The 138,558-nt window shown below is 53.3% G+C and overlaps 3 protein-coding genes across 5 annotated transcripts; 1 reads left to right on the top strand and 2 right to left on the bottom strand.

Annotated features, from left to right (window-relative positions):
* Positions 1-6,246: 6,246 nt before the first annotated feature.
* On the bottom strand, positions 6,247-24,838 carry FBRS (fibrosin). 2 transcript variants are annotated; one of them, XM_072131591.1, is made up of 19 exons: positions 24,272-24,837; positions 23,532-23,675; positions 23,380-23,448; positions 23,273-23,308; positions 23,161-23,190; positions 22,869-22,917; positions 21,689-21,917; positions 21,398-21,618; positions 20,992-21,155; positions 20,793-20,846; positions 18,827-18,922; positions 18,682-18,747; positions 8,575-8,598; positions 8,259-8,330; positions 7,890-7,995; positions 7,728-7,805; positions 7,397-7,480; positions 7,138-7,315; positions 6,247-7,064 (listed from the first exon to the last, which is right to left on the bottom strand). In XM_072131591.1, the coding sequence occupies exons 1-19, from the start codon at positions 24,527-24,529 to the stop codon at positions 6,422-6,424; spliced, it is 2,601 nt and encodes an 866-aa protein (XP_071987692.1). In that variant the 5' UTR covers positions 24,530-24,837; the 3' UTR covers positions 6,247-6,421. The 2 variants fall into 2 exon arrangements, with proteins under 2 accessions (XP_071987692.1, XP_071987693.1); XM_072131592.1 differs by lacking the exon at positions 23,380-23,448 and having other exon boundaries at positions 24,272-24,838.
* A 35,399-nt stretch (positions 24,839-60,237) lies between these two features.
* PRR14 (proline rich 14) lies at positions 60,238-67,778 on the bottom strand. Of its 2 annotated transcripts, none has more exons than XM_072131594.1 (9): positions 67,684-67,778; positions 66,924-67,053; positions 65,112-65,164; positions 64,967-65,034; positions 63,948-64,893; positions 62,325-62,442; positions 62,135-62,244; positions 61,984-62,055; positions 60,238-60,545 (listed from the first exon to the last, which is right to left on the bottom strand). In XM_072131594.1, exons 2-9 carry the CDS (start codon positions 67,032-67,034, stop codon positions 60,281-60,283), a joined length of 1,743 nt encoding a protein of 580 aa, XP_071987695.1. In that variant the 5' UTR covers positions 67,035-67,053; positions 67,684-67,778; the 3' UTR covers positions 60,238-60,280. The 2 variants fall into 2 exon arrangements, with proteins under 2 accessions (XP_071987695.1, XP_071987694.1); XM_072131593.1 differs by having other exon boundaries at positions 67,619-67,772.
* Positions 67,728-133,435, top strand: RUSF1 (RUS family member 1). The gene is given in 17 exon segments (XM_072131590.1): positions 67,728-67,750; positions 67,862-67,880; positions 69,765-69,917; positions 95,693-95,770; positions 96,511-96,625; positions 96,699-96,744; positions 109,400-109,432; positions 112,880-112,985; positions 113,055-113,156; positions 113,727-113,797; positions 114,853-114,872; positions 114,875-115,036; positions 115,575-115,632; positions 115,701-115,771; positions 116,652-116,750; positions 119,204-119,275; positions 133,339-133,435. Coding segments are annotated over 17 exon segments (1,317 nt in total). The 3' UTR covers positions 133,428-133,435.
* The last annotated feature ends 5,123 nt before the right edge of the window (positions 133,436-138,558 follow it).

The following is a 138,558-nucleotide window of genomic DNA, read 5'->3' as shown; positions in this document are numbered from 1 at the left end:
GTGTACCCCAATACTGACCCCAGCTCCCAGCGTGTACCCCAATACTGACCCCAGCTCCCAGCGTGTACCCCAATACTGGCTCCCTGCGTGTACGCCAATACTGGCTCCCTGCGTGTACGCCAATACTGGCTCCCTGCGTGTACGCCAATACTGGCTCCCTGCGTGTACGCCAATACTGGCTCCCTGCGTGTACGCCAATACTGGCTCCCTGCGTGTACCCCAATACTGGCTCCCTGCGTGTACCCCAATACTGGCTCCCTGCGTGTACCCCAATACTGGCTCCGATCTCATTCCCTCGCAGGGGGGGGGGGGGGGGATCTCATTCCCTCGCAGGGGGGGGGGGGGATCTCATTCCCTCGCAGGGGGGGGGGGCTCTTATTCCCTCCCTTTTTTTTATTTTTTTTTATTTATTTTTTTTATTTTTTATTTTCTTACTAATGTCTTTGAAAAAGAAAAAAAAGACTATGGGCTTGGACCTGCAGAAGGTTATGGTAGGTAGTGGTCGGTTAGGGTAGGTTATGGTGGGTTGTGGCGGGTTAGGGTAGGTTATGGTGGGTTGTGGCGGGTTAGGGTAGGTAGTGGTCGGTTAGGGTGGGTAGTGGTCGGTTAGGGTGGGTAGTGGTCGGTTAGGGTGGGTAGTGGTCGGTTAGGGTGGGTAGTGGTCGGTTAGGGTGGGTAGTGGTCGGTTAGGGTGGGTAGTGGTCGGTTAGGGTGGGTAGTGGTCGGTTAGGGTGGGTAGTGGTCGGTTAGGGTGGGTAGTGGTCGGTTAGGGTGGGTAGTGGTCGGTTAGGGTGGGTAGTGGTCGGTTAGGGTGGGTAGTGGTCGGTTAGGGTGGGTAGTGGTCGGTTAGGGTGGGTAGTGGTCGGTTAGGGTGGGTAGTGGTCGGTTAGGGTGGGTAGTGGTCGGTTAGGGTGGGTAGTGGTCGGTTAGGGTGGGTAGTGGTCGGTTAGGGTGGGTAGTGGTCGGTTAGGGTGGGTAGTGGTCGGTTAGGGTGGGTAGTGGTCGGTTAGGGTGGGTAGTGGTCGGTTAGGGTGGGTAGTGGTCGGTTAGGGTGGGTAGTGGTCGGTTAGGGTGGGTAGTGGTCGGTTAGGGTGGGTAGTGGTCGGTTAGGGTGGGTAGTGGTCGGTTAGGGTGGGTAGTGGTCGGTTAGGGTGGGTAGTGGTCGGTTAGGGTGGGTAGTGGTCGGTTAGGGTGGGTAGTGGTCGGTTAGGGTGGGTAGTGGTCGGTTAGGGTGGGTAGTGGTCGGTTAGGGTGGGTAGTGGTCGGTTAGGGTGGGTAGTGGTCGGTTAGGGTGGGTAGTGGTCGGTTAGGGTGGGTAGTGGTCGGTTAGGGTGGGTAGTGGTCGGTTAGGGTGGGTAGTGGTCGGTTAGGGTGGGTAGTGGTCGGTTAGGGTGGGTAGTGGTCGGTTAGGGTGGGTAGTGGTCGGTTAGGGTGGGTAGTGGTCGGTTAGGGTAGGTTATGGTGGGTTGTGGCGGGTTAGGGTAGTGGTCGGTTAGGGTAGGTTGTGGTCGGTTAGGGTAGGTAGTGGTGGGTAGTGGCGGGTTAGGGTGGGTAGTGGCGGGTTAGGGTAGGTTATGGTGGGTTGTGGCGGGTTAGGGTGGGTAGTGGCGGGTTAGGGCGGGTTGGGGCGGGTAGTGGCGGGTAGTGGCGGGTTAGGGCGGGTAGTGGCGGGTTAGGGCGGGTAGTGGCGGGTTAGGGCCGGTTAGGGCGGGTAGTGGCCGGTTAGGGCGGGTAGTGGCCGGTTAGGGCGGGTAGTGGCCGGTTAGGGCGGGTAGTGGCCGGTTAGGGCGGGTAGTGGCCGGTTAGGGCGGGTAGTGGCCGGTTAGGGCGGGTAGTGGCCGGTTAGGGCGGGTAGTGGCCGGTTAGGGCGGGTAGTGGCCGGTTAGGGCGGGTAGTGGCCGGTTAGGGCGGGTAGTGGCCGGTTAGGGCGGGTAGTGGCCGGTTAGGGCGGGTAGTGGCCGGTTAGGGCGGGTAGTGGCCGGTTAGGGCGGGTAGTGGCCGGTTAGGGCGGGTAGTGGCCGGTTAGGGCGGGTAGTGGCCGGTTAGGGCGGGTAGTGGCCGGTTAGGGCGGGTAGTGGCCGGTTAGGGCGGGTAGTGGCCGGTTAGGGCGGGTAGTGGCCGGTTAGGGCGGGTAGTGGCCGGTTAGGGCCCGGTTAGGGCGGGTAGTGGCCGGTTAGGGCGGGTAGTGGCCGGTTAGGGCGGGTAGTGGCCGGTTAGGGCGGGTAGTGGCCGGTTAGGGCGGGTAGTGGCCGGTTAGGGCGGGTAGTGGCCGGTTAGGGCGGGTAGTGGCCGGTTAGGGCGGGTAGTGGCCGGTTAGGGCGGGTAGTGGCCGGTTAGGGCGGGTAGTGGCCGGTTAGGGCGGGTAGTGGCCGGTTAGGGCGGGTAGTGGCCGGTTAGGGCGGGTAGTGGCCGGTTAGGGCGGGTTAGGGTGGGTTGTGACGGGTTAGGGCGGGTTAGGGTGGGTAGTGGCGGGTTAGGGCGGGTAGTGGCGGGTTAGGGCGGGTAGTGGCCGGTTAGGGCGGGTAGTGGCCGGTTAGGGCGGGTAGTGGCCGGTTAGGGCGGGTAGTGGCCGGTTAGGGCGGGTAGTGGCCGGTTAGGGCGGGTAGTGGCCGGTTAGGGCGGGTAGTGGCCGGTTAGGGCGGGTAGTGGCCGGTTAGGGCGGGTAGTGGCCGGTTAGGGCGGGTTGTGGCCGGTTAGGGCGGCTTAGGCTGGGTAGTGGCCGGTTTGGGTAGGTTATGGTGGGTTGTGACGGGTTAGGGTGGGTAGTGGCGGGTTAGGGTAGGTTATGGTGGGTTGTGGCGGGCTAGGGTAGGTAGTGGTCGGTTAGGGTGGGTAGTGGTCGGTTAGGGTGGGTAGTGGTCGGTTAGGGTGGGTAGTGGCGGGTTAGGGTGGGTAGTGGCGGGTTAGGGTGGGTAGTGGCGGGTTAGGGTGGGTAGTGGCGGGTTAGGGTGGGTAGTGGCGGGTTAGGGTGGGTAGTGGCGGGTTAGGGTGGGTAGTGGCGGGTTAGGGTGGGTAGTGGCCGGTTTGGGTAGGTTATGGTGGGTTGTGGCGGTTTAGGGTAGGTAGTGGTCGGTTAGGGTAGGTTATGGTGGGTTGTGGCGGGTTAGGGTAGTGGTCGGTTAGGGTAGGTTGTGGTCGGTTAGGGTAGGTAGTGGTGGGTAGTGGCGGGTTAGGGTGGGTAGTGGCGGGTTAGGGTAGGTTATGGTGGGTTGTGGCGGGTTAGGGTGGGTAGTGGCGGGTTAGGGCGGGTTAGGGCGGGTTGGGGCGGGTAGTGGCGGGTTGGGGCGGGTAGTGGCGGGTTAGGGCGGGTAGTGGCGGGTTAGGGCGGGTAGTGGCGGGTAGTGGCGGGTTAGGGCGGGTAGTGGCCGGTTAGGGCGGGTAGTGGCCGGTTAGGGCGGGTAGTGGCCGGTTAGGGCGGGTAGTGGCCGGTTAGGGCGGGTAGTGGCCGGTTAGGGCGGGTAGTGGCCGGTTAGGGCGGGTAGTGGCCGGTTAGGGCGGGTAGTGGCCGGTTAGGGCGGGTAGTGGCCGGTTAGGGCGGGTAGTGGCCGGTTAGGGCGGGTAGTGGCCGGTTAGGGCGGGTAGTGGCCGGTTAGGGCGGGTAGTGGCCGGTTAGGGCGGGTAGTGGCCGGTTAGGGCGGGTAGTGGCCGGTTAGGGCGGGTAGTGGCCGGTTAGGGCGGGTAGTGGCCGGTTAGGGCGGGTAGTGGCCGGTTAGGGCGGGTAGTGGCCGGTTAGGGCGGGTAGTGGCCGGTTAGGGCGGGTAGTGGCCGGTTAGGGCGGGTAGTGGCCGGTTAGGGCGGGTAGTGGCCGGTTAGGGCGGGTAGTGGCCGGTTAGGGCGGGTAGTGGCCGGTTAGGGCGGGTAGTGGCCGGTTAGGGCGGGTAGTGGCCGGTTAGGGCGGGTAGTGGCCGGTTAGGGCGGGTAGTGGCCGGTTAGGGCGGGTAGTGGCCGGTTAGGGCGGGTAGTGGCCGGTTAGGGCGGGTAGTGGCCGGTTAGGGCGGGTAGTGGCCGGTTAGGGCGGGTAGTGGCCGGTTAGGGCGGGTAGTGGCCGGTTAGGGCGGGTAGTGGCGGGTTAGGGCGGGTAGTGGCGGGTTAGGGCGGGTAGTGGCGGGTTAGGGCGGGTAGTGGCGGGTTAGGGCGGGTAGTGGCGGGTTAGGGCGGGTAGTGGCGGGTTAGGGCGGGTAGTGGCGGGTTAGGGCGGGTAGTGGCGGGTTAGGGCGGGTAGTGGCGGGTTAGGGCGGGTAGTGGCGGGTTAGGGCGGGTAGTGGCCGGTTAGGGCGGGTTGTGGCCGGTTAGGGCGGGTTGTGGCCGGTTAGGGCGGCTTAGGCTGGGTAGTGGCCGGTTTGGGTAGGTTATGGTGGGTTGTGACGGGTTAGGGTGGGTAGTGGCGGGTTAGGGTGGGTAGCGGCGGCCATCTTACTCAGGCTCTTTTCTTCTTTTTGGTATTGTCCAAATAATTTTTCAGGGGGGCCGTAGCTCTATTGCCGGTTCCCCCCCGGTTTGCTCTGGAGGCTGCGGCACACGATCGGCTGCCCTTCCTCTCCCTCCTGGAGAATTAGGGTTAAATCTTAAGCTGCAGAATTCGGGGTGTGAGTACGGTCACCTATTTCTAGACACGTTACAAGCTGCAGAGGGAGCGCCGTCCTTCCCGTACAAACCACAACTAGTCGTCTCCCTCGTTAGAGATGTTACTGATCCTGCCCCGTCTGTGCTGCGCTCTATTCTTGCAGGATAGACCCCGCTAGCACTGACCGCTTTCATGGATGGCGGAGCTTTCAGGCAAAGTGTAGGTTCTGCTATCAAACCTGGCGCCATGGATCGCTGCCCAAACATCCCCCCGGTTCATTACTTTATGGTATCCCTGCAGCAAGCTGAGACTTTAGGGCCCTCTAGTACTCGCTCTGCCCCCCCTTAATCTTTTTTTGCGCCATTGTCGTATTCCCATTGTAGATTCTGGTGGGGGTCCGGCGCACTTTTGGGATGTCTTGTGAGATGTTATGATTGGCTGTAGCCACGCTGCAATGATTACTCATGTGTCTATAACAGTGATGGGCAACCTTTTGAGCTTGGTGTGTCAAAATTCGCCAAAAAAACATCCATAACTCGGGTGGTGTGTCACCTTTAGAAAAAAAACCTTATTTTGTGATATTTAGAGTTTAAATAACAAATATGTATAGTTATTTAACCTACCTGCTTAGTGACTTCTTTGTTAATCGGTCAGTTGGTTTCTTTTGTTGGTCTTGCTGTTATGTAACTTGTGTGGGGTGCCATGAACTAAGATAAGTGAGGGTGAGGGGGAATTCTTCCAGTGATGGGGAGCCTGTGGCAGTCCAGCAACAGCTAGTTTTAAGGACATTTGTGTCCTGAGAAGTGCCCCCCAAAGCAGTGTACATCACAGCCCAGCCCAGCAGAGCTCGACTCAATAAATTAACTTACCTAACTGGCACAGGCTCCAACAACACCACGGACCTCTGTTACTCCTCTTCAGGCCGCTTCAGCTCCTATGTAGATGTTCCCGCGCAGGCACAGCATAGGTTCGCGCAGGCACAGCATAGGTTGCGTCTTTGCGAGCTGGGGCTTCTCTGTCTCCACGCTCCACTCTGGCGTCATTGCGCGGCCTCCGCAGGACAGGAGCAGCAGCTGCGATCTCTCTGACTGAGATGCAGCCGCTCGCTGCAGACCACATCGCCAACCGACCGGCCCCAGACAACAGACAACTGCACTACAGAAATTTTTCTCCAGCAGCCGTGTGTCACTGAAAATGGCTACGTGTGTCAGTGCTGACACGCGTGTCATAGGTTGGCCATCACTGGTCTATAACTTACTCCTAGTGATTTGTAGCCAGTCTGTTTTTGTTACTTTTTCATTTAAAAACTTTTATTGATGCGTAGACACATTTTCTGTACATTGCTCTTCAGATTACACCTCATGTGTTCTTTGGGTTGGTAAGATCACGTTAGGGGGAGTGTGTGTGGGGTAACATTGGTGACAGCTTCTCTACCATCAGGTCATTACACAGGCCCGGTCCAAATCCAGTACTGGAAATGTAGAAAACATGCACCGACATCTGCAGAATTGATGTAGAGGAAAAATCAGCAGCCGTAAGGTGCAGATCTGCGCCGATGAGTCTGAGGTCATAGTGCGTCAGGCTCCTCTCCTGATGTGTGTCACCTCTGTGATTCGGGGAGGAACACCCTCTTATTCACCAGTTGTCCTGTGTGGGGGTAACATATGACCATACCAGGCAGGTGTGGGGAAAAGGTTTATTGATGTCACGATTACAGGGCGGCCATAACCCCGAACCTCTACTACACCTGGAAAAAGAATGGTCACCAGGGAACACAGTGCTTAAATCACAGACCATAAAAATGTACAAAATCATCAGGGTGGAGTTTATAAATATATACAGGGAGCCTGTGCCCTTCTATCTGCAGTCTCGGTCCTTGTAGAGATCCCTACGGGTAGGGGACCCCGGCCGTGACGTAGAGATAAGGGGCGGAGGAGCGCTGAGGAGATTGATTGGGGGGGTTTTACTGAGAAGTCCAGTCCCTGGGTGGGGGTATAGTGCCCCCAACATGGGAGGAGCAGGCTGCATGGTGACGTGGGGTGGCAGACCATAAATACGCGCCCGTTCAAAGTCTTCCCGCAGAATATGAGCCCGCTCTTCTCGCTGCTCGTAGAGTCGTTGTGGAGGAGCAGGGGGAAGGCGAAGGGGAGGTGGATCCGCTCTACGGTACACATCTCTCCAGGCTTCCAGTGCATTGGGGTACTGCTCTGCCAGAAAAGCCCCTCGCAGCCTTTCAAAGGGGGGCGACGGATGAGGCAGATGGAGCCCAGGCAGAGGGGAGCGGACCACGTCAAAGCTAAGCAGCTCCGGCTCTTCTTTAACTTTGACCTTGGAAGGATGGTCTGGGGTCAGGCGAGGCTTTGTGTCCGAGCTGCTTCCAGGCCTCACTGCCACATAAGGAGAAAGTGTTCTTGTAGAGCCACGGTCCTCGCTGCCGGGCAGCCGTTGCGTGGGAGCAAGAGGCGAAACGCGTGGAGCCAGGCGCGAATACAGTAGATCCCTGAAAGAGAAACAAGAGCATGTAACCTGGATGCACAGCGGGGGCAGAGGGACAGCACGTGGCAGGTTCTTACCGATCCTTCTCATCCTTTATGTGCGTCAGATGTGGGTCCATGTCCCCCACTTTACCACAGACCTGAGCGGGGGGTACAGGGAATGTAGGGGGAGTGCGATGCAGCCGGCTCCAATGATCGTGAGGACTGGGGAAGCCGTGGGCCGGATGGGCTTCCTTCTGGTTATACATAGCAGAATCTACAACAACAAGAGAAAAACCATCAGTAATTCTCTCCAATAATAGTCACAGCACAAGAGCTTGTCTGCATTCCCGCTTACTGTACGAGGGGTTTCCCAGGCCTCCAAAAGCACCATTGGTCAGAGACGCCAGAGCCGACAATCCGGGGGCCCGTAAGAAGTGATCTGCAAGCAAGAAAGGAGAATGGGTCAGCACCGACTAACGGATGGACATCATCAAATTATTCTTCCAGCATTAAAGGTTACCCTTATGACAGAGATGGGGACTGAGCGGGGTCTCTGCTCATTGCAGGGGGTACAGGGACCCCACCACATGATACTTGGACTTTATCCTGCACGACCTGGTATTGAGGTTACACAATGTTGGGTCGGATTATAAAGCTGCAGTCATTTGTAGTATGTAAGGACTCACCAGAGGGTCCAGCCTGCGAAAGGAAAACGGGGGCAGTCGTCGTGACGTGGAACTGCGCCGGAGTGTGAGATACAGCACCTTAAAGAAAGAAAGACACGGCCTCGAGAAGATGTAGAGACACAACAAGAAGGCCACCAATCCAGCAGCCACGAGATGCATTACCAGCCATCAGCGAGGAGGGTCGACCAAGCTCATGCGCGGAGGCCAGAGGATTCACACACAGGAGATCGCTGCGCAGCTCAGGCTTGTGATGGTTTCCTTGTGCGAGCTGTGATAGAGGAGACACCAGGCCAAGGATGAGAAGACATCGCACCCCCACCCTTATACAAGAGCCCTTGCTGCAGGCCAAGATATTCTCTCCCGCACCCCCAGACCTTGTGCCAGGGGGGTCCTAACAATTAGGTGAAGGTATCCGTGTCAGGTACTCTGACTCTATCCAGGGGACAGTAGCCCCTTACATTACAAGATCTGGGCTTTAGAGACCCTTTACCAGTGTCACCCCCTTATAATGTACAACCCTCAGGCCCGTACCTTCATCCTCTCCTGATGCCGCAGGATCATGTATGCCACGCGGACATGCATCGCACACCAGCGCCCAGACCTCTGTAACATAAACACATGATGAGAGTTAAGAGTGCTCCGCGATTCCCGTCATCACAGGCCGGCAGTGTCATTCACATGTACGGTACCAGCATCACAGCATCGGTGCGGAGTGCGGAGCCACAAGGCCGAACCAACCGCTGCAGCAATAGAGATAAAGCAGCAGAGAGAAATACAGAATATTGTGGGGCCTGGATCGCTGGCGTCACACCCTGGGAACGTCCCACATACTCACACTCACACTTACCCGTGGCTTAAACTGCTCCGTCATCTGGAAAAGTGAGGGAAAAAAACATCAAACAGGATATTCATCAACATGCACACCCTTCTCTTAACAATACGTGTATACCTGCAGATAGGACACTATGTACAATGTGCTCAGCTCCTCCTCCTCTATAACATGCTGCCTGCAGATAGGACACTATGTACAATGTGCTCAGCTCCTCCTCCTCTATAACATGCTGCCTGCAGATATGACACTATACAATCTGCTCAGCACCTCCTGCTCTATAACATGCTGCCTGCAGATAGGACACTATGTACAATGTGCTCAGCTCCTCCTCCTCTATAACATGCTGCCTGCAGATAGGACACTATGTACAATGTGCTCAGCTCCTCCTCCTCTATAACATGCTGCCTGCAGATATGACACTATACAATCTGCTCAGCACCTCCTGCTCTATAACATGCTGCCTGCAGATAGGACACTATGTACAATGTGCTCAGCTCCTCCTGCTCTATAACATGATGCCTGCAGATAGGACACTATGTACAATGTGCTCAGCTCCTCCTCCTCTATAACATGCTGCCTGCAGATATGACACTATACAATCTGCTCAGCACCTCCTGCTCTATAACATGCTGCCTGCAGATAGGACACTATGTACAATGTGCTCAGCTCCTCCTCCTCTATAACATGCTGCCTGCAGATATGACACTATACAATCTGCTCAGCACCTCCTGCTCTATAACATGCTGCCTGCAGATAGGACACTATACAATCTGCTCAGCACCTCCTGCTCTATAACATGCTGCCTGCAGATAGGACACTATGTACAATGTGCTCAGCTCCTCCTGCTCTATAACATGATGCCTGCAGATAGGACACTATGTACAATGTGCTCAGCTCCTCCTCCTCTATAACATGCTGCCTGCAGATATGACACTATACAATCTGCTCAGCACCTCCTGCTCTATAACATGCTGCCTGCAGATAGGACACTATGTACAATGTGCTCAGCTCCTCCTCCTCTATAACATGCTGCCTGCAGATAGGACACTATGTACAATGTGCTCAGCTCCTCCTCCTCTATAACATGCTGCCTGCAGATATGACACTATACAATCTGCTCAGCACCTCCTGCTCTATAACATGCTGCCTGCAGATAGGACACTATGTAAAATGTGCTCAGCTCCTCCTCCTCTATAACATGCTGCCTGCAGATATGACACTATACAATCTGCTCAGCACCTCCTGCTCTATAACATGCTGCCTGCAGATAGGACACTATGTACAATGTGCTCAGCTCCTCCTGCTCTATAACATGCTGCCTGCAGATAGGACACTATATACAATGTGCTCAGCTCCTCCTGCTCTATAACATGCTGCCTGCAGATAGGACACTATGTACAATGTGCTCAGCTCCTGTAGTATAACCTCCTGCCTGCAGCTAGGACATTACACTGCTCAAAAATGAAGGGTAGATAAATGCCTGCTGAGCCCTACCGTGTGCCCAGCCTGTGCAGTCATGGCCATAAGTTTTGAGAATGATAGAAATGGTAATTGTTACAAAGTCTCCGGCATCAGGTGTTATAATGGTAATTTGCATATTCTCCAGAATGTTATAAAGAGGGATCAGCTTATCAGCAATTCATTGCAAATTCAGTATTTGCATAGAAAATGAACTTTTTCCCCCAAAACACATTTCACCTTCATTGCAGGCGCCTTAGGTGGAGCAGGTAACATGGTGTCAGAGATGTCTCCAGTAACACAGGTGCGGGGGCTGATGGGGACAGGGCTGGGAACAATCTGTCAGAGTAAGTAACAATCTCACCCCTGGACACTTTACAAGGAGGCTGGTGCTTGGCATCATTGTTTCTCTTCTGTTACCCATGGTTATCTCTAAAGAAACACGTGCAGTCATCATTGCACTGCACAAACCTGGCCGAAGAGGGAAGAGTATCGCAGCGAGAAAGATTGCACCTCAGTCACCGATCTATCACATCATCAAGGAATCCAGGGAGAGAGGCTCCATTGTTACCAAAAAGGCTCCAGCGGCCCAAGAAGGAGCAGCAAGTGCCAGGAGCGTCTCTTACAAGTGTCTCAGCTTGGGGATGGGGCTCCCAGCATCGCAGAGCTCAGGAATGGCAGCAGCAGGTGTGAGGCATCTGCACGCACTGTGACACTGCGGAGACTCCTGGAGCAAGGCCTGGTGTCCAGGAGGGCAGCACAGAAGCCGCTTCTCTCCAGAAACCATCAGGGACAGACGGATATTCTGCAGGAGGTGCAGGGAGTGGACGCTGAGGACTGGGGGAAAGGCATGGTCTCTGATGAATCCCCTTTCCGATTGTTGGGAGAAGACGAGGTGAGCGATGCCCCCAGTCCTGTCTCCTGCACCTGAAAAGCCTCCTGCAGCCATTCATGTGGGGGGGGGGGGGGGGGGCGGCTTCTCAGCCAAGGGAATCGCCTAAAAACACCTCCATGAATAAAGAATGGAGCAGAATGTCCTCCAGGAGCCGCTTCTCCCAACCCTCCAGGAGCAGATGGTGATGAGCAGAGCCTCCTCCAGCATGATGGAGCACCGGCCATAAAGGGGAGAACTAAATGGCTCCGAGAACAGAACACAGAGATTCTGGGTCCATGGCCCGGGAACAGAACACAGAGATTCTGGGTCCATGGCCCGGGAACAGAACACAGAGATTCTGGGTCCATGACCTGGAAACTCCCCAGATCTTAATCCCATTGAGAACTTGTGGTCAATCATCAGGAGACGGAGGGACAAACAAACCCAACACATTGTGACAGAATGCAGCAGTGATAGTGCAGGAATGGACGGCGATCAGTCAGGATCTGGTGCAGGAGGTGAGTGAGAGCTGCCAGGGAGAATTGCAGAGGTCCTGAAGAAGAAGGAGAGGTCCTGCAGATACTGACTCGCTGCAGTAACTCCTCCCACCTGACAATAAAAGCTTCTGCTCCCCATAATATGATTGCACTTGTATCTCTGTATGTGATAAACATCTGACAAACCAGAGGGACACATCATGTGACAAGAGGAGATTTGTGTCATTCTCATAACCTATGGCCAGGACTGTAGATGACTGCCCCATATGGGGTATTTCCGTACACGGGAGAACCCGCATCATGATTCTTAGGGTGTTTGTCTCCCGTGGCAGGAGATGGGCACAAGGTGACATAATGGATATTTTGTACTATGCACTCTCCATTATGCATCATCCTTGGGGTCCACCTGTGGGGTTAAAATGCTCACAACACCCCTAGATTTATTCACGGAGGGGCGTAGTTTCTAAATTAGGGTCAGTTCTTAGCTCTTAGTTTCTACTATTCTGGAAATATAAAGACTACCTGTGGCAAAAGGTTTCTCCAAAAAGAAATTTGTGGTCTAACTTTTTGTCTAAAAAGTAGAACATTTGAAACTAGGAAACATTTTTCCTAAATTATTGAATTTTTACCCCCATAAATATAACTGATCAGTGAAATGATACAACAAACTACAATGTCTCCCGAAACAATCTCAAAATCACAGAGATACATTACAGTGTCGAAAAGTTATTACCACATGAAGAGACACTGGCCATTTTTTTAAATTTTTTTTATTTATTTATTTTTTTTTTTTTAAAAAAGGACTGAGCTTTACCATACAAACAAGCTGCGTCCAATAGGAGCTTCATATCAGGAGAATTCTCAGGTATTGTATGGGGTCATACAGGCACGTGGAGGCCAGACACAGTACTGAGCCTCATATCAGGAGCATTCTCAGGTATTGTATGGGGTCATACAGGCACATGTAGGCCAGACACAGTACTGAGCCTCATATCAGGAGCATTCTCAGGTATTGTATGGGGTCATACAGGCACATGTAGGCCAGACACAGTACTGAGCCTCATATCAGGAGCATTCTCAGGTATTGTATGGGGTCATACAGGCGCGTGGAGGCCAGACACAGTACTGAGCCTCGTATCAGGAGCATTCTCAGGTATTGTATGGGGTCATACAGGCGCGTGGAGGCCAGACACAGTGCTGAGCCTCATATCAGGAGCATTCTCAGGTATTGTATGGGGTCATACAGGCACGTGGAGGCCAGACACAGTACTAAGCCTCGTATCAGGAGCATTCTCAGGTATTGTATGGGGTCATACAGGCACGTGGAGGCCAGACACAGTACTAAGCCTCGTATCAGGAGCATTCTCAGGTATTGTGTGGGGTCATACAGGCACGTGTAGGCCAGACACAGTACTGAGCCTCATATCAGAAGCATACTCAATTATTATATGGGGTCATACAGGCGCGTGGAGGCCAGACACAGTACTGAGCCTCATATCAGGAGCATTCTCAGGTATTGTATGGGGTCATACAGGCGCGTGGAGGCCAGACACAGTACTGAGCCTCATATCAGGAGCATGCTCAATTATTGTATGGGATCATACAGGCACATGTAGGCCAGACACAGTACTGAGCCTCGTATCAGGAGCATTCTCAGGTATTGTATGGGGTCATACAGGCACGTGTAGGCCAGACACAGTACTGAGCCTCATATCAGGAGCATTCTCAGGTATTGTATGGGGTCATACAGGCGCGTGGAGGCCAGACACAGTACTGAGCCTCATATCAGAAGCATTCTCAGGTATTGTATGGGGTCATACAGGCACGTGGAGGCTAGACACAATACCGAGCCTCATATCAGGAGCATTCTCAGGTATTGTATGGGGTCATACAGGCGCACGGAGGCCAGACGCAGTACTAAGCCTCGTATCAGGAGCATTCTCAGGTATTGTATGGGGTCATACAGGCACGTGGAGGCCAGACACAGTACTGAGCCTCGTATCAGGAGCATTCTCAGGTATTGTATGGGGTCATACAGGCACGTGTAGGCCAGACACAGCACTAAGCCTCGTATCAGGAGCATTCTCAGGTATTGTATGGGGTCATACAGGCGCGTGGAGGCCAGACACAGTACTAAGCCTCGTATCAGGAGCATTCTCAGGTATTATATGGGGTCATACAGGCACGTGGAGGCCAGACACAGTACTAAGCCTCGTATCAGGAGCATTCTCAGGTATTATATGGGGTCATACAGGAGCGTGAAGGCCAGACACAGTACTGAGCCTCATCTCAGGAGCATTCTCAGGTATTGTATGGGGTCATACAGGCGCGTGAAGGCCAGACACAGTACTGAGCCTCATATCAGGAGCATTCTCAGGTATTGTATGGGGTCATACAGGCGCGTGAAGGCCAGACACAGTGCTGAGCCTCATCTCAGGAGCATTCTCAGGTATTATATGGGGTCATACAGGCGCGTGGAGGCCAGACACAGTACTGAGCCTCATATCAGGAGCATTCTCAGGTATTGTATGGGGTCATACAGGCACGTGGAGGCCAGACACAGTACTGAGCCTCATATCAGGAGCATTCTCAGGTATTGTATGGGGTCATACAGGCGCGTGGAGGCCAGACACAGTACTTAGCCTCATATCAGGAGGATTCTCAGGTATTGTATGGGGTCATACAGGCGCGTGGAGGCCAGACACAGTACTGAGCCTCATATCAGGAGCATTCTCAGGTATTGTATGGGGTCATACAGGCGCGCGTAGAGGCCAGACACAGTACTGAGCCTCGTATCAGGAGAATTCTCAGGTATTGTATGGGGTCATACAGGCACGTGGAGGCCAGACACAGTGCTGAGCCTCGTATCAGGAGAATTCTCAGGTATTGTATGGGGTCATACAGGCACGTGGAGGCCAGACACAGTGCTGAGCCTCATCTCAGGAGCATTCTCAGGTATTGTATGGGGTCATACAGGCGCGTGGAGGCCAGACACAGTACTGAGCCTCATATCAGGAGCATGCTCAATTATTGTATGGGATCATACAGGCACATGTAGGCCAGACACAGTACTAAGCCTCATATCAGGAGCATTCTCAGGTATTGTATGGGGTCATACAGGCACGTGGAGGCTAGACACAATACCGAGCCTCATCTCAGGAGCATTCTCAGATATTGTATGGGGTCATACAGGCGCACGGAGGCCAGACACAGTACTAAGCCTCGTATCAGGAGCATTCTCAGGTATTGTATGGGGTCATACAGGCACGTGTAGGCCAGACACAGTACTGAGCCTCATATCAGAAGCATACTCAATTATTATATGGGGTCATACAGGCACGTATAGGCCAGACACAGTACTAAGCCTCGTATCAGGAGCATTCTCAGGTATTGTGTGGGGTCATACAGGCACGTGTAGGCCAGACACAGTACTGAGCCTCATATCAGAAGCATACTCAATTATTATATGGGGTCATACAGGCACGTATAGGCCAGACACAGTACTAAGCCTCGTATCAGGAGCATTCTCAGGTATTGTATGGGGTCATACAGGCGCGTGGGGGCCAGACTCAGTACTGAGCCTCATATCAGGAGCATTCTCAGGTATTGTATGGGGTCCTACAGGCACGTGGAGGCCAGACACAGTACTGAGCCTCATATCAGGAGCATTCTCAGGTATTGTATGGGGTCATACAGGCGCGTAGAGGCCAGACACAGTACTGAGCCTCATCTCAGGAGCATTCTCAGATATTGTATGGGGTCATACAGGCGCGTGGAGGCCAGACACAGTACTGAGCCTCATATCAGGAGCATTCTCAGGTATTGTATGGGGTCATACAGGCGCGTGGAGGCCAGACACAGTACTGAGCCTCATATCAGGAGAATTCTCAGGTATTGTATGGGGTCATACAGGCACGTGGAGGCCAGACACAGTGCTGAGCCTCGTATCAGGAGAATTCTCAGGTATTGTATGGGGTCATACAGGCGCACGGAGGCCAGACACAGTACTAAGCCTCGTATCAGGAGCATTCTCAGGTATTGTATGGGGTCATACAGGCACTTGTAGGCCAGACACAGTACTAAGCCTCATATCAGGAGCATTCTCAGGTATTGTATGGGGTCATACAGGCGCACGGAGGCCAGACACAGTACTAAGCCTCGTATCAGGAGCATTCTCAGGTATTGTATGGGGTCATACAGGCACTTGTAGGCCAGACACAGTACTAAGCCTCATATCAGGAGCATTCTCAGGTATTGTATGGGGTCATACAGGCACGTATAGGCCAGACACAGCACTAAGCCTCATATCAGGAGAATTCTCAGGTATTGTATGGGGTCATACAGGCACGTATAGGCCAGACACAGTACTGAGCCTCATATCAGGAGCATTCTCAGGTATTGTATGGGGTCATACAGGCACGTATAGGCCAGACACAGCACTAAGCCTCATATCAGGAGAATTCTCAGGTATTGTATGGGGTCATACAGGCACTTGTAGGCCAGACACAGTACTAAGCCTCGTATCAGGAGCATTCTCAGGTATTGTATGGGGTCATACAGGCGCGTGGAGGCCAGACACAGTACTAAGCCTCATATCAGGAGCATTCTCAGGTATTGTATGGGGTCATACAGGCGCGTGGAGGCCAGACACAGTACTGAGCCTCATATCAGGAGCATTCTCAGGTATTGTATGGGGTCATACAGGCACGTATAGGCCAGACACAGCACTAAGCCTCATATTAGGAGCATTCTCAGGTATTGTATGGGGTCATACAGGCACGTGGAGGCCAGACACAGTGCTGAGCCTCATCTCAGGAGCATTCTCAGGTATTGTATGGGGTCAAACAGGCACGTGGAGGCCAGACACAGTACTGAGCCTCATATCAGGAGCATTCTCAGGTATTGTATGGGGTCATACAGGCGCATGGAGGCCAGACACAGTACTGAGCCTCATCTCAGGAGCATTCTCAGATATTGTATGGGGTCATACAGGCACGTGGAGGCCAGACACAGTACTAAGCCTCGTATCAGGAGAATTCTCAGGTATTGTATGGGGTCATACAGGCGCACGGAGGCCAGACACAGTACTAAGCCTCGTATCAGGAGCATTCTCAGGTATTGTATGGGGTCATACAGGCGCGTGGAGGCCAGACACAGTACTAAGCCTCGTATCAGGAGCATTCTCAGGTATTGTATGGGGTCATACAGGCACTTGTAGGCCTGACACAGTACTAAGCCTCATATCAGGAGCATTCTCAGGTATTGTATGGGGTCATACAGGCACGTATAGGCCAGACACAGCACTAAGCCTCGTATCAGGAGAAATCTCAGGTATTGTATGGGGTCATACAGGCACGTATAGGCCAGACACAGTACTAAGCCTCGTATCAGGAGAATTCTCAGGTATTGTATGGGGTCATACAGGCGCACGGAGGCCAGACACAGTACTAAGCCTCATATCAGGAGCATTCTCAGGTATTGTATGGGGTCATACAGGCGCGTGGAGGGCAGACACAGTACTGAGCCTCATATCAGGAGCATTCTCAGGTATTGTATGGGGTCATACAGGCACGTATAGGCCAGACACAGCACTAAGCCTCATATTAGGAGCATTCTCAGGTATTGTATGGGGTCATACAGGCACGTGGAGGCCAGACACAGTGCTGAGCCTCATCTCAGGAGCATTCTCAGGTATTGTATGGGGTCAAACAGGCACGTGGAGGCCAGACACAGTACTGAGCCTCATATCAGGAGCATTCTCAGGTATTGTATGGGGTCATACAGGCGCGTGGAGGGCAGACAGTGCTGAGCCTCATCTCAGGAGCATTCTCAGGTATTGTATGGGGTCAAACAGGCACGGGGAGGCCAGACACAGTACTGAGCCTCGTATCAGGAGAATTCTCAGGTATTGTATGGGGTCATACAGGCGCGTGGAGGCCAGACACAGTACTGAGCCTCATATCAGGAGCATTCTCAGGTATTGTATGGGGTCATACAGGCGCGTGGAGGCCAGACACAGTACTGAGCCTCATATCAGAAGCATTCTCAGGTATTGTATGGGGTCAAACAGGCACGGGGAGGCCAGACACAGTACTGAGCCTCGTATCAGGAGAATTCTCAGGTATTGTATGGGGTCATACAGGCGCGTGGAGGCCAGACACAGTACTGAGCCTCATATCAGGAGCATTCTCAGGTATTGTATGGGGTCATACAGGCGCGTGGAGGCCAGACACAGTACTAAGCCTCGTATCAGGAGAATTCTCAGGTATTGTATGGGGTCATACAGGCGCACGGAGGCCAGACACAGTACTAAGCCTCGTATCAGGAGCATTCTCAGGTATTGTATGGGGTCATACAGGCACGTGGAGGCCAGACACCGTACTGAGCCTCATATCAGAAGCATTCTCAGGTATTGTATGGGGTCATACAGGCATGTGGAGGCCAGACACAGTGCTGAGCCTCATATCAGGAGCATTCTCAGGTATTGTATGGGGTCATACAGGCGCACGGAGGCCAGACACAGTGCTGAGCCTCATATCAGGAGCATTCTCAGGTATTGTATGGGGTCATACAGGCACGTGGAGGCCAGACACAGTGCTGAGCCTCATATCAGGAGCATTCTCAGGTATTGTATGGGGTCATACAGGCGCACGGAGGCCAGACACAGTGCTGAGCCTCATATCAGGAGCATTCTCAGGTATTGTATGGGGTCATACAGGCACGTATAGGCCAGACACAGTGCTGAGCCTCATATCAGGAGCATGCTCAGGTATTGTATGGGGTCATACAGGCACGTGGAGGCCAGACACAGTGCTGAGCCTCATATCAGGAGCATTCTCAGGTATTGTATGGGGTCATACAGGCGCGTGGAGGCCAGACACAGTGCTGAGCTTCATATCAGGAGAATTCTCAGATATTGTATGGGGTCATACAGGCACGTGGAGGCCAGAGCCTCTTTACAGATAGGACACTGTACAATCCGCTCCTCCTATTCTATAACATGCTGCCTGCAGATAGGACACTATGTACAATGTGCTCAGCTCCTCCTTCTCTATAACATGCTGCCTGCAGATAGGACACTATGTACAATGTGCTCAGCTCCTCCTGCTCTATAACATGCTGCCTGCAGATAGGACACTAGGTACAATCTGCTCAGCTCCTCCTTCTCTATAACATGCTACCTCCAGGATTTCCTTCATTTTGACAATAGGTTAAACTTTATGTAAATTTTATGGCATTTTCCCCACAATGTCCTTGCATCGTGATTGGTTCCACGGACAAGTGAGGACTTACCTGAGGAGTCTTGTGGGGGAGGGGTGGAGGCACAGAGCATCGTGAGGCCAGCTCAGAACTTGTGCTCTGGAATGAAAGCTTCAGTAAGGAACAGGAGAGAGGAATGGAGGACGGCTGCTCTGCCATCCCAGCAAAACTCACTCACCTTGGGCTGAAATGCCCCCTGCAGGGACCCAAAGGAGACGCTCGGGGGTAGAACCGGGGGTAGAGCAGTGAGAACCGGAGAAAACGGAGGGAAAAACTGCAAAACAAAAGGATCCCCATGAGAAGCGGACGGTCACAGGGATGAGGAGGAGGAGACACACACACGAGGAGGAGGAGGAGGAGGAGGAGGAGGAGACACACACACACACACACGAGGAGGAGGAGGAGACACACACACACACACACACACACGAGGAGGAGGAGGAGGAGACACACACACGAGGAGGAGGAGGAGGAGACACACACACACGAGGAGGAGGAGGAGGAGACACACACACGAGGAGGAGGAGGAGGAGACACACACACGAGGAGGAGGAGGAGGAGACACACACACGAGGAGGAGGAGGAGGAGACACACACACGAGGAGGAGGAGGAGACACACACACGAGGAGGAGGAGGAGGAGACACACACACGAGGAGGAGGAGGAGGAGACACACACACGAGGAGGAGGAGGAGGAGGAGGAGACACACACACGAGGAGGAGGAGGAGGAGGAGACACACACACGAGGAGGAGGAGGAGACACACACACGAGGAGGAGGAGGAGGAGACACACACACGAGGAGGAGGAGACACACACACGAGGAGGAGGAGGAGGAGACACACACACGAGGAGGAGGAGGAGGAGACACACACACACACACGAGGAGGAGGAGGAGACACACACACGAGGAGGAGGAGGAGACACACACACGAGGAGGAGGAGGAGACACACACACGAGGAGGAGGAGGAGACACACACACACACACGAGGAGGAGGAGGAGACACACACACACACGAGGAGGAGGAGGAGGAGACACACACACACGAGGAGGAGGAGAGACACACACACGAGGAGGAGGAGGAGACACACACACACGAGGAGGAGGAGGAGACACACACACACGAGGAGGAGGAGGAGGAGACACACACACACGAGGAGGAGGAGGAGGAGACACACACACACGAGGAGGAGGAGGAGGAGACACACACACACGAGGAGGAGGAGGAGGAGACACACACACACGAGGAGGAGGAGGAGGAGACACACACACACGAGGAGGAGGAGGAGGAGACACACACACACGAGGAGGAGGAGGAGACACACACACACGAGGAGGAGGAGGAGGAGGAGACACACACACACACAAGGAGGAGGAGGAGGAGACACACACACACGAGGAGGAGGAGGAGACACACACACACGAGGAGGAGGAGACACACACACACGAGGAGGAGGAGGAGGAGACACACACGAGGAGGAGGAGGAGGAGACACACACACACGAGGAGGAGGAGGAGACACACACACACGAGGAGGAGGAGGAGGAGACACACACGAGGAGGAGGAGGAGGAGACACACACACACGAGGAGGAGGAGGAGACACACACACACGAGGAGGAGGAGGAGGAGACACACACGAGGAGGAGGAGGAGGAGACACACACGAGGAGGAGGAGGAGGAGGAGACACACACACGAGGAGGAGGAGGAGGAGGAGACACACACACGAGGAGGAGGAGGAGGAGACACACACACGAGGAGGAGGAGGAGGAGACACACACACGAGGAGGAGGAGGAGGAGGAGACACACACACGAGGAGGAGGAGGAGGAGACACACACACGAGGAGGAGGATGAGGAGACACACACACGAGGAGGAGGAGGAGACACACACACGAGGAGGAGGAGGAGGAGACACACACGAGGAGGAGGAGGAGACACACACACGAGGAGGAGGAGGAGGAGACACACACACGAGGAGGAGGAGGAGGAGACACACACACGAGGAGGAGACACACACACGAGGAGGAGACACACACACGAGGAGGAGGAGACACACACGATCTACAGGGGTATGAGGACACAACAGACATGAGGAGGAGACAGGACCACGAGGGGCGAGGAGGAGGAGGAGAGGTTCTTACAGAACTCGCATTCTGTCTGTACAGACTTTCTATTTTTCCCGGATACTTTTCGAACTGTAAAGAAAGTGAAATGCGTCCGATTAGAGATCAGTAAGGAGAGAGTGGGACGGGACAGGATGGGGAGGGAAGGGAAGAGCCGCGGGGCAGGATGGGGGGGGGGGGGGGGGGGGGAGAGCCGCAGGGCAGGAGCTGGACTCACGTTGTGGGGGTAGGGAGTGAAGTGCTGGTGCGTGTGCTGGTGCGTGTGCTGATGGTTGTGTTGGTGGAACTGGTACATGGGTCTGACTGCAGCACCAATCTCTGCCGCGCTCCCCGGTGCCGCCAGGTACCGAGATCCAATGTCTGGTCCAATAACATTGTGTTCTAGAACAAAGCGAGAAGCCACAACGTTACAGTCACAGCATAAACCCCCCTCACCCCTCATTACCCCCCCCACTAACCCCCCATTACCCCCCCCCCACTAACCCCCCATTACCCCCTCCCCACTAACCCCCCCATTACGCCCCTCCCCACTAACCCCCCCATTACCCCCCTCCCCACTAACCCCCCCATTACCCCCCTCCCCACTAACCCCCCCATTACACCCCTCCCCACTACGTACTCACCGGATATCACGGCTGCCGGGGGATGACCAGGGACCTGCAGGAGAGGTGGGGGGGGAGGCAGGGCCTGAGAGGGGGAGAACAGGTTCATGTGATGATGGGAAGGAGGACGCAGGACAGAGGGGAGGGGGGCTGGGGCCGTGTGGAGAGGAATAGATGGGGGGGTGGTCCTCGGAGCCGCTGCCGGGGCAGGTAAAGGTTTGGGCATGCCACTCGTCCTGGAACTAAGAAAAGATGAGATAAGAAGCAGCCCAAACGAGTCACAGCCTGAGCCAGAATCCACGGGCCCCTTACCTACTGGGCCCCAGCTCCACACGGGGAGGAGGGGGTGGGGTCCGCTGCACAAGCTCCACTTTGGGGGATGCACTGGGGGGATCCCGTGAGGGGGCAACTGCCCTAGAGGATTGCGGGGGTAGAATGTATTCAATCTCCGGCTCCTGACTCTTCTCACAACTTCTCCCCAAACCCGAAATTTGGGACAGAACTGTCAACTTTAGCCGACCCCCAGAAAGGGGAGGTGAGGCTGCAGGGAGACAAAACACCAGCATAGTACAGGGCACAGAGGGTGCACAACCCTACAACCACAGGGAATACCCAACCCCGCACCCCCCCCCCGCCAGATATCGGACCCCGCAGCCTCCCCCCCAGAATACCAGACCCCCAGAAAGGGGAGGAGAGGCTGCAGGGAGACAAAACACCAGCATAGTACAGGGCACAGAGGGTGCACAACCCTACAACCACAGGGAATACCCAACCCCTGCAGCTCCCGCCAGATATCGGACCCCGCAGCCTCCCCCCCAGAATACCAGACCCCCAGAAAGGGGAGGAGAGGCTGCAGGGAGACAAAACACCAGCATAGTACAGGGCACAGAGGGTGCACAACCCTACAACCACAGGGAATACCCAACCCCTGCAGCTCCCGCCAGATATCGGACCCCGCAGCCTCCCCCCCAGAATACCAGACCCCCAGAAAGGGGAGGAGAGGCTGCAGGGAGACAAAACACCAGCATAGTACAGGGCACAGAGGGTGCACAACCCTACAACCACAGGGAATACCCAACCCCGCACCACCCCCCCCCCCCCCCCCCCCCGCCAGATACCGGACCCCGCAGCCCCCCCCCCCCCAGAATACCAGACCCCCAGAAAGGGGAGGAGAGGCTGCAGGGAGACAAAACACCAGCATAGTACAGGGCACAGAGGGTGCACAACCCTACAACCACAAGGAATACCCAACCCCGCACCACCCCCCCCCCCCCGCCAGATACCGGACCCCGCAGCCCCCCCCCCCCCCCAGAATACCAGACCCCCAGAAAGGGGAGGAGAGGCTCAGATGCACAATTGTGAGAAACTGCAGGACCTTCAGAACTCCCCAGATATAAGGAAAACTTCTTCTTTTGTATCATGTGTCTGTTTAAGGAGATTATTTTGAACCCACCAATAACAGGGCACGGAGACCCTAGAACCCTCCGCCTACCTGTACTTGTAGAGATGGTGAAAGACACGGCCAGGTCATCAGCAAGGACCTGCAAAAGAAACAACACAGCGCTGTACTCAAGGGGAAGAACCCCAAGGGGGGCTACCCAGAGGTCACTCCGCCCGCCCCCTCCCCCCAAGGAGGGCTACCCAGAGGCCATTCCGCCCCCCCCCCCCCCCCGAGCGGGGCTACCCAGAGGCCACTGCGCACCCCCCAACCCCCCGAGGGGGGCTACCCAAAGGCCACTAAGCCAGCCCCCCACCTCGAGGTGGAATACCCAAAGGCCACCTACCTGCTCCTCGGAGCTGCTCTCAGCATCACACTGAAAAAAAAAAAAAATATCAGCAGAGTTTGCTAGTAATGGGGGCGACAGACCCCGCTAACCCCGGGAGTGCGGTACTCACAATGTATCCTGCATCCAGGCCGCAGCGCGGACCACCCTAAGAGAAAACACCGCGTTAGGACAACTGACAGAGGGCGACCCCCGGACATGGCACAGACCTCCACCTACCTGATTAGCGTCAGGGACCACCGCCTGCGCGCATAACTTTACAGAACCCACCCCCAGGCACCGGCGCTTCTGAAATACAGGAAGTATGTGACCCCCTTACACATCACCCAACATGTACAGGGCCCACAACTGCCCCCCACCCTGCCACCTACCTGGCTCTTGTGTGTCCATTCATCAGGTTGGTTCTCACTGGCCCCGGGGTCCTCCGAGCTGCCGCCATCACTTCTTTTCCTCTTTCCTGAGGGTCTTTTCCTGAGAGGTTCCCCGAGCGAAGCCGAATCCATGGAGACGTCTCTCTGCAGAGCGACAGGTGTGTGAGGCCGCGGCCTTTCCCAGCCGCCAGCCCCCGCCGCCCCCCAAACCCAGCCGCCAGCCCCCGGCTCCCCCCCAAACCCAGCCCCCCCCCTCACCTGCACAGCCCCCGCCGCCCCCCCTCACCTGCACGGCCCCCGGCGCCCGGCGCCCCCCCTCACCTGCACGGTCCCAAGCCCCCGGCGCCCCCCCCCCTCACCTGCACGGCCCCCCCCCTCACCTGCACGGCCCCCAGCCCCCGGCGCCCCCCCCTCACCTGCACGGTCCCAAGCCCCCGGCGCCCCCCCCCCTCACCTGCACGGCCCCAAGCCCCCGGCGCCCCCCCCTCACCTGCACGGGCCCCCCCCTCACCTGCACGGCCCCAAGCCCCCGGCGCCCCCCCCTCACCTGCACGGTCCCAAGCCCCCGGCGCCCCCCCCTCACCTGCACGGCCCCCAGCGCCACCCCCCCCTCACCTGCACGGCCCCCAGCGCCACCCCCCCCTCACCTGCACGGCCCCCAGCGCCCCCCCCTCACCTGCACGGCCCCCAGCGCCCCCCCCTCACCTGCACGGCCCCCAGCGCCACCCCCCCCCCCTCACCTGCATGGCCTCCAGGCTGCCATAGCTGCTGATACAGAAGCCGTCTATGAGATCCTCTTCCCGCACGATGCTGCTCTCGTCTCCTCGCTTCCGTCTCTTCTTCTTGCGCTGTGGGCGTGGCCAGATTGTGGGCTCCGGACTTGAAGACAAGGAGTTGGCAGGGGACGGGCCCCTCTGTCTGTCTCTTTGAGCCTTTGAGCGTCTGCATGGGAGCCGGGGCCCCGGGCGGCCCCTGGGGATATGGGGCAGGGGCTCCATGTCTATTCTCCCGGGTGCAGCATCTCCACCACACGACCTGCTCTGATCCGGTGCCAGCAGAACCGCTCCCAGGACTGATCTGGGTCTGATGGTGTCTGGGCAATGGTTCTGCTACAGCGATCGGGTCACAGGATGGACGGAGAGGGACAAGACACCGAGGAGGTCAGCCCGAGAGAGCGAGCACCTCCCAAGATGTCACCCCAGGGGGCAAGCGGTGGGGGTGGAGGGGTGACCCCAGGGGTGAGTGTGAGTGGAGGGGTGACCCCAGGGGTGAGTGTGAGTGGAGGGGTGAGTGTGAGTGGAGGGGTGAGTGTGAGTGGAGGGGTGAGTGTGAGTGGAGGGGTGAGTGTGAGTGGAGGGGTGAGTGTGAGTGGAGGGGTGAGTGTGAGTGGAGGGGTGAGTGTGAGTGGAGGGGTGAGTGTGAGTGGAGGGGTGAGTGTGAGTGGAGGGGTGAGTGTGAGTGGAGGGGTGAGTGTGAGTGGAGGGCTGACCCCAGGGGTGAGTGTGAGTGGAGGGGTGACTCCAGGGGTGGAGTAATTGGGGTGGAGGGCTGACCCCAGGGGTGAGTGTGAGTGGAGGGCTGACCCCAGGGGTGAGTGTGAGTGGAGGGGTGACCCCAGGGGTGAGTGTGAGTGGAGGGGTGACCCCAGGGGTGAGTGTGAGTGGAGGGGTGACCCCAGGGGTGAGTGTGAGTGGAGGGGTGACCCCAGGGGTGAGTGTGAGTGGAGGGCTGACCCCAGGGGTGAGTGTGAGTGGAGGGCTGACCCCAGGGGTGAGTGTGAGTGGAGGGCTGACCCCAGGGGTGAGTGTGAGTGGAGGGCTGACCCCAGGGGTGAGTGTGAGTGGAGGGCTGACCCCAGGGGTGAGTGTGAGTGGAGGGCTGACCCCAGGGGTGAGTGTGAGTGGAGGGCTGACCCCAGGGGTGAGTGTGAGTGGAGGGCTGACCCCAGGGGTGAGTGTGAGTGGATGGGTGACCCCAGGGGTGAGTGTGAGTGGAGGGGTGACTCCAGGGGTGGAGTAATTGGGGTGGAGGGGTGACCCCAGGGGTGAGTGTGAGTGGATGGGTGACCCCAGGGGTGAGTGTGAGTGGAGGGGTGACCCCAGGGGTGAGTGTGAGTGGAAGGGGGACCCCAGTGATGAGTGAGGGGAGCCCCGATGCTGGGGCGGAGGCTCCAGGCGGTGACTCTGCGGTCGGGGTCGGGCTCCCCCGTACTTGCGCAACACAATCTCGTCGACCGATCTCTGTGGCAGCTCCGGGGACCTCTCTCCGCCTCCCCGGAACCAATCCCCGGTCTCCGGTCTTTTCCCTTTCTCTTCAAACCCCGCCCTCCGTGCGGAACGTTCTGCGTCCCCAAAGGAAAACGCGATGACGTCACTGCAAAAATTCAGACCGAAAACGTCGCGGCCGCCATTTTACTGAAGACCAAATCTCAGCGAAAATGGCGGAAAACGGAATATGGAATAATGGCCCCAGTCTCCACAGGAAAGCGGAGTGGAGCCCGGATCTGACTGACCCCCCCCCTAATCTCATACTGACCCCCAACACATGTGACTGACCCTCCCAATATCTTACTGACCCCCAACACATTTGACTGACCCCCTAATCTCATACTGACCCCCATCACATGTGACTGACCTCTCCCCTAATCTCATACTGACCCCCAACACATGTGACTGACCCCCCTGATCTCATACTGATCCCCATCACATGTGACTGACCCCCCTAATCTCATACTGACCCCCATCACATGTGAGTGACCCCCCTAATCTCATACTGACCCCCATCACATGTGACTGACCTCTCCCCTAATCTCATACTGACCCCCAACACATGTGACTGACCCCCCCTGATCTCATACTGACCCCCAACACATGTGACTGACCCCCCTAATCTCATACTGACCCCTATCACATGTGACTGACCCCCCTAATCTCATACTGACCCCCATCACATGTGACTGTCCCCCCTAATCTCATACTGACCCCCATCACATGTGACTGACCCCCCTGATCTTATACTGACCCCCATCACATGTGACTGACCCCCCTAATCTCATACTGACCCCCATCACATGTGACTGTCCCCCCTAATCTCATGCTGACCCCCATCACATGTGACTGACCCCCCTAATCTCATACTGACCCCCATCACATGTGACTGTCCCCCCTAGTCTCATACTGACCCCCATCACATGTGACTGACCCCCCTAATCTCATACTGACCCCCACCACATGTGACTGACCCCCCTAATCTCATACTGACCCCCATCACATGTGACTGTCCCCCCTAATCTCATACTGACCCCCATCACATGTGACTGTCCCCCCTAATCTCATACTGACCCCCATCACATGTGACTGACCCCCCTAATCTCATACTGACCCCCATCACATGTGACTGACCTCTCCCCTAATCTCATACTGACCCCCATCACATGTGACTGACCCCCCTGATCTCATACTGACCCCCATCACATGTGACTGACCCCCCTAATCTCATACTGACCCCCATCACATGTGACTGACCCCCCTGATCTCATACTGACCCCCATCACATGTGACTGACCCCCCTGATCTCATACTGACCCCCATCACATGTGACTGACCCCCCTAATCTCATACTGACCCCCATCACATGTGACTGACCCCCCTTATCTCATACTGACCCCCATCACATGTGACTGACCCCCTAATCTCATACTGACCCCCATCACATGTGACTGACCCCCCTAATCTCATACTGACCCCCATCACATGTGACTGACCCCCCTAATCTCATACTGACCCCCATCACATGTGACTGACCCCCCTAATCTCATACTGACCCCCATCACATGTGACTGACCCCCCTAATCTCATACTGACCCCCATCACATGTGACTGTCCCCCCTGATCTCATACTGACCCCCATCACATGTGACTGACCCCCCTGATCTCATACTGACCCCCATCACATGTGACTGACCCCCCTAATCTCATACTGACCCCCATCACATGTGACTGACCCCCCTGATCTCATACTGACCCCCATCACATGTGACTGACCCCCCTGATCTCATACTGACCCCCATCACATGTGACTGACCCCCCTAATCTCATACTGACCCCCATCACATGTGACTGACCCCCCTAATCTCATACTGACCCCCATCACATGTGACTGACCCCCCTAATCTCATACTGACCCCCACCACATGTGACTGACCCCCCTAATCTCATACTGACCCCCATCACATGTGACTGACCCCCTTTATCTCAGGTGAATGATGATGAGGTTGGAGGGAGGGGCAGGTGAGGGGCGAGGACTTTGACCCCTGAGGGCACCACGTGGCACCACGGGAGGATGTGGCGCTGGGGGCCGGGGGTTACGTGGCTGATGAAGGCCTGTGGTACGTCTTCCCTGGAGTCCCTGCATCATAAACAACTGAGCTGATGGAGAGTGCCCCGGCACCGCTAACCTCATCATCTCATGACCTGATGAGAGTTGTTATTACTACAACTCCCCCAAAGGAAATAACAAAGTGACAAATACAGAGAAATAACTTTATTACTAAGAACGTGTGTACAATGCAAGGAGCGCCGGGCGGCAGTCACAGGACGTGGACATAGAGAAACCTTGGTCCTGGTACTGGTACTGGTCCTGGTACTGGTAATCCATGGTAGTATAAAGGGTCACTCACCCCCAGTGCCGGGGTGACAGCCACCACCACCACGAGGCGCGATTCTCCCGTGTCACAGCCTTGGTCTGGGGGTTATTCGTTGGGCCATGGAGGTTCTGATATTGTGGGTCAGTGTGAGGCTGGGCCCACGTTTAGCCGCTCCAGACGAGCACGGAGATGGACGCAGTCAGTCGTGGGGCTCGGGGCAGGCACTGGTCAGTCTCCACTTACACACTCGCTTATCCGTTTTCGGATCTGTGCCTAGAATCCTGTGGCCCTCACCTCTGATCTGCTGGAGACACCTTACACTTTGGGTGTTTTTGTTATGAATCTGTGACTAAAGGTTGGATTTTAATACTCAAATACTGTCCGGCTTCTGGGTTACTGGACCACAGCAGACGACGACGTAAGCCGACACCCGGTTTTATCCAGAGCCCGCTGCAAACCGGTTGGACTTGCTGTGGCGTGGTACAACCACGTCAGCAGTGGCAGCCAAGGCGAGGTACAAAGACATTAAGCATAGTCGTAGTCAGGGTCAGGCAGGAGGTCAGGACAGGCAGCACGGGATCAGAGTCAGAGACGTAGCAGGAGGTCAGGACAGGCAGCACGGGATCAGAGTCAGAGACGTAGCAGGAGGTCAGGACAGGCAGCACGGGATCAGAGTCAGAGACGTAGCAGGAGGTCAGGACAGGCAGCACGGGATCAGAGTCAGAGACGTAGCAGGAGGTCAGGACAGGCAGCACGGGATCAGAGTCAGAGACGTAGCAGGAGGTCAGGACAGGCAGCACGGGATCAGAGTCATAGACGTAGCAGGAGGTCAGGACAGGCAGCACGGGATCAGAGTCAGAGACGTAGCAGGAGGTCAGGACAGGCAGCACAGGATCAGAGTCAGAGACGTAGCAATAGGTCAGGACAGGCAGCGGAGGAGCGTAGTCGGGAATGGAACCGGCGTCACAACGGGAAATCACAATATCAGCACAAGGCCAGGAGACAAAGCTTTCTCTACGGCACGAAAATCTGGCGGGGTGTGCGGGGAGAGGCAGATTTATATAGATTTCTGGGAAATGGCCAGCGGCAATTAATGGTGCACTGGCCCTTTCAATTCTCTGAAGCCGGCACACGCCCTAGGACACGGAAACGTGCAAACATGGCTCGGGATCAGGAGGGAGGAGAGGTAAGCAGCACAAGACAGTACCCCCCCCACCACCACCACCACCTTTGGCCTCCCCCAACTTCTTAGGCTGGAGAAATCTTCAGGCTCCCAGGACCTCTCCTCCGGACCCAACCCCTTCCAGTCGACAAGAAAGAACTGCTTTCCGCTGACCAACTTCATATCCAGGACCTCCTTTACCTCCTAGACATCCGTAGCCTCAGGAGCGGAAGGAGGTACCTGTCGGGAGAAGCGGCTCAGGATGACCGGCTTCAGGAGGGAGACATGGAAGGAGTTAGGGATGAACATGGTGGGGGGGAGGTGAAGCTTATACGCCACAGGATTGATGCTCTTCAGTGCTTTAAATGGACCCAGGAATCAAGGACCAAGTTTATAGCTGGGAATCTTCAAACGGACGTACCTAGAAGACAGACATACTTTGTCACCTGGGGAGAAGACTGAAGGAGACCTGCACTTCTTGTCCACGTGGATTTTGGTGCAGGAGGATGCCCGGAGTAAAGACTGACTTGTTTTCTCCCAGATGGATCTGACATCTCAGACCAATTCGTCCACAGCAGGGACATCAGAGCTCTCAGCAAGAGGGAGAGGTGGACAAGGATGTTGTCAATACACATTAAAAAATGAAGCAGAGCTGGGAGATTCAGAGTCCAGCAAGTTGTAGGAGAATTCCGCCCATGGTAGCAGGGTGGACCAGTTTTCCTGTAGGGCTGAGAAAAAATGGCAGAGATAGCAGCCTAGGGTCTGATTAACCCTCTCAACCTTTCCATTGGACTGAGGATGGTACGCACTGCACTGAGATCGCCAGAAACGGGAAACAAACTCGACCCCACGTCCAAGAAATTTGCAAGGGAAGTCCATGAAGCCTGAAGATGTGCAGGAAGAACAGGCTGGCAAAGCATGGAGCCGACGGCAGGCCTGGCAGAGGACAAAGTGGGACATCTTGGAGAATCGGTCGGTTACCATCCAGATGATGGTATTACCCGAGGAAGATGGAAGATCGGTGATAAAGTCCATTGCCACATGAGTCCACGGGCAGCTGGGTATTGGTAACGCCAGAAGACCAGCAGGTTTAAGACGAGATGGCTTGTTTTGGGCACAGGAAGTGCAGGAGCCCACAAAATCCTGTACATCCTTGACCAGATCTGGCCACCAGTAGAATCGGAAAATGAGGATGACAGAGCGTTGCAGGGTTCCAGGGTGCCCAGCCACACGAGAACAATGTCCCCAACTTAGTATCCTTTTCCACAGGGCAAGTCGGACATACACTCACCGGCCACTTTATTAGGTACACCATGCTAGTAACGGGTTGGACCCCCTTTTGCCTTCAGAACTGCCTCAATTCTTCGTGGCATAGATACAACAAGGTGCTGGAAGCTCCTCAGAGATTTTGCTCCATAGTGACATGATGGCATCACACAGTTGCCGCAGATTTGTCGGCTGCACATCCATGATGCGAATCTCCCGTTCCACCACATCCCAAAGATGCTCTATTGGATTGAGATCTGGTGACTGTGGAGGCCATTTGTGTCCAGTGACCTCATTGTCATGTTCAAGAAACCAGTCTGAGATGATTCCAGCTTTATGACATGGCGCATTATCCTGCTGAAAGTAGCCATCAGATGTTACAGGGTACATTGCACTCATAAAGGGATGGACATGGTCAGCAACAATACTCAGGTAGGCTGTGGCGTTGCAACGATGCTCAATTGGTACCAAGGGGTCCAAAGAGTGCCAAGAAAATATTCCCCACACCATGACACCACCACCACCAGCCTGAACCGTTGATACAAGGCAGGATGGATCCATGCTTTCATGTTGTTGATGCCAAATTCTGACCCTACCATCCGAATGTCGCAGCAGAAATCGAGACTCATCAGACCAGGCAACGTTTTTCCAATCTTCTACTGTCCAATTTCCATGAGCTTGTGCAAATTGTAGCCTCAGTTTCCTGTTCTTAGCTGAAAGGAGTGGTACCCGGTGTGGTCTTCTGCTGCTGTAGCCCATCTGCCTCAAAGCTCGAACCAGTCTGCCTATTCTCCTCTGACCTCTGGCATCAACAAGGCATTTCTGCCCACAGAACTGCCGCTCACTGGATGTTTTTTCTTTTTCGGACCATTCTCTGTAAACCCTAGAGATGGTTGTGCGTGAAAATCACAGTAGATCAGCAGTTTCTGAAATACTCAGACCAGCCCATTTGGCACCAACAACCATGCCACGTTCAAAGGCCACAAATCACCTTTCTTCCCCATACTGATGCTCGGTGTGAACTGCAGGAGATTGTCTTGACCATGTCTACATGTCTAAATGCACTGAGCACTGATTAGGAATTAAGTGTTAACGAGCAGTTGGACAGGTGTACCTAATAAAGTGGCCGGTGACTGTACGTCTTGCCAGGAGAAAGTTGCCGAAGATCCACAGGAGCAGCAAGAACCAGCCGTTCAGGAGGAACAATATGTTTAGAAGCAGGATCTTTCCCAACAACATCCGAGGCACAAGAGAGAGCATGAGCCTTAATATTCTTCTCTGCAGGACGGAAATGTATCAGAAAGTTGAATCGGGAGAAGAAGAGAGACCAATGGTTGCATTGGATTTACACGCTGGGCAATCTGGAGGTACAGGAGGTTTTAGTGATCAGTATAGATACCAACCGGATGAAAAGGTCTTGGAGAAGAACCCACAGGTGAGAGTTCGGCCTTTGGGCCCCTTTTGGGTGAGAACAGCTCCAGCACCAACGGATGAGGCGTCAACCTCTAGCAGGAACGGTTTCTCAGTATCAGGTTGAGAACAGGAGCAGAGGTAAAGGCAGACTTAAGCTCAGTAAAGGCTTCTTCAGCCGCCGGAGGTCATAGCTTAGGATTGGCGTTCTTCTTGGTCAGCACCACAATGGGAGATACCAGAGAGGAGAAATGTGGGATAAACTGCTGGTAGTAATTGTCAAAGCCCAGGAATCTCTGAATAGCTCGAAGCCCCACTGGATGCGGCCACTGAAGTACTGCAGGATCCATCTGTAGTGCCTTGTCTGAGATAATAGGGCAGATTTACTTACCCGGTCCATTCGCAATCTAGCGGCACGTTCTCTGCGGTTGATTCGGGACCGGCTGGGATTTATTAAGGTAGTTCCTCCGACGTCCACCAGGTGGCGCTGCTGCGCTGGATAGAATCGAAACGCACTCAAGTTCACCGGCCTATTCCTAGTGAAGGTAGGTGCAAGCTCTGCAACACTTTTTTTTTTTTTAAATGCGGCGGTTTTTCCGAATCCGTCTGGTTTTTGTTCGGCCACGCCCCCCGATTTCCATCGCATGCATGCCAGCGCCGATGTGCCACAATTCGATCGCGTGCACCAAAATCCCGGGGCAATTCAGGGGAAATCGGAGCAAATCGGAAATATTTGGGTAACACGTCGGGAAACCGTGAATCGGGCCCTTAGTAAATGATCCCCAATATATCCAAAGAATGGGAGACTCTTCTGCTGGAATTGGCACTTCTCAAGCTTGGCATATAGGTGATTGGCCCTTTGGCGCTTGCCGTACATGGGCCCGATGGGACTCCATGTCTGCAGAGAACACCAGGATATCGTCTATGTAGACCACAATACAGGTATAAAGTAAGTCTCGGAATATGTTGTTGACAAACTCCTGGAACACCTGAGGACGGAATGGACCGGACTGAAGGAAGTGTTCCGGGCTGGCACACTAGAGACAGAGGTTCTCCTGAAGTCGCCTGCATCATTCCTTGGAAGACAGCCGAGCTCTGTCCACCTGCATCGGTTACTCTGCAGCTCTTTGGAAGGCAGGAGCCAAATGTTGAACCCGGACTTGCGCTTGCATGAGACGTTGCTCCTCAGAACGCTCCATAAAACGGATATCAGACAGCGCATCTTTAACTTGTCCAGTCAGTCAGGGCTGCATCGTTCCAGGCCATCTCTGAGGCTAAAGTACGGAACCGGAGGGCATAGTCACCAGGCTACTGGCTATTCATATAGTAGTTTAAGGGTGGCTACAGAAGCAGGTGGGAATCCATAGTGGTTCAGGACTTTAAACAGGTATGGCCATAAAACTGCATCAAATGCTTTACGTCAGCATAAAAAAGGGGTGCCTGTGGAGGGGGGGTTGCTGAATTTATAATGTTTAAATTCTTATGGATATTATCTGGTGGTTGGCGGGACAGGATGAAACTAACTTGATCCCGATGGATTAATGCCGGGAGCAACAAGTTCATGCGTTGGGCAAATATAGAGGTAAACATTTTGGACTAAATTTAGCAGGGAAATGGGTCTATAGCTGCTTTGGAAGAAGAAGGGGGGCTTTATTTGGTTTACTTATAACTGTTATGTGAGCTCAATAGAGATTTTGGGGCATTTGTTCTGGTTGAAGGAGGGCGTTACAGTATGTGCGGTGTGAGACACTGAAGGGGTTAACTGTGGATGGGCGGTATGTTTCCCCTAGGTTTTGCTATTATGCAAGGCCTTAGTGCTGAGGTTTGTGTCCAGCACCTTGGACACAGGTGGTGGGAACAGCCCAATCAGCCTAATAAAACCGCTCAGCAGAGCTGGAAGTGTTGTCTCTCTGGAAGGAGGCTGGAGAGCACGCAGCCTTGACCTCTGTGCCTGGAGCAACGAAAAGTGTTTTGTTAGTGGTGAGTCAGTAAACCATTGTTTAGTTAGCACCCTGACGGGTAGGATATTATTTTGTTTTTGATGCCTGAATGTAAAAGCTGTTTTATTTTGTTCCTGCTGAAATAAACACAGGCTAGACCTGTTTTGGACTGTACTTTGGTGTCACTGTCGTGAACTGCATCACAGCACCCCGCTACCACGGTCTCTACTGGGCCAAACCCCCCACATATGGTGCTTCGGATTGCGGGCAGTTCAAAAGACACACACCTGAAAGGCTCGCTACATCCTGCAAAATTGCATGGCCTGGGTGAAAGCAGCAGGCAAATTGCAGGATACAGCCAAGATGGAGGACTTTATTAAATACCTGCAAGAGGAGGCCAGAGCTAATCGGCAGCAGCAGCAGGCCATGCTCCAGCAACAGGAGGAGAGGTCCAGCCAGCAGCAGGAGGAGAGGTCCCGCCAGCAGCAAGCCATGTTCCAGCTGATGATGGAAAAGTTTTCTGGCGTTATGGTAGCACCGCAAGCAACGACTAGTGAGGGGTCCCATACTGGTTTGCAAGGGTACCCGGTTGTCCAGCATTCCGCACGGGCTGCAGTACAGAAGGCTTTACAAAAGATGACGACGACCGACGACGTGGAGGCGTATCTCACTGTGTTCGAGCGAGTAGCTGAGCAGTTACCAGCTGAGCAGTGGGCAGATGTCCTGGCACCGTTCCTGACAGGCGAGTCGCAGAAGGCTTACTACGACCTGAGTGAAACGGAGGCCTGTGAGTACCCCCAGCTAAAGGCAGAGATTCTGGCTCGTCTTGGGGTCACCGTTCAAGTTCGCTCCAGCCGGGTCCACCAGTGGGATTACTCAGAAAAACTACCCCCATGCTCCCAAATGCATGACCTGATCCATCTTGTCCGGAAGTGGTTACAACCAGAGGACTGCACCCCAGCACAGATGGTAGAGAGAGTGGTTCTCGACAAGTTCACCTCTCGGCTCCAGCGGTGGGTTGGACAGGCCGGACCCACAAAAGCTGAGGAGCTCGTGTCCCTAGTAGAGGTATCGGGCTACGGAGGACCTTCTACTTACCTCTCCCACTCGAAGCAGTGCCAGTGACAGGGTCACCAAACCAGCTGGTAAGACTGCTACTGCGGAAAAGGGGAGACATGTCAGGTTGGGAGGGGGTTCATTGGGGGGCGTGGATACCCAGAAACCCAGTGAGGCTCGTGACAGAGGTCATGGCCGTATCCAGTGCTGGCGGTGCCATGAAATGGGCCATATTGCTGCCAACTGTCAGTGGAGCCAATGGACTGCAACCAGACCCGGCGAGTGTCACTGTTTGCCCGGCCGGTTCTGGCGGCCGAGTCAGTCATGGATGCAGAACCCCAAGTGTGCATGGTCACAATCGGTGGTCACACAGTGGAAGCCTTGCTACACTCAGGGAGTCTGGTCACCCTGGTGCGGGGAACTTTGGTTGATCTTGGACTATACAGTGGGCGGAGAGTGGGAGTGTTGTGTATACATGGGGACACTCGCGAATATCCCACTGCTGTCATCAACCTACATACCCCTTGTGGTACTATTGCCCATGAAGTGGGGGTGGTGGGGACCCTGTTTCATGAGGCTATTATCGGCAGAGACTTACCGGTGTTTTGGGACCTCTGGAGACGAAGACCCACCTCAGGTGCTGTTGCAGATAATGGACATCAGGTATGTCCGGCCTTGGCCCCTGAACCCTTTGAGGCCGATGTACCCACACCAGCAGTAGGGGTGACTCCATGTGATGAATTCTCTCCCCTAGAGGTCCTAGCTGGTGAGGTCGAGGGCCACGAGGAGGTGGCCGACATGCTGGACCTTGAAATTTTGGGGCTGCACAGCTACAGGACCCTACCTTGTTTAAAGCACGGGAGAATGTTAAGGTGATAAATGGGGTACTTCAAATACCATGGGCTGACAAAATATACCCCCGAATGGTGATTGTTGGGGAACTGTTGTACAGGGTCGACCAGATACGGGGTGAGGAGGTTGAGCAACTTGTAGTACCCCAATCTCACTGTAAGCTGGTGCTAGAGTTGGCACACAAACATGTGCTGGGAGGGCACTTAGGTGCTGAGAAGACCCGAGAGAGGATCCTGCAGCGATTTTTCTGGCCCGGGGTGTGGGAGGAGGTAAACCGGTATTGTAGCTCCTGCCCTGAGTGTCAACTTACTGCCCCGGTCTCCCACTTCAGGAGTCCTTTGGTCCCGCTACCAATCATAGAGGTGCCATTTGAATGGATTGCAATGGATCTGGTTGGCCCCATAGTCAAATCCTCAAGGGGGCACCAATACATCCTAGTTATCCTGGACTACGCTACGCGGTATCCCGAGGCGATTCCATTAAGGAATACCTCCTCCAAAAACATTGCTAGGGAGCTGTTCCAGGTATTCTCACGCACAGGCCTCCCCAAGGAAATCTTGACTGACCAGGGTACCCCATTCATGTCTAGGGTAATGAAGGAGATGTGTAAGTTACTGCAGGTTAAACAGCTCCGCACCTCTGTGTATCATCCTCAGACAGATGGCCTGGTCGAGAGGTTTAAGTTTTAAGACCTTGAAGGGGATGCTAAAGAGGGTGGTCAGCAAAGATGGGAAGGACTGGGATTGTTTGTTGCCCTATTTGATGTTTGCCATACGTGAAGTTCCCCAGTCCTCCACGGGTTTCTCACCCTTTGAGCTGTTATATGGCCGTTCCCCACGTGGGCTTTTGGATGTAGCCAAGGAGACCTGGGAACAGGAGAGGACCCCCCACCGTAGTGTGATAGAACACGTTTCCCTTATGCAGGACCGCATAGCGGCGGTAATGCCCCTTGTAAAGGAGCACATGACAAGGGCACAAGAGGCCCAGTCTAGGGTCTACAATAGGTCAGCCCGACTCAGGACCTTTAACCCAGGCGACAGAGTGCTAGTTCTGGTGCCCACCGTTGAGAGCAAGTTCTTGGCAAAATGGCAAGGACCATATGAGGTCATGGAGAAAGTGGGGGAGGTAACCTACAAGGTATCTCAGCCGGGGAGAAGGAAACCCGAACAGATATACCACGTGAACCTCCTAAAGCCATGGAGGGAAAGAGAGTCCCTGATGGCCGTGGGAGTAGAAAAAGCGTCTGTCCCCAAGAAGGGGACACCGGAGGTAGGTGTACCCGATGCCAAGGTGCCTGAAGTACGGATCTCGGGTCCCTCTCCAGGGCCCAGATTCAGGAAGCGAAGGAGTTTGTGCTCCGAAATGTGGATGTGTTCTCTAAGTTACCGGGACGTACTTCAGTCATCAAGCATGACATCATAACCGAACCCCACATCCGGGTACACCAAAAACCCTACCGGGTCCCCGAAGCGCACCGGCTTGCCATATCCGAAGAAGTCAGGCAGATGTTAGACCTGGGGGTTATCGAGGAGTCTATAAGTGACTGGTCGAGTCCTATTGTGTTGATTCCCAAACCTGATGGTTCCCTACGGTTCTGCAATGATTTTAGGAAGTTGAACGAGGTGTCCAAATTTGATTCTTATCCCATGCCCAGGGTTGACGAGTTGATAGAACGACTTGGACAGGCTAGGTTCTTCTCCACCCTTGACCTGATGAAAGGGTATTGGCAGGTACCCCTTACTGACAGGGCCAAAGAGAAGACCGCTTTTGTTACTCCTGATGGGCTTTTTCAGTACGTGGTACTCCCCTTTGGGCTACATGGGGCTCCCGCCGCATTCCAGAGGTTAATGGATCTCGTGCTAAAACCTCACCGGAGATATGCCTCGGCCTACCTGGATGACATCATAGTTTATAGTACCGATTGGGAGAGTCACCTGGCCAAGGTGCAAGCAGTGGTAGACTCCCTGAGGGCAGCAGGGTTGACAGCGAACCCCCAAAAATGTGCACTGGGTCTGGAAGAGGCCCGTTACCTGGGGTACCGTATTGGGCGAGGTGTCATCAAACCCCAAGTAAATAAAGTGGAGGCGATCCAGCAGTGGCCACGACCTATGAGCAAGAAGCAAGTGAGGGCTTTCCTAGGCATAGTGGGCTATTATCGCCGATTTATCCCCGATTTTGCTACCATAGCGGCACCCCTGACTGACCTGACCAAGGGTAGCAGGGCGGTGATGGTAAAGTGGAGTGAAGAGGCTGAGGGGGCGTTTCAGTGACTTAAGACAGTTTTGTGCGAGGGACCGGTAACTTCACCAAGATCTTTATTGTGCAGACTGACGCTTCTGACGTGGGCTTAGGGGCTGTCCTGTCCCAAGTAGTGGAGGGTGAGGAACATCCTGTGACATTCCTGAGCCGCAAGCTCACACCTCCTGAAAAGAACTATAGCATAGTTGAGAGGGAGTGCTTGGCGATAAAATGGGCTCTGGAATCCCTGAGGTATTACTTGGTAGGGCGACAGTTTACACTAGTGACCGATCACTCTCCCCTCACCTGGATGAGTCAGGCCAAAGAGAGGAACGCCAGGGTCACAAGGTGGTTCCTAATGTTGCAGAATTTCAAATTCACGGTGGAACATCGAGCAGGAAAGCTGCATGGGAATGCTGATGCCCTGTCTCGTACCCACTGTCTGATGGCCAAAAGTGTTCGCCCCCACAGGGTCAAACAGAGGGGGAGGGTATGTGAGACACTGAAGGGGTTAACTGTGGATGGGCGGTATGTTTCCCCTAGGTTTTGCTATTATGCAAGGCCTTAGTGCTGAGGTTTGTGTCCAGCACCTTGGACACAGGTGGTGGGAACAGCCCAATCAGCCTAATAAAACCGCTCAGCAGAGCTGGAAGTGTTGTCTCTCTGGAAGGAGGCTGGAGAGCACGCAGCCTTGACCTCTGTGCCTGGAGCAACGAAAAGTGTTTTGTTAGTGGTGAGTCAGTAAACCATTGTTTAGTTAGCACCCTGACGGGTAGGATATTATTTTGTTTTTGATGCCTGAATGTAAAGGCTGTTTTATTTTGTTCCTGCTGAAATAAACGCAGGCGAGACCTGTTTTGGACTGTACTTTGGTGTCACTGTCATGAACTGCATCACAGCACCCCGCTACCATGGTCTCTACTGGGCCAAATCCCCCACAGCGGATATGTGGAAGGAGGATGGGGAGAAGTTTTAAAAGCCCCTAAAATTCCTCAATAGAGTTTTACATTCATCCGGAGAGAAATCCGTATCTCGCTCCTTCTCCCGTGCCATGAGGCTTCTGAATCCCGCAGAGGCTAAGAATTGCTTTGTGTGCCAAGGAAAAAAAACCACTTTACTACTTGTTTGGAGGAGCTTAATATTTCTAGCCGGTAAGATTACAGCAGGGGGGTAAATGGGGTAAATAGGTCTCACGTGAAGTGCGGAGGTCTAGACTATGTAGGAAATTAGTGAGGGATAACCCTGTTTTTTTTCCTGCTTCTGTAGCTGAACTGAGGTCTTCAGAAAATGTGCCTAGTGTGTACCCCGTAAGATGTGTCCAGAATGAATTTGTACTGAGTCTATAAGGGTTAAGTAGGAACGGAGCAAATCTAATGGCGGCAGTGGATAAGGAGCAGAGAAGAGGCGCTCCCTTCTGTTAAGTGCTCTCTTTGTGGTGACAATTCCCTTGTGCAGGTAGGGATCAGGCCCTTGTTTTACTAACCACATTTGTCCCTGACTGAGAACAGTTGGTTCCCCATGATGTGTACAGGGAGAGATGACTAACCTGGTAACAGAGCCGAGGGTCCGGAAATCCAATGCCCCCTACTATCCGGGGTTATACAGGAATATTCCTCCATGATTTCTCACCCTTCCATAAGAGGGAGAAAATCTGTGCAGCAGATACAAGAATTTTTTTCTACCCCACCATGACATAAACGCAGCACTAGAATTCGGTAAGCGGAGTGTGAATCCGGGTGAGCAGAGGTGCGCAGTCTAGAATCAGCTACTAACTGAATACTGAGGTACTTTATACTATTCCAGGACCCCCCATAACTGCTCGGGTGACAGTATGTAATTGGATAGGGCTCCATATATCTAATCTTGGGAAGGATATCAGGGGATTTGATGTGATGACCAATAAATCGTCGGAGAACGCAGCCATTTTATGCTTAAAATCTCCTACTATTAAACCGACCAAGGGATCCAAGCAAATTTTCCTGAACAAGGTCTCCATCACCAGAAGAAAGAGTGTTGGTGATAGTGGGCACCCTTAGTAGGCTGACGGGTGCCATCCACTCTAATCCTCGCACTGGGTGTGGAAAGAAAACGCCAACTAACTCTGTCAGAGGCCTTCTCCGCATCTGTGCCACGAAGGACCAACGGCAAGCGTTGTTTCCTAGCGTCGCTTCCTAGCGTCGTTTCCTAGCGTCGTTACCTATCAATTTAATTAGGCGACTCGTCTTGTCCTTTCCCTGGCGGCCCGTAACAGAACCAGTCTGCTCTGCCCCAATGTGGGAGGGTAGTAGCTAACCGCGAGGCCATTGCCTTCCCCCGCCATTTCAGGTCTGTTGTTCCCACACATCAGGTCCTTCCCTTCTATCATGCTGATAATGAGTGTCATGGCAGGGGGAGAATGACACATTCTGGGGGTAACAGCGTTGGTTAATAATATGAGATGGGAATCCCATCAGGGCCCGGGCTTTACCCCTACACAATGGAGCTTCTGTAATTCCCCCTCTGTGACGGGTTCCTCTAGTTTCCTCTATGTTTAGCTGCTGCTTCTCGGGAGATGGATCTGATGATTATCCAGCTTACTCCCCCACTCTATGCTTTTAGAGGGGTCTGAACGTGCATCCTTTAAGTTATAGAGCGTCATGAAGGGGCCGGAAGGCCTCGGCTATTTCTTCAGCTGCTGATTATAACTTTTGGTCTCGCCCCTTGATCCCCCCCCCCCTCCCCCCGTAGTCGTACTTTCTAGAACGCGTCCTATGAAAGGCTTTGGCTCTTCTCACGTTAAGAACATCCTCAACCGAATTCCGTAAGGAAGTCATCTCTTACATCGGCTCCTCGTACATAGATATGACACAGTCACAAGTCATTTTAGACCTAATTCTGAGGACAATCTGGTTGTTAGAACATCCATACAATGTATCCCCGGCTGGAACGCATCAAACAATATTCCTTGTAATCTTTAACCTAACGATTACAATCACATTGAGAACAGTTTTTTTACTTAACCAGCTAATAATGATTTATATATTGTTGTATCTACTTAGCGGCCTTTTTATTCACGATTTATGCATTGCTTTCCTTACTCCATCATCTTCCCCACTTTTAATTCATCCGTCCCATTTCTTAATCCCAGACACATTTTTCTATCCTCTCCTCCTCTGCGCATGGGCTGATCTCCGGCTCCACTTTATGGCAACCAAGACGCTGGTGTCTTGTTCACTTGTGTAGACCGGAGGCGATTCACGCATGCGCCGATCCCACGGCTCCACACCATAACAACAGGGGTGGTCAGAGCTTCGCGCAGGCGCCCTCCCTGTGGCGCCATGATCATTCTCCGCCCACACACATGTGCTTGGACTGTGAATGTAAGTGTCTGTGACACTTCATGGCTTCTGTCCTTTCATATACACCTACAGTTATATATGCAAATTAAGGTTTTCATTTACCCTGTGTCTAAATGCCTCTTCACATCACCAAAAATACCAATCCGTTACATTCTCTGGTATCATTAACGCTGAGCATCTCATCCACGTCTATTCCCTTCTGTGACATCATCAGGGAACATTTCATTGAAATATATTTATTTGTTTTCTGGATTTGTGATTGTTTTGTCTCTTTTCACATGAGATCTATTCTTATTGTCCTCGAGGAAGGGTCAGATGGACCCGAAACGCTTTGTCCAGGACGTTTCACAAATAAATGATCCTTGAATTATTCATTCCATAATTTGGTATTGGCGCCTCTTTATCCCAGGTATTGACCATCTCTTTCTCAAGTGGTTGCCCCCCCCCCCCCCCCGCACCTCAGCAATAATTCTACTACCGATTGTATATATGATTCATATACTGCAGATCACAAAGGTTCTGGGGAGCCGATTGAATAAGGTTCTTCCATCCATAGTCCACAGGGATGGGTCTGGTTTCTTCATCGGGTGGGGATGGACAAGCAGAAGGACTGGGCGTTGGTCTCGAGGGTAATTATATCCTTTGGCTCTGATGTAGGTTGGATCATGTTATATATGTAATATCTCTTATTTGTATCCATGTAGTATCGTGTTTACCTTATATTGAATACCTGGAGCAGCTGCGCTCCTCTTAGGTAGCTGTCGGTGTTGTGTATTGTGCACCAGTGTGCCTTTTAGGTGTTTTTAAGGTTTCTTATATGATTTTGGCTACACATCCTATCTCTTTGTACTATTTACGTTGTTTCTGAGGATGGTATTATTTTCTGTGGACTATTAGGACCCACCAGTGTTGTATTCAGGCCTTGGTATCACGCGGCCATGACCTTTGACTCCATTGAATGGAAGTTTCGGGGGTTCTTGGTAGGATGGGATTTGGCCTGGACTTTCAGAACAGGATGTCCATTATATACCAGTTCATGTGTCTCCCATAATGGGACTTGCTTGGCACAGTTTGGCTTGGTTTGGGGCACTCGTCAGAGGAACGTGGCTGTGATGCCGTGTTCTGACACAATGGGGCAGATTTACGTACCCGGTCCAGTCACGATCCAGCGGCGTGTTGTCTGACGCTGATCTGGGTTCTGTCATGCGCCGATATCCAGCAGGTGTCGCTGCTGCGCTGAGGTACGCTGGACTTCACCTACACCGTCCCGGTGTATGTAAGTGCTATCCTTGCGACACAAATTTTTTTTAAATTCCACAGTTTTCCATTGCGTCCCCCATGACGGCCCCACTTGGAGGATGACCCCTTGACCTCTGTAGGGACAGGAAGCAGAGAAGTTAAATACCCCATCCCCGGCATCCATACTCCAGTGTCTTCCTGTCCCTACACAGGGCAGGTTGTAGAGAAGATCTCTCCTCTGATCCTTCCATCCAAGAGGGACAGTGAGAGGGGAGCATGTGTGGCGCGGGGATCCTCCTCTTACCCCTCCGGTCCAGGACAGCGATCGGTGCATACGACCCTTCCCTTGTCGGCATGTTAGGGCCGGTAGTTCCGGCTCTGTCCGCGACCCCGTGAGGTTAACGACACCCGGACTTCAACAAAATGGCGGCGGCGTGCCTGACACGGCCGCCAGTGACAACTTCCGGTGGCGCACCGGAAGTGAGGTAATCTGTCGCACGGTCCGGAAACAGGCGCGTGGAGCGGTAAGATTTAAAGCTGGCGGGGACGCACAATGATCTGAGGTCTAATGCTCCTGTATCCCGGCGCACCATATCCTCCACTGCGGTCTATTAAGGTATTTTCATTGTGAACTCGGACTGAGACATTTTATATGCTATGACCCAGTATTATATATGGGCTGTATATTTTTCAGGCACCACCATTTTGGGCCAAAATATTGCCTTACCTCACGATCTTGTGTGTTCAAGGCAAGTATGAACAGTAGTCCAATATATATATATATATGACGTTTATTTTGAAATATGCTAATATATATATGTGTACACATAGGTGCCGTTTTTTTTACCATTGGCAACGCGGAATCTTGTACTATGGATGCTGTGTCTATAGATCCCCCGCCTTTAGCTCCTGTGAGTGGTTTCGGGGTATCTAAGTGTTACTGTGGGTCATATCCTAACATACACAAATTTATTTATGTCTAAAAAGATTAGTATTACTATTCTTAGATAGTGACACTGTTCTCCTTCTCTGTTGGTAGGAACCGAAAGAGAAGGAGAAGCATAAGGATCCACCTCCCAAAGACGCGGGGAAAAGTAAAATTACCTCCCGTCGATGCAACATGTGCCTTTACAAATTGTCTGCCGATTATAAAAAAGCAGTTTGCAAGGACTGTATTGATAGCCTCTTGAAAGAGGAAAAGTCATCATTTATGGATGAAATGAGGACTTTTATAAAAGGGGAGGTTCAGTGTTCTTTAGCTTCATCCCTAGCTAACCTAATACCGCAGGAACCTGTACAAAAAAGACAGAGAGTGGAATACCAATCAGAGTCCGATATAGAATCACTAGAGGGTTCGGTCAAGGACTCCTTAGATTTAGATTCAACTCCATCCACATCAGCAGTAAAAATGGAATCCAAATACCTGTTTATGTCCGAGGATTTAGATCCTCTATTAAAAGCCATGAGAGACACCCTAAAGATTGAAGAGGTTGAAGAACCAACATCTATTCAGGATGAGCTTTTTGGGATCCTTAAGGCTAAAAAGAGACGAGTCTTTCCGATCAATAAGACTCTAAAGGATCTAATCCTTGAGGAATGGAGAGAACCAGAAAATAGAATTTCTATATCAAGAGAGTTCAAGAGTCGTCTATCCTTTGGGGAAGAAGAATCAAAAATCTGGAATTCCTTTCCTAAGGTAGATGTCCAGGTCACAAAAATTGCAAAAAAGACCGATCTCCCCTTTGAAGACTCTATTCAGCTCAAAGATCCCATGGACCGCAAAGCAGACAGCCTGCTGAAAAAGACATGGGAATCGTCTATGTGGAATCTTAAATCGAACATCGCCACTACGTCAGTCTCTCGTACCCTTTTTTACTGGCTATCTGAGCTAGAAAATCACATCAAGGATGGAACACCGAGAGAAATTCTCTTAGAAACAATTCCTGTACTTAAATCAGCAGCAGCCTTTGTTACGGACGCCTCAGCGGAAGGTGTAAGGTTTAGCGCCAAAGAAGGAGCACTTTCCAATTCGGCAAGGAGAACACTGTGGCTAAGACAGTGGACAGGAGACTTCAGGTCAAAATCTAAACTGTGTGGCCTTCCATTCCAAGGGGAATACCTATTTGGACAAGAATTGGATACCATTCTTGAAAAGGCAGCTGATAGAAAGAAGGGCTTTCCGGAGGCAAAAACAACTCAGAAGAAGCAGCCCTTTCGGGACCAAAAAGAAAAGAGATTTCCCTATAGAGGGAAAGGTAAGCAGGGGAAATGGAGCTACCCAAAGGGGGGTAGAGGAAGGGGGTTCCTCCTTAGTTCCAGTAATACCACCCCATCATTTAGAAAATGACGCCAGAGTGGGGGGAAGACTCCTGAAATTTCACCAACATTGGATAAAAATTACACAGAATCCTTGGATTTTATCGATGTTGGAAGAGGGATACAGGCTGGAATTCACATCTCTTCCTCCCCAAAGATTCTTCCTCACCAGACAACCGTCTCCAGAACTTGCTCTTCAGTTATGGTCGGAAATTCAGAAGTTATTGAATCTGGAGGTCATCATTCCGGTTCCAGAATCAGAAATATGGGAAGGTCACTATTCCCCATTATTCCTAATAAGAAAACCCAACGGGACATTCAGGATGATATGCAACCTGAAAGACCTAAATCAATTCATACTATACAGGAAATTCAAAATGGAGACTGTGAACTCGGCGATCACCCAGATTCCCCCAGAGGCCTTCATGTGCACAATCGACTTGCAGGATGCCTATTATCACGTGCCAATACATCTAGCATCCCAAAAATTTCTCAAGGTTGCGGTCCTCAACCCAGAAGGCATCATAAGTCATTTTCAGTACAAGGCACTTCCCTTCGGAATATCCCCAGCTCCCAGGACATTCTCGAAGATTATCATCGAAGTAGTTGCCTTCTTAAGAACAAAAAGGATAATCATAATTCCATATCTGGACGATCTACTAATTGTGGCAAGATCCGAACAAGAGTTAATACATCACAGAGATTTCACAATTACCACCCTCAAACAGTTGGGTTGGATCATAAATTGGGAAAAATCAAAACTGAATCCCAGCAGGATTATTACGTTCCTGGGGATTTCTCTAAATTCATCACTCCAGATGTCCTTCCTTCCTCAGGGAAAGGTATCAAAACTTTGTCAAGAAGTAAAATTGTTTCAGAACAGAATCAACTGTTCCATAAGAGATGGGATGAAATTATTAGGCCAACTGACGGCATGTATCCAAGCAGTACAGTGGAGTCAGTTTCATACCCGCAGGTTACAAAGTTGGCTTCTATCAGTATGGGACAAAGATCCGTCTCATCTAGATGGGAAGATAGAGATCCCTGCAAAGGTCAAACAGGCCTTAGCCTGGTGGACACATCAAGCGAACCTACAAAAAGGGATAGCATGGCATCCATGGCCCTTGTGGTCGCTCCAGACAGATGCAAGCCGGTCTGGATGGGGGGCAAACTTCGAAGGATCCCTTCTTCAAGGGGAATGGCCTCTATCCATACAAAAACGTTCTTCCAATTACCGGGAGTTGAGAGCAGTGTGGGAAGCCATGAAGGTCAGCGGAGATTTAATGAAATACCATCATTTAAGAATATACTCAGACAATGTCACCACAGTGGCATATCTACGCCACCAGGGGGGCACAAGGAATTTGGATCTTCTTCTTCTATCAGAAAAGATCTTCAGTTGGTCAGAGCAGAACATATTATCCCTATCTGCAGTCCATCTGAAAGGAGAAGAGAACACGGTAGCAGACTACCTAAGCAGGAAGACCATCAACCAGAACGAATGGTGCCTGAACAACGAGATCTTCAGACATCTAACCCTAAAATGGGGTGTTCCAAAAATAGATCTATTCGCAACCCGGATCAAATGCGAAGACCAAGTTTTTCTTCTCGCTAGACAATTCAACACCTATGAGCCAACTAGATGCGTTCAGACATCCCTGGAATGCGACACTGATGTATGCCTTCCCACCAATACCAGTAGTCTCCAGAGTGATTCAAAAGATCCAAAGAGAGAAAGCAAAAGTAATCCTCGTAGTGCCCTACTGGCCAAAGAAGGTATGGTTTCCATCACTCAGGAAGCTATCTCTGGAAGAGCCTATTCACCTTCCTCCTCGTGCGGACCTACTATTCCAGGGACCACTTCTGCATCCAAATCCCCAGGCTCTCCAATTATCAGCATGGATCCTGAAAGGGAATTGCTAAAAACCAAGGGCTTGTCCCACAAGGTCATCTCCACCTTAAAGGCGAGTCGTAAACCTGTCACTCAGGCTATTTACTCCCGTATATGGAATAAGTTTGTAACATTCTGTGGACCCGAGATTCCTAACCAGAACTCTCCCAATATTTCCCAGGTTTTGGATTTCCTCCAAGCAGGGTTTGACAAGGGCCTGAAGACCAGCTCTTTGAAGGTCCAGATATCTGCATTGAGTGCCTTCTTCGATAGTCCTCTAGCAGATCACCAATGGGTAAGGAGATTTATAAGAGCTACGTCCCGACTAAAACCTACCGTAAGAATAGCTGTCCCAAGTTGGGACTTATCTGTTGTCTTAAACTATCTTACCGGTCCTCCATTTGAGCCATTAGACTCAAAAAATATTAAAGAATTGACGCTCAAATTAACCTTTCTCATTGCCATAACATCAGCCAGGCGTCTAGGAGAAATCCAGGCATTATCTATTAAAGAACCATACCTGAAAGTATCTGAAGATAGAATAACATTAATGCTTGATAAAAATTTTATTCCCAAGGTATCCTCTAGCTTCCATCTAAGCCAGGAGATTATCTTACCTACATTCTGTCAAAATCCGAAGACGCCAAAGGAAGAAGAATGGCACTCCCTTGATGTCAGAAGGATTCTTCTCTTCTACCTAGAAACAACAAGGCAATGGCGAAGGGACTCAAATATCCTTCTACAGTTTAGCGGGAAAAACAAAGGCACGAGAGCTTCAAAATCCACTATAGCAAGATGGATCAAATCTGTCATTAAAAATGCTTATGTAGCTCAAAATATGTCTGTACCTGAAACTATTAGAGCTCATTCCACACGGGCCATGGCAACCTCATGGGCCGAAAAAAGGGGAGCTTCTATTAATGAAATTTGTAGGGCAGCAACATGGTCTAGTCAAATGACGTTTGTAAAACACTATAGGTTAGACCTACAGAGTACAAAAGAACTAGCATTTGGCAGGAAAGTTCTTCAAGCTGTTGTCCCCCCTGAAAAAGATTAATCTGTTATGTCTCCAAGTGGGGCCGTCATGGGGGACGCAATGGAAAATGGGAATTATTCTCACCGTTAATTCGGTTTCCATTAGTCCACCATGACGGCCCATTATTAATTCCCACCCATGTATATTGTACTGTACTTTATGGAAAGATTGTGTGTGATTTAACATACAATAAAAGAGTTGCATCCGCTGCCGGTGTAGTTATTTGGTAGTCACTGGAGTATGGATGCCGGGGGTGGGGTATTTAACTTCTCTGCTTCCTGTCCCTACAGAGGTCAAGGGGTCATCCTCCAAGTGGGGCCGTCATGGTGGACTAATGGAAACCGAATTAACGGTGAGAATAATTCCCATTTTTCCGAATCCGTCGGGTTTTTCGGCGGCCATGCCCCCCCCGATTTCTGTCGCATGAAAGTAGGCGGCGATGCGCCACAATCCGATCGCATTCACTAAAATCCCGGAGCAATTTGGAAAAATTTGGGAAACCCGGCAGAAAAACGTGATTCGGACCCTTAGTAAATGAGCCCCAATGTACACAGGTTCCACATGTGGGTAGGTGGAGGAAAGACTTGGATTGTATGCTGACGACCTCCTCCTATTCCTATCACAGAAAAGTTGTTAAATAGGGTCCAGATTACGCTGAAGCTCCTGTAAAGATCCCCTTGTAGGATAAGTTGCACCTCAGATAATTCACAGAATTACTAGACCCCCAATTCTGGAAAACCAACTAATCTCTAATATCTATTCGTATCTTATCTCTCGGGATAAAAGCCCTGGAGGATTGGAAGGGTCTGATCCCGACATTCAGGGAGGAGGACTTCCCCGAGTTATAAGCCTATACAACTTAAGTCACCAGAGCTCCGATCTCCGATAAGGCTCCATAAAAGTGTGAATGCCGTCTCCTGACATAAATGCAGTTTCTCCTCTGGCACATGATTTGGGCTTGTCCTTATCTCCAGTCTCGCGGCTTTACTTGACATAGTACGCTCCCCATCAGAATGTGCCCCTAGAAACGTCTGGAGCTCTGGCCTCACAACACAAAAGGATCTTTCTCCATGAAGTGTTATTTATGGCACATAAAGCGGTGGCCATCAGGTGGATGGAGTCTGGATCACCCAGATCACCCCCAAAGGTGATCAGGTGGGTGAGTCTCTTTCTGGAGACTTGCTCCCATCCCATGCATGAGACTGTGGTGGCTTTGGGGAGCACCTTCAGAGACCGACTGCTTCACCCCAAGTGTGAGGGAACGTTATCGTAAGTCCTTCCTCCCGATGCTCAACCAACAAGCCCAAACAGAAGTAACCTGCCCCCCCCCAACCAGTCCCTGCAGGTCCCATGCACAGACTATCAATCTGCCCATCATTGCTTGTCTTCTTTTTGTTCATTTATCTCTAATATTATTGCTCGGTCATTGTCTATACTGTACACTCTGGATTTCCCCACTGTGGGACTAATAAAGAATAATCTTATCTCGTATGGATGACAGTCTTGGCCATTGTAGTGAATGGGGCCGTGTACTTCCCCTATGAAAATGGTGCAGTACAGGTGGCACATGGCAGTTTTAATAATTTTGACCAGGGGAGGGGGGTGGTCTGATGCTGGACTGAGCAGACGTGCGTCTGAGAGCCCCCAGGCCCCTGTACCCCATCACCCCTTCCAGGCAGCCATCCCTCACCTGGAAACCTTCCACCTTGCTCCCCTGGGCTACGGACCCCTGCTCCCGTGCACCGGCGCAGTCTTGCGATGGTTCCGGCACTAGTAAGAGCCGCAGCAGCCATCCTCCCGGCAATCTCCCGTGGGTGCCACGGGGAGGAAGAACTCATCGGACCCGCTGACCGGCACCTGCCCCGGATTTCTGTGAGTTGTTCCCCTGGGGTGGTAGCCTGCTGTCCGCACCGGCGGGTGCCTCGGCCTCCCTCCGGCCTGTGCTGTCAGGGGCGCCATCTTGGATCCATCTCCCACGTGGCTTGCAGCTCCAGACGGGATCCATTAATCCCGGCCGCATCGCAGCACACCAGAGGAGGTAGGAATATACACCCCAGCCATCCTGTTCACCCCAGGACCTCCAAGCCTCCATAACCCTCCAGGATTGCAGGAGAATAAACTCTGTGGCTCCCTTTGTATATAAACCCCTTCAGGGGAGGAACAGGCCTGCGGGCAGCCCCTACACTACCCTCTAGGGGGATTAGTCTGGTCCTGCCCTAACTATCATTATGGGCAACAGGAGGAAGACGGCTAAACTGCCCAGGGTGCCATTAAGTGCATTCGCGCCTCCCTCAGATGATGAGTCTCTCCCGGAGGACCCCCCGCTTCAGTCCCTGGAGCCACTGGATGCCCATGAATGCTCCACTTCCCAGGCGGTACTGGTGCAGATTCAGTCCAACGCCGCCAAGAAGCTGGGGAAATTCTCCCGCACACAGCCCCGCTCTCCACAAGGGTCCCTGAGCCCATCCTCCTCTCTCTTTGAAGGCTCGCAGAGCCCGCAACAGCTGACGAGTTATGAAGATACTACTGACAGTCCGCGGTACTGGACCGCAAGTTCGGGAAGTGCTGGCAGCCATAAACATGTGCCAGTCTATGCTTGTTACCAAAGTGGATGAGTCAAGGCAGGACTTTGTTATACTGAGACATGATGTTCATAGAGCGGATTACAGAATCGGAGAGCAGAATATCCGAGGTGGAGGATGTCCAGAGGCCCATGCCAACCCAGATCAGCGACCTCCAGCGACAAATGTCTGCCCCAGTCGACAGAGCCCGTTTCTTTTTTTGAAAATTGGCTCAGAGATATGCTGCCACCAGAAACATTCTCTCCTTTCTTTACAGTAGAGAGGGCCCATCGTGTGCCATCCTGCCCTGGACCACTAGGGGGCAACCCGAGACCCTTTCTGTCCGACTGCTTTATTTTAGGGACAGAGACCCTAGTCCAGTGATGGCAAACCCTTTAGAGACCGAGTGCCCAAACTACAACCGAAATCCACTTATTTACCGTGAAGTGCCAACATGAAATTTTAAACAGTAACTTATTGCTACCTGTTCTTTCACATCTTTCAATTGTATCAGCCGTCTGAGGCCACCAGTTCAAAGTAGGAGGGCAAATTCAGATTATCATTGTAGCTTCTCTCCAGGGTCTCTCTGTAAAGGAAGAACGTTCAGGTCAGACCTCCAAAGATAATGCAGTTCTGTCAAGACCTTCTAACTTTTCATGCAGTTCCAAACAGCCAATAAAGTGTCGAATAGCACTGGGAGCAGCATCCCTTAATTTGCCTGGGACTGTAGAAAGATTCAGTGTTTGGTGAACTCTATCCTGGGGTGATGGCCTGAGTGCCCATAGAAAGGGCTCTGAGTGCCACCTCTGGCACCCGTGCCATAGGTTCGCCATCACTGCCCTAGTCTATCCTGACTTCTCTGCATCGGTGAGGAAACCGCGATACCACTTTAACAAAGTCCGTGCTTGTCTACGGGACGAAGGATATAAGTATTCCATGTTATACTCCTCGAGGCTTCGTGTTGTGAATGATCAGAAGACGCGATTCTTCACCTCTCCTGCCGAGGCCCTTCACTGGGTCGGCGGTGCCCCTCGGGCGGCAGCTGGGTGATCTCCGCCACCGGAATGAAAACGGACACATATCCTTTTTGGTTCACCTGTAATCCGTTGGATCTTTCCATATGATTGAACGTTAATGGGACTCATGTTGTCCCACATTTCATGTGCCTTTATTTCCAATGGGGACTGAGATGCTGCCTACTTTCCCTGTTTTCCCTTTATTGCTACTGTCCCCCCCCCTCCCAACCACTCTTGCCCGTCGGGTGTGACATGATAGCGGAGGTCCCCTGATAGCGGAGGTCCCCGGATAGCGGAGGTCCCCTGATAGCGGAGGTCCCCGGATAGCGGAGGTACCCTGATAGCGGAGGTCGCCGGATAGCGGAGGTCCCCGGATAGCGGAGGTCCCCGGATAGCGGAGGTCCCCTGATAGCGGAGGTACCCTGATAGCAGAGGTACCCGGATAGCGGAGGTCCCCGGATAGCGGAGGTCCCCTGATAGCGGAGGTCGCCGGATAGCGGAGGTCGCCGGATAGCGGAGGTCCCCGGATCGCGGAGGTCCCCGGATAGCGGAGGTCCCCTGATGGCGGAGGTCCCCTATGTGAGTGCATGTGCTGCGTTGTGTATATGGTGTCTGTGTGCCCTGTGAGTGTATGTGCCATGTGTGAGCTGTGAGTGTGTGTGTGTGTGTGTGTGAGTGTATGTGCCATGTGTGAGCTGTGAGTGTGTGTGTGTAAGTGTATGTGCCATGTGTGAGCTGTGAGTGATGTGTGTGTGAGTGTATGTGCCATGTGTGAGCTGTGAGTGTGTGTGTGTGAGTGTATGTGCCATGTGTGAGCTGTGAGTGTGTGTGTGTGTGTGTGTGAGTGTATGTGCCATGTGTGAGCTGTGAGTGTGTGTGTGAGTGAGTGTATGTGCCATGTGTGAGCTGTGAGTGTGTGTGTGAGTGAGTGTATGTGCCATGTGTGAGCTGTGAGTGTGTGTGTGAGTGAGTGTATGTGCCATGTGTGAGCTGTGAGTGTGTGTGTGAGTGAGTGTATGTGCCATGTGTGAGCTGTGAGTGTGTGTGTGAGTGAGTGTATGTGCCATGTGTGAGCTGTGAGTGTATGTGCCATGTGTGAGCTGTGAGTGATGTGTGAGTGAGTGTATGTGCCATGTGTGAGCTGTGAGTGATGTGTGTGTGAGTGTATGTGCCATGTGTGAGCTGTGAGTGTGTGAGTGTATGTGCCATGTGTGAGCTGTGAGTGATGTGTGAGTGAGTGTATGTGCCATGTGTGAGCTGTGAGTGATGTGTGTGTGAGTGTATGTGCCATGTGTGAGCTGTGTGAGTGAGTGAGTGTATGTGCCATGTGTGTGCTGTGTTGTGTATATGTTGTCTGTGTGCCCTGTGAGTATATGAATATGGTGTGTGTGTATATGCTGTATATACTGTACGTATATGTTTTGTGTGTATACATGCATTTATGTGTGTACAAGTATAGAAATGTTTGTAAATGTATAAACATGTGCACAAATATGTATGTATATATTTTTTTTTAAGGCTACATTCACACGGCCATTGGGGGATGTATATATGTCCCCCATTGGCCGGCAATGGGCGCACGGCGGGGTACAGAGTGGTCTTAATGTCCCATCTTTTCCCGTAATGCGGCATACATTGCCACGCTCACCCCCTCCTCCTGTCCCGTGCGTCGACGTGTTTCTGCCGTGCACACTTTAGGGGAGGGGGGCCCCAAGCAGAAGTTTGTCATAGGGCCCAGCCTCTCCTAGTTACGCCACTGGTCAGCTCCTATCTACGGATGGGGAGTTACTTAGTTTTGATGATATGAGAGACGTGCTGTGCCCGCTTCAGCAGCTCCCACTACAGACAATTACCACGCGCTTTTAGGGCGCAGTTTGGCTCGCTCACCCTGACAGTGAAATTCTCCAAACTAGAGACTCTGATGGGCGATCCGGACCTCCCTAAACCTCTCACCCAGGGGTACGCCCTGCTGCAGGAGCAAAAAGCAGACCCATTGATTGAGCCTGTGCATGCTGGAAGCGCGACATCCCTGACCTGTCAGATGAGGACTGGAGGGATCTGTGGTGAGTGCCGGGGACTCCCTGATCCAGAGTCTAAATTCCTCCATCGAGTATACTTCACCCCTGCTAGACTATTCCGCATGGGAGCAATGCCCAATGACCTATGCTTTCGCTGTCAGGCTGAAGCCGGAACCTTCCTGCCCTGCGTATGGACCTGTCCCAGGGTCCATTCCTTCTGGTCAGAGGTCCTGGAGTTCCCGTGTATAATGTCTCCCGGGGGTCAGGAATGAGGTTATCAATGGCCACTACCATAAAATCTTTTACAGGTTTGCCTTATATTATGCCCGGAAAGTGGTGATGATGACATGGAAGGACCGGGACCCTCCCCCGCTGATTAATAGTGTTATCCCCCATTACCGCTCAGTGTACCCTAATAGGAAGGGCCCCCAGAAACATGAGTGCATCCGGTCTCGGTGTATTCACCTCCCCATACTGCTCTATAACTCTCTACAGGTTTCATCTATTCCCATACAGAGGAGAACGAGTGCGTCGCTGTGAGTGAGTGTCTGATTATTGTTGCAGCGTGTATTATAGAACATCCTGACTACTTCTTCTTACGTTATTCTCCGGTCAGCAGTAGCCAGTATTCTTCTTACGTTATTCTCCGGTCAGTAGTAGCCAGTATTCTTCTTACATTATTCTCCGGTCAGTAGTAGCCAGTATTCTTCTTACGTTATTCTCCGGTCAGCAGTAGCCAGTATTCTTCTTACGTTATTCTCCGGTCAGCAGTAGCCAGTATTCTTCTTACGTTATTCTCCGGTCAGTAGTAGCCAGTATTCTTCTTACGTTATTCTCCGGTCAGCGGTAGCCAGTATTCTTCTTACGTTATTCTCCGGTCAGTAGTAGCCAGTATTCTTCTTACGTTATTCTCCGGTCAGCAGTAGCCAGTATTCTTCTTACGTTATTCTCCGGTCAGCAGTAGCCAGTATTCTTCTTACGTTATTCTCCGGTCAGTAGTAGCCAGTATTCTTCTTACATTATTCTCCGGTCAGTAGTAGCCAGTATTCTTCTTACGTTATTCTCCGGTCAGCAGTAGCCAGTATTCTTCTTACGTTATTCTCCGGTCAGCAGTAGCCAGTATTCTTCTTACGTTATTCTCCGGTCAGTAGTAGCCAGTATTCTTCTTACATTATTCTCCGGTCAGCAGTAGCCAGTATTCTTCTTACGTTATTCTCCGGTCAGCAGTAGCCAGTATTCTTCTTACGTTATTCTCCGGTCAGTAGTAGCCAGTATTCTTCTTACGTTATTCTCCGGTCAGTAGTAGCCAGTATTCTTCTTACATTATTCTCCGGTCAGCAGTAGCCAGTATTCTTCTTACGTTATTCTCCGGTCAGCAGTAGCCAGTATTCTTCTTACGTTATTCTCCGGTCAGCAGTAGCCAGTATTCTTCTTACGTTATTCTCCGGTCAGCAGTAGCCAGTATTCTTCTTACGTTATTCTCCGGTCAGTAGCAGCCAGTATTCTTCTTACATTATTCTCCGGTCAGCAGTAGCCAGTATTCTTCTTACATTATTCTCCGGTCAGCAGTAGCCAGTATTCTTCTTACGTTATTCTCCGGTCAGTAGTAGCCAGTATTCTTCTTACGTTATTCTCCGGTCAGTAGTAGCCAGTATTCTTCTTACATTATTCTCCGGTCAGTAGTAGCCAGTATTCTTCTTACGTTATTCTCCGGTCAGCAGTAGCCAGTATTCTTCTTACGTTATTCTCCGGTCAGCAGTAGCCAGTATTCTTCTTACGTTATTCTCCGGTCAGCAGTAGCCAGTATTCTTCTTACGTTATTCTCCGGTCAGCAGTAGCCAGTATTCTTCTTACGTTATTCTCCGGTCAGTAGCAGCCAGTATTCTTCTTACATTATTCTCCGGTCAGCAGTAGCCAGTATTCTTCTTACATTATTCTCCGGTCAGCAGTAGCCAGTATTCTTCTTACGTTATTCTCCGGTCAGTAGTAGCCAGTATTCTTCTTACGTTATTCTCCGGTCAGCAGTAGCCAGTATTCTTCTTACATTATTCTCCGGTCAGTAGTAGCCAGTATTCTTCTTACATTATTCTCCGGTCAGCAGTAGCCAGTATTCTTCTTACATTATTCTCCGGTCAGTAGTAGCCAGTATTCTTCTTACATTATTCTCCGGTCAGTAGTAGCCAGTATTCTTCTTACATTATTCTCCGGTCAGCAGTAGCCAGTATTCTTCTTACGTTATTCTCCGGTCAGCAGTAGCCAGTATTCTTCTTACATTATTCTCCGGTCAGCAGTAGCCAGTATTCTTCTTACATTATTCTCCGGTCAGCAGTAGCCAGTATTCTTCTTACGTTATTCTCCGGTCAGTAGTAGCCAGTATTCTTCTTACATTATTCTCCGGTCAGCAGTAGCCAGTATTCTTCTTACGTTATTCTCCGGTCAGCAGTAGCCAGTATTCTTCTTACATTATTCTCCGGTCAGTAGTAGCCAGTATTCTTCTTACGTTATTCTCCGGTCAGCAGTAGCCAGTATTCTTCTTACATTATTCTCCGGTCAGTAGTAGCCAGTATTCTTCTTACATTATTCTCCGGTCAGCAGTAGCCAGTATTCTTCTTACGTTATTCTCCGGTCAGCAGTAGCCAGTATTCTTCTTACGTTATTCTCCGGTCAGTAGTAGCCAGTATTCTTCTTACATTATTCTCCGGTCAGTAGTAGCCAGTATTCTTCTTACATTATTCTCCGGTCAGCAGTAGCCAGTATTCTTCTTACGTTATTCTCCGGTCAGCAGTAGCCAGTATTCTTCTTACATTATTCTCCGGTCAGCAGTAGCCAGTATTCTTCTTACATTATTCTCCGGTCAGTAGTAGCCAGTATTCTTCTTGGTAAAATTGTTTATTGTATAAAATTTAAAAATTTGCAAAAAAAAAAATTTGACCAGGTGATTCCCCAGATCCAAGGATACCAGAACCCTGACCCTACGATTTCCCCTGAGAAGCTGCGACTTCTCCAAGGTTCTGGACTTACCAGGTAGGAGGGACCAATGACCCCTCCTGGGGGTAGGCGGGGGTGTGACCCTTTTGTCTTTCACCTGGGGGAAACCTTACCATCACCAAGCGCAGGGGTTAAGGGTGTGGACTATCCATCCCCATTAGGCCACACACAAGGTAAGTAACTCACTGAGCTGCTGATACTTGTAGTGCTACCTGTGTATTTTGTATATATATCTATTGTGTGGATTGTTTGTCTCCTGCGCCCTTAAGGCAATTAAATATAAAATTTAACCTGTGTTGCTCTTTTATCTCGCTCCACGAATCCCCACGTCCGTGTCTCAGTTATATACATGCTACCAGGTGGTTCCTCACGCTGTGTAATATTAACGGAGAACTGGTGGCAGCTTAATTGGGTTGATAAGGTTCTGTCTCACTGCGGCTGATGAGAGGGTCTTGTAGCCATTCAGGGTTGGGATTTGTTGTTGTGCCATAAACAGAGGTTGTGTGGATAATGTTAAATCACTTCCTGCGCCTCTCAGAGCCTGTACATTCTGGGAGTGTCTATAAAAGGACCTAAGGGTCTATATAAGTGACCTTGCATAACCGTCAAGGGTCCAAAACATCACAGTATCCTTCACATTGGTGGCGCGTACGGGGATTGAGATAATAGTGTGTGATCCATACTCCCAGACACTAAAGATTACCAACAGCAGCGATTGCATTGGGATCACAGTGCAAGCAGCTGGAGGCTACAGGCGGCCCGTGCACAGTGCAAGCAGCTGGAGGCTACAGGCGGCCCGTGCCCAGTGCAAGCAGCTGGAGGCTACAGGCGGCCCGTGCCCAGTGCAAACAGCTGGAGGCTACAGGCGGCCCGTGCACAGTGCAAGCAGCTGGAGGCTACAGGCGGCCCGTGCACAGTGCAAGCAGCTGGAGGCTACAGGCGGCCCGTGCACAGTGCAAGCAGCTGGAGGCTACAGGCGGCCCGTGCACAGTGCAAGCAGCTGGAGGCTACAGGCGGCACGTGCACAGTGCAAGCAGCTGGAGGCTACAGGCGGCACGTGCACAGTGCAAGCAGCTGGAGGCTACAGGCGGCACGTGCACAGTACAAGCAGCTGGAGGCTACAGGCGGCACGTGCACAGTACAAGCAGCTGGAGGCTACAGACGGCACGTGCACAGTACAAGCAGCTGGACGCTACAGGCGGCACGTGCACAGTACAAGCAGCTGGACGCTACAGGCGGCACGTGCACAGTACAAGCAGCTGGACGCTACAGGCGGCACGTGCACAGTACAAGCAGCTGGACGCTACAGGCGGCACGTGCACAGTACAAGCAGCTGGAGGCTACAGGCGGCACGTGCACAGTACAAGCAGCTGGAGGCTACAGGCGGCCCGTGCACAGTACAAGCAGCTGGAGGCTACAGGCGGCCCGTGCACAGTACAAGCAGCTGGAGGCTACAGACGGCCCGTGCACAGTACAAGCAGCTGGAGGCTACAGACGGCCCGTGCACAGTACAAGCAGCTGGAGGCTACAGACGGCACACGCACAGTACAAGCAGCTGGAGGCTACAGGCGGCACACGTACAGTACAAGCAGCTGGAGGCTACAGGCGGCACGTGCACAGTACAAGCAGCTGGAGGTTACAGGCGGCACGTGCACAGTACAAGTAGCTGGAGGCTACAGGCGGCACGTGCACAGTGCAAGCAGCTGGAGGCTACAGACGGCACACGCACAGTACAAGCAGCTGGAGGCTACAGGCAGCACATGCACAGTACAAGCAGCTGGAGGCTACAGGCGGCACGTGCACAGTACAAGCAGCTGGAGGCTACAGGCAGCACATGCACAGTGCAAGCAGCTGGAGGCTACAGGCGGCACGTGCACAGTGCAAGCAGCTGGAGGCTACAGGCAGCCCGTGCCCAGTGCAAGCAGCTGGAGGCTACAGGCGGCCCGTGCACAGTGCAAGCAGCTGGACGCTACAGGCGGCACGTGCACAGTGCAAGCAGCTGGAGGCTACAGGCGGCCCGTGCACAGTACAAGCAGCTGGACGCTACAGGCGGCACGTGCACAGTACAAGCAGCTGGAGGCTACAGACGGCACGTGCACAGTACAAGCAGCTGGAGGCTACAGACGGCCCGTGCACAGTACAAGCAGCTGGAGGCTACAGACGGCACACGCACAGTACAAGCAGCTGGAGGCTACAGACGGCACACGCACAGTACAAGCAGCTGGAGGCTACAGGCGGCACATGTACAGTACAAGCAGCTGGAGGCTACAGGCGGCACGTGCACAGTACAAGCAGCTGGAGGTTACAGGCGGCACGTGCACAGTACAAGTAGCTGGAGGCTACAGGCGGCACGTGCACAGTGCAAGCAGCTGGAGGCTACAGATGGCACACGCACAGTACAAGCAGCTGGAGGCTACAGGCAGCACATGCACAGTACAAGCAGCTGGAGGCTACAGGCGGCACGTGCACAGTACAAGCAGCTGGAGGCTACAGGCAGCACATGCAGTGTGAAATGACAGGATTGCACATGGCCGTCTGTTTTTATAGTCTGTGTGACATCACCTAAGCTGCCGGTCACTGATTGGTTACAGGTCTGCACATGTGATCCGGGGAAGGGGCGGCCGCGTCCTCCTCCTATGAGCCAGAAGAAGTGGAGACTATGCAGTTGGACTGCTACATTCCTGTCTGTGGAAGAGCCTCCAGGGGGGAAGTCATGAGATGCAGAGGAACATAGGATTTTAGTATTCAGTATTTTGGTGTTTTCTTTGGTTAAGATTTTTCTGGACACTGAAGGTGCAAAATCTCTGCAAACACCTGGCATGGAAAGGGTTAATAAATGCACCAGAAATGGTTTAAACAGGTTCTAATAGACAGTGCTAGGCAGAGATTCTACAAATCCTTGTCAGGAGGGGTAGCTGCCGCCTGACCACTCCCCTCCCCACTTCCTGTCATGTGCAGTGAGCAGTTAGGGGGGAGAGAGGGAGGAGACACAGACTGCCCCATCCCAGGACTCACCACATGCTGCTGGCAGGGAGCAGGTGATGTAAAGAAAACTATTATGAAGTACTGAAGTGATGCAGAATGCGGACAAACACATTTTTAACATTTGCATGGCAGAGGCTATTGGAATCTGTCAGCAGCTAAACATAATGTTTGTGGCGGCAGGTTCACGGTTACATTTCATCATACCCCAGCGCAGTACAGACCGAGTGCCCAAACTAAATCCACACATTTACCGTAAAGAGCCACGGAATTACATACAGTTACAACTTATTGCCACCTGTTATTCCACATCTTTCAGTCGTATCGGCCCCAGAGGCCACCAATACACTTGACAGAAGGGAAAATTGAGACTCAATGTAGCTTCTGTCTAGGGTTTCACTGTAGAGGAAGAACGGTGGCCCAGCAGGAGGACGACCTCCAAAGATAACGCACTGCTTCCTTACTTCCCCTGCAGTTCCAAACAACCAATAAAGTGTCACTGTAAATAGCGCTGAGCTCAGCAAGTGGCCTAGGACTGCAGGGAGATTAAGTTTTTGGTGAACTCTGTCCTTGGACAGTGGCCCAAGTGCCTGCAGAAAGGGCTCCGCCACCCGTGCCACCGCCCCGCCGCCGCCACCCGTGCCACCGCCCCGCCGCCGCCACCCGTGCCACCGCCCCGCCGCCGCCACCCGTGCCACCGCCCCGCCGCCGCCACCCGTGCCACCCCTTCAGGACTCAGGCAGGACACGGGATACAAAGTGATGTTTATTGGTTACACATGACAGAGGAGGCGGCTCACGGATCAGAGACGACCCCCTGCAGCGCGGCCTCCAGCTGGTTCAGCTTGTGCTGCAGAAGCGATTCATAGTCAATATTTGCCTGGGGACCAGCGGCTCCCGTACATCTCCGCGTGCGACCGGCTGCTTTCCCCTTTTTCTTCCGCTTGCGTGAGGTTGAACTTCCATCCTTAAAAATCATTATCCTCCGTAGAGGCCGCTGACTGGTGAGAACCAGGGCCCCGCCCTTCAGTACCGGCTCCTCAAATATGGTTTCAAATTTTCTGCATTAAAGAAGTGAACAGTAAAAAATCTACCCCAAGAATTCCCCCTCCCCCCAGCAATGTCAGTCTCTACAACCCCCACCCCCCGCCCTGCATCTACAGCCTCACCCCCACCCCCCGCCCTGCATCTACAGCCTCACCCCCACCCCCCGCCCTGCATCTACAGCCTCACCTCCACCCCCCCCAAACTGCATCTACAGCCTCACCTCCACCCCCCCCAACCTGCATCTACAACCTCACCTCCACCCCCCCAACCTGCATCTACAACCTCCACCCCCCCCCAACCTGCATCTACAACCTCCACCCCCCCCAACCTGCATCTACAACCTCCACCCCCCCCCAACCTGCATCTACAACCTCCACCCCCCCCCAACCTGCATCTACAACCTCCACCCCCCCCCAACCTGCATCTACAACCTCCACCCCCCCCCCCAACCTGCATCTACAACCTCCACCCCCCCCCCAACCTGCATCTACAACCTCCACCCCCCCCCCCAACCTGCATCTACAACCTCCACCCCCCCCCCAACCTGCATCTACAACCTCCACCCCCCCCCAACCTGCATCTACAACCTCCACCCCCCCCCCCAACCTGCATCTACAACCTCCACCCCCCCCCCAACCTGCATCTACAACCTCCACCCCCCCCCAACCTGCATCTACAACCTCCACCCCCCCCCCCAACCTGCATCTACAACCTCCACCCCCCCCCCAACCTGCATCTACAACCTCCACCCCCCCCCCCAACCTGCATCTACAACCTCCACCCCCCCCCCAACCTGCATCTACAACCTCCACCCCCCCAACCTGCATCTACAACCTCCACCCCCCCAACCTGCATCTACAACCTCCACCCCCCCCCCAACCTGCATCTACAACCTCCACCCCCCCCCCCAAACTGCATCTACAACCTCCACCCCCCCCCCAAACTGCATCTACAACCTCCACCCCCCCCCAAACTGCATCTACAACCTCCACCCCCCCCCAAACTGCATCTACAACCTCCACCCCCCCCCAAACTGCATCTACAACCTCCACCCCCCCCAAACTGCATCTACAACCTCCACCCCCCCCCAAACTGCATCTACAACCTCCACCCCCCCCCAAACTGCATCTACAACCTCCACCCCCCCCAAACTGCATCTACAACCTCCACCCCCCCCCAAACTGCATCTACAACCTCCACCCCCCCCAAACTGCATCTACAACCTCCACCCCCCCCCCCAAACTGCATCTACAACCTCCACCCCCCCCAAACTGCATCTACAACCTCCACCCCCCCCCAAACTGCATCTACAGCCTAACCCCACCCCCCCAAACTACATCTACAGCCTAACTCCACCCCCCCAAACTGCATCTACAGCCTAACCTCCACCCCCCACCCCCCTTCCCTCCCTCCCTATCCGCACACTCTATATGGCTAGTGCCGGCTCCTGACCTCTTCTCGGTCGGCGTGTGGTAGTTCTTATTTGTGTAGATTTCCTCCAGACTGAAATCGTCTTTTTGTAACCTTAAAAAAATAAATAAATACAAATTAAAGGTTTGGCTCGACGTGTCCGGCGCGGGATAGGACCATTGATGACTCTTACCGGACACGTTTCGGGAGGCCCAGGGGGGTCAGATTTCCTTCCTGCCTTAGTACCCTTTTCCGGATCTGGATGTTGGAGACTTTATTCCCTTTGGAGAGATTCTCTAAACTCTGAAAAAGCGGAGACACAGTCGTTCGTTGCGTCGTACGGGAGAAGGTCGGCTCCTCGCCCAACACCGCCCATTTCTCACCTTGATGTGGGAATCTGGAGGAGATTCCTTTGTTACCTGGTCCCCAGCTGCTCTGAGGCCCCGCCCTCTATACTTGTCCATGCAAAGACTTTCAGGAGACCCCACATTGTGGTCGGAGCTGGAGGGAGGGAATCAAACACAACAGAGGGGAGTGAGACAGACGGAAGGCGAGGAGCACAAGAATACAGGGTGAACCAGGAAAACAGGTGTGGAGCACGGGACAACAATCTGGGCCAAAACTAGTGGGAGCACGGGACAACAATCTGGGCCAAAACTAGTGGGAGCACGGGACAACAATCTGGGCCAAAATATGTGGGAGCGCGGGACAACAATCTGGGCCAAAACTAGTGGGGAGCTACATGGCAGAAGGCAGGCAGCACGGGACCAAACGAGAGAGGAGCTACACGGCAGCACGGGACCACAACGAGGGACAAAACGAGAGAGGAGCTACACGGCAGCACGGGACCACAACGAGGGACAAAACCAGAGACTAGCTACACGGCAGCACGGGACCACAACGAGGGACAAAACCAGAGACGAGCTACACGGCAGCACAACGAGGGACAAAACGAGAGACGAGCTACACGGCAGCACGGGATCACAACGAGGGACAAAACGAGAGACGAGCTACACGGCAGCACGGGACCACAACGAGGGACAAAACGAGAGACGAGCTACACGGCAGCACGGGACCACAACGAGGGACAAAACGAGAGACGAGCTACACGGCAGCACGGGATCACAACGAGGGACAAAACCAGAGACGAGCTACACGGCAGCACGGGACCACAACGAGGGACAAAACCAGAGACGAGCTACACGGCAGCACGGGACCACAACGAGGGACAAAACGAGAGACGAGCTACACGGCAGCACGGGACCACAACGAGGGACAAAACCAGAGACGAGCTACACGGCAGCACGGGACCACAACGAGGGACAAAACCAGAGACGAGCTACACGGCAGCACGGGACCACAACGAGGGACAAAACCAGAGACGAGCTACACGGCAGCACGGGACCACAACGAGGGACAAAACCAGAGACGAGCTACACGGCAGCACGGGACCACAACGAGGGACAAAACCAGAGACGAGCTACACGGCAGCACGGGACCACAACGAGGGACAAAACCAGAGACGAGCTACACGGCAGCACGGGACCACAACGAGGGACAAAACCAGAGACGAGCTACACGGCAGCACGGGACCACAACGAGGGACAAAACCAGAGACGAGCTACACGGCAGCACGGGATCACAACGAGGGACAAAACCAGAGACGAGCTACACAGCAGCACGGGATCACAACGAGGGACAAAACCAGAGACGAGCTACACGGCAGCACAGGATCACAACGAGGGACAAAACGAGCTACACGGCAGCACGGGATCACAACGAGGGACAAAACGAGCTACACGGCAGCACGGGACCACAACGAGGGACAAAACGAGCTACACGGCATAAGGCGGCAGCATGAGACCCCACATTGGCTGACAATTCTTTCATGTAAACATCTGTTTTTCTTGACCTAGACAGTGATCAAGGCCTAAAAAAGTCCCGTTAGGAGCCCCTATGCAGGAGCCAATTAGACTGAGCCCCTATGCAATACTGCAGCATCTTACCCATTTGGGGAGGGGTGCACATCTCCCAGCTGGTACGGTGATTGCCTTAGAACCGATGGATGATTCTCCTTTCGAAGGCAAGACAGAGACAAAGGAACCATGGGCAGGTTTCGGCACTCTTCCACCGTTCCTAGACTGTGGCGTCTCTTCCTGCAGGTACATGGCTCAGTGCTGTGCCCCACCGTATCCAGGCTGTGCCTCCGATTGTGCTGTGTGACGGGCAGTAACGGGCAGGACAGGTAGCGCTGTAATGGAGGGCGACACAAGACGGATGACGACAGGCTTGGCGAGGTTCTTTGGGGGCTGGAGGGCGATGGGCCGTCCTCTGCGGTGCCCTCTCCAGGCAGCAATGTAGAAAAGTCACCACAAGGCTCAGGGGACGGGGGAACGGGCTGCACAGTGGCCCCCGACAACTCTCCTGAAACAAAACTCTCCTGCCAACTCGGCTTTCCATTGGCACTGGAGCTCCAGGAAGCTCTTTGACTCTTTACTGGGGTAAGAAAGATTTCTGCGAAGCTCTCCAGCTTGGATCGCACACTGTGAAATAATGGAAGCAGCCCCCACCCAGGCTCCTCCCTGACAGCGGGTACAGAGGGTGGCACCACAGCGGGCAGACAGTAGGGCGAGGCATGGGACGGCTCCTCCCTGGCACAGGATATGTAGGGTGGCACCACAGCGTGCAGACACGAGGGGGAGGCATGGGACGGCTCCTCCCTGGCACAGGATACATAGGGTGGCACCACAGCAGGCAGACAGGAGGGCGAGGCATGGGACGGCTCCTCCCTGGCACAGGATACATATGGTGGCACCACAGCAGGCAGACACGAGGGCGAGGCATGGGACGGCTCCTCCCTGGCAGAGGGTACAGAGGGTGGCACCACAGCGGGCGAGGCATGGGACGGCTCCTCTGTGTACATGGGGATGTAGGGAGGGGACTGGCTCATCTCTGAGGTGTAAGAAGAATTTTATATTAGGGATGTTTATTGCCCCTCCTCCCCCCTCCCCCGCACCAATCTTACCCAGATTTTTACAGAATCCGGTGACACCCACTTGGTTACGCTTCAGTAGATCATCGGCCCCCGAAGTCCTGCAACAGAAGCACATGAGCTGCAGGTGCCCTTATAGCCCGACAGGACACAATATAAAGTTATAAAGTACTCCTACCGCTCACACGGGGGCGTCTCCGCCTGAAGAAGCCCCGCCCGCAGAGGTCCTGCCTGAAAAAAACTAAAGTCATCAGCACCACAACAATGGCAGAGAACAGGTCACATCACAGAAGCCTGGGGCTGTCCTCTCCAGGCGATGGCAGGACCCCCACCCACACCCCAGTCCTCCCCCTGGCCCCAGCGGGACCCCCACCCACACCCCAGTCCTCCCCCGGGCCCCAGCGGGACCCCCACCCACACCCCAGTCCTCCCCCGGGCCCCAGCGGGACCCACACCCCAGTCCTCCCCCGGGCCCCAGCGGGACCCACACCCACACCCCAGGCCTCCCCCGGGCCCCAGCGGGACCAACACCCACACCCCAGGCCTCCCCCGGGACCCCCACCCACACCCCAGGCCTCCCCCGGGCCCCAGCGGGACCCCCACCCACACCCCAGTCCTCCCCCTGGCCCCAGCGGGACCCCCACCCACACCCCAGTCCTCCCCCTGGCCCCAGCGGGACCCCCAGTCCTCCCCCTGGCCCCAGCGGGACCCCCACCCACACCCCAGTCCTCCCCCTGGCCCCAGCGAGACCCACACCCCAGTCCTCCCCCTGGCCCCAGCGGGACCCACACCCCAGTCCTCCCCCTGGCCCCAGCGGGACCCCCACCCACACCCGAGGCCTCCCCCTGGCCCCAGCGGGACCCCCACCCACACCCCAGTCCTCCCCCTGGCCCCAGCGGGACCCCCACCCACACCCCAGTCCTCCCCCTGGCCCCAGCGGGACCCCCACCCACACCCCAGTCCTCCCCCTGGCCCCAGCGGGACCCCCACCCACACCCCAGTCCTCCCCCTGGCCCCAGCGGGACCCCCACCCACACCCGAGGCCTCCCCCTGGCCCCAGCGGGACCCCCACCCACACCCCAGTCCTCCCCCTGGCCCCAGCGGGACCCCCACCCACACCCCAGTCCTCCCCCTGGCCCCAGCGGGACCCCCACCCACACCCGAGGCCTCCCCCTGGCCCCAGCGGGACCCCCACCCACACCCGAGGCCTCCCCCTGGCCCCAGCGGGACCCCCACCCACACCCGAGGCCTCCCCCTGGCCCCAGCGGGACCCCCACCCACACCCGAGGCCTCCCCCTGGCCCCAGTGGGACCCACACCCGAGGCCTCCCCCTGGCCCCAGCAGGACCCACACCCGAGGCCTCCCCCTGGCCCCAGCGGGACCCACACCCACACCCGAGGCCTCCCCCTGGCCCCAGCGGGACCCCCACCCACACCCGAGGCCTCCCCCTGGCCCCAGCGGGACCCCCACCCACACCCGAGGCCTCCCCCTGGCCCCAGCGGGACCCCCACCCACACCCGAGGCCTCCCCCTGGCCCCAGTGGGACCCACACCCGAGGCCTCCCCCTGGCCCCAGCAGGACCCACACCCGAGGCCTCCCCCTGGCCCCAGCGGGACCCCCACCCACACCCGAGGCCTCCCCCTGGCCCCAGCGGGACCCCCACCCACACCCGAGGCCTCCCCCTGGCCCCAGCGGGACCCCCACCCACACCCGAGGCCTCCCCCTGGCCCCAGCGGGACCCCCACCCACACCCGAGGCCTCCCCCTGGCCCCAGTGGGACCCACACCCGAGGCCTCCCCCTGGCCCCAGCAGGACCCACACCCGAGGCCTCCCCCTGGCCCCAGCGGGACCCACACCCGAGGCCTCCCCCTGGCTCCAGCGGGACCCACACCCACACCCGAGGCCTCCCCCTGGCCCCAGCAGGACCCCCACCCACACTCCAGGCCTCCCCCTGGCCCCACACTCCAGGCCTCCCCCACACGGGTCCCACCTGGTGGGCGATGTCTCTGAGCTGCACAGACAGAACTCTCCTCCTCTCTCTCTCCAGGGGAGACGCCATATTTAGAGCTCGGGTTAAACTTCGGGGAGAATACGTCTCCATGGAAATATCGGGGGGCGGCCTGCAATGACACCCCCAAAACAAAGGTTCTGATTACACCACAGAGCGAAATCCCTCGTCTGCACATTATTTCCTATCTCTTTTTTTTTTAAATCAGATATTTTTATTGAACATATTTTAAGAAAAAAACAACACACCCAACAAGCACAACCTGGAGGGGAGTATGTACATAACTTTACAATAAGCTCTGATTTATCTAATACAGCCTCAAATTATATTATTACCCATCTCTTACTACAACACAAATTATACACAAGAGCCCCCCAAAGTGCCCCCTCAGCCAGCCCAGAGGTCCCAGGAGCCCCCCTCAGCAAGCCCAGAGACCGCTCACCCCACCCCACATTGGCCCCCAAGGTGCTCACGCGGAGTATTTGGTGTTCACTGGTGGAATAGGGTGAGGGGTATCGGGGGGTCCGGGCGGAGGGGGGTGAGGGGTATCGGGGGGTCCGGGCGGAGGGGGGTGAGGGGTATCGGGGGGTCCGGGCGGAGGGGGGTGAGGGGTATCGAGGGGTCCGGGCGGAGGGGGGTGAGGGGTATTGGGGGGCTGCAGGTGGCTGTGCACTGACCGGTATATAAGCCGCCGCCGCCGCTTCCTCCGGTCATGACGGGGACTCAGAGATCGCTGCATCACCTGGAAAAACTTCCGGTATAAACCCCGCCTTTTCCGGTAACGCAATGTTTCTGTGGTTACTGAGCACGTGACCGGAAAGACGAATCACAGGCGCCGAACCACTGCCACGACTATAACACAGACCTCACCACTCAGTGGCTACACACGGAGGTCACGTGACAGCTGTTACCAATCACAGCGTGACAGGAGCAGACAGTGTGAGCCGCCAGTGACCAGCGCCACAGCAAGGTAACACCCGACTACTGCACCCGACTACGGTCCCTCCCCCACACACCCGACTACTGTACATCCACCCCTCCCCCACACACCCGACTACTGCACCTCCACCACTCCCCAATACTGCACCTCCACCCCCTCACCCACACACCCGACTACTGCACCTCCACCCCCTCCCCCACACACCCGACTACTGCACCTCCACCCCCTCCCCCACACACCCGACTACTGCACCTCCACCCCCTCCCCCACACACCCGACTACTGCACCTCCACCCCCTCCCCCACACACCCGACTACTGCACCTCCTCCCCCACACACCCGACTACTGCCCCTCCACCCCCTCCTCCACACACCCGACTACTGCTCCTCCACCCCCTCCCCCACACACCCGACTACTGCCCCTCCACCCCCTCCCACACACACCAGACTACTGCACCTCCACCCATTCCCCCACACACCCAACTACTGCCCCTCCTCCCACTCCCCCACACACCCGACTACTGCAACTCCGCCCCTTCCCCCACACACCCGACTACTGCTCCACCACCCCCACACACCCGACTACTGCACCTCCTCCCCCACACACCCGACTACTGCACCTCCTCCCCCACACACCCGACTACTGCACCTCCCCCCCCTCCCCCACACACCCGACTACTGCACCCCCTCCATACACACCCGACTACTGCTCCTCCACCCCCACACACCCGACTACTGCTCCACCACCCCCACACACCCAACTACTCCACCTCCACCCCCTCCCCCACACACCCGACTACTGCTCCTCCACCCCCACACACCCGACTACTCCACCTCCACCCCCTCCCTCACACACCCGACTACTGCACCCCCTCCCCCACACACCCGACTACTGCTCCTCCACCCCCACACACCCGACTACTGCTCCACCACCCCCACACACCCGACTACTCCACCTCCACCCCCTCCCCCACACACCCGACTACTCCACCTCCACCCCCTCCCCCAAAACACCCGACTACTGCACCTCCTCCCCCACACACCCGACTACTGGAACTCCTCCCCCACACACCCGACTACTGGAACTCCTCCCCCACACACCCGACTACTGGAACTCCTCCCCCACACACCCGACTACTGCCCCTCCACCCCTACACACCCGACTACTGCCCCTCCACCCCTACACACCCGACTACTGCACCCCCTCCCCCACACACCCGACTACTGCACCCCCTCCCCCACACACCCGACTACTGCACCCCCTCCCCCACACACCCGACTACTGCTCCACCACCCCCACACACCCGACTACTGCCCCTCCACCCCCTCCCCCACACACCCGACTACTGCACCTCCTCCCCCACACACCTGACTACTGCACCTCCACCCCCTCCCCCACACACACCCGACTACTGCACCCCCTCCCCCACACACCCGACTACTGCACCTCCTCCCCCACACACCCGACTACTGCACCTCCTCCCCCACACACCCGACTACTGCACCTCCACCCCCTCCCCCACACACACCCGACTACTGCCCCTCCTCCCCCTCCCCCACACACCCGACTACTGCCCCTCCACCCCCTCCCCCACACACCCGACTACTGCCCCTCCACCCCCTCCCCCACACACCCGACTACTGCACCTCCACCCCCTCCCCCACACACCCGACTACTGCACCCCCTCCCCCACACACCCGACTACTGCTCCTCCACCCCCTCCCCCACACACCCGACTACTGCACCCCCTCCCCCACACAACCGACTACTGCTCCTCCACCCCCTCCCCCACACACCCGACTACTGCACCCCCTCCATACACACCCGACTACTGCTCCCCCCCCCCTCCCCATTACACGAATCTCTGCTTGTCATCCTTGCAGCACGTGATGGCATCGGAGGACGTGGCTCTCGTGGCCACTGAGCGCTATGGATCTGGCAATGTTCTCAAGTACTTGCAGTCTAATGATGGGACTGTGTGCCCTGTGAGACCCCGCCCCTCCCACAGGTACCGCCCACTGAGGGACGGCTTCACGGTGAGTCAAGTGTTGATACTTTTAAATTCCTAATAATAAAAAATGTAACGTGACGACAACTAAGGGATACGGGAGGACACGAGAGGACTCCTCCATGTGATGTCACCATATACATCCTGCATGTACTGTACATGTCCCTGCTCCTCCATGTGATGTCACCATATACATCCTGTATGTACTGTACATGTCCCTGCTCCTCCATGTGATGTCACCATATACATCCTGTATGTACTGTACATGTCCCTGCTCCTCCATGTGATGTCACCATATACATCCTGTATGTACTGTACATGTCTCCTGCTCCTCCATGTGATGTCACCATATACATCCTGTATGTACTGTACATGTCCCCTGCTCCTCCATGTGATGTCACCATATACATCCTGTATGTACTGTACATGTCCCCTGCTCCTCCATGTGATGTCACCATATACATCCTGTATGTACTGTACATGTCTCCTGCTCCTCATGTGATGTCACCATATACATCCTGTATGTACTGTACATGTCCCCTGCTCCTCCATGTGATGTCACCATATACATCCTGTATGTACTGTACATGTCCCCTGCTCCTCCATGTGATGTCACCGTATACATCCTGTATGTACTGTACATGTCCCCTGCTCCTCCATGTGATGTCACCGTATACATCCTGTATGTACTGTACATGTCCCCTGCTCCTCCATGTGATGTCACCATATACATCCTGTATGTACGTACATGTCTCCTGCTCCTCCATGTGATGTCACCATATACATCCTGTATGTACTGTACATGTCCCCTGCTCCTCATGTGATGTCACCGTATACATCCTGTATGTACTGTACATGTCCCCTGCTCCTCCATGTGATGTCACCATATACATCCTGTATGTACTGTACATGTCTCCTGCTCCTCCATGTGATGTCACCGTATACATCCTGTATGTACTGTACATGTCCCCTGCTCCTCCATGTGATGTCACCATATACATCCTGTATGTACTGTACATGTCTCCTGCTCCCCCATGTGATGTCACCATATACATCCTGTATGTACTGTACATGTCCCCTGCTCCCATGTGATGTCACCATATACATCCTGTATGTACTGTACATGTCCCCTGCTCCTCCATGTGATGTCACCATATACATCCTGTATGTACTGTACATGTCCCCTGCTCCTCCATGTGATGTCACCATATACATCCTGTATGTACTGTACATGTCTCCTGCTCCTCCATGTGATGTCACCATATACATCTGTATGTACTGTACATGTCTCCTGCTCCTCCATGTGATGTCACCATATACTCCTGTAGGTACTGTACATGTCTCCTGCTCCTCCATGTGATGTCACCATATACATCCTGTATGTACTGTACATGTTCTCCTGCTCCTCCATGTGATGTCACCGTATACATCCTGTATGTACTGTACATTGTCCCTGCTCCTCCATGTGATGTCACCATATACATCCTGTATGTACTGTACATGTCCCCTGCTCCTCCATGTGATGTCACCATATACATCCTGTATGTACTGTACATGTCCCCTGCTCCTCCATGTGATGTCACCATATACATCCTGTATGTACTGTACATGTCCCCTGCTCCTCCATGTGATGTCACCATATACATCCTGTATGTACTGTACATGTCCCCTGCTCCTCCATGTGATGTCACCATATACATCCTGTATGTACTGTACATGTCTCCTGCTCCTCCATGTGATGTCACCATATACATCCTGTATGTACTGTACATGTCCCCTGCTCCTCCATGTGATGTCACCATATACATCCTGTATGTACTGTACATGTCTCCTGCTCCTCCATGTGATGTCACCATATACATCCTGTATGTACTGTACATGTCCCCTGCTCCTCCATGTGATGTCACCATATACATCCTGTATGTACTGTACATGTCCCTGCTCCTCCATGTGATGTCACCATATACATCCTGTATGTACTGTACATGTCTCCTGCTCCTCCATGTGATGTCACCATATACATCCTGTATGTACTGTACATGTCCCCTGCTCCTCCATGTGATGTCACCATATACATCCTGTATGTACTGTACATGTCCCCTGCTCCTCCATGTGATGTCACCATATACATCCTGTATGTACTGTACATGTCTCCTGCTCCTCCATGTGATGTCACCATATACATCCTGTATGTACTGTACATGTCTCCTGCTCCTCCATGTGATGTCACCATATACATCCTGTATGTACTGTACATGTCTCCTGCTCCTCCATGTGATGTCACCATATACATCCTGTATGTACTGTACATGTCCCTGCTCCTCCATGTGATGTCACCATATACATCCTGTATGTACTGTACATGTCTCCTGCTCCTCCATGTGATGTCACCATATACATCCTGTATGTACTGTACATGTCCCTGCTCCTCCATGTGATGCACCATATACATCCTGTATGTACTGTACATGTCCCCTGCCCCTGTGATGTCACATATACATCCATGTGTATGGACCCTGCTCCTCCATGTGCTGTCACCATATACATCCTGTATGTACTGTACATGTCTCCTGCTCCTCCATGTGATGTCACCATATACATCCTGTATGTACTGTACATGTCTCCCTGCTCCTCCATGTGATGCCATATACATCCTGTATGTACTTTACATGTCCCAGATAATCACATGTGATGTCACCATATACATCCTGTATGTATGTACATGTCCCTGATCCACCATGTGATGTCACCATATACCATCCTGTATGTACTGTACATGTCTTGCTCCTCCATGGATGTCCTTACTCCTGTGTGTGGGGTGTACTGTACATGTCCCCTGCTCCTCCATGTGATGTCACCATATACATCCTGTATGTTACTTTACATGTCTTATGTACTGTACATGTCCCCTGCTCCTCCATGTGATGTCACCATATACATCCTGTATGTACTTTACATGTCTCCTGCTCCTCCATGTGATGTCACCATATACATCCTGTATGTACTGTACATGTCTCCTGCTCCTCCATGTGATGTCACCATATACATCCTGTATGTACTGTACATGTCTCCTGCTCCTCCATGTGATGTCACCATATACATCCTGTATGTACTGTACATGTCTCCTGCTCCTCCATGTGATGTCACCATATACATCCTGTATGTACTGTACATGTCCCCTGCTCCTCCATGTGATGTCACCATATACATCCTGTATGTACTGTACATGTCCCCTGCTCCTCCATGTGATGTCACCATATACATCCTGTATGTACTGTACATGTCCCCTGCTCCTCCATGTGATGTCACCATATACATCCTGTATGTACTGTACATGTCCCCTGCTCCTCCATGTGATGTCACCATATACATCCTGTATGTACTGTACATGTCTCCTGCTCCTCCATGTGATGTCACCATATACATCCTGTATGTACTGTACATGTCCCTGCTCCTCCATGTGATGTCACCATATACCTCCTGTATGTACTGTACATGTCTCCTGCTCCTCCATGTGATGGAAGCTGTCACCATATACATCCTGTATGTACTGTACATGTCCCCTGCTCCTCCATGTGATGTCACCATATACATCCTGTATGTACTGTACATGTCCCCTGCTCCTCCATGTGATGTCACCATATACATCCTGTATGTACTGTACATGTCCCCTGCTCCTCCATGTGATGTCACCATATACATCCTGTATGTACTGTACATGTCTCCTGCTCCTCCATGTGATGTCACCATATACATCCTGTATGTACTGTACATGTCCCCTGCTCCTCCATGTGATGTCACCATATACATCCTGTATGTACTGTACATGTCCCTGCTCCTCCATGTGATGTCACCATATACATCCTGTATGTACTGTACATGTCCCTGCTCCTCCATGTGATGTCACCATATACATCCTGTATGTACTGTACATGTCCCCTGCTCCTCCATGTGATGTCACCATATACATCCTGTATGTACTGTACATGTCCCCTGCTCCTCCATGTGATGTCACCATATACATCCTGTATGTACTGTACATGTCTCCTGCTCCTCCATGTGATGTCACCATATACATCCTGTATGTACTGTACATGTCCCTGCTCCTCCATGTGATGTCACCATATACATCCTGTATGTACTGTACATGTCCCCTGCTCCTCCATGTGATGTCACCGTATACATCCTGTATGTACTGTACATGTCCCCTGCTCCTCCATGTGATGTCACCATATACATCCTGTATGTGCTGTACATGTCCCCTGCTCCTCCATGTGATGTCACCATATACATCCTGTATGTACTGTACATGTCCCTGCTCCTCCTTGTGATGTCACCATATACATCCTGTATGTACTGTACATGTCTCCTGCTCCTCCATGTGATGTCACCATATACATCCTGTATGTACTGTACATGTCCCTGCTCCTCCATGTGATGTCACCATATACATCCTGTATGTACTGTACATGTCTCCTGCTCCTCCATGTGATGTCACCATATACATCCTGTATGTACTGTACATGTCTCCTGCTCCTCCATGTGATGTCACCGTATACATCCTGTATGTACTGTACATGTCTCCTGCTCCTCCATGTGATGTCACCATATACATCCTGTATGTACTGTACATGTCCCTGCTCCTCCATGTGATGTCACCATATACATCCTGTATGTACTGTACATGTCCCTGCTCCTCCATGTGATGTCACCATATACATCCTGTATGTACTGTACATGTCTCCTGCTCCTCCATGTGATGTCACCGTATACATCCTGTATGTACTGTACATGTCTCCTGCTCCTCCATGTGATGTCACCATATACATCCTGTATGTACTGTACATGTCTCCTGCTCCTCCATGTGATGTCACCATATACATCCTGTATGTACTGTACATGTCTCCTGCTCCTCCATGTGATGTCACCATATACATCCTGTATGTACTGTACATGTCCCTGCTCCTCCATGTGATGTCACCATATACATCCTGTATGTACTGTACATGTCTCCTGCTCCTCCATGTGATGTCACCATATACATCCTGTATGTACTGTACATGTCTCCTGCTCCTCCATGTGATGTCACCATATACATCCTGTATGTACTGTACATGTCTCCTGCTCCTCCATGTGATGTCACCATATACATCCTGTATGTACTGTACATGTCTCCTGCTCCTCCATGTGATGTCACCATATACATCCTGTATGTACTGTACATGTCTCCTGCTCCTCCATGTGATGTCACATATACATCCTGTATGTACTGTACATGTCCCCTGCTCCTCCATGTGATGTCACCATATACATCCTGTATGTACTGTACATGTCCCTGCTCCTCCATGTGATGTCACCATATACATCCTGTATGTACTGTACATGTCCCTGCTCCTCCATGTGATGTCACCATATACATCCTGTATGTACTGTACATGTCCCCTGCTCCTCCATGTGATGTCACCGTATACATCCTGTATGTACTGTACATGTCCCCTGCTCCTCCATGTGATGTCACCATATACATCCTGTATGTGCTGTACATGTCCCCTGCTCCTCCATGTGATGTCACCATATACATCCTGTATGTACTGTACATGTCTCCTGCTCCTCCATGTGATGGCAGCTGTCACCATATACATCCTGTATGTACTGTACATGTCTCCTGCTCCTCCATGTGATGTCACCATATACATCCTGTATGTACTGTACATGTCTCCTTCTCCTCCATGTGATGTCACCATATACATCCTGTATGTACTGTACATGTCCCTGCTCCTCCATGTGATGTCACCATATACATCCTGTATGTACTGTACATGTCTCCTGCTCCTCCATGTGATGTCACCGTATACATCCTGTATGTACTGTACATGTCTCCTGCTCCTCCATGTGATGTCACCATATACATCCTGTATGTACTGTACATGTCCCCTGCTCCTCCATGTGATGTCACCATATACATCCTGTATGTACTGTACATGTCTCCTGCTCCTCCATGTGATGTCACCATATACATCCTGTATGTACTGTACATGTCTCCTGCTCCTCCATGTGATGGAAGCTGCCATACTGTCACCATATACATCCTGTATATACTGTACATGTCCCCTGCTCCTCCATGTGATGTCACCATATACATCCTGTATGTACTGTACATGTCTCCTGCTCCTCCATGTGATGTCACCATATACATCCTGTATGTACTGTACATGTCTCCTGCTCCTCCATGTGATGTCACCATATACATCCTGTATGTACTGTACATGTCTCCTGCTCCTCCATGTGATGTCACCATATACATCCTGTATGTACTGTACATGTCCCCTGCTCCTCCATGTGATGTCACCATATACATCCTGTATGTACTGTACATGTCCCTCCTCCTCCATGTGATGTCACCATATACATCCTGTATGTACTGTACATGTCCCTGCTCCTCCATGTGATGTCACCATATACATCCTGTATGTACTGTACATGTCCCTGCTCCTCCATGTGATGTCACCATATACATCCTGTATGTACTGTACATGTCTCCTGCTCCTCCATGTGATGTCACCATATACATCCTGTATGTACTGTACATGTCCCCTGCTCCTCCATGTGATGTCACCATATACATCCTGTATGTACTGTACATGTCCCCTGCTCCTCCATGTGATGTCACCATATACATCCTGTATGTACTGTACATGTCCCTGCTCCTCCATGTGATGTCACCATATACATCCTGTATGTACTGTACATGTCTCCTGCTCCTCCATGTGATGTCACCATATACATCCTGTATGTACTGTACATGTCTCCTGCTCCTCCATGTGATGTCACCATATACATCCTGTATGTACTGTACATGTCCCCTGCTCCTCCATGTGATGTCACCATATACATCCTGTATGTACTGTACATGTCCCCTGCTCCTCCATGTGATGTCACCATATACATCCTGTATGTACTGTACATGTCCCCTGCTCCTCCATGTGATGTCACCATATACATCCTGTATGTACTGTACATGTCCCCTGCTCCTCCATGTGATGTCACCATATACATCCTGTATGTACTGTACATGTCCCCTGCTCCTCCATGTGATGTCACCATATACATCCTGTATGTACTGTACATGTCTCCTGCTCCTCCATGTGATGTCACCATATACATCCTGTATGTACTGTACATGTCCCCTGCTCCTCCATGTGATGTCACCATATACATCCTGTATGTACTGTACATGTCCCCTGCTCCTCCATGTGATGTCACCATATACATCCTGTATGTACTGTACATGTCTCCTGCTCCTCCATGTGATGGAAGCTGTCACCATATACATCCTGTATGTACTGTACATGTCCCCTGCTCCTCCATGTGATGTCACCATATACATCCTGTATGTACTGTACATGTCCCCTGCTCCTCCATGTGATGTCACCATATACATCCTGTATGTACTGTACATGTCCCCTGCTCCTCCATGTGATGTCACCATATACATCCTGTATGTACTGTACATGTCTCCTGCTCCTCCATGTGATGTCACCATATACATCCTGTATGTACTGTACATGTCCCCTGCTCCTCCATGTGATGTCACCATATACATCCTGTATGTACTGTACATGTCCCTGCTCCTCCATGTGATGTCACCATATACATCCTGTATGTACTGTACATGTCCCTGCTCCTCCATGTGATGTCACCATATACATCCTGTATGTACTGTACATGTCCCCTGCTCCTCCATGTGATGTCACCATATACATCCTGTATGTACTGTACATGTCCCCTGCTCCTCCTTGTGATGTCACCATATACATCCTGTATGTACTGTACATGTCCCCTGCTCCTCCATGTGATGTCCCCATATACATCCTGTATGTACTGTACATGTCCCCTGCTCCTCCATGTGATGTCACCATATACATCCTGTATGTACTGTACATGTCTCCTGCTCCTCCATGTGATGTCACCATATACATCCTGTATGTACTGTACATGTCCCTGCTCCTCCATGTGATGTCACCATATACATCCTGTATGTACTGTACATGTCCCCTGCTCCTCCATGTGATGTCACCATATACATCCTGTATGTACTGTACATGTCTCCTGCTCCTCCATGTGATGTCACATATACATCCTGTATGTACTGTACATGTCCCCTGCTCCTCCATGTGATGTCACCATATACATCCTGTATGTACTGTACATGTCCCTGCTCCTCCATGTGATGTCACCATATACATCCTGTATGTACTGTACATGTCTCCTGCTCCTCCATGTGATGTCACCATATACATCCTGTATGTACTGTACATGTCCCCTGCTCCTCCATGTGATGTCACCATATACATCCTGTATGTACTGTACATGTCTCCTGCTCCTCCATGTGATGTCACCATATACATCCTGTATGTACTGTACATGTCTCCTGCTCCTCCATATGATGTCACCGTATACATCCTGTATGTACTGTACATGTCTCCTGCTCCTCCATGTGATGGCAGCTGTCACCATATACATCCTGTATGTACTGTACATGTCTCCTGCTCCTCCATGTGATGTCACCATATACATCCTGTATGTACTGTACATGTCTCCTTCTCCTCCATGTGATGTCACCATATACATCCTATATGTACTGTACATGTCCCTGCTCCTCCATGTGATGTCACCATATACATCCTGTATGTACTGTACATGTCTCCTGCTCCTCCATGTGATGTCACCATATACATCCTGTATGTACTGTACATGTCCCCTGCTCCTCCTTGTGATGTCACCATATACATCCTGTATGTACTGTACATGTCCCCTGCTCCTCCATGTGATGTCACCATATACATCCTGTATGTACTGTACATGTCCCCTGCTCCTCCTTGTGATGTCACCATATACATCCTGTATGTACTGTACATGTCTCCTGCTCCTCCATGTGATGTCACCATATACATCCTGTATGTACTGTACATGTCCCTGCTCCTCCATGTGATGTCACCATATACATCCTGTATGTACTGTACATGTCCCCTGCTCCTCCATGTGATGTCACCATATACATCCTGTATGTACTGTACATGTCTCCTGCTCCTCCATGTGATGTCACATATACATCCTGTATGTACTGTACATGTCCCCTGCTCCTCCATGTGATGTCACCATATACATCCTGTATGTACTGTACATGTCCCTGCTCCTCCATGTGATGTCACCATATACATCCTGTATGTACTGTACATGTCCCTGCTCCTCCATGTGATGTCACCATATACATCCTGTATGTACTGTACATGTCCCCTGCTCCTCCATGTGATGTCACCGTATACATCCTGTATGTACTGTACATGTCCCCTGCTCCTCCATGTGATGTCACCATATACATCCTGTATGTGCTGTACATGTCCCCTGCTCCTCCATGTGATGTCACCATATACATCCTGTATGTACTGTACATGTCTCCTTCTCCTCCATGTGATGTCACCATATACATCCTATATGTACTGTACATGTCCCTGCTCCTCCATGTGATGTCACCATATACATCCTGTATGTACTGTACATGTCTCCTGCTCCTCCATGTGATGTCACCGTATACATCCTGTATGTACTGTACATGTCTCCTGCTCCTCCATGTGATGTCACCATATACATCCTGTATGTACTGTACATGTCCCCTGCTCCTCCATGTGATGTCACCATATACATCCTGTATGTACTGTACATGTCTCCTGCTCCTCCATGTGATGTCACCATATACATCCTGTATGTACTGTACATGTCCCCTGCTCCTCCATGTGATGGAAGCTGTCACCATATACATCCTGTATGTACTGTACATGTCCCCTGCTCCTCCATGTGATGTCACCATATACATCCTGTATGTACTGTACATGTCTCCTGCTCCTCCATGTGATGGAAGCTGCCATACTGTCACCATATACATCCTGTATATACTGTACATGTCCCCTGCTCCTCCATGTGATGGAAGCTGTCACCATATACATCCTGTATGTACTGTACATGTCTCCTGCTCCTCCATGTGATGTCACCATATACATCCTGTATGTACTGTACATGTCTCCTGCTCCTCCATGTGATGGAAGCTGCCATACTGTCACCATATACATCCTGTATATACTGTACATGTCCCCTGCTCCTCCATGTGATGTCACCATATACATCCTGTATGTACTGTACATGTCTCCTGCTCCTCCATGTGATGTCACCATATACATCCTGTATGTACTGTACATGTCTCCTGCTCCTCCATGTGATGTCACCATATACATCCTGTATGTACTGTACATGTCTCCTGCTCCTCCATGTGATGTCACCATATACATCCTGTATGTACTGTACATGTCCCCTGCTCCTCCATGTGATGTCACCATATACATCCTGTATGTACTGTACATGTCCCCTCCTCCTCCATGTGATGTCACCATATACATCCTGTATGTACTGTACATGTCCCTGCTCCTCCATGTGATGTCACCATATACATCCTGTATGTACTGTACATGTCCCTGCTCCTCCATGTGATGTCACCATATACATCCTGTATGTACTGTACATGTCTCCTGCTCCTCCATGTGATGTCACCATATACATCCTGTATGTACTGTACATGTCCCCTGCTCCTCCATGTGATGTCACCATATACATCCTGTATGTACTGTACATGTCCCCTGCTCCTCCATGTGATGTCACCATATACATCCTGTATGTACTGTACATGTCCCTGCTCCTCCATGTGATGTCACCATATACATCCTGTATGTACTGTACATGTCTCCTGCTCCTCCATGTGATGTCACCATATACATCCTGTATGTACTGTACATGTCTCCTGCTCCTCCATGTGATGTCACCATATACATCCTGTATGTACTGTACATGTCCCCTGCTCCTCCATGTGATGTCACCATATACATCCTGTATGTACTGTACATGTCCCCTGCTCCTCCATGTGATGTCACCATATACATCCTGCATGTACTGTACATGTCTCCTGCTCCTCCATGTGATGTCACCATATACATCCTGTATGTACTGTACATGTCCCCTGCTCCTCCATGTGATGTCACCATATACATCCTGTATGTACTGTACATGTCTCCTGCTCCTCCATGTGATGTCACCATATACATCCTGTATGTACTGTACATGTCCCTGCTCCTCCATGTGATGGAAGCTGTCACCATATACATCCTGTATGTACTGTACATGTCTCCTGCTCCTCCATGTGATGTCACCATATACATCCTGTATGTACTGTACATGTCTCCTGCTCCTCCATGTGATGTCACCATATACATCCTGTATGTACTGTACATGTCCCCTGCTCCTCCATGTGATGGAAGCTGTCACCATATACATCCTGTATGTACTGTACATGTCTCCTGCTCCTCCATGTGATGGAAGCTGTCACCATATACATCCTGTATGTACTGTACATGTCCCCTGCTCCTCCATGTGATGTCACCATATACATCCTGTATGTACTGTACATGTCCCCTGCTCCTCCATGTGATGTCACCATATACATCCTGTATGTACTGTACATGTCTCCTGCTCCTCCATGTGATGTCACCATATACATCCTGTATGTACTGTACATGTCCCCTGCTCCTCCATGTGATGTCACCATATACATCCTGTATGTACTGTACATGTCTCCTGCTCCTCCATGTGATGTCACCATATACATCCTGTATGTACTGTACATGTCCCCTGCTCCTCCATGTGATGTCACCGTATACATCCTGTATGTACTGTACATGTCCCCTGCTCCTCCATGTGATGTCACCATATACATCCTGTATGTACTGTACATGTCTCCTGCTCCTCCATGTGATGTCACCATATACATCCTGTATGTAGTGTACATGTCCCCTGCTCCTCCATGTGATGTCACCATATACATCCTGTATGTACTGTACATGTCCCCTGCTCCTCCATGTGATGTCACCATATACATCCTGTATGTACTGTACATGTCCCCGCTCCTCCATGTGATGTCACCATATACATCCTGTATGTACTGTACATGTCCCCTGCTCCTCCATGTGATGTCACCATATACATCCTGTATGTACTGTACATGTCCCTGCTCCTCCATGTGATGTCACCATATACATCCTGTATGTACTGTACATGTCCCTGCTCCTCCATGTGATGTCACCGTATACATCCTGTATGTACTGTACATGTCCCCTGCTCCTCCATGTGATGTCACCGTATACATCCTGCATGTACTGTACATGTCCCCTGCTCCTCCATGTGATGTCACCATATACATCCTGTATGTACTGTACATGTCCCCTGCTCCTCCATGTGATGTCACCATATACATCCTGTATGTACTGTACATGTCTCCTGCTCCTCCATGTGATGTCACCATATACATCCTGTATGTACTGTACATGTCCCTGCTCCTCCATGTGATGTCACCATATACATCCTGTATGTACTGTACATGTCCCCTGCTCCTCCATGTGATGTCACCATATACATCCTGTATGTACTGTACATGTCTCCTGCTCCTCCATGTGATGTCACCATATACATCCTGTATGTACTGTACATGTCCCTGCTCCTCCATGTGATGTCACCATATACATCCTGTATGTACTGTACATGTCCCCTGCTCCTCCATGTGATGTCACCATATACATCCTGTATGTACTGTACATGTCCCTGCTCCTCCATGTGATGTCACCATATACATCCTGTATGTACTGTACATGTCCCCTGCTCCTCCATGTGATGTCACCATATACATCCTGTATGTACTGTACATGTCCCCTGCTCCTCCATGTGATGTCACCGTATACATCCTGTATGCATGTACATGTCTCCTGCTCCTCCATGTGATGTCACCGTATATATCCTGTATGTACTGTACATGTCCCCTGCTCCTCCATGTGATGGGAGCTGTCACCATATACATCCTGTATGTACTGTACATGTCTCCTGCTCCTCCATGTGATGTCACCATATACATCCTGTATGTACTGTACATATCCCCTGCTCCTCCATGTGATGTCACCATATACATCCTGTATGTACTGTACATGTCCCCTGCTCCTCCATGTGATGTCACCATATACATCCTGTATGTACTGTACATGTCCCCTGCTCCTCCATGTGATGTCACCATATACATCCTGTATGTACTGTACATGTCCCCTGCTCCTCCATGTGATGTCACCATATACATCCTGTATGTACTGTACATGTCCCCTGCTCCTCCATGTGATGTCACCATATACATCCTGTATGTACTGTACATGTCCCCTGCTCCTCCATGTGATGTCACCATATACATCCTGTATGTACTGTACATGTCTCCTGCTCCTCCATGTGATGTCACCATATACATCCTGTATGTACTGTACATGTCCCCTGCTCCTCCATGTGATGTCACCATATACATCCTGTATGTACTGTACATGTCTCCTGCTCCTCCATGTGATGTCACCATATACATCCTGTATGTACTGTACATGTCCCCTGCTCCTCCATGTGATGTCACCATATACATCCTGTATGTACTGTACATGTCTCCTGCTCCTCCATGTGATGTCACCGTATACCTCCTGTATGTACTGTACATGTCCCCTGCTCCTCCATGTGATGTCACCATATAAATCCTGTATGTACTGTACATGTCCCTGCTCCTCCATGTGATGTCACCATATAAATCCTGTATGTACTGTACATGTCCCTGCTCCTCCATGTGATGTCACCATATACATCCTGTATGTACTGTACATGTCCCCTGCTCCTCCATGTGATGTCACCATATACATCCTGTATGTACTGTACATGTCTCCTGCTCCTCCATGTGATGTCACCATATACATCCTGTATGTACTGTACATGTCTCCTGCTCCTCCATGTGATGTCACCATATACATCCTGTATGTACTGTACATGTCCCCTGCTCCTCCATGTGATGTCACCATATACATCCTGTATGTACTGTACATGTCCCTGCTCCTCCATGTGATGTCCCCATATACACCCTGTATGTACTGTACATGTCTCCTGCTCCTCCATGTGATGTCACCATATACATCCTGTATGTACTGTACATGTCTCCTGCTCCTCCATGTGATGTCACCATATACATCCTGTATGTACTGTACATGTCCCCTGCTCCTCCATGTGATGTCACCATATACATCCTGTATGTACTGTACATGTCTCCTGCTCCTCCATGTGATGGAAGCTGTCACCATATACATCCTATATGTACTGTACATGTCCCTGCTCCTCCATGTGATGTCACCATATACATCCTGTATGTACTGTACATGTCTCCTGCTCCTCCATGTGATGTCACCATATACATCCTGTATGTACTGTACATGTCTCCTGCTCCTCCATGTGATGTCACCATATACATCCTGTATGTACTGTACATGTCCCCTGCTCCTCCATGTGATGTCACCATATACATCCTGTATGTACTGTACATATCCCCTGCTCCTCCATGTGATGTCACCATATACATCCTGTATGTACTGTACATGTCCCCTGCTCCTCCATGTGATGTCACCATATACATCCTGTATGTACTGTACATGTCCCTGCTCCTCCATGTGATGTCACCATATACATCCTGTATGTACTGTACATGTCCCTGCTCCTCCATGTGATGTCACCATATACATCCTGTATGTACTGTACATGTCCCCTGCTCCTCCATGTGATGTCACCATATACATCCTGTATGTACTGTACATGTCCCCTGCTCCTCCATGTGATGTCACCATATACATCCTGTATGTACTGTACATGTCCCCTGCTCCTCCTTGTGATGTCACCATATACATCCTGTATGTGCTGTACATGTCTCCTGCTCCTCCATGTGATGTCACCATATACATCCTGTATGTACTGTACATGTCTCCTGCTCCTCCATGTGATGTCACCATATACATCCTGTATGTACTGTACATGTCCCCTGCTCCTCCATGTGATGTCACCGTATACATCCTGTATGTACTGTACATGTCCCCTGCTCCTCCATGTGATGGAATCTGCCGGGCTGTCACCATATACATCCTGTATGTACTGTACATGTCCCCTGCTCCTCCATGTGATGTCACCATATACATCCTGTATGTACTGTACATGTCCCTGCTCCTCCATGTGATGTCACCATATACATCCTGTATGTACTGTACATGTCCCTGCTCCTCCATGTGATGTCACCATATACATCCTGTATGTACTGTACATGTCCCTGCTCCTCCATGTGATGTCACCATATACATCCTGTATGTACTGTACATGTCTCCTGCTCCTCCATGTGATGTCACCATATACATCCTGTATGTACTGTACATGTCCCCTGCTCCTCCATGTGATGTCACCATATACATCCTGTATGTACTGTACATGTCTCCTGCTCCTCCATGTGATGGCAGCTGTCACCATATACATCCTGTATGTACTGTACATGTCTCCTGCTCCTCCATGTGATGTCACCATATACATCCTGTATGTACTGTACATGTCTCCTGCTCCTCCATGTGATGTCACCATATACATCCTATATGTACTGTACATGTCCCTGCTCCTCCATGTGATGTCACCATATACATCCTGTATGTACTGTACATGTCTCCTGCTCCTCCATGTGATGTCACCATATACATCCTGTATGTACTGTACATGTCTCCTGCTCCTCCATGTGATGGAAGCTGCCATACTGTCACCATATACATCCTGTATATACTGTACATGTCCCCTGCTCCTCCATGTGATGTCACCATATACATCCTGTATGTACTGTACATGTCCCCTGCTCCTCCATGTGATGTCACCATATACATCCTATATGTACTGTACATGTCCCTGCTCCTCCATGTGATGTCACCATATACATCCTGTATGTACTGTACATGTCTCCTGCTCCTCCATGTGATGTCACCATATACATCCTGTATGTACTGTACATGTCTCCTGCTCCTCCATGTGATGTCACCATATACATCCTGTATGTACTGTACATGTCTCCTGCTCCTCCATGTGATGTCACCATATACATCCTGTATGTACTGTACATGTCCCCTGCTCCTCCATGTGATGTCACCATATACATCCTGTATGTACTGTACATGTCTCCTGCTCCTCCATGTGATGTCACCATATACATCCTGTATGTACTGTACATGTCCCCTGCTCCTTCATGTGATGTCACCATATACATCCTGTATGTACTGTACATGTCCCTGCTCCTCCATGTGATGTCACCATATACATCCTGTATGTACTGTACATGTCCCCTGCTCCTCCATGTGATGTCACCATATACATCCTGTATGTACTGTACATGTCCCCTGCTCCTCCATGTGATGTCACCATATACATCCTGTATGTACTGTACATGTCCCCTGCTCCTCCATGTGATGTCACCATATACATCCTGTATGTACTGTACATGTCCCCTGCTCCTCCATGTGATGTCACCATATACATCCTGTATGTACTGTACATGTCCCCTGCTCCTCCATGTGATGTCACCATATACATCCTGTATGTACTGTACATGTCCCTGCTCCTCCATGTGATGTCACCATATACATCCTGTATGTACTGTACATGTCTCCTGCTCCTCCATGTGATGTCACCATATACATCCTGTATGTACGCTACAAGTCTCCGGCTCCTCCATGTGATGTCACCATATACATCCTGTATGTACTGTACATGTCTCCTGCTCCTCCATGTGATGTCACCATATACATCCTGTATGTACTGTACATGTCCCCTGCTCCTCCATGTGATGTCACCATATACATCCTGCATGTACTGTACATGTCTCCTGCTCCTCCATGTGATGTCACCATATACATCCTGTATGTACTGTACATGTCCCCTGCTCCTCCATGTGATGTCACCATATACATCCTGTATGTACTGTACATGTCCCTGCTACTCCATGTGATGTCACCATATACATCCTGTATGTACTGTACATGTCTCCTGCTCCTCCATGTGATGTCACCATATACATCCTGTATGTACTGTACATGTCCCCTGCTCCTCCATGTGATGTCACCATATACATCCTGTATGTACTGTACATGTCCCCTGCTCCTCCATGTGATGTCACCGTATACATCCTGTATGTACTGTACATGTCTCCTGCTCCTCCATGTGATGTCACCATATACATCCTGTATGTACTGTACATGTCCCCTGCTCCTCCATGTGATGTCACCGTATACATCCTATATGTACTGTACATGTCCCCTGCTCCTCCATGTGATGTCACCGTATACATCCTGTATGTACTGTACATGTCCCCTGCTCCTCCATGTGATGTCACCGTATACATCCTGTATGTACTGTACATGTCCCCTGCTCCTCCATGTGATGTCACCATATACATCCTGCATGTACTGTACATGTCCCCTGCTCCTCCATGTGATGTCACCATATACATCCTGTATGTACTGTACATGTCCCTGCTCCTCCATGTGATGTCACCATATACATCCTGTATGTACTGTACATGTCCCCTGCTCCTCCATGTGATGTCACCATATACATCCTGTATGTACTGTACATGTCCCCTGCTCCTCCATGTGATGTCACCGTATACATCCTGTATGTACTGTACATGTCTCCTGCTCCTCCATGTGATGTCACCGTATACATCCTGTATGTACTGTACATGTCCCCTGCTCCTCCATGTGATGGGAGCTGTCACCATATACATCCTGTATGTACTGTACATGTCTCCTGCTCCTCCATGTGATGTCACCATATACATCCTGTATGTACTGTACATGTCCCCTGCTCCTCCATGTGATGTCACCATATACATCCTGTATGTACTGTACATGTCCCCTGCTCCTCCATGTGATGTCACCATATACATCCTGTATGTACTGTACATGTCTCCTGCTCCTCCATGTGATGGAAGCTGTCACCATATACATCCTATATGTACTGTACATGTCCCTGCTCCTCCATGTGATGTCACCATATACATCCTGTATGTACTTTACATGTCTCCTGCTCCTCCATGTGATGTCACCATATACATCCTGTATGTACTATACATGTCCCCTGCTCCTCCATGTGATGTCACCATATACATCCTGTATGTACTGTACATGTCCCTGCTCCACCATGTGATGTCACCATATACATCCTGTATGTACTGTACATGTCCCCTGCTCCTCCATGTGATGTCACCGTATACATCCTGTATGTACTGTACATGTCCCTGCTCCTCCATGTGATGTCACCATATACATCCTGTATGTACTGTACATGTCCCCTGCTCCTCCATGTGATGTCACCGTATACATCCTGTATGTACTGTACATGTCCCCTGCTCCTCCATGTGATGTCACCATATACATCCTGTATGTACTGTACATGTCCCCTGCTCCTCCATGTGATGTCACCATATACATCCTGTATGTACTGTACATGTCCCCTGCTCCTCCATGTGATGTCACCATATACATCCTGTATGTACTGTACATGTCCCCTGCTCCTCCATGTGATGGAAGCTGTCACCATATACATCCTGTATGTACTGTACATGTCTCCTGCTCCTCCATGTGATGTCACCATATACATCCTGTATGTACTGTACATGTCCCCTGCTCCTCCATGTGATGTCACCATATACATCCTGTATGTACTGTACATGTCCCCTGCTCCTCCATGTGATGTCACCATATACATCCTGTATGTACTGTACATGTCTCCTGCTCCTCCATGTGATGTCACCATATACATCCTGTATGTACTGTGCATGTCCCCTGCTCCTCCATGTGATGGAAGCTGTCACCATATACATCCTGTATGTACTGTACATGTCTCCTGCTCCTCCATGTGATGTCACCATATACATCCTGTATGTACTGTACATGTCCCCTGCTCCTCCATGTGATGTCACCATATACATCCTGTATGTACTGTACATGTCCCCTGCTCCTCCATGTGATGTCACCATATACATCCTGTATGTACTGTACATGTCCCCTGCTCCTCCATGTGATGTCACCATATACATCCTGTATGTACTGTACATGTCCCCTGCTCCTCCATGTGATGTCACCATATACATCCTGTATGTACTGTACATGTCTCCTGCTCCTCCATGTGATGTCACCATATACATCCTGTATGTACTGTACATGTCTCCTGCTCCTCCATGTGATGTCACCATATACATCCTGTATGTACTGTACATGTCCCCTGCTCCTCCATGTGATGTCACCATATACATCCTGTATGTACTGTACATGTCCCCTGCTCCTCCATGTGATGTCACCATATACATCCTGTATGTACTGTACATGTCCCCTGCTCCTCCATGTGATGTCACCATATACATCCTGTATGTACTGTACATGTCCCCTGCTCCTCCATGTGATGTCACCATATACATCCTGTATGTACTGTACATGTCTCCTGCTCCTCCATGTGATGTCACCATATACATCCTGTATGTACTGTACATGTCTCCTGCTCCTCCATGTGATGTCACCATATACATCCTGTATGTACTGTACATGTCCCCTGCTCCTCCATGTGATGTCACCATATACATCCTGTATGTACTGTACATGTCTCCTGCTCCTCCATGTGATGTCACCATATACATCCTGTATGTACTGTACATGTCTCCTGCTCCTCCATGTGATGTCACCATATACATCCTGTATGTACTGTACATGTCCCCTGCTCCTCCATGTGATGTCACCGTATACATCCTGTATGTACTGTACATGTCCCCTGCTCCTCCATGTGATGTCACCATATACATCCTGTATGTACTGTACATGTCCCTGCTCCTCCATGTGATGTCACCATATACATCCTGTATGTACTGTACATGTCCCCTGCTCCTCCATGTGATGTCACCATATACATCCTGTATGTACTGTACATGTCCCCTGCTCCTCCATGTGATGTCACCATATACATCCTGTATGTACTGTACATGTCTCCTGCTCCTCCATGTGATGTCACCATATACATCCTGTATGTACTGTACATGTCTCCTGCTCCTCCATGTGATGTCACCATATACATCCTGTATGTACTGTACATGTCCCCTGCTCCTCCATGTGATGTCACCGTATACATCCTGTATGTACTGTACATGTCTCCTGCTCCTCCATGTGATGTCACCATATACATCCTGTATGTACTGTACATGTCCCCTGCTCCTCCATGTGATGTCACCGTATACATCCTGTATGTACTGTACATGTCCCTGCTCCTCCATGTGATGTCACCATATACATCCTGTATGTACTGTACATGTCCCCTGCTCCTCCATGTGATGTCACCATATACATCCTGTATGTACTGTACATGTCTCCTGCTCCTCCATGTGATGTCACCGTATACATCCTGTATGTACTGTACATGTCCCTGCTCCTCCATGTGATGTCACCATATGCATCCTGTATGTACTGTACATGTCCCCTGCTCCTCCATGTGATGTCACCATATACATCCTGTATGTACTGTACATGTCTCCTGCTCCTCCATGTGATGTCACCGTATACATCCTGTATGTACTGTACATGTCCCCTGCTCCTCCATGTGATGTCACCATATACATCCTGTATGTACTGTACATGTCTCCTGCTCCTCCATGTGATGTCACCATATACATCCTGTATGTACTGTACATGTCCCTGCTCCTCCATGTGATGTCACCATATACATCCTGTATGTACTGTACATGTCCCCTGCTCCTCCATGTGATGTCACCATATACATCCTGTATGTACTGTACATGTCCCCTGCTCCTCCATGTGATGTCACCATATACATCCTGTATGTACTGTACATGTCCCCTGCTCCTCCATGTGATGTCACCATATACTTCCTGTATGTACTGTACATGTCCCTGCTCCTCCATGTGATGTCACCGTATACATCCTGTATGTACTGTACATGTCTCCTGCTCCTCCATGTGATGTCACCGTATACATCCTGTATGTACTGTACATGTCCCCTGCTCCTCCATGTGATGTCACCATATACATCCTGTATGTACTGTACATGTCTCCTGCTCCCCCATGTGATGTCACCATATACATCCTGTATGTACTGTACATGTCTCCTGCTCCTCCATGTGATGTCACCATATACATCCTGTATGTACTGTACATGTCCCCTGCTCCTCCATGTGATGTCACCATATACATCCTGTATGTACTGTACATGTCTCCTGCTCCTCCATGTGATGTCACCATATACATCCTGTATGTACTGTACATGTCTCCTGCTCCTCCATGTGATGTCACCATATACATCCTGTATGTACTGTACATGTCCCTGCTCCTCCATGTGATGTCACCATATACATCCTGTATGTACTGTACATGTCCCCTGCTCCTCCATGTGATGTCACCATATACATCCTGTATGTACTGTACATGTCCCCTGCTCCTCCATGTGATGTCACCATATACATCCTGTATGTACTGTACATGTCCCTGCTCCTCCATGTGATGTCACCATATACATCCTGTATGTACTGTACATGTCTCCTGCTCCTCCATGTGATGTCACCATATACATCCTGTATGTACTGTACATGTCTCCTGCTCCTCCATGTGATGTCACCATATACTTCCTGTATGTACTGTACATGTCCCTGCTCCTCCATGTGATGTCACCATATACATCCTGTATGTACTGTACATGTCCCCTGCTCCTCCATGTGATGTCACCATATACATCCTGTATGTACTGTACATGTCTCCTGCTCCTCCATGTGATGTCACCGTATACATCCTGTATGTACTGTACATGTCCCCTGCTCCTCCATGTGATGTCACCATATACATCCTGTATGTACTGTACATGTCCCCTGCTCCTCCATGTGATGTCACCGTATACATCCTGTATGTACTGTACATGTCCCTGCTCCTCCATGTGATGTCACCATATACATCCTGTATGTACTGTACATGTCCCCTGCTCCTCCATGTGATGTCACCTTATACATCCTGTATGTACTGTACATGTCTCCTGCTCCTCCATGTGATGTCACCATATACATCCTGTATGTACTGTACATGTCCCCTGCTCCTCCATGTGATGTCACCATATACATCCTGTATGTACTGTACATGTCTCCTGCTCCTCCATGTGATGTCACCATATACATCCTGTATGTACTGTACATGTCTCCTGCTCCTCCATGTGATGTCACCATATACATCCTGTATGTACTGTACATGTCTCCTGCTCCTCCATGTGATGTCACCATATACATCCTGTATGTACTGTACATGTCTCCTGCTCCTCCATGTGATGTCACCATATACATCCTGTATGTAGTGTACATGTCCCCTGCTCCTCCATGTGATGTCACCATATACATCCTGTATGTAGTGTACATGTCCCCTGCTCCTCCATGTGATGTCACCATATACATCCTGTATGTACTGTACATGTCCCCTGCTCCTCCATGTGATGTCACCATATACATCCTGTATGTACTGTACATGTCCCTGCTCCTCCATGTGATGTCACCGTATACATCCTGTATGTACTGTACATGTCCCTGCTCCTCCATGTGATGTCACCGTATACATCCTGTATGTACTGTACATGTCCCCTGCTCCTCCATGTGATGTCACCATATACATCCTGTATGTACTGTACATGTCTCCTGCTCCTCCATGTGATGTCACCATATACCTCCTGTATGTACTGTACATGTCCCCTGCTCCTCCATGTGATGTCACCGTATACATCCTGTATGTACTGTACATGTTTCCTGCTCCTCCATGTGATGTCACCGTATACATCCTGTATGTACTGTACATGTCCCCTGCTCCTCCATGTGATGTCACCATATACATCCTGTATGTACTGTACATGTCCCTGCTCCTCCATGTGATGTCACCATATACATCCTGTATGTACTGTACATGTTTCCTGCTCCTCCATGTGATGTCACCGTATACATCCTGTATGTACTGTACATGTCCCCTGCTCCTCCATGTGATGTCACCATATACATCCTGTATGTACTGTACATGTCCCCTGCTCCTCCATGTGATGGGAGCTGTCACCATATACATCCTGTATGTACTGTACATGTCCCTGCTCCTCCATGTGATGTCACCATATACATCCTGTATGTACTGTACATGTCCCCTGCTCCTCCATGTGATGTCACCATATACATCCTGTATGTACTGTACATGTCCCCTGCTCCTCCATGTGATGTCACCATATACATCCTGTATGTACTGTACATGTCCCCTGCTCCTCCATGTGATGTCACCATATACATCCTGTATGTACTGTACATGTCTCCTGCTCCTCCATGTGATGTCACCATATGCATCCTGTATGTACTGTACATGTCTCCTGCTCCCCCATGTGATGTCACCGTATACATCCTGTATGTACTGTACATGTCCCTGCTCCTCCATGTGATGTCACCATATACATCCTGTATGTACTGTACATGTCTCCTGCTCCTCCATGTGATGTCACCATATACATCCTGTATGTACTGTACATGTCTCCTGCTCCTCCATGTGATGTCACCATATACATCCTGTATGTACTGTACATGTCTCCTGCTCCTCCATGTGATGGAAGCTGTCACCATATACATCCTATATGTACTGTACATGTCCCTGCTCCTCCATGTGATGTCACCATATACATCCTGTATGTACTGTACATGTCCCCTGCTCCTCCATGTGATGTCACCATATACATCCTGTATGTACTGTACATGTCTCCTGCTCCTCCATGTGATGTCACCATATACATCCTGTATGTACTGTACATGTCTCCTGCTCCTCCATGTGATGTCACCATATACATCCTGTATGTACTGTACACGTCCCCTGCTCCTCCATGTGATGTCACCATATACATCCTGTATGTACTGTACATGTCCCCTGCTCCTCCATGTGATGTCACCATATACATCCTGTATGTACTGTACATGTCTCCTGCTCCTCCATGTGATGTCACCGTATATATCCTGTATGTACTGTACATGTCCCCTGCTCCTCCATGTGATGTCACCATATACATGCTGTATGTACTGTACATGTCTCCTGCTCCTCCATGTGATGTCACCATATACATCCTGTATGTACTGTACATGTCCCCTGCTCCTCCATGTGATGTCACCATATACATGCTGTATGTACTGTACATGTCTCCTGCTCCTCCATGTGATGTCACCATATACATCCTGTATGTACTGTACATGTCTCCGGCTCCTCCATGTGATGTCACCATATACATCCTGTATGTACTGTACATGTCCCCTGCTCCTCCATGTGATGTCACCATATACATCCTGTATGTACTGTACATGTCTCCTGCTCCTCCATGTGATGTCACCGTATACATCCTGTATGTACTGTACATGTCCCCTGCTCCTCCATGTGATGTCACCGTATACATCCTGTATGTACTGTACATGTCCCTGCTCCTCCATGTGATGTCACCATATACATCCTGTATGTACTGTACATGTCTCCTGCTCCTCCATGTGATGTCACCATATACATCCTGTATGTACTGTACATGTCCCCTGCTCCTCCATGTGATGTCACCATATACATCCTGTATGTACTGTACATGTCCCTGCTCCTCCATGTGATGTCACCATATACATCCTGTATGTACTGTACATGTCCCTGCTCCTCCATGTGATGTCACCATATACATCCTGTATGTACTGTACATGTCTCCTGCTCCTCCATGTGATGTCACCATATACATCCTGTATGTACTGTACATGTCCCCTGCTCCTCCATGTGATGTCACCATATACATCCTGTATGTACTGTACATGTCCCCTGCTCCTCCATGTGATGTCACCATATACATCCTGTATGTACTGTACATGTCCCTGCTCCTCCATGTGATGTCACCATATACATCCTGTATGTACTGTACATGTCCCCTGCTCCTCCATGTGATGTCACCATATACATCCTGTATGTACTGTACATGTCCCCTGCTCCTCCATGTGATGTCACCATATACATCCTGTATGTACTGTACATGTCCCTGCTCCTCCATGTGATGTCACCATATACATCCTGTATGTACTATACATGTCCCTGCTCCTCCATGTGATGTCACCATATACATCCTGTATGTACTGTACATGTCCCTGCTCCTCCATGTGATGTCACCGTATACATCCTGTATGTACTGTACATGTCTCCTGCTCCTCCATGTGATGTCACCATATGCATCCTGTATGTACTGTACATGTTCCTTGCGCTGCTGCCTCGGGGAGACGCGTCCTATCTGCTGCTTTACCACTGTTATGTAGAGGGTCAGCTCCCACCCACCTCATGGATATTAGGTTTCATGTCTGACCTGAATCGCCTTTTTCTGTCGGGTTACCCAAATCTTTTCGATTTGCGCTGATTTTCCCTGAATTGCCCCGGGATTTTGGCAATCGGATAGTGGCGCCTCGGCATGCACGCGTTGGAAATCGGGGGGCGTGGCCGTAAGAAAACCCGACGGAAAAACCGCAGTATTTTTTTTTTAAAAGTGTGACTTGACACGTGCTTACCTGCACCCAGGGTGGGACTGTGAACTTCAGTGCACTCCGACGGAATTCAGCGCAGCAGCGACACCTGGTGGACATCAGGGGCACTACCTTAGTGAATCGCTGGAAGACCCGAATCCTCAACTGAGAACTGTGGCTTCCACCCCTGCCCCAGAGACTAGGAGTAGGTGTATGGATATCCCGCTGCTGGGTGCGGCTCACGTGTCACCTTTATTCTCTTCTAGAGCCTCTTTCTACCCCATGGCTTTCCAGACAGTGTCAGTGAAGATTACTTACAGTATCAGATGTGGGATACCCTGCAGGTAGGTGAGGAGGTTCGGGCTGGTGCCTGCTGGAGGTATGAGGAGGTCCAGGCGTGGGTGGAGGTCTGGACTGGCGCCTCCTGCGGGCGGGGGTGGAGGTCTGGACTGGCGCCTCCTGCGGGCGGGGGGTGGAGGTCTGGGCTGGCGCCTCCTGCGGGCGGGGGGTGGAGGTTCGGGCTGGTGCCTGCTGGAGGTATGAGGAGGTCCAGGCGTGGGTGGAGGTCTGGACTGGCGCCTCCTGCGGGCGGGGGTGGAGGTCTGGACTGGCGCCTCCTGCGGGCGGGGGGTGGAGGTCTGGGCTGGCGCCTCCTGCGGGCGGGGGGTGGAGGTCCGGGCTGGCGCCTCCTGCGGGCGGGGGGGTGGAGGTCCGGACTGGCGCCTCCTGCGGGCGGGGGGTGGAGGTCTGGGCTGGCGCCTCCTGCGGGCGGGGGGTGGAGGTCCGGGCTGGCGCCTCCTGCGGGCGGGGGGTGGAGGTCCGGGCTGGCGCCTCCTGCGGGCGGGGGGTGGAGGTCCGGGCTGGCGCCTCCTGCGGGCGGGGGGGTGGAGGTCCGGGCTGGCGCCTCCTGCGGGCGGGGGGGTGGAGGTCCGGGCTGGCGCCTCCTGCGGGCGGGGGGTTTAGGTCCGGGCTGGCGCCTCCTGCGGGCGGGGGGTGGAGTTCTGGGCTGGTGCCGGACGGTGCTTGATGTATCACTTGTGTGTTGGCCATTCGGGCCGCTGACGTGTTTCTCTGGTTGCCCCAGGCCTTCTCCAGCAGTGTGACGGGATCCCTGGCCACTCACGCTCTCCTGAGAGGATCGGGGGTCGGTGACAGCTCGGCCACAGTGACAGGCGCCACCATTACCTGGATCCTGCGAGGTGCTGCTTGTCTGCGCTCTCACCCCTTGCCCTTGTTCTTCCTTCTTCTGACCCGTCTTCTCCTTCTCTGCAGATGGCACGGGGATGGTGGGGCGCATCGTTTTCGCCTGGATGAAGGGGTAAGAGTGGAGACTGTTACAGGAGTCTTAGCTTTCATTTTCGGCTTCCTGATTATACTCCAGCGTCTCCAAAAATCCTGCATTATAATCCTGTTTGATTTTGATGTGTGACGTGTTTTGGGGTAATGGGGTGTCAGAGAGGGCGACGTCACTTACTGGATGGGTGGAGCTTTATATACAATACCGCTCATAAGATTGGGGTCACTTATAAATGTCCTTATTATAAAATTTATGATAGAAACGCGCCATTTCTTTTGAGGAGACTTCGCTCTATACATTAATGTGGTGAATGACTGTTCTAGCTGCACACATCTACATAAGTGTCTACAGGCCCCGACAACCACAACCACCACTCCAGGGGTTTAATGGGACATTTACTGACCCCTTCAACAAGGTTCCCCGAAAGTGCATTGTCCGTGTATAATGTCGCTTCCCCGCTCAGGTCCCCGGAGTTCACCTTCTTCTTCCTGGTGCATGTAAGTGCATTGTCCGTGTATAATGCGCTGTGCAGGGAGTCACTAAGATCATGCACCAGATATCCTGCATGTGTCGCTTCCCCGCTCAGGTCCCCAGAGTTCTCCTTCTTCTTCCTGGTGCATGTAAGTGCATTGTCCGTGTATAATGCGCTGTGCGGGGAGTCACTAAGATCCTGCACCCGATATCCTGCATGTGTCGCTTCCCCGCTCAGGTCCCTGGAGTTCACCTTCTTCTTCCTGGTGCATGTAAGTGCATTGTCTGTGTATAATGCGCTGTGCGGGGAGTCACTAAGATCCTGCGCCCGATATCCTGCATGTGTCGCTTCCCCGCTCAGGTCCCCGGAGTTCACCTTCTTCTTCCTGGTGCATGTAAGTGCATTGTCCGTGTATAATGTGCTGTGCGGGGAGTCACTAAGATCCTGCACCCGATATCCTGCATGTGTCACTTCCCCGCTCAGGTCCCAGGAGTTCACCTTCTTCTTCCTGGTGCATGTAAGTGCATTGTCCGTGTATAATGCGCTGTGCAGGGAGTCACTAAGATCCTGCACCCGATATCCTGCATGTGTCGCTTCCCCGCTCAGGTCCCCAGGCTTCACCTTCTTCTTCCTGGTGCATGTAAGTGCATTGTCCGTGTATAATGTGCTGTGCGGGGAGTCACTAAGATCCTGCGCCCGATATCCTGCATGTGTCGCTTCCCCGCTCAGGTCCCCGGAGTTCACCTTCTTCTTCCTGGTGCATGTAAGTGCATTGTCCGTGTATAATGCGCTGTGCGGGGAGTCACTAAGATCCTGCGCCCGATATCCTGCATGTGTCGCTTCCCCGCTCAGGTCCCCGGAGTTCACCTTCTTCTTCCTGGTGCATGTAAGTGCATTGTCTGTGTAAAATGTGCTGTGCGGGGGGGGCGTGGCTAGCAGCCAACATGGCCGGACGCATCTGAGCAGAGCTCCGTGTGGACCCCTACACATCCGCTTAAAATCCTGCAAGACCGGTGACCCAGAGGTGACATAAGCCCCCTGTGCACCCCTGAGGCCACTTGCCACTTACCGGAGCAGACACAGGACGACGCGGAGGAACTGGAGTGAGGCGCCCGACATCGCGGCCCGTGACACGTGCGTGGGCCTAGCCGGAAGTGTCGCACCGCTCTCTGTAGTTCTGGTGCATGGGCTCCCCTGGACGAGCACACTAGCCACTTCCCGGAGCGGTTACAGGACGGCGTGGAGGAACGAGAGGGAGGCGTCAGCCCGAGACTCGTGTGCGGACCTAGCCGGGAGTGTCACACCGCTCAACACAGATCTGGCGCACGGACGGTGAGTGGCGCGAAACCCAGCATCCCCAAGGCAGGAAGCTGCACTTATTCAGCGCTGGGTAAGCTGAGAAGAGGGGAGCGCAGCACCTACAAGCAGGGGCCCATAATCTGAGGAGCTGTGGCAGCACACCCACACAGGGCTAACAGGGGCAGGGGCAAGGCCACGACCCCGGACATAACAAGAGAATACAATACCTGGGCTATCACACAGGAATAGACAGTGCCGCAGCATATTCAGAGCACTACAGGACATTATACTCCCAGAGTGCACACGAGTACCCATAGGGCTGCAGCCCTCAACACCCTTCAGAATGGGCCCCACCAAAGCAAATGCAGCAGATAGGCTGCGAGAATTTGCCCGTACAGAGCAGGGAGAAACGTCCCGTGCCTCACAATCCCAACGCTCATCTCAGGCTAGAGCAAAGCAAAGTTCCAGTGGCCCTGCAGCAACTGAGGAGGAAACAGAAGAACCCACCCTGAAGCAGGTCACCTCTCAAGTGCTAGCTGCGATAGACGCATGCAAAAGTTCTCTGACTGGGAAATTAGATGAGGTCAGGGTGGACGTCAGCTTGCTCAGGCAGGATCTTCAGAGCTTGAGAGACAGAGTGCATAATGCGGAGGAGAGGATATCGCAAATAGAAGACAGAAATGCCAATATACCCAGAACTGTCACCACCTTGAAATCAGACTCTGAGGCACTGAAACAAAAGGCGGATGATATGGAGAATCGCCTGAGGCGTAATAATGTAAGAATCATTGGCCTCCCTGAACGTACTGAAGGCCGTTCTCCAGAAGACTATGTAGAGAGATGGATAAAAGGCTTATTTCCAGAAGCGCACTTCTCTGCAGCTTTTGCAGTTGAAAGGGCTCACAGAGTGCCAGCCAGAGCACCACCTCCTGGTGCTCCACCAAGACCGTTGCTAGCCAGATTTCTGAATAGTAGAGACCGGGACATTATCCTGCAGCAGGCCCGCAGAAAGGCGGACATCAGAGTAGACAACGCAAGAGTGTCCATTTTTCCAGACTTCTCGCTGGAACTGCAGAAGAAGCGGGCAACATTCCTGGACTTCAAGAAGAGGCTTCGCGACAAATATCTTCCGTACTCTATGGCCTATCCTGCACGTCTCAGAGTTGTGGATGGCGACAGAGTCTTGTTCTTCGTGACCCCGAGCGAAGCCAACGATTGGCTGGCACAACATAGAAGATCTCCACCTCGCTAAAGGAGCGGTGTTACATATGAGACTTCTAGTATCCTTTATGCTTCAATACTGTCCTACATGGGCATACTTGAAGCCCTGTGGGTTTGTTATATGTTATACGTCATATGTTACATGATATATAAGATCTGGGACTAGATTGCGCAGAGACTTAGGGGTACCTTTTATTTTTCTGCAAAATGTTGATTGATTATGTTGCCCGGGCACCTGGGTCATGGTTAAATGGTAAAAATCACTTGGCTGCTCCAGGCACAGAGGTCAGGGCTGCGCGCTCTCCAGGCACAGAGGTCAGGGCTGCGCGCTCTCCAGGCACAGAGGTCAGGGCTGCGCGCTCTCCAGGCACAGAGGTCAGGGCTGCGCGCTCTCCAGGCACAGAGGTCAGGGCTGCGCGCTCTCCAGCCTCCTTCCAGAGAGAGACAACCCTTCCAGCTCTGCTGAGCGGTTTAAAAAAAAAACTGATTAGGCTGCTCCCATCACCTGTGTCCAAGGTGCTGGACACCCAACCTCAGCACTAAGGCCTTGCATAATAGCAAAACCTAGGGGAAACATACCGCCCATCCACAGTTAACCCCTTCAGTGTCTCACAACTGTTAATTAACGGGGAATTGTCAGACCAATTTACTTTATATAGGGGTACCCGACAGGGGTGCCCGCTTTCCCCGCTCCTCTTTGCCCTGGCAATAGAGGCTCTAGCGTTGAGACTAAGGCAAGACACAGTTTACCGTGGCATAAGAGTGGGAGAGAGAGAGGACCGTGTCGGATTATACGCAGATGACATGGTGCTGTTTATGTCTGACGCAGAGATCACCTTACCGCATGCAATCTCCCTCATTAGCGAGTTTGGGAAATACTCGGGACTATTGGTGAATTGGTCCAAGTCAGTGTTCATGCCTCTGACAGTCCCACTGCTGGCTTTTGCTGGAAGTAAAAGCAAGGCATGGAAAACCCTTCCGCTCTCAACAGCTGGGAGAATAAACCTAGTGAAATTAATTATTTTGCCCTAATGCCTATATGTATTACAACATGCTGCAGTACCGATCCCGAAAAGGTTCTTCAAAACATTACATTCCCTTATAGGCACCTTCATATGGGGTACATCCAGAGCCAAATTAAGTCTCGCTACCTTACAGCGCCCCAAAGAAGAGGCGGGAATGGCTCTACCAGACTTCTATCTCTACTATGTAGCAGGCCAGCTCAAATACCTAAGACACTGGGTCATTGAACAGCCACTACCAAATGCAGAACATCATCTTATGCATCACTTGGGCGTCTCTAGCCTATGGCCGGTATCAGGGGCGGACTGGGAATTTAAAGTGGCCCTGGAAAAAACTGTAAAAGTGGCCCCATTCTGTGGGCGGGGTCAAAACAAGTAGGCTTGGCCTTGTGATGTGGGTGGAGTTACTCAACTCCATAAAAACTGTATAGATGGTCTAAATCAACATGTACACCACAGAGAAAGAGACTCGTACTGCCTCCTTTATAGAGGAATAACACTTCTATTTTAAGAGCACACAACTTAATACTGCCATATATGTACACTAAAACATACTACAATACCTTCTCTGATAAACAAGAATGTAACTACCATAGTACTGCCCCCTATGTACAAGAATATAACTACCATAGTACTGCCCCCTATGTACAGGAATATATCTACTATAATACTGCCCCCTATGTTCAAGAATATAACTACTATAATACTGCCCCTATTTAAAGGAATATAACTACTATAATACTGCCCCCTATGTACAGGGATATAACTACTATAATACTGCCCCCTATGTACAAGAATATAACTACTATAATACTGCCCCCTATGTACAGGAATATAACTACTATAATACTGCCCCCTATGTACAAGAATATAACTACCATAGTACTGCCCCCTATGTACAGGAATATATCTACTATAATACTGCCCCCTATGTACAGGAATATAACTACTATAATACTGCCTCCTATTTACAAGAATATAACTACTATAATACTGCCCCCTATGTACAGGAATATAACTACTATAATACTGCCCCCTATGTACAAGAATATATCTACTATAATACTGCCCCCTATGTACAGGAATATAACTACTATAATACTGCCCCCTATGTACAAGAATATAACTACTATAATACTGCCCCCTATGTACAGGAATATAACTACTATAATATTGCCGCCTATGTACAAGAATATAACTACTATAATACTGCCCCCTATGTACAAGAATATAACTACTATAATACTGCCCCCTATGTACAGGAATATAACTACTATAATATTGCCGCCTATGTACAAGAATATAACTACTATAATACTGCCCCCTATGTACAAGAATATAACTACTATAATACTGCCCCCTATGTACAGGAATATAACTACTATAATACTGACCCCTATGTACAAGAATATAACTACCATAGTACTGCCCCCTATGTACAGGAATATATCTACTATAATACTGCCCCCTATGTACAGGAATATAACTACTATAATACTGCCCCCTATGTACAAGAATATAACTACTATAATACTGCCCCCTATGTACAGGAATATAACTACTATAATACTGACCCCTATGTACAAGAATATAACTACTATAATACTGCCCCCTATGTACAGGGATATAACTACTATAATACTGCCCCCTATGTACAAGAATATAACTACTATAATACTGCCCTCTATGTACAGGAATATAACTACTATAATACTGCCCCTATGTACAAGAATATAACTACTATAATACTGCCCCCTATGTACAGGAATATAACTACTATAATACTGCCCCCTATGTACAAGAATATATCTACTATAATACTGCCCCCTATGTACAGGAATATAACTACTATAATACTGCCCCCTATGTACAAGAATATAACTACTATAATACTGCCCCCTATGTACAAGAATATAACTACTATAATACTGCCCCCTATGTACAAGAATATAACTACTATAATACTGCCCCCTATGTACAGGAATATAACTACTATAATACTGCCCCCTATGTACAGGAATATAACTACTATAATACTGCCCCCTATGTACAGGAATATAACTACTATAATACTGCCCCCTATGTACAGGAATATAACTACTATAATACTGCCCCCTATGTACAGGAATATAACTACTATAATACTGCCCCCTATGTACAGGGATATAACTACTATAATACTGCTCCCTATGTACAAGAATATAACTACTATAATACTGCCCCCTATGTACAAGAATATAACTACTATAATACTGCCCCCTATGTACAAGAATATAACTACTATAATACTGCCCCCTATGTACAGGAATATAACTACTATAATACTGCCCCCTATGTACAGGAATATAACTACTATAATACTGCCCCCTATGTACAGGGATATAACTACTATAATACTGCCCCCTATGTACAGGGATATAACTACTATAATACTGCCCCCTATGTACAAGAATATATCTACTATAATACTGCCCCCTATGTACAGGAATATAACTACTATAATACTGCCCCCTATGTACAAGAATATAACTACTATAATACTGCCCCCTATGTACAGGAATATAACTACTATAATACTGCCCCCTATGTACAGGAATATAACTACTATAATACTGCCCCCTATGTACAGGAATATAACTACTATAATACTGCCCCTATGTACAAGAATATAACTACTATAATACTGCCCCCTATGTACAAGAATATAACTACTATAATACTGCCCCCTATGTACAGGAATATAACTGCTATAATACTGCCCCCTATGTACAGGGATATAACTACTATAATACTGCTCCCTATGTACAAGAATATAACTACTATAATACTGCCCCCTATGTACAAGAATATAACTACTATAATACTGCCCCCTGCCATATATAGCCGGCCAGCCCCTGCCCCGGTGTATACAGCCAGACAGCCCCTGCCCCGGTGTATATAGCCTGCCAGCCCCTGCCCCAGTGTATACAGCTGCCAGCCCCTGCCCCAGTGTATACAGCTGCCAGCCCCTGCCCCAGTGTATACAGCTGCCAGCCCCTGCCCCAGTGTATACAGCTGCCAGCCCCTGCCCCAGTGTATACAGGCAGTCGCTCACCTCTTTATACAGCAGCCCCCGGTATACAGCCAGCCCAACCCAGTACATAAAAATAAAAACACATGAAACTCACCTCTCCGACGCTGCGCCCCTGCTTGATCCAGTCCGGCCGCGGTGACAGCTCCGTACGGGCTGGTGTCGCACAGACCATGACGTCAGACACTTGCCGACGTCATGGTCTGTGCGACGCTGGCCCGTACGGAGCTGTCACCGCTGCCGGACTGGATCAAGCAGGGGCGCAGCGTCGGAGAGGTGAGTTTCATGTGTTTTTATTTTTTCACCGGACCCCCACTCCAGGACCGGCCCCGGACCGGCCCTAAACCAATCGGCCCACCGGGATTTCTCCCGGTGGGTCTTATGGCCAGTCCGCCCCTGGCCGGTATTAGTACCAAACCCTGACCTACACAGATTAGCTAGGCAAGTATGGCAAGCTACGATTAAAGTAACGGGGTTTACAAGCACCATAGCGGAAATGCCACTCTGGAACAACCCAGTTTTACCGCAGCTACAACAGCTGGAGGGGGGCCCCCTTTGGGAAAGTAAAGGCGTACGTACACTGGCAGATATTTATGGCGCGAACGTTCTTCATTCTTTTCAGGAACTACAGCAAAAGTTTGCACTTGAGAGAAATTTTTTTTTATAGATTCCTACAACTGCGACATGCCCTGGAATCTCAGTTCCCACCCCCTAGGATACCCATCTCCTCCTACCCGTTAATCGGGATATGCAAAACACAGGGCCCTAGGGGCATCATCTCTGCATTATACACCCACCTCACTCAGGGAAAGCTGGCCAACAACAAACTACCAGTACTAGATAAATGGAGGACCCTCATTCCCACATTAGAGGATGAGTCGATTGATGAGCTACTTGCTGCCCATACCAAGGTGTCCCCCTCAATAAACAATAGAATGACTCAACTATATTTCACCCATCAGGCCTACTTAATACCCGTACGTATGGCCAAAATGGGCCGAGTCCCCTCGACCGCCTGTCCAAGATGCGGTGAGCTCGGCGCAGACTTCTGGCACATGAGCTGGGTCTGTCCACCGATTCAGAAGTTCTGGAAGGACATTACTAGCTTCTTGTCCACTTTATTACATATTCCCATCTCCGAGTCCCCTGAAACATGCCTCTTGGGCCTTCTTCCTGAAGAAGATTGGTCTCATTACCAAATCATTTTCCTGAGGGAAACTCTATTTATGGCCCGAAAGTGCATAGCACTCAGATGGTATGACCCTAATACCCCAAACGTCAACATGTGGAAAGCACAAATCAACCAAATACTACCATATGAAAAGCTAGTGTATAAACATCGCAAATGTCCTGACAAATTTGCTCGAGTGTGGGGAACTTGGTGTGAGTCGAGGGATTACAAATTACTCCGTTCGTAGATTGAGGCAAGAAGTGAGGGATATAACTTCTATAATATAGGGAAGTAGTGCATCGAAGAAATCAAATTCTACCTCACCACTAGGGGAATACCCCCCTGAAACGAGGGCTAGCCGACTATGAGTGCGGTGGAGAGAGAGATAAAGGGAAAAGTGCGGAGACTGAGAATACAGCAGGGGCGATTGGAGAGAGGGAAATAAGATTAACAAGAGGGGTCTGACACACCACACACCTGAAATGTCACAAGCTGACACTGGAGAAGTTGGTTGGGTCTCTAGTCAATTTTGCAATATAATATATTGTTTTATTTTGTTGCTTTGTTGTTGTTTGTATTGTTCTTGTAATTTGCTTATTATCACATGTCATAGGACATTTGTATTGCAAAAAAGAAAGGAGACTTAGCAGCTTTTTGTAAAAGAGAGATTTTTATTCTTGCTATGTACACATATGTCATGTGCTATACCGCTGCAACTCCATCGCTTCGCGCGATATGACACAAATGCTAATGTTTCCTAGCATATTGTATTTTGTATGACTGCTATGAACATGTCGCACAATAAAATCAGTTTAAAAAAAAAAAGTGCTGTGCGGACAGTCACTAAGATCCTGCACCCGATATCCTGCATGTATCTCTTCCCCACTCAGGTCCCCGGAGTTCACCTTCTTCTTCCTGGTGCATGTAAGTGCATTGTCCGTGTATAATGCACTGTGCGGGGAGTCACTAAGATCCTGCACCCGATATCCTGCATGTGTCGCTTCCCCGCTCAGGTCCCTGGAGTTCACCTTCTTCTTCCTGGTGCATGTAAGTGCATTGTCCATGTATAATGCGCTGTGCGGGGAGTCACTAAGATCCTGCGCCTGATATCCTGCATGTGTCGCTTCCCCGCTCAGGTTCCCGGAGTTCACCTTCTTCTTCCTGGTGCATGTAAGTGCATTGTCCGTGTATAATGCGCTGTGCGGGGAGTCACTAAGATCCTGCGCCTGATATCCTGCATGTGTCGCTTCCCCGCTCAGGCCCCCGGAGTTCACCTTCTTCTTCCTGGTGCATGTAAGTGCATTGTCCGTGTATAATGCGCTGTGCGGGGAGTCACTAAGATCCTGCGCCTGATATCCTGCATGTATCACTTCCCCGCTCAGGTCCCCGGAGTTCACCTTCTTCCTGGTGCATGTAAGTGCATTGTCCGTGTATAATGCGCTGTGCGGGGAGTCACTAAGATCGTGCGCCCGATATCCTGTATGTGTCGCTTCCCCGCTCAGGTTCCCGGAGTTCACCTTCTTCTTCCTGGTGCATGTAAGTGCATTGTCCGTGTATAATGTGCTGTGCGGGGAGTCACTAAGATCCTGCCCCGATATCCTGCATGTGTCACTTCCCCGCTCAGGTCCCTGGAGTTCACCTTCTTCTTCCTGGTGCATGTAAGTGCATTGTCCGTGTATAATGTGCTGTGCAGGGAGTCACTAAGATCATGCACCCGATATCCTGCATGTGTCGCTTCCCCGCTCAGGTCCCCGGAGTTCACCTTCTTCTTCCTGGTGCATGTAAGTGCATTGTCCGTGTATAATGTGCTGTGCGGGGAATCACTAAGATCCTGCCCCGATATCCTGCATGTGTCACTTCCCCGCTCAGGTCCCTGGAGTTCACCTTCTTCTTCCTGGTGCATGTAAGTGCATTGTCCGTGTATAATGTGCTGTGCGGGGAGTCACTAAGATCCTGCCCCGATATCCTGCATGTGTCACTTCCCCGCTCAGGTCCCTGGAGTTCACCTTCTTCTTCCTGGTGCATGTAAGTGCATTGTCCGTGTATAATGTGCTGTGCAGGGAGTCACTAAGATCCTGCGCCCGATATCCTGCATGTGTCGCTTCCCCGCTCAGGTCCCCGGAGTTCACCTTCTTCTTCCTGGTGCATGTAAGTGCATTGTCCGTGTATAATGCACTGTGCGGGGAGTCACTAAGATCGTGCACCCGATATCCTGCATGTGTCGCTTCCCCGCTCAGGTCCCTGGAGTTCACCTTCTTCCTGGTGCATGTAAGTGCATTGTCCGTGTATAATGCGCTGTGCAGGGAGTCACTAAGATCCTGTGCCCGATATCCTGCATGTGTCGCTTCCCCGCTCAGGTCCCCGGAGTTCACCTTCTTCTTCCTGGTGCATGTAAGTGCATTGTCCGTGTATAATGCACTGTGCGGGGAGTCACTAAGATCGTGCACCCGATATCCTGCATGTGTCGCTTCCCCGCTCAGGTCCCTGGAGTTCACCTTCTTCTTCCTGGTGCATGTAAGTGCATTGTCCGTGTATAATGCGCTGTGCGGGGAGTCACTAAGATCCTGCACCCGATATCCTGCATGTGTCACTTCCCTGCTCAGGTCCCCGGAGTTCACCTTCTTCTTCCTGGTGCATGTAAGTGCATTGTCCGTGTATAATGCGCTGTGCGGGGAGTCACTAAGATCCTGCACCTGATATCCTGCATGTGTCGCTTCCCCGCTCAGGTCCCAGGAGTTCACCTTCTTCTTCCTGGTGCATGTAAGTGCATTGTCCGTGTATAATGCGCTGTGCGGGGAGTCACTAAGATCCTGCACCTGATATCCTGCATGTGTCGCTTCCCCGCTCAGGTCCCCGGGGTTCACCTTCTTCTCCCTGGTGCATGTAAGTGCATTGTCCGTGTATAATGCGCTGTGCAGGGAGTCACTAAGATCGTGCACCTGATATCCTGCATGTGTCGCTTCCCCGCTCAGGTCCCTGGAGTTCACCTTCTTCTTCCTGGTGCATGTAAGTGCATTGTCCGTGTATAATGCACTGTGCGGGGAGTCACTAAGATCCTGCGCCCGATATCCTGCATGTGTCGCTTCCCCGCTCAGGTCCCCGGAGTTCACCTTCTTCTTCCGGGTGCATGTAAGTGCATTGTCCGTGTATTATGCGCTGTGCGGGGAGTCACTAAGATCCTGCGCCCGATATCCTGCATGTGTCGCTTCCCCGCTCAGGTCCCTGGAGTTCACCTTCTTCTTCCTGGTGCATGTAAGTGCATTGTCCGTGTATAATGCGCTGTGCGGGGAGTCACTAAGATCGTGCACCCGATATCCTGCATGTGTCACTTCCCCGCTCAGGTCCCCGGAGTTCACCTTCTTCTTCCTGGTGCATGTAAGTGCATTGTCCGTGTATAATGCGCTGTGCGGGGAGTCACTAAGATCCTGCACCCGATATCCTGCATGTGTCACTTCCCCGCTCAGGTCCCCGGAGTTCACCTTCTTCTTCCTGGTGCATGTAAGTGCATTGTCCGTGTATAATATGCTGTGCGGGGAGTGACTAAGATCCTGCCCCTGATATCCTGCATGTGTCTCTTCCCCGCTCAGGTCCCTGGAGTTCACCTTCTTCTTCCTGGTACATGTAAGTGCATTGTCCGTGTATAATGCGCTGTGCGGGGAATCACTAAGATCCTGCACCTGATATCCTGCATGTGTCACTTCCCCGCTCAGGTCCCTGGAGTTCACCTTCTTCTTCCTGGTGCATGTAAGTGCATTGTCCGTGTATAATGCGCTGTGCGGGAGTCACTAAGATCCTGCACCCGATATCATGCATGTGTCGCTTCCCCGCTCAGGTCCCTGGAGTTCACCTTCTTCTTCCTGGTGCATGTAAGTGCATTGTCCGTGTATAATGCACTGTGCGGGGAGTCACTAAGATCCTGCGCCCGATATCCTGCATGTGTCGCTTCCCCGCTCAGGTCCCCGGAGTTCACCTTCTTCTTCCTGGTGCATGTAAGTGCATTGTCCGTGTATAATGCGCTGTGCGGGAGTCACTAAGATCCTGCACCCGATATCCCCAGTTGCATACCTGTCATGTCCGTGCGAATCCCAAAAACGTCGAACAGTCCGACTTATGTGCAATCCGCGCCCCTTAGTAGATGAGCCCCAATGTCTGCTCTTTATTCTCTTCTCATGTGACATAAAAGCCTGAGTTTCTATGTTTTTTGCACATAATTGTCCGGTGACTTTGCATCTTTTTGTTTATTTTATACAATTTAAATTTTTTTACTTTTTATTCTTTGTTTTTATGTTCCTTTGAACCTTTTGGAACTTGATTTTTAAATTTTTTTTTTACATAAATCTTTTTCCCCTGGAAACAGGCTCTAGCGCAGGCGTTGGCTTTATGCATAAGAAATCTAACCCCAAAATGTCCTGTTTTATCAGGAGTCTTCTTGACTGTGATGCCAAAAGATGGAGGTAAGTTCTCTTCTATATCATATGTACTACAGGAGGTCCTCTCCATACAGGAGCCTATTGTAATGAGTGGTGGCCCTGGGGGTCCTGTGTCCTCTCCATACAGGAGCCTATTGTAATGACTGGTGGCCCCGGGGGTCCTGTGTCCTCTCCATACAGGAGCCTATTGTAATGAGTGCTGGCCCCGGGGGTCCTGTGTCCTCTCCATACAGGAGCCTATTGTAATGAGTGGTGGCCCCGGGGGTCCTGTGTCCTCTCTATACAGGAGCCTATTGTAATGAGTGGTGGCCCCGGGGGTCCTGTGTCCTCTCCATACAGGAGCCTATTGTAATGAGTGGTGGCCTCGGGTCCTGTGTCCTCTCCATACAGGAGCCTATTGTAATGAGTGGTGGCCCCGGGGGTCCTGTGTCCTCTCCATACAGGAGCCTATTGTAATGAGTGGTGGCCCCGGGTCCTGTGTCCTCTCCATACAGGAGCCTATTGTAATGAGTGGTGGCCCTGGGGGTCCTGTGTCCTCTCCATACAGGAGCCTATTGTAATGAGTGGTGGCCTCGGGTCCTGTGTCCTCTCCATACAGGAGCCTATTGTAATGAGTGGTGGCCTCGGGTCCTGTGTCCTCTCCATACAGGAGCCTATTGTAATGAGTGGTGGCCCCGGGTCCTGTGTCCTCTCCATACAGGAGCCTATTGTAATGAGTGGTGGCCTCGGGTCCTGTGTCCTCTCCATACAGGAGCCTATTGTAATGAGTGGTGGCCTCGGGTCCTGTGTCCTCTCCATACAGGAGCCTATTGTAATGAGTGGTGGCCCCGGGTCCTGTGTCCTCTCCATACAGGAGCCTATTGTAATGAGTGGTGGCCTCGGGTCCTGTGTCCTCTCCATACAGGAGCCTATTGTAATGAGTGGTGACCCGGGGGTCCTGTGTCCTCTCCATACAGGAGCCTATTGTAATGAGTGGTGGCCTCGGGTCCTGTGTCCTCTCCATACAGGAGCCTATTGTAATGAGTGGTGGCCTCGGGTCCTGTGTCCTCTCCATACAGGAGCCTATTGTAATGAGTGGTGGCCCCGGGTCCTGTGTCCTCTCCATACAGGAGCCTATTGTAATGAGTGGTGGCCTCGGGTCCTGTGTCCTCTCCATACAGGAGCCTATTGTAATGAGTGGTGGCCTCGGGTCCTGTGTCCTCTCCATACAGGAGCCTATTGTAATGAGTGGTGGCCCCGGGTCCTGTGTCCTCTCCATACAGGAGCCTATTGTAATGAGTGGTGGCCTCGGGTCCTGTGTCCTCTCCATACAGGAGCCTATTGTAATGAGTGGTGACCCGGGGGTCCTGTGTCCTCTCCATACAGGAGCCTATTGTAATGAGTGGTGGCCTCGGGTCCTGTGTCCTCTCCATACAGGAGCCTATTGTAATGAGTGGTGGCCCCGGGTCCTGTGTCCTCTCCATACAGGAGCCTATTGTAATGAGTGCTGACCCGGGGGTCCTGTGTCCTCTCCATACAGGAGCCTATTGTAATGAGTGGTGACCCGGGGGTCCTGTGTCCTCTCCATACAGGAGCCTATTGTAATGAGTGGTGGCCCCGGGTCCTGTGTCCTCTCCATACAGGAGCCTATTGCAGGGAGTGGTGGCCCTGGGGGTCCTGTGTCCTCACCATACAGGAGCCTATTGTAATGAGTGGTGGCCCTGGGGGTCCTGTGTCCTCTCCATACAGGAGCCTATTGTAATGAGTGGTGGCCCCGGGGGTCCTGTGTCCTCTCCATACAGGAGCCTATTGTAATGAGTGGTGGCCCCGGGGGTCCTGTGTCCTCTCCATACAGGAGCCTATTGTAATGAGTGGTGGCCTCGGGTCCTGTGTCCTCTCCATACAGGAGCCTATTGTAATGAGTGGTGGCCCCGGGGGTCCTGTGTCCTCTCCATACAAGAGCCTATTGTAATGAGTGGTGGCCTCGGGGGTCCTGTGTCCTCTCCATACAGGAGCCTATTGTAATGAGTGGTGGCCCTGGGGGTCCTGTGTCCTCTCCATACAGGAGCCTATTGTAATGAGTGGTGGCCCCGGGGGTCCTGTGTCCTCTCCATACAGGAGCCTATTGTAATGAGTGGTGGCCCCGGGGGTCCTGTGTCCTCTCCATACAGGAGCCTATTGTAATGAGTGGTGGCCTCGGGTCCTGTGTCCTCTCCATACAGGAGCCTATTGTAATGAGTGGTGGCCCCGGGGGTCCTGTGTCCTCTCCATACAAGGAGCCTATTGTAATGAGTGGTGGCCCCGGGGGTCCTGTGTCCTCTCCATACAGGAGCCTATTGTAATGAGTGGTGGCCTCGGGTCCTGTGTCCTCTCCATACAGGAGCCTATTGTAATGAGTGGTGGCCCCGGGGGTCCTGTGTCCTCTCCATACAAGAGCCTATTGTAATGAGTGGTGGCCTCGGGTCCTGTGTCCTCTCCATACAGGAGCCTATTGTAATGAGTGGTGGCCCCGGGTCCTGTGTCCTCTCCATACAGGAGCCTACTGTAATGAGTGGTGGCCCCGGGTCCTGTGTCCTCTCCATACAGGAGCCTATTGTAATGAGTGGTGGCCCCGGGGGTCCTGTGTCCTCTCCATACAAGAGCCTATTGTAATGAGTGGTGGCCTCGGGTCCTGTGTCCTCTCCATACAGGAGCCTATTGTAATGAGTGGTGGCCCTGGGTCCTGTGTCCTCTCCATACAGGAGCCTACTGTAATGAGTGGTGGCCCCGGGTCCTGTGTCCTCTCCATACAGGAGCCTATTGTAATGAGTGGTGGCCCTGGGGGTCCTGTGTCCTCTCCATACAGGAGCCTATTGTAATGAGTGCTGGCCCCGGGGGTCCTGTGTCCTCTCCATACAGGAGCCTATTGTAATGAGTGGTGGCCCCGGGGGTCCTGTGTCCTCTCCATACAGGAGCCTATTGTAATGAGTGCTGGCCCCGGGTCCTGTGTCCTCTCCATACAGGAGCCTATTGTAATGAGTGCTGGCCCCGGGTCCTGTGTCCTCTCCATACAGGAGCCTATTGTAATGAGTGGTGGCCTCGGGTCCTGTGTCCTCTCCATACAGGAGCCTATTGTAATGAGTGGTGGCCCCGGGGGTCCTGTGTCCTCTCCATACAAGAGCCTATTGTAATGAGTGGTGGCCCCGGGGGTCCTGTGTCCTCTCCATACAAGAGGGTACGATCCCTGAGATTTGCTGATTTCCCTCTTCCAAGCAGTGAGAAGCTTCTGCCCTCGTAGTCTGGGGAGAGGGGAGGGGTGCAAGGTCACATTCGAAGCGCGTTTCTTCAGGACTATCATAAAATATTAAGAAATATTAAGAAGGTCAAAGGGCACGACCGTAGGAAATAGAATTTCTTTTGTTCACGGACAATGAGGACTATAAGTACCATAATGGCCAGGCGCGGTCACCTTAAGCTCCTCCCCTCACTTTTTATCGCCCCGTCTGCCTACAGGCTCTTTGCTGACGTGTTAAACGACGTGGCGATATTCATGGAGATCTTGGCTCCTGTCTTCCCATCATGCTTCACTCTGACTGTGTGCATGGCCGGGGTGTTTAAGGTAAGTGCCCCCGCCCCCAGCCACGCCCGCTTCTTTCTGCTGTGATGCAGCAGCTTTGTTTTCCTCCAGTGCATTGTGGGAGTGGCCGGAGGGGCCACACGAGCAGCGCTGACTGTGCACCAAGCCCGGAGAGACAACATGGCCGACGTGTGCGCCAAGGATGGGAGCCAGGTGAGAACGCACACACCCTCCTGGGGGAGGCGCCATCGCTGTGACACACCCCTGACTGGTGCAGTCCCTCCTGGGGGAGGCGCCATCGCTGTGACACACCCCTGACTGGTGCAGTCCTCCTGGGGGAGGCGCCATCGCTGTGACACACCCCTGACTGGTTCAGTCCTCCTGGGGGAGGCGCCATTGCTGTGACACACCCCTGACTGGTGCAGTCCTCCTGGGGGAGGCGCCATAGCTGTGACACACCCCTGACTGGTGCAGTTCCTCCTGGGGGAGGCGCCATTGCTGTGACACACCCCTGACTGGTGCAGTTCCTCCTGGGGGAGGCGCCATTGCTGTGACACACCCCTGACTGGTGCAGTTCCTCCTGGGGGAGGCGCCATCGCTGTGACACACCCCTGACTGGTGCAGTCCTCCTGGGGGAGGCGCCATCACTGTGACACACCCCTGACTGGTGCAGTTCCTCCTGGGGGAGGCGCCATCGCTGTGACACACCCCTGACTGGTGCAGTCCTCCTGGGGGAGGCGCCATCGCTGTGACACACCCCAGACTGTCTGCTGTCTCTTGCAGGAGACGCTGGTGAATCTAGCTGGTCTGCTCGTCAGCCTCCTGGTGGTCCCTTTGGTGTCTGACAGTTTCTGGTGAGTTGTATGTTGTGGAATATAAACTTCTCAGTTACCTATAGATTCTCCCCCCCCCCCCCCCCCCCCCATAAGACCTCAGCGTCCCCAGTGCCCAAACCATAGACCCCCCCCCCCCCATGGGTCCACAGCGTCCCCAGTGCCCAAACCATAGACCCCCCCCATGGGTCCACAGCGTCCCCAGTGCCCAAACCATAGACCCCCCCCATGGGTCCACAGCGTCCCCAGTGCCCAAACCATAGACCCCCCCCATGGGTCCACAGCGTCCCCAGTGCCCAAACCATAGACCCCCCCCCCCATGGGTCCACAGTGTCGCCAGTGCCCAAGCCATAGACCCCCCCCCCATAAGACCTCAGCGTCCCCAGTGCCCAAACCATAGACCCCCCCCCCCCATGGGTCCTCAGCGTCACCAGAGCCCAAGACATAGACCCCCCCCCCCCATAAGACCTCAGCGTGCCCAGTGCCCAAACCATAGACCGCCCCCATGGGTCCACAGTGTTACCAGTGCCCAAACCATAGACCCCCCCATGGGTCCACAGCGTCCCCAGTGCCCAAACCATAGACCCCCCCCCATGGGTCCACAGTGTCACCAGTGCCCAAGCCATAGACCCCCCCCCCATAAGACCTCAGCGTCCCCAGTGCCCAAACCATAGACCCCCCTCCATGGGTCCACAGTGTTACCAGTGGCCAAGCCATAGACCCCCCCCCCCCATAAGACCTCAGCGTCCCCAGTGCCCAAACCATAGACCCCCCCTCCATGGGTCCACAGTGTTACCAGTGCCCAAACTATAGGACCCCCCCCCTCCATGGGTCCACAGTGTTACCAGTGCCCAAACCATAGACCCCCCCCCCCCTCCATGGGTCCACAGTGTTACCAGTGCCCAAACCATAGACACCCCTCCATGGGTCCACAGTGTTACCAGTGCCCAAACCATAGCCCCCCCTCCCCCCATGGGTGCACATGTTGTTTGCTGCTGGGTGAAGAGGTCGGCAGGTGAGAGGATGGATCCTGGAGACATCTAGAAGTAGGTGACTTATCTCTCTTCTGTTTCCAGGGGAACCTACCTCCTCTTCCTTTTCTAACTTGTCTTCACCTTTATGCAAATTATCGAGCTGTCCGTTCTGTTGTCATGGAGACCCTTAACCAGTCACGGCTCAGCATAGTACTGGATCATTTCCTACTTGAGGGACGGATCCTAACCCCGTCAGAAGCAAACCCCAAGGAGCCGCTGTTACCAGGTGGGTGGCACCACAGTGTTCGGTGCACTGGGGGAGGGGTCTATGGTCTGTGCACTGGGGGGGTCTATGGTCTGTGCACTGGGGGAGGGGTCTATGGTCTGTGCACTGGGGGAGGGGTCTATGGTCTGTGCACTGGGGGGTCTATGTTCTGTGCACTGGGGGTGGGGTCTTTGCACTGGGGGGGGGTCTATGGTCTGTGCACTGGGGGGGGGGGTCTATGGTCTGTGCACTGGGGGGGGGGGGTCTATGGTCTGTGCACTGGGGGGGGGTCTATGGTCTGTGCACTGGGGGGGGGGGTCTATGGTCTGTGCACTGGGGGGGGGGGGTCTATGGTCTGTGCACTGGGGGGGGGGTCTATGGTCTGTGCACTGGGGGGGGGGGGGGGGGTCTATGGTCTGTGCACTGGGGGTGGGGTCTATGATCTGTGCACTGGGGGTGGGGTCTGTGCACTGGGGGGGGTCTATGGTCTGTGCACTGGGGGGGGGGGGGTCTATGGTCTGTGCACCTTCTGGTGATTAATGATGATGTCTTGTCCTAGGTCTCGGCTCGAAGGTCTCTGTGGATGTCGGGGTCCCCCTGAGTGCAGTGATCTCCAGGTAGTGTCATGACTGTCACTGTCAGGGGGAGGATGTCTGCAGTTGCTGACTGTCTCTTTCTGTCTCAGTGTCTCGGAGCTGGATCTTCTGAAGAAGGAGAATGATTCTCTTTATCTTCTGGGGTGGAGGAGGGACACGGGTGAGTGGGGGCTGGGGTGGATGAGGACACGGGTGAGTGGGGGCTGGGGTGGATGAGGACACAGGTGAGTGGGGGCTGGGGTAGAGGAGGACACAGGTGAGTGAGGGCTGGGGTAGAGGAGGACACAGGTGAGTGGGGGCTGGGGTAGAGGAGGACACAGGTGAGTGGGGGCTGGGGTAGAGGAGGACACGGGTGAGTGTGGGCTGGGGTGCAGGAGGACACGGGTGAGCGTGGGGCCGGGGTGGAGGAGGGACACGGGTGAGCGTGGGGCCGGGGTGGAGGAGGGACACGGGTGAGCGTGGGGGCCGGGGTGGAGGAGGGACACGGGTGAGCGTGGGGGCCGGGGTGGAGGAGGGACACGGGTGAGCGTGGGGGCCGGGGTGGAGGAGGGACACGGGTGAGTGGGGGCCGGGGTGGAGGAGGGACACGGGTGAGTGGGGGCCGGGGTGGAGGAGGGACACGGGTGAGTGGGGGCCGGGGTGGAGGAGGGACACGGGTGAGTGGGGGCCGGGGTGGAGGAGGGACACGGGTGAGTGGGGGCCGGGGTGGAGGAGGGACACGGGTGAGTGGGGGCCGGGGTGGAGGAGGGACACTGGTGAGTGGGGGCCGGGGTGGAGGAGGGGCACGGGTGAGCGTGGGGCCGGGGTGGAGGAGGGACACGGGTGAGCGTGGGGCCGGGGTGGAGGAGGGACACGGGTGAGCGTGGGGCCGGGGTGGAGGAGGGACACGGGTGAGCGTGGGGCCGGGGTGGAGGAGGGACACGGGTGAGCGTGGGGCCGGGGTGGAGGAGGGACACGGGTGAGCGTGGGGCCGGGGTGGAGGAGGGACACGGGTGAGTGCTCTGGGTGGGGCTCCTGTAATGTCTCTCTCCTTGCTGCAGGGCGTCTCGCAGTCGTGTTACATGAGAGCGCGTGCAGCGCTGATGTTATCTGCTCCGTGGTCCACGCTGAGATTCTGCACAGGAAAACCCGGTGTACTGGCTCCTCCCCCCACGGCTCCTCAGAGGCCGGGTCATAGCGGGTAAGATGTGCCTCTGCCCGGAGCCTGAGGAGCCGCGGGGGGAATAGGAGCGCCGGGGGCAAGAGTTTAATATTTCTATGGGGGACACTGCTGGGGGCATTATCTAGGGGGCAGCACTGCGGGGGACGTTGCAGTGAAGGGGCATTATAGAAGGGGCAGCTGCAGTGAAGGGGCAGCTGTAGTAAAGGGACATTATAGAAGGGGCAGCTGCAGTGAAGGGGCATTATAGAAGGGGCAGCTGTAGTAAAGGGACATTATAGAAGGGGCAGCTGCAGTGAAGGGGCATTATAGAAGGGGCAGCTGTAGTAAAGGGACATTATAGAAGGGGCAGCTGTAGTAAAGGGGCATTATAGAAGGGCAGCTGGTAGTAAAGGGACATTATAGAAGGGGCAGCTGCAGTGAAGGGGCATTATAGAAGGGGCAGCTGCAGTGAAGGGGCATTATAGAAGGGGCAGGCTGTAGTAAAGGGACATTATAGAAGGGGCAGCTGGCAGTGAAGGGGCAGCTGCAATAAAGGGGCAGCTGTAGTAAAGGGGCATTATAGAAGGGGCAGCAGCAGTGAAGGGGCATTATAGAAGGGGCAGCTGCAGTGAAGGGCAGCTGCAATAAAGGGGCATTATAGAAGGGGCAGCTGCAGTGAAGGGGCATTATAGAAGGGGCAGCTGCAATAAAGGGGCAGCTGTAGTAAAGGGGCATTATAGAAGGGGCAGCTGTAGTAAAGGGACATTATAGAAGGGGCAGCTGCAATAAAGGGGCAGCTGTAGTAAAGGGGCATTATAGAAGGGGCAGCTGTAGTAAAGGGACATTATAGAAGGGGCAGCTGCAGTGAAGGGGCATTATAGAAGGGCAGCTGTAGTAAAGGGGCAGCTGTAGTAAAGGGGCATTATAGAAGGGGCAGCTGTAGTAAAGGGGCATTATAGAAGGGGCAGCTGTAGTAAAGGGGCAGCTGTAGTAAAGGGGCATTATAGAAGGGGCAGCTGCAATAAAGGGGCAGCTGTAGTAAAGGGGCATTATAGAAGGGGCAGCAGCAGTGAAGGGGCATTATAGAAGGGGCAGCTGCAGTGAAGGGGCAGCTGTAGTAAAGGGGCATTATAGAAGGGGCAGCTGCAGTGAAGGGGCATTATAGAAGGGGCAGCTGCAATAAAGGGGCAGCTGTAGTAAAGGGGCATTAATAGAAGGGGCAGCTGCAGTGAAGGGGCATTATAGAAGGGGCAGCTGTCAGTGAAGGGGCAGCTGTAGTAAAGGGGCATTATAGAAGGGGCAGCTGCAGTGAAGGGGCATTATAGAAGGGGCAGCTGCAATAAAGGGGCAGCTGTAGTAAAGGGGCATTATAGAAGGGGCAGCTGCAGTGAAGGGGCATTATAGAAGGGGCAGCTGCAATAAAGGGGCAGCTGTAGTAAAGGGGCATTATAGAAGGGGCAGCTGCAATAAAGGGGCAGCTGTAGTAAAGGGGCATTATAGAAGGGGCAGCTGCAGTGAAGGGGCATTATAGAAGGGGCAGCTGCAATAAAGGGGCAGCTGTAGTAAAGGGGCATTATAGAAGGGGCAGCTGCAATAAAGGGGCAGCTGTAGTAAAGGGGCATTATAGAAGGGGCAGCTGCAGTGAAGGGGCAGCTGCAGTGAAGGGGCATTATAGAAGGGGCAGCTGCAATAAAGGGGCAGCTGTAGGTAAAGGGGCATTATAGAAGGGGCAGCTGCAGTGAAGGGCATTATAGAAGGGGCAGCTGCAATAAAGGGCAGCTGTAGTAAAGGGGCATTATAGAAGGGGCAGCTGCAGTGAAGGGGCAGCTGCAGTGAAGGGGCATTATAGAAGGGGCAGCTGCAGTGAAGGGGCATTATAGAAGGGGCAGCTGCAGTGAAGGGGCAGCTGTAGTAAAGGGACATTATAGAAGGGGCAGCTGCAGTGAAGGGGCATTATAGAAGGGGCAGCTGCAGTGAAGGGGCATTATAGAAGGGGCAGCTGCAATAAAGGGGCAGCTGTAGTAAAGGGGCATTATAGAAGGGGCAGCTGCAGTGAAGGGGCATTATAGAAGGGGCAGCTGCAGTGAAGGGGCAGCTGTAGTAAAGGGACATTATAGAAGGGGCAGCTGCAGTGAAGGGGCATTATAGAAGGGCAGCTGCAGTGAAGGGGCATTATAGAAGGGGCAGGGGGCAGCTGCAGTTAAGGGGCAGCTGCAGTGAAGGGGCATTATAGAAGGGGCAGCTAGCAGTGAAGGGGCATTATAGAAGGGGCAGCTGCAGTGAAGGGGCATTATATGGGTTGGGGTTAGATATGGGGATTGGGGGCACAGGATAGCTTTTTCCTATGACCCTGGTAAGAGAGTTACCGCTCCCAGATACAGGAAGTTTGGGGTACACCGCTGTGACCCTTCCAGCCCGGACCCTAATGACCTCATCCATCATGTTCTTCAGATCCGGCCCGATACAGTATCCTGGCCCAGACACACGGACAGATCAGACGCATGTTCCCAGACTTCTATCATGGTACATGGGGGTGATGTATGGTGCAGGGGGGGGGGATGTATGGTGCGGGGGGGGGGGGGTGATGTATGGTGCGGGGGGGGGGTGATGTATGGTGCAGGGTCTCTGGGGGGGGGATGTATGGTGCAGGGTCTCGGGGGGGGGGTGATGTATGGTGCAGGGTCTCTGGGGGGGGGTGATGTATGGTGCAGGGTCTCTGGGGGGGTGATGTATGGTGCAGGGTCTCTGGGGGGGGTGATGTATGGTGCAGGGTCTCTGGGGGGGGGTGATGTATGGTGCAGGGTCTCTGGGGGGGGGTGATGTATGGTGCAGGGGGGGGGTGATGTATGGTGCAGGGTCTCTGGGGGGGGGTGATGTATGGTGCAGGGTCTCTGGGGGGGGTGATGTATGGTGCAGGGTCTCTGGGGGGGGTGATGTATGGTGCAGGGTCTCTGGGGGGGGTGATGTGTGGTGCAGGGTCTCTGGGGGGGGGTGATGTATGGTGCAGGGTCTCTGGGGGGGGGATGTATGGTGCAGGGTCTCTGGGGGGGGGTGATGTGTGGTGCAGGGTCTCTGGGGGGGGGTGATGTATGGTGCAGGGTCTCTGGGGGGGGGATGTATGGTGCAGGGTCTCTGGGGGGGGTGATGTATGGTGCAGGGTCTCTGGGGGGGGTGATGTGTGGTGCACGGTCTCTGGGGGGGTGATGTGTGGTGCAGGGCCTCTGGGGGGGGGGTGATGTATGGTGCAGGGTCTCTGGGGGGGGGGGTGATGTATGGTGCAGGGTCTCTGGGGGGGTGATGTGTGGTGCAGGGTCTCTGGGGGGGGTGATGTGTGGTGCAGGGTCTCTGGGGGGGGGGGTGATGTGTGGTGCAGGGTCTCTGGGGGGGGGGTGATGTATGGTGCAGGGTCTCTGGGGGGGGTAATGTATGGTGCAGGGGGGGGGTGATGTATGGTGCAGGGTCTCTGGGGGGGGTGATGTATGGTGCAGGGGGGGGGTGATGTATGGTGCAGGGGGGGGGTGATGTATGGTGCAGGGTCTCTGGGGGGGTGATGTATGGTGCAGGGTCTCTGGGGGGGGTGATGTATGGTGCAGGGTCTCTGGGGGGGGTGATGTACGGTGCAGGGTCTCTGGGGGGGGGTGATGTATGGTGCAGGGTCTCTGGGGGGGGGGTGATGTATGGTGCAGGGTCTCTGGGGGGGGGGGTGATGTATGGTGCAGGGTCTCTGGGGGGGGTGATGTGTGGTGCAGGGTCTCTGGGGGGGGGTGATGTATGGTGCAGGGTCTCTGGGGGGGGGTGATGTATGGTGCAGGGTCTCTGGGGGGGGGTGATGTGTGGTGCAGGGTCTCTGGGGGGGGTGATGTATGGTGCAGGGTCTCTGGGGGGGTGATGTATGGTGCAGGGTCTCTGGGGGGGGGTGATGTGTGGTGCAGGGTCTCTGGGGGGGGTGATGTATGGTGCAGGGGGGGTGATGTATGGTGCAGGGTCTCTGGGGGGGGTGATGTATGGTGCAGGGTCTCTGGGGGGGTGATGTATGGTGCAGGGTCTCTGGGGGGGGGTGATGTATGGTGCAGGGTCTCTGGGGGGGGTGATGTATGGTGCAGGGTCTCTGGGGGGGGGGTGATGTGTGGTGCAGGGTCTCTGGGGGGGGTGATGTATGGTGCAGGGGGGGGGTGATGTATGGTGCAGGGTCTCTGGGGGGGGTGATGTGTGGTGCAGGGTCTCTGGGGGGGGTGATGTATGGTGCAGGGTCTCTGGGGGGGGGGATGTATGGTGCAGAGTCTCTGGGGGGGGGTGATGTATGGTGCAGGGTCTCTGGGGGGGGTGATGTGTGGTGCAGGGTCTCTGGGGGGGTGATGTATGGTGCAGGGTCTCTGGGGGGGGGTGATGTATGGTGCAGGGTCTCTGGGGGGGGGTGATGTATGGTGCAGGGTCTCTGGGGGGGGGTGATGTATGGTGCAGGGTCTCTGGGGGGGGCTGATGTATGGTGCAGGGTCTCTGGGGGGTGTGTATGGTGCAGGGTCTCTGGGGGGGGTGATGTATGGTGCAGGGCTCTGGGGGGGTGATGTATGGTGCAGGGTCTCTGGGGGGGGGTGATGTGTGGTGCAGGGTCTCTGGGGGGGGTGATTGTATGGTGCAGGGGGGGGTGATGTATGGTGCAGGGGGGTGATGTATGGTGCAGGGTCTCTGGGGGGGGTGATGTGTGGTGCAGGGTCTCTGGGGGGGGTGATGTATGGTGCAGGGTCTCTGGGGGGGTGATGTATGGTGCAGGGTCTCTGGGGGGGGGTGATGTATGGTGCAGGGTCTCTGGGGGGGGTGATGTATGGTGCAGGGTCTCTGGGGGGGAGTGATGTATGGTGCAGGGTCTCTGGGGGGGAGTGATGTATGGTGCAGGGTCTCTGGGGGGGGGTGATGTATGGTGCAGGGTCTCTGGGGGGGGGTGATGTATGGATGCAGGGTCTCTGGGGGGGTGATGTATGGTGCAGGGTCTCTGGGGGGGGGTGATGTATGGTGCAGGGTCTCTGGGGGGGGGATGTATGGTGCAGGGTCTCTGGGGGGGGGATGTATGGTGCAGGGTCTCTGGGGGGGGTGATGTATGGTGCAGGGTCTCTGGGGGGGTGATGTATGGTGCAGGGTCTCTGGGGGGGGGATGTATGGTGCAGGGTCTCTGGGGGGGGTGATGTATGGTGCAGGGTCCCTGGGGGGGGGGTGATGTATGGTGCAGGGTCTCTGGGGGGGGGGTGATGTATGGTGCAGGGTCTCTGGGGGGGGGGGTGATGTATGGTGCAGGGTCTCTGGGGGGGGGGTGATGTATGGTGCAGGGTCTCTGGGGGGGGGTGATGTATGGTGCAGGGTCTCTGGGGGGGGTGATGTATGGTGCAGGGGGGGGGGTGATGTATGGTGCAGGGTCTCTGGGGGGGGTGATGTATGGTGCAGGGTCTCTGGGGGGGGTGATGTATGGTGCAGGGTCTCTGGGGGGGGGGGTGATGTATGGTGCAGGGTCTCTGGGGGGGGGGTGATGTATGGTGCAGGGTCTCTGGGGGGGGTAATGTATGGGTGCAGGGGGGGGGGTGATGTATGGTGCAGGGGGGGGGTGATGTATGGTGCAGGGTCTCTGGGGGGGTGATGTATGGTGCAGGGTCTCTGGGGGGGGGGGGGTGATGTATGGTGCAGGGTCTCTGGGGGGGGGTGATGTATGGTGCAGGGGGGGGGTGATGTATGGTGCAGGGTCTCTGGGGGGGGGTGATGTATGGTGCAGGGTCTCTGGGGGGGGCTGATGTATGGTGCAGGGTCTCTGGGGGGGGGGTGATGTATGGTGCAGGGTCTCTGGGGGGGGGGTGATGTATGGTGCAGGGTCTCTGGGGGGGGGGTGATGTATGGTGCAGGGTCTCTGGGGGGGGTGATTGTGGTGCAGGGTCTCTGGGGGGGTGATGTATGGTGCAGGGTCTCTGGGGGGGGGTGATGTATGGTGCAGGGTCTCTGGGGGGGGTAATGTATGGTGCAGGGCTCCTGGGGGGTGATGTATGGCAGGGTCTCTGGGGGGGTGATGTATGGTGCAGGGTCTCTGGGGGGGGGGGGTGATGTATGGTGCAGGGTCTCTGGGGGGGGGTGATGTGTGGTGCAGGGTCTCTGGGGGGGGGTGATGTATGGTGCAGGGTCTCTGGGGGGGGGATGTGTGGTGCAGGGTCTCTGGGGGGGGTGATGTATGGTGCAGGGTCTCTGGGGGGGGTGATGTATGGTGCAGGGTCTCTGGGGGGGGGTGATGTGTGGTGCAGGGTCTCTGGGGGGGGTGATGTATGGTGCAGGGTCTCTGGGGGGGGTGATGTAGTGGTGCAGGGTCTCTGGGGGGGGGTGATGTATGGTGCAGGGTCTCTGGGGGGGTGATGTATGGTGCAGGGGGGGGTGATGTATGGTGCAGGGGGGGGTGATGTATGGTGCAGGGTGGGGGGTGATGTATGGTGCAGGGTCTCTGGGGGGGGTGATGTATGGTGCAGGGTCTCTGGGGGGGGTGATGTATGGTGCAGGGTCTCTGGGGGGGGGTGATGTATGGTGCAGGGTCTCTGGGGGGGGGTGATGTATGGTGCAGGGTCTCTGGGGGGGGGTGATGTATGGTGCAGGGTCTCTGGGGGGGGGTGATGTATGGTGCAGGGTCTCTGGGGGGGGGGGATGTATGGTGCAGGGTCTCTGGGGGGGGGGTGATGTATGGTGCAGGGTCTCTGGGGGGGGGATGTATGGTGCAGGGTCTCTGGGGGGGGTGATGTATGGTGCAGGTCTCTGGGGGGGGTGATGTGTGGTGCAGGGTCTCTGGGGGGGGTGATGTATGGTGCAGGGTCTCTGGGGGGGTGATGTATGGTGCAGGGTCTCTGGGGGGGGTGATGTATGGTGCAGGGTCTCTGGGGGGGGGTGATGTATGGTGCAGGGTCTCTGGGGGGGTGATGTATGGTGCAGGGTCTCTGGGGGGGGTGATGTATGGTGCAGGGTCTCTGGGGGGGGGTGATGTATGGTGCAGGGTCTCTGGGGGGGGCTGATGTATGGTGCAGGGTCTCTGGGGGGGGTGATGTATGGTGCAGGGTCTCTGGGGGGGGGTGATGTATGGTGCAGGGTCTCTGGGGGGGGGTGATGTATGGTGCAGGGGGGGGGTGATGTATGGTGCAGGGGGGGTGATGTATGGTGCAGGGTCTCTGGGGGGGGGTGATGTGTGGTGCAGGGTCTCTGGGGGGGGGGATGTATGGTGCAGGGTCTCTGGGGGGGGGTGATGTATGGTGCAGGGTCTCTGGGGGGGGTGATGTATGGTGCAGGGTCTCTGGGGGGGGGTGATGTATTGGTGCAGGGTCTCTGGGGGGGGGGTGATGTATGGTGCAGGGTCTCTGGGGGGGGGGTGATGTATGGTGCAGGGTCTCTGGGGGGGGTAATGTATGGTGCAGGGGGGGGGGTGATGTATGGTGCAGGGGGGGGGGTGATGTATGGTGCAGGGTCTCTGGGGGGGGGTGATGTATGGTGCAGGGGGGGGGGGGGTGATGTATGGTGCAGGGTCTCTGGGGGGGGGTGATGTATGGTGCAGGGTCTCTGGGGGGGGGTGATGTATGGTGCAGGGTCTCTGGGGGGGGGTGATGTATGGTGCAGGGTCTCTGGGGGGGGGTGATGTATGGTGCAGGGTCTCTGGGGGGGGGGTGATGTATGGTGCAGGGTCTCTGGGGGGGGTGATGTATGGTGCAGGGTCTCTGGGGGGGGTGATGTGTGGTGCAGGGTCTCTGGGGGGGGGGTGATGTATGGTGCAGGGTCTCTGGGGGGGGTAATGTATGGTGGGAGGGGGGGGTGATGTATGGTGCAGGGGGGGGGGGTGATGTATGGTGCAGGGGGGGGGTGATGTATGGTGCAGGGTCTCTGGGGGGGGTGATGTATGGTGCCGGGTCTCTGGGGGGGGGGTGATGTATGGTGCAGGGTCTCTGGGGGGGGTGATGTGTGGTGCAGGGTCTCTGGGGGGGGTGATGTATGGTGCAGGGTCTCTGGGGGGGTGATGTGTGGTGCAGGGTCTCTGGGGGGGTGATGTATGGTGCAGGGTCTCTGGGGGGGGTGATGTATGGTGCAGGGGTCTCTGGGGGGGGGTGATGTATGGTGCGGGGGGGGTGATGTATGGTGCAGGGGGGGGGTGATGTGATGGTTGCAGGGTCTCTGGGGGGGGGGTGATGTATGGTGCAGGGGGGGGTGATGTATGGTGCAGGGGGGGTGATGTATGGTGCAGGGTCTCTGGGGGGGGGGATGTATGGTGCAGGGTCTCTGGGGGGGTGATGTCTGGTGCAGGGTCTCTGGGGGGGAGTGATGTATGGTGCAGGGTCTCTGGGGGGGTGATGTATGGTGCAGGGTCTCTGGGGGGGGGGTGATGTATGGTGCAGGGTCTCTGGGGGGGTGATGTATGGTGCAGGGTCTCTGGGGGGGGGTGATGTATGGATGCAGGGTTCTGGGGGGTGATGTATGGTGCAGGGTCTCTGGGGGGGGTGATGTATGGTGCAGGGTCTCTGGGGGGGGATGTATGGTGCAGGGTCTCTGGGGGGGGGTGATGTATGGTGCAGGGTCTCTGGGGGGGGTGATGTATGGTGCAGGGTCTCTGGGGGGGGTGATGTATGGTGCAGGGTCTCTGGGGGGGGATGTATGGTGCAGGGTCTCTGGGGGGGGGTGATGTATGGTGCAGGGTCTCTGGGGGGGGTGATGTATGGTGCAGGGTCTCTGGGGGGGGGTGATGTATGGTGCAGGGTCTCTGGGGGGGGGTGATGTATGGTGCAGGGTCTCTGGGGGGGGGGGTGATGTATGGTGCAGGGTCTCTGGGGGGGGGTGATGTGTGGTGCAGGGTCTCTGGGGGGGGTGATGTATGGTGCAGGGTCTCTGGGGGGGGGGATGTATGGTGCAGGGTCTCTGGGGGGGGGGGATGTATGGTGCAGGGTCTCTGGGGGGGGGATGTATGGTGCAGGGTCTCTGGGGGGGGGGGATGTATGGTGCAGGGTCTCTGGGGGGGGGATGTATGGTGCAGGGTCTCTGGGGGGGGATGTATGGTGCAGGGTCTCTGGGGGGGTGATGTATGGTGCAGGGTCTCTGGGGGGGGGTGATGTATGGTGCAGGGTCTCTGGGGGGGGCTGATGTATGGTGCAGGGTCTCTGGGGGGGGGTGATGTATGGTGCAGGGTCTCTGGGGGGGGGTGATGTATGGTGCAGGGGGGGGGTGATGTATGGTGCAGGGGGGGGGGTGATGTATGGTGCAGGGTCTCTGGGGGGGGGTGATGTATGGTGCAGGGTCTCTGGGGGGGGTGATGTGTGGTGCAGGGTCTCTGGGGGGGGGGATGTATGGTGCAGGGTCTCTGGGGGGGGGGTGATGTATGGTGCAGGGTCTCTGGGGGGGGGTGATGTATGGTGCAGGGTCTCTGGGGGGGGGTGATGTATGGTGCAGGGTCTCTGGGGGGGGTGATGTATGGTGCAGGGTCTCTGGGGGGGGGTGATGTATGGTGCAGGGTCTCTGGGGGGGGGTGATGTATGGTGCAGGGTCTCTGGGGGGGGGTGATGTATGGTGCAGGGGGGGGGTGATGTATGGTGCAGGGTCTCTGGGGGGGGGTGATGTGTGGTGCAGGGTCTCTGGGGGGGTGATGTATGGTGCAGGGTCTCTGGGGGGGGTGATGTATGGTGCAGGGTCTCTGGGGGGGGTGATGTATGGTGCAGGGTCTCTGGGGGGGGGTGATGTATGGTGCGGGGGGGGGGGGTGATGTATGGTGCAGGGGGGGGGGTGATGTATGGTGCAGGGGGGGGGGTGATGTATGGTGCAGGGGGGGGGGTGATGTATGGTGCAGGGTCTCTGGGGGGGGTGATGTATGGTGCAGGGTCTCTGGGGGGGGTGATGTATGGTGCAGGGTCTCTGGGGGGGGGGTGATGTATGGTGCAGGGTCTCTGGGGGGGGTGATGTATGGTGCAGGGTCTCTGGGGGGGGTGATGTATGGTGCAGGGTCTCTGGGGGGGGCTGATGTATGGTGCAGGGTCTCTGGGGGGGGGTGATGTATGGTGCAGGGTCTCTGGGGGGGGGTGATGTATGGTGCAGGGTCTCTGGGTGGGGGTGATGTATGGTGCAGGGTCTCTGGGGGGGGGTGATGTATGGTGCAGGGTCTCTGGGGGGGGGGTGATGTATGGTGCAGGGGGGGTGATGTATGGTGCAGGGGGGGGGTGATGTATGGTGCAGGGTCTCTGGGGGGGGTGATGTATGGTGCAGGGTCTCTGGGGGGGGTGATGTATGGTGCAGGGTCTCTGGGGGGGGTGATGTATGGTGCAGGGTCTCTGGGGGGGGGATGTGTGGTGCAGGGTCTCTGGGGGGGGTGATGTATGGTGCAGGGTCTCTGGGGGGGGGTGATGTATGGTGCAGGGTCTCTGGGGGGGGGTGATGTATGGTGCAGGGTCTCTGGGGGGGGGTGATGTATGGTGCAGGGTCTCTGGGGGGGGGGGTGATGTATGGTGCAGGGTCTCTGGGGGGGGTGATGTATGGTGCAGGGTCTCTGGGGGGGGGTGATGTATGGTGCAGGGTCTCTGGGGGGGGGGTGATGTATGGTGCAGGGTCTCTGGGGGGGGGTGATGTATGGTGCAGGGTCTCTGGGGGGGGATGTATGGTGCAGGGTCTCTGGGGGGGGGTGATGTATGGTGCAGGGTCTCTGGGGGGGGGTGATGTATGGTGCAGGGTCTCTGGGGGGGGTGATGTATGGTGCAGGGGGGGGGGTGATGTATGGTGCAGGGTCTCTGGGGGGGGGTGATGTGTGGTGCAGGGTCTCTGGGGGGGTGATGTATGGTGCAGGGTCTCTGGGGGGGGTGATGTATGGTGCAGGGTCTCTGGGGGGGGTGATGTATGGTGCAGGGTCTCTGGGGGGGGGTGATGTATGGTGCAGGGTCTCTGGGGGGGGGTGATGTATGGTGCAGGGTCTCTGGGGGGGGGTGATGTATGGTGCAGGGTCTCTGGGGGGGGGGTGATGTATGGTGCGGGGGGGGGTGATGTATGGTGCAGGGTCTCTGGGGGGGTGATGTATGGTGCAGGGTCTCTGGGGGGGGGTGATGTATGGTGCAGGGTCTCTGGGGGGGGGTGATGTATGGTGCAGGGTCTCTGGGGGGGGGGTGATGTATGGTGCAGGGTCTCTGGGGGGGGGTGATGTATGGTGCAGGGTCTCTGGGGGGGGGTGATGTGTGGTGCAGGGTCTCTGGGGGGGGTGATGTGTGGTGCAGGGTCTCTGGGGGGGGTGATGTATGGTGCAGGGTCTCTGGGGGGGGTGATGTATGGTGCAGGGTCTCTGGGGGGGGGTGATGTATGGTGCAGGGTCTCTGGGGGGGGTGATGTATGGTGCAGGGTCTCTGGGGGGGGTGTATGGTGCAGGGTCTCTGGGGGGGGGTGATGTGTGGTGGAGGGGGGGGGTGATGTATGGTGCAGGGTCTCTGGGGGGGTGATGTATGGTGCAGGGTCTCTGGGGGGGGTGTATGGTGCAGGGTCTCTGGGGGGGGGTGATGTATGGTGGAGGGGGGGGGTGATGTATGGTGCAGGGTCTCTGGGGGGGGTGATGTATGGTGCAGGGTCTCTGGGGGGGGTGATGTATGGTGCAGGGTCTCTGGGGGGGGGGATGTATGGTGCAGGGTCTCTGGGGGGGGTGATGTATGGTGCAGGGTCTCTGGGGGGGGGGTGATGTATGGTGCAGGGTCTCTGGGGGGGGGGGGGATGTATGGTGCAGGGTCTCTGGGGGGGGTGATGTATGGTGCAGGGTCTCTGGGGGGGTGATGTATGGTGCAGGGTCTCTGGGGGGGGTGATGTATGGTGCAGGGTCTCTGGGGGGGTGATGTATGGTGCAGGGTCTCTGGGGGGGTGATGTATGGTGCAGGGTCTCTGGGGGGGGTGATGTATGGTGCAGGGTCTCGGGGGGGGGTGATGTATGGTGCAGGGTCTCTGGGGGGGGGGTGATGTATGGTGCAGGGTCTCTGGGGGGGGGTGATGTATGGTGCAGGGGGGGGGATGTATGGTGCGGGGGGGGGGTGATGTATGGTGCGGGGGGGGGTGATGTATGGTGCAGGGTCTCTGGGGGGGGTGATGTATGGTGCAGGGTCTCTGGGGGGGGTGATGTATGGTGCAGGGTCTCTGGGGGGGGGGATGTATGGTGCAGGGTCTCTGGGGGGGGTGATGTATGGTGCAGGGTCTCTGGGGGGGGTGATGTATGGTGCAGGGTCTCTGGGGGGGGTGATGTATGGTGCAGGGTCTCTGGGGGGGGGGTGATGTATGGTGCAGGGTCTCTGGGGGGGGGTGATGTATGGTGCAGGGTCTCTGGGGGGGGGGATGTATGGTGCAGGGTCTCTGGGGGGGGTGATGTATGGTGCAGGGTCTCTGGGGGGGGGGTGATGTATGGTGCAGGGTCTCTGGGGGGGGGTGATGTATGGTGCAGGGGGGGGGGGATGTATGGTGCGGGGGGGGCGGTGATGTATGGTGCCGGGGGGGGGGTGATGTATGGTGCAGGGTCTCTGGGGGGGGGATGTATGGTGCAGGGTCTCTGGGGGGGGGGGTGATGTATGGTGCAGGGTCTCTGGGGGGGGGGATGTATGGTGCAGGGTCTCTGGGGGGGGTGATGTATGGTGCAGGGTCTCTGGGGGGGGGTGATGTATGGTGCAGGGTCTCTGTGGGGGGGTGATGTATGGTGCAGGGGGGGGGGATGTATGGTGCGGGGGGGGGGGGTGATGTATGGTGCAGGGTCTCTGGGGGGGGTGATGTATGGTGCGGGGGGGGGGGGGGTGATGTATGGTGCGGGGGGGGGGGTGATGTATGGTGCAGGGTCTCTGGGGGGGGGATGTATGGTGCAGGGTCTCTGGGGGGGGGTGATGTATGGTGCAGGGTCTCTGGGGGGGGGATGTATGGTGCAGGGTCTCTGGGGGGGGTGATGTATGGTGCAGGGTCTCTGGGGGGGGTGATGTATGGTGCAGGGTCTCTGGGGGGGGGTGATGTATGGTGCAGGGGGGGGGTGATGTATGGTGCAGGGGGGGGGTGATGTATGGTGCAGGGTCTCGGGGGGGGGGTGATGTGTGGTGCAGGGTCTCTGGGGGGGGTGATGTATGGTGCAGGGTCTCTGGGGGGGGATGTATGGTGCAGGGTCTCTGGGGGGGGGTGATGTATGGTGCAGGGTCTCTGGGGGGGGGTGATGTATGGTGCAGGGTCTCTGGGGGGGGGATGTATGGTGCAGGGTCTCTGGGGGGGGGGATGTATGGTGCAGGGTCTCTGGGGGGGGTGATGTATGGTGCAGGGTCTCTGGGGGGGGGATGTATGGTGTAGGGTCTCTGGGGGGGAGTGATGTATGGTGCAGGGTCTCTGGGGGGGGGGATGTATGGTGCAGGGTCTCTGGGGGGGTGATGTATGGTGCAGGGTCTCTGGGGGGGGGTGATGTATGGTGCAGGGTCTCTGGGGGGGTGATGTATGGTGCAGGGTCTCTGGGGGGGGGTGATGTATGGTGCAGGGTCTCTGGGGGGGGGTGATGTATGGTGCAGGGTCTCTGGGGGGGGGGTGATGTATGGTGCAGGGTCTCTGGGGGGGGGTGATGTATGGTGCAGGGTCTCTGGGGGGGGTGATGTATGGTGCAGGGGGGGGGGGGGTGTATGGTGCGGGGGGGGGGTGATGTATGGTGCGGGGGGGGGTGATGTATGGTGCAGGGTCTCTGGGGGGGGGATGTATGGTGCAGGGTCTCTGGGGGGGGGTGATGTATGGTGCAGGGTCTCTGGGGGGGGGATGTATGGTGCAGGGTCTCTGGGGGGGGTGATGTATGGTGCAGGGTCTCTGGGGGGGGTGATGTATGGTGCAGGGTCTCTGGGGGGGTGATGTATGGTGCAGGGTCTCTGGGGGGGTGATGTGTGGTGCAGGGTCTCTGGGGGGGGTGATGTATGGTGCAGGGTCTCTGGGGGGGGTGATGTATGGTGCAGGGTCTCTGGGGGGGATGTATGGTGCAGGGTCTCTGGGGGGGGTGATGTATGGTGCAGGGTCTCTGGGGGGGGGTGATGTATGGTGCAGGGTCTCTGGGGGGGGTGATGTATGGTGCAGAGTCTCTGGGGGGGGGTGATGTATGGTGCAGAGTCTCTGGGGGGGGGTGATGTATGGTGCAGGGTCTCTGGGGGGGGGGGTGATGTATGGTGCAGGGTCTCTGGGGGGGGGTGATGTATGGTGCAGGGTCTCTGGGGGGGGATGTATGGTGCAGGGTCTCTGGGGGGGGTGATGTATGGTGCAGGGTCTCTGGGGGGGGGGTGATGTATGGTGCAGGGTCTCTGGGGGGGGGTGATGTATGGTGCAGGGTCTCTGGGGGGGGTGATGTATGGTGCAGGGTCTCTGGGGGGGGTGATGTATGGTGCAGGGTCTCTGGGGGGGGGGGTGTATGGTGCAGGGTCTCTGGGGGGGGGTGATGTATGGTGCAGGGTCTCTGGGGGGGGGGTGATGTATGGTGCAGGGTCTCTGGGGGGGGGTGATGTATGGTGCAGGGTCTCTGGGGGGGGGTGATGTATGGTGCAGGGTCTCTGGGGGGGGGTGATGTATGGTGCAGGGGGGGGTGATGTATGGTGCAGGGGGGGTGATGTATGGTGCAGGGTCTCTGGGGGGGGTGATGTATGGTGCAGGGTCTCTGGGGGGGAGTGATGTATGGTGCAGGGTCTCTGGGGGGGGGTGATGTATGGTGCAGGGTCTCTGGGGGGGGTGATGTATGGTGCAGGGTCTCTGGGGGGGGGTGATGTATGGTGCAGGGTCTCTGGGGGGGGTGATGTATGGTGCAGGGTCTCTGGGGGGGGGTGATGTATGGTGCAGGGTCTCTGGGGGGGGGGATGTATGGTGCAGGGTCTCTGGGGGGGGGTGATGTATGGTGCAGGGTCTCTGGGGGGGGGTGATGTATGGTGCAGGGTCTCTGGGGGGGGGTGATGTATGGTGCAGGGTCTCTGGGGGGGGTGATGTATGGTGCAGGGGGGGGTGATGTATGGTGCAGGGGGGGTGATGTATGGTGCAGGGTCTCTGGGGGGGTGATGTATGGTGCAGGGTCTCTGGGGGGGGTGATGTATGGTGCAGGGTCTCTGGGGGGGGTGTATGGTGCAGGGTCTCTGGGGGGGTGATGTATGGTGCAGGGTCTCTGGGGGGGTGATGTATGGTGCAGGGTCTCTGGGGGGGGGTGATGTATGGTGCAGGGTCTCTGGGGGGGGGTGATGTATGGTGCAGGGTCTCTGGGGGGGTGATGTATGGTGCAGGGTCTCTGGGGGGGTGATGTATGGTGCAGGGTCTCTGGGGGGGGTGATGTATGGTGCAGGGTCTCTGGGGGGGGGATGTATGGTGCAGGGTCTCTGGGGGGGGGTGATGTATGGTGCAGGGTCTCTGGGGGGGGGTGATGTATGGTGCAGGGTCTCTGGGGGGGGTGATGTATGGTGCAGGGTCTCTGGGGGGGGGTGATGTATGGTGCAGGGTCTCTGGGGGGGGTGATGTATGGTGCAGGGTCTCTGGGGGGGGTGATGTATGGTGCAGGGTCTCTGGGGGGGAGTGATGTATGGTGCAGGGTCTCTGGGGGGGGGTGATGTATGGTGCAGGGTCTCTGGGGGGGGGTGATGTATGGTGCAGGGTCTCTGGGGGGGGGGATGTATGGTGCAGGGTCTCTGGGGGGGGGTGATGTATGGTGCAGGGTCTCTGGGGGGGGTGATGTATGGTGCAGGGTCTCTGGGGGGGGTGATGTATGGTGCAGGGTCTCTGGGGGGGTGATGTATGGTGCAGGGTCTCTGGGGGGGTGATGTATGGTGCAGGGTCTCTGGGGGGGGTGATGTATGGTGCAGGGTCTCTGGGGGGGGGGATGTATGGTGCAGGGTCTCTGGGGGGGGTGATGTATGGTGCAGGGTCTCTGGGGGGGGGTGATGTATGGTGCAGGGTCTCTGGGGGGGGGTGATGTATGGTGCAGGGTCTCTGGGGGGGGGTGATGTATGGTGCAGGGTCTCTGGGGGGGGTGATGTATGGTGCAGGGTCTCTGGGGGGGGTGATGTATGGTGCAGGGTCTCTGGGGGGGAGTGATGTATGGTGCAGGGTCTCTGGGGGGGGGTGATGTATGGTGCAGGGTCTCTGGGGGGGGTGATGTATGGTGCAGGGTCTCTGGGGGGGGGATGTATGGTGCAGGGTCTCTGGGGGGGGGTGATGTATGGTGCAGGGTCTCTGGGGGGGGTGATGTGTGGTGCAGGGTCTCTGGGGGGGGGTGATGTATGGTGCAGGGTCTCTGGGGGGGGGATGTATGGTGCAGGGTCTCTGGGGGGGGGTGATGTGTGGTGCAGGGTCTCTGGGGGGGGGGATGTATGGTGCAGGGTCTCTGGGGGGGGGATGTATGGTGCAGGGTCTCTGGGGGGGGGGATGTATGGTGCAGGGTCTCTGGGGGGGGGTGATGTATGGTGCAGGGTCTCTGGGGGGGGTGATGTATGGTGCAGGGTCTCTGGGGGGGGTGATGTATGGTGCAGGGTCTCTGGGGGGGGTATGTTGCGGGGTTCGGGGGTTCTATCCTCCGCTTGCTGTGCATCTCCTTGCAGTCTGAGATGTCTCTTTTGCAGGTCTCTCGGCATCGGGTTGGGTGACTGGTCGAAATCTTTTGGACTCTGATGACTGGAGATCGAATTGGGACATTAATAAAGGACTGTGACTACAAGACTTGCAGGGTGTCATGTAGTCTATAGCGGCAATCTAGTGGCACTTATGGATGTCTGGTGCAGCCACAATAGGTCTCAACACTAAAAAGGAAAATGCTAACATATTTTGTGGTTGTGGTTTTGTGGTTGTGGGCACGCTCAAAAACCGGTTTCGGAAATGAATTATATACGATTTTAATTTCTGACGAATAACAGACAAAACATACAGCAAACAGACAGTGCAGCGTTACCCAGCAATGTACATTCTGTACACCTTGTGTCTTACTCCTGGGGTGCAGGGACTGGGATGGTCCTTTCCTTATAATACCCCTCCTTGTGTGATCCTATACAATATAATGTCCCAGGATATAGACGCGCGGCTGATCCTTGTCTGTTTAGTTCTTCTGATGGGTGTACTCCAAAAATGGGAAAAAATGCATAAAAAATGATTGATAAAAGGTCTATATAAAATACGTGGCTGAAAATGTATAGATTTCCTAAAAAATGATATTAGAAGTAAATCAGTGTCCAGGAGGTTTTACTAAGTGACGGGATGCAGGGCCTACACCTGCGCTGACTCTTACACATCGCTTTTACACGGTTTTTTGGAAAGTTTGAATAATCTTGTTTATGGATATTATTGGATGGAAATTTGAACCCTCGTGATTGGGTGACAGTGACTGTATGGGTGCCCCTGTGTTCGTAGTGACTGTATGGGTGCCCCTGTGTTCGTAGTGACTGGTATGGGTGCCCCTGTGTTTGTAGTGACTGGTATGGGTGCCCCTGTGTTCGTAGTGACTGGTATGGGTGCCCCTGTGTTCGTAGTGACTGTATGGGTGCCCCTGTGTTCGTAGTGACTGTATGGGTGCCCCTGTGTTCGTAGTGACTGTATGGGTGCCCCTGTGTTCGTAGTGACTGCATGGGTGCCCCTGTGTTTGTAGTGACTGTATGGGTGCCCCTGTGTTTGTAGTGACTGGTATGGGTGCCCCTGTGTTCGTAGTGACTGGTATGGGTGCCCCTGTGTTCGTAGTGACTGGTATGGGTGCCCCTGTGTTCGTAGTGACTGGTATGGATGCCCCTGTGTTTGTAGTGACTGGTATGGATGCCCCTGTGTTTGTAGTGACTGTATGGATGCCCCTGTGTTTGTAGTGACTGTATGGATGCCCCTGTGTTTGTAGTGACTGTATGGGTGCCCCTGTGTTTGTAGTGACTGGTATGGATGCCCCTGTGTTCGTAGTGACTGGTATGGGTGCCCCTGTGTTTGTAGTGACTGGTATGGATGCCCCTGTGTTCGTAGTGACTGTATGGATGCCCCTGTGTTCGTAGGGACTGGTATGGATGCCCCTGTGTTTGTAGTGACTGTATGGATGCCCCTGTGTTCGTAGGGACTGGTATGGATGCCCCTGTGTTCGTAGGGACTGGTATGGATGCCCCTGTGTTTGTAGTGACTGTATGGATGCCCCTGTGTTCGTAGGGACTGGTATGGATGCCCCTGTGTTCGTAGGGACTGGTATGGATGCCCCTGTGTTCGTAGTGACTGTATGGGTGCCCCTGTGTTTGTAGTGACTGTATGGATGCCCCTGTGTTTGTAGTGACTGGTATGGATGCCCCTGTGTTTGTAGTGACTGGTATGGATGCCCCTGTGTTTGTAGTGACTGGTATGGGTGCCCCTGTGTTTGTAGTGACTGGTATGGATGCCCCTGTGTTTGTAGTGACTGGTATGGATGCCCCTGTGTTCGTAGTGACTGTATGGATGCCCCTGTGTTCGTAGGGACTGGTATGGATGCCCCTGTGTTTGTAGTGACTGTATGGATGCCCCTGTGTTCGTAGTGACTGTATGGATGCCCCTGTGTTCGTAGTGACTGTATGGATGCCCCTGTGTTCGTAGTGACTGGTATGGGTGCCCCTGTGTTCCTAGTGACTGGTATGGGTGCCCCTGTGTTTGTAGTGACTGGTATGGATGCCCCTGTGTTTGTAGTGACTGGTATGGGTGCCCCTGTGTTTGTAGTGACTGGTATGGATGCCCCTGTGTTTGTAGTGACTGGTATGGATGCCCCTGTGTTTGTAGTGACTGTATGGGTGCCCTGTGTTCGTAGTGACTGTATGGATGCCCCTGTGTTGCTGCTTTTGGTATATGCAGGAGTGACCCATCGCTGTGTGGATTGTTTGTTGTCTGTTTTCCACGTGTGATGGCGTCTGTGGGTGGCGTCCAGGCTCGCTGTCAGGAGATGTTCGCTCACACGTTCTCACTACACCGCGCGGCCTCTCCTCTCACAGTCCGGACTGAGCGACCTCCATCGTGTGCCACGGACAGTGCTGTAAGTAGTTGGTTTCAGTTCTCTGGCGTTTTGTAAGTAAATGTCTTTCTATACATTTTTCATGCTTATTGTTGGTACGTGAGTGATGATGATAGTAGGTCGGGTTCTGTAGGAGTGTTCAGGGTTCCGTAGGAGTGTTCAGGGTTCTGTAGGAGTGTTCAGGGTTCTGTAGGAGTGTTCAGGGTTCTGTAGGAGTGTTCAGGGTTCCGTAGGAGTGTTAGGGTTCCGTAGGAGTGTTAGGGTTCTGTAGGAGTGTTAGGGTTCTGTAGGAGTGTTAGGGTTCTGTAGGAGTGTTAGGGTTCTGTAGGAGTGTCAGGGTTCTGTAGGAGTGTCAGGGTTCTGTAGGAGTGTTAGGGTTCTGTAGGAGTGTTAGGGTTCTGTAGGAGTGTTAGGGTACTGTAGGAGTGTTAGGGTTCTGTAGGAGTGTCAGGGTTCTGTAGGAGTGTTCAGGGTTCCGTAGGAGTGTTCAGGGTTCCGTAGGAGTGTCAGGGTTCCGTAGGAGTGTCAGGGTTCTCTAGGAGTGTCAGGGTTCTGTAGGAGTGTCAGGGTTCTGTAGGAGTGTTAGGATTCTGTAGGAGTGTTAGGGTACTGTAGGAGTGTCAGGGTTCTGTAGGAGTGTTAGGATTCTGTAGGAGTGTCAGGGTTCTGTAGGAGTGTTAGGGTTCTGTAGGAGTGTTAGGGTTCTGTAGGAGTGTTAGGGTTCTGTAGGAGTGTTAGGGTTCTGTAGGAGTGTTAGGGTTCTGTAGGAGTGTTAGGATTCTGTAGGAGTGTTAGGGTTCTGTAGGAGTGTTAGGGTTCTGTAGGAGTGTTAGGGTTCTGTAGGAGTGTTAGGGTTCTGTAGGAGTGTTAGGGTTCTGTAGGAGTGTTAGGGTTCCGTAGGAGTGTTCAGGGTTCCGTAGGAGTGTTCAGGGTTCCGTAGGAGTGTTCAGGGTTCCGTAGGAGTGTTCAGGGTTCCGTAGGAGTGTTCAGGGTTCCGTAGGAGTGTTCAGGGTTCCGTAGGAGTGTTCAGGGTTCCGTAGGAGTGTCAGGGTTCCGTAGGAGTGTCAGGGTTCCGTAGGAGTGTCAGGGTTCCGTAGGAGTGTCAGGGTTCTGTAGGAGTGTCAGGGTTCTGTAGGAGTGTTAGGGTTCTGTAGGAGTGTTAGGGTTCTGTAGGAGTGTTAGGGTTCTGTAGGAGTGTCAGGGTTCTGTAGGAGTGTCAGGGTTCCGTAGGAGTGTCAGGGTTCCGTAGGAGTGTTAGGGTTCCGTAGGAGTGTCGGGGTTCCGTAGGAGTGTCGGGGTTCCGTAGGAGTGTCGGGGTTCCGTAGGAGTGTCGGGGTTGTGTAGGAGTGTCGGGGTTGTGTAGGAGTGTCGGGGTTGTGTAGGAGTGTCGGGGTTGTGTAGGAGTGTCGGGGTTGTGTAGGAGTGTCGGGGTTGTGTAGGAGTGTCGGGGTTGTGTAGGAGTGTCGGGGTTGGTTTCAGTTCTCTGGCGTTTTGTAAGTAAATGTCTTTCTATACATTTTTCATGCTTATTGTTGGTACGTGAGTGATGATGATAGTAGGTCGGGTTCTGTAGGAGTGTTCAGGGTTCCGTAGGAGTGTCAGGGTTCCGTAGGAGTGTCAGGGTTCCGTAGGAGTGTCAGGGTTCCGTAGGAGTGTCAGGGTTCCGTAGGAGTGTCGGGGTTCCGTAGGAGTGTCGGGGTTCCGTAGGAGTGTCGGGGTTGTGTAGGAGTGTCGGGGTTGTGTAGGAGTGTCGGGGTTGTGTAGGAGTGTCGGGGTTGTGTAGGAGTGTCGGGGTTGTGTAGGAGTGTCGGGGTTGTGTAGGAGTGTCGGGGTTGTGTAGGAGTGTCGGGGTTGTGTAGGAGTGTCGGGGTTGTGTAGGAGTGTCGGGGTTGTGTAGGAGTGTCGGGGTTGTGTAGGAGTGTCGGGGTTGTGTAGGAGTGTCGGGGTTGTGTAGGAGTGTCGGGGTTGTGTAGGAGTGTCGGGGTTGTGTAGGAGTGTCGGGGTTGTGTAGGAGTGTCGGGGTTGTGTAGGAGTGTCGGGGTTGTGTAGGAGTGTCGGGGTTGTGTAGGAGTGTCGGGGTTGTGTAGGAGTGTCGGGGTTGTGTAGGAGTGTCGGGGTTGTGTAGGAGTGTCGGGGTTGTGTAGGAGTGTCGGGGTTGTGTAGGAGTGTCGGGGTTGTGTAGGAGTGTCGGGGTTGTGTAGGAGTGTCGGGGTTGTGTAGGAGTGTCGGGGTTGTGTAGGAGTGTCGGGGTTGTGTAGGAGTGTCGGGGTTGTGTAGGAGTGTCGGGGTTGTGTAGGAGTGTCGGGGTTGTGTAGGAGTGTCGGGGTTGTGTAGGAGTGTCGGGGTTGTGTAGGAGTGTCGGGGTTGTGTAGGAGTGTCGGGGTTGTGTAGGAGTGTCGGGGTTGTGTAGGAGTGTCGGGGTTGTGTAGGAGTGTCGGGGTTGTGTAGGAGTGTCGGGGTTGTGTAGGAGTGTCGGGGTTGTGTAGGAGTGTCGGGGTTGTGTAGGAGTGTCGGGGTTGTGTAGGAGTGTCGGGGTTGTGTAGGAGTGTCGGGGTTGTGTAGGAGTGTCGGGGTTGTGTAGGAGTGTCGGGGTTGTGTAGGAGTGTCGGGGTTGTGTAGGAGTGTCGGGGTTGTGTAGGAGTGTCGGGGTTGTGTAGGAGTGTCGGGGTTGTGTAGGAGTGTCGGGGTTGTGTAGGAGTGTCGGGGTTGTGTAGGAGTGTCGGGGTTGTGTAGGAGTGTCGGGGTTGTGTAGGAGTGTCGGGGTTGTGTAGGAGTGTCGGGGTTGTGTAGGAGTGTCGGGGTTGTGTAGGAGTGTCGGGGTTGTGTAGGAGTGTCGGGGTTGTGTAGG

This window comes from Engystomops pustulosus, unplaced genomic scaffold, assembly GCF_040894005.1.
Source record: "Engystomops pustulosus unplaced genomic scaffold, aEngPut4.maternal MAT_SCAFFOLD_97, whole genome shotgun sequence".
Classification (NCBI taxonomy): domain Eukaryota; kingdom Metazoa; phylum Chordata; class Amphibia; order Anura; family Leptodactylidae; genus Engystomops; species Engystomops pustulosus.
This window is presented reverse-complemented; position numbering and strand designations above follow the sequence as displayed.

Excerpts from the sequence above, each read along its gene's own strand:
- PRR14 (XM_072131593.1), bottom strand. The coding sequence starts at position 67,680 with ATGCAGCGATCTCTGAGTCCCCGTCATGACCGGAGGAAGCGGCGGCGG. Across the intron at positions 67,054-67,618 it reads CGGCGGCGGCTTATATACCG|GCCGCCCCCCGATATTTCCA; the intron begins GTCAGTGCACAG and ends GTGTCATTGCAG. Across the intron at positions 62,443-63,947 it reads GTGCACCCCTCCCCAAATGG|CTCCGACCACAATGTGGGGT; the intron begins GTAAGATGCTGC and ends CCCTCCCTCCAG.
- FBRS (XM_072131591.1), bottom strand. The coding sequence starts at position 24,529 with ATGGAGCCCCTGCCCCATATCCCCAGGGGCCGCCCGGGGCCCCGGCTC. Across the intron at positions 21,156-21,397 it reads CCCGGCAGCCGTGATATCCG|AACACAATGTTATTGGACCA; the intron begins GTGAGTACGTAG and ends GCTTTGTTCTAG. Across the intron at positions 7,806-7,889 it reads ACCCTCCTCGCTGATGGCTG|GTGCTGTATCTCACACTCCG; the intron begins GTAATGCATCTC and ends TCTTTCTTTAAG.